Below are 101,395 nucleotides of genomic sequence, written 5' to 3'. Positions count from 1 at the left end.
CTTGATATTTTAAAAGTTTATTTCCATTTTTTACTCTAATATCACAATTTCTTCTATTCAGGCAACATTTTTTTATTAAATTTTGGACTCCCAAAGACATTTTTCAACTTTTAACTTGCTATTTTAAAAGTTTATTTCCATTTTTTACTCTAATATCACAATTTCATCTATTCTTGCAGAAGTGTTTATTGCAATTTTGACTTGCAAAGATAATTTTTTCAACTTCTTTTATTATTTTTTCTATTTATTGCCTTTTGTATCTTATATTTTTAATTCTTAACTTTGAGTTTTGTTCTTTATTTAAAAAATTTCTCTAATCACTAAGGAAGAAGTACTTTTAAGTAAAACTGTACCCACAAACTTTATTATTACTATTATTATTATTAGTATTATTATTATTATTGTTGTTGTTTTTGTTTTGATGTAGTTGTTGAATCTTGTTGTTGTTGTTAGGGTTTATTGACTTCCACTACGCTATTTTTGGTTTGCTTCGTAGGAAAGTTTGTTTATTTTAGAGTTTCCTCGGTATTTTCTTACTGTTAGGGTAGGTAAAGTTTCTTAAATATATGAGTAGGGTTCCATATATTCTTGTTCTTGCATGTTTTTCATATGATGTGATCACAACAACTCTCCAAGTGCTTTTACTGCATGTTTCCATTTTTATTGAGGCTTAGTGATTCCTAGAGCCACTTTATGCATGAGAGAAAGCTTGAAAATTTCGATCTCAGATAGCCGTCAACCTTATGTCAGAGTATTTTCGAGTATATTTTAGACTTATTATGGGGCAGTAGAATATCACGCCTTGCTTATTTTTTAAGTATGTTGCGCAGTTATTGTATTTTTGCTTTTGCTTTCTAGATAAACTGTATGAAATGTTTAATATTTGTACTTTTTTGCACTTATAAGAGGCCAAACTTTTACTGTAACTAAAATTATTATGTCTCTAAGCACTGAAACCCCTTTACCAAGAGTACTATAACTGAATGTTTATTAATATTGTTTCTTTCATCCCTTAAATATAACTACTTAACAATATAATGACAAATCACAGGACAAGACGATGTTAGCAGATGACTACGTGGCTCTTAAGTCCACCTGCCAAACTTTTCTTACCATGCTATTTACCCTTATAGTCTTTTATTCGGGGTACGTTTCAAGTACTATTGAATTTTTGAGTGTTTGATTAACACCAGGGGTTATTTGTATCTGTTATGCTGTATTATTTGAGGCTTCTTTTTTTATTCTACAATCACTATATGTCCCTGAGAACTAAATTTCCACTGACTGAAGCTTAAAGCTTACGCTCTACAGCATGTTGAATGGTTAAGCACTGGTCAATATGAATTTTACAGAGGCTAGTAGGAGGCATAGGAACACACGCCAGAGCCTTATTAGCATGCAAGAAGCATTTTCAGGGAGTACTACGAGGAAACGAAGTTGATTTTTTGAGTGATTTACCAGTTACACAGCCAATATTTGCTATTTCAAGTAACTACAGGTACCAAAACATTTTACAGCCCAACACTAACTAGACTTCAATTTATATTTTATTAGGTGCTAAATGTAGCAAGAACACTGATTGTACATACTTTTGAGAATCCAACTATTTCAGGATTTTTTCTATGTAAGCATATTTTTATTGATTACTAACTTTAACAGACCAATCAGGAAGACGCCAAAATTCACTAAACTTAGTACTATAGTGTAGGTGATTGCATGAAAAGTAGAAATTATAACAACCACAAGATTTCGCTTTTTTGCTTTTGTGACTAATTGTGACGCTGAGGATGAATGGATGGCCAAAAATCTTAAGGTCTGGATGTATTTTACCACTACAGACGCCTATGTAGAAACACTAGAGTACTGTTAGCTTTCAAAATTGAGGTTATACTGTACTGTTTTTTAAATATTTCGTATTTGGCACGCTTAACAAGTTACATTTATATCCATTTCAGGACAAATATTGCTAAAACTCTCAAATTAATGTGTACAACTTTATATTTCTGCTATCAAAGGAATTAACAACCCTATTTTACAAACAAAGGGTATTGTTTACACTTTATTTACTTCAATCTGAGACTAATATTTTACAGTAATTGAATCATTCAGCCCTAGTCAATATTTTACTGCATCAGAAAGTTTGTTATTAATCTAATAAGTATGCTATTTTGTGCTATTCTAACGCAAACGTTGTTTAATTCACTGGTTATAATGCAAACTTTTGCACAAATTCGATATATTCACTACCTTCAAACCAAACAATTGTACTTATTTAGCGCATTTCATTTATATTTCTTGTAATTAACTTATGTTTCTTATAATTAACAATCTAAACTAATTACTTTGGCATGTTAAAAACCTTATTTTTTACTATTTCCTATTCTATCAGGTTCTATATTGCTGTTTTTATCAATTTATGTAAGACCACACTCTGGTAAATGCCTATATATTCTTTTTTATACACACGCACGCACGCTACACACACACTCACACACACACATTTACACATTTATACGAACATACATCTGACGTTTTTCAATATTTTGCTATGAAGTTTGCATCCACGCTATTCAAACAAGGGCAGGCAATGTAGTATTTATGAGTATTAGTAATCCAAAAGTGGTGTTCTTGGTGTCCAAGTTCAGATGAGAGTCTGCTATGTGCCTTTTGCAGGGGATTGCATGTGAAGTGTATGCATATTGAGCATTATTGAGTGTGTATGCTTCCAAGTTTTGCTGTTATTTTCCTATAATTCTGCGAGACTGTAGAGAGTTCTCCCTTTTCAACCAGTTTTCTTTCATTGATTGGATACTTTTTGGGAACTTAGCAGTTTTTTATGTTATGAAGCAGATTGTTGTAGAATATTTTGCATGGTCTTTTGTGATATTGAGTGGCTGCCGTAACGGTAGTAAGTATCTTTCCTTCTTGTGTTGATGTTCTCGTGTAGGTTTCCTATTTTCGGTCAAGTTGCAGTAGGGAACTTAGCAGTTTTTTATGTTATGAAGCAGATTGTTGTAGAATATTTTGCATGGTCTTTTGTGATATTGAGTGGGTGCTGTAATGGTAGTAAGTATCTTTCCTTTTTGTGTTGATGTTCTTGTGTAGGTTTCCTATTTTCGGTCAAGTTGCAGTACTTAGAATATTCGCTATTGTCTTATTGATCTACGAAGCTCCTTTGAATAATCATTTGCATGTGACCCTATACTCCACGCTGTACTTTGTTCTGGGAGCTATCTTTTGAAGCCTTGGCATTCTGCTAGTACAGCATTATTATCGTAGAGGTAAATTAGTGAAAATATGTATTTTTCTGATTAACTATAGTCGCTTAGTTGTTCTAGCAGGTATAAGTAGTTACTGGTGATGTTGTTAATTTTCTATTCGCAGGGGCTATGTATGATGTAGCGTATTTGTGTTGGCTGTCCCTTTTATTCCTATGTTGTTGAGTTTCTCCATAAGCATGTCCTGTTTTACTCTATTCTATGCCTTGTTGCTGCTAGATATCTGAGGTATGTTGCTGGTTCATATCTGAGTTAGCTTGTTTGACTATCTATTATTTTTGCTATGGCTGTGGCTATTGATGTCCCTTTCTGAATTCCATGTTGGTTTCTGTTTATCCTTGTTGCTGCTTGTTATCTGAGTTAGGTTGTTTGACTTCAGGACTATCCTTTTTTAACTTTATTGTTGATTGCTTTTTTGTTTATTTCCTTATTTGTTTTTATTTGTTTACTGAATCTATTTGTTTTGTGTCTTGTAATATTATTTACTATAGTAACAAAATTATTTTTAAAAATTGATATTTATCAACATACTTGTATATTTTTTGTTCAGTATTTGTCAAAGTTTAATTTATTTTGTCCGCTATCTTTAGCAAGTAACACTTTTTTTAACTTTATTGTTGATTGCTTTTTTGTTTATTTCCTTATTTGTTTTTATTTGTTTACTGAATCTATTTGTTTTGTGTCTTGTAATATTATTTACTATAGTAACAAAATTGTACAAAAGTTCAAATAGAAGAATTGTACTCTTAAATTATTAACTTTGAAAGAATAGTATTTTTAAAACATTAACTTTGAAAGAATAGTATTTTTAAAACATTAACTTTGTAAAAATTGTACTTTTAAAACATTAACTTTGTAAAAATTGTACTTTTAAAACATTAACTTTGTAAAAATTGTACTTTTAAAACATTCACTTTGAAAAAAATGTACTTTTACACCAGAAATAATCAAATATATGGGAAAGAAGGAGAAGTTCTGTTGCTCAGAATAATAAATGTGGGATGGAAGGAAAATAATTTTGTTACTATAGTAAATAATATTACAAGACACAAAACAAATAGATTCAGTAAACAAATAAAAACAAATAAGGAAATAAACAAAAAAGCAATCAACAATAAAGTTAAAAAAAAGTGTTACTTGCTAAAGATAGCGGACAAAATAAATTAAACTTTGACAAATACTGAACAAAAAATATACAAGTATGTTGATAAATATCAATTTTTAAAAATAATTTTGTTACTATAGTAAATAATATTACAAGACACAAAACAAATAGATTCAGTAAACAAATAAAAACAAATAAGGAAATAAACAAAAAAGCAATCAACAATAAAGTTAAAAAAGGATAGTCCTGAAGTCAAACAACCTAACTCAGATAACAAGCAGCAACAAGGATAAACAGAAACCAACATGGAATTCAGAAAGGGACATCAATAGCCACAGCCATAGCAAAAATAATAGATAGTCAAACAAGCTAACTCAGATATGAACCAGCAACATACCTCAGATATCTAGCAGCAACAAGGCATAGAATAGAGTAAAACAGGACATGCTTATGGAGAAACTCAACAACATAGGAATAAAAGGGACAGCCAACACAAATACGCTACATCATACATAGCCCCTGCGAATAGAAAATTAACAACATCACCAGTAACTACTTATACCTGCTAGAACAACTAAGCGACTATAGTTAATCAGAAAAATACATATTTTCACGAACTAATTTACCTCTACGATAATAATGCTGTACTAGCAGAATGCCAAGGCTTCAAAGATAGCTCCCAGAACAAAGTACAGCGTGGAGTATAGGGTCACATGCAAATGATTATTCAAAGGAGCTTCGTAGATCAATAAGACAATAGCGAATATTCTAAGTACTGCAACTTGACCGAAAATAGGAAACCTACACAAGAACATCAACACAAAAAGGAAAGATACTTACTACCATTACAGCACCCACTCAATATCACAAAAGACCATGCAAAATATTCTACAACAATCTGCTTCATAACATAAAAAACTGCTAAGTTCCCTACTGCAACTTGACCGAAAATAGGAAACCTACACGAGAACATCAACACAAGAAGGAAAGATACTTACTACCGTTACGGCAGCCACTCAATATCACAAAAGACCATGCAAAATATTCTACAACAATCTGCTTCATAACATAAAAAACTGCTAAGTTCCCAAAAAGTATCCAATCAATGAAAGAAAACTGGTTGAAAAGGGAGAACTCTCTACAGTCTCGCAGAATTATAGGAAAATAACAGCAAAACTTGGAAGCATACACACTCAATAATGCTCAATATGCATACACTTCACATGCAATCCCCTGCAAAAGGCACATAGCAGACTCTCATCTGAACTTGGACACCAAGAACACCACTTTTGGATTACTAATACTCATAAATACTACATTGCCTGCCTTGTTTGAATAGGCGTGGATGCAAACTTCATAGCAAAATATTGAAAAACGTCAGATGTATGTTCGTATAAATGTGTAAATGTGTGTGTGTGAGTGTGTGTGTAGCGTGCGTGCGTGTGTATAAAAAAGAATATATAGGCATTTACCAGAGTGTGGTCTTACATAAATTGATAAAAACAGCAATATAGAACCTGATAGAATAGGAAATAGTAAAAATAAGGTTTTTAACATGCCAAAGTAATTAGTTTAGATTGTTAATTATAAGAAACATAAGTTAATTACAAGAAATATAAATGAAATGCGCTAATAAGTACAATTGTTTGGTTTGAAGGTAGTGAATATATCGAATTTGTGCAAAAGTTTGCATTATAACCAGTGAATTAAACAACGTTTGCGTTAGAATAGCACAAAATAGCATACTTATTAGATTAATAACAAACTTTCTGATGCAGTAAAATATTGACTAGGGCTGAATGATTCAATTACTGTAAAATATTAGTCTCAGATTGAAGTAAATAAAGTGTAAACAATACCCTTTGTTTGTAAAATAGGGTTGTTAATTCCTTTGATAGCAGAAATATAAAGTTGTACACATTAATTTGAGAGTTTTAGCAATATTTGTCCTGAAATGGATATAAATGTAACTTGTTAAGCGTGCCAAATACGAAATATTTAAAAAACAGTACAGTATAACCTCAATTTTGAAAGCTAACAGTACTCTAGTGTTTCTACATAGGCGTCTGTAGTGGTAAAATACATCCAGACCTTAAGATTTTTGGCCATCCATTCATCCTCAGCGTCACAATTAGTCACAAAAGCAAAAAAGCGAAATCTTGTGGTTGTTATAATTTCTACTTTTCATGCAATCACCTACACTATAGTACTAAGTTTAGTGAATTTTGGCGTCTTCCTGATTGGTCTGTTAAAGTTAGTAATCAATAAAAATATGCTTACATAGAAAAAATCCTGAAATAGTTGGATTCTCAAAAGTATGTACAATCAGTGTTCTTGCTACATTTAGCACCTAATAAAATATAAATTGAAGTCTAGTTAGTGTTGGGCTGTAAAATGTTTTGGTACCTGTAGTTACTTGAAATAGCAAATATTGGCTGTGTAACTGGTAAATCACTCAAAAAATCAACTTCGTTTCCTCGTAGTACTCCCTGAAAATGCTTCTTGCATGCTAATAAGGCTCTGGCGTGTGTTCCTATGCCTCCTACTAGCCTCTGTAAAATTCATATTGACCAGTGCTTAACCATTCAACATGCTGTAGAGCGTAAGCTTTAAGCTTCAGTCAGTGGAAATTTAGTTCTCAGGGACATATAGTGATTGTAGAATAAAAAAAGAAGCCTCAAATAATACAGCATAACAGATACAAATAACCCCTGGTGTTAATCAAACACTCAAAAATTCAATAGTACTTGAAACGTACCCCGAATAAAAGACTATAAGGGTAAATAGCATGGTAAGAAAAGTTTGGCAGGTGGACTTAAGAGCCACGTAGTCATCTGCTAACATCGTCTTGTCCTGTGATTTGTCATTATATTGTTAAGTAGTTATATTTAAGGGATGAAAGAAACAATATTAATAAACATTCAGTTATAGTACTCTTGGTAAAGGGGTTTCAGTGCTTAGAGACATAATAATTTTAGTTACAGTAAAAGTTTGGCCTCTTATAAGTGCAAAAAAGTACAAATATTAAACATTTCATACAGTTTATCTAGAAAGCAAAAGCAAAAATACAATAACTGCGCAACATACTAAAAAATAAGCAAGCGTGATATTCTACTGCCCCATAATAAGTCTAAAATATACTCGAAAATACTCTGACATAAGGTTGACGGCTATCTGAGATCGAAATTTTCAAGCTTTCTCTCATGCATAAAGTGGCTCTAGGAATCACTAAGCCTCAATAAAAATGGAAACATGCAGTAAAAGCACTTGGAGAGTTGTTGTGATCACATCATATGAAAAACATGCAAGAACAAGAATATATGGAACCCTACTCATATATTTAAGAAACTTTACCTACCCTAACAGTAAGAAAATACCGAGGAAACTCTAAATAAACAAACTTTCCTACGAAGCAAACCAAAAATAGCGTAGTGGAAGTCAATAAACCCTAACAACAACAACAAGATTCAACAACTACATCAAAACAAAAACAACAACAATAATAATAATAATACTAATAATATAATAGTAATAATAAAGTTTGTGGGTACAGTTTTACTTAAAAGTACTTCTTCCTTAGTGATTAGAGAAATTTTTTAAATAAAGAACAAAACTCAAAGTTAAGAATTAAAAATATAAGATACAAAAGGCAATAAATAGAAAAAATAATAAAAGAAGTTGAAAAAATTATCTTTGCAAGTCAAAATTGCAATAAACACTTCTGCAAGAATAGATGAAATTGTGATATTAGAGTAAAAAATGGAAATAAACTTTTAAAATAGCAAGTTAAAAGTTGAAAAATGTCTTTGGGAGTCCAAAATTTAATAAAAAAATGTTGCCTGAATAGAAGAAATTGTGATATTAGAGTAAAAAATGGAAATAAACTTTTAAAATATCAAGTTAAAATTTGAAAAATGTCTTTGTGAGTCCAAAATTTAATAAAAAATGTTGCCTGAATAGAAGAAATTGTGATATTAGAATAAAAAAATAAACCTAAATTTCAGCTAAAGTTGAAGAAACACAGTTTGTGTGTCTAAATTCCCATGCGAACTCTTGCTTGAATCGTTCAAATAGCGTTTTCTGAGTAAAAATACACAAAAAATGCGAAATATTGTCTCTAACAGTAAAAACACCTGGTCAATTTTACGTGAATCCTGATGTTTATAAGGCAATAATCAAATGGTCTGTGGTTCGCAACCCCGAAATAAGGGCAAATAGTGGATGCCATCCACTTTAACTTGTAGATACTGGAACTGAATGTTCCTAGTTCAGCCAAATTCCTTACGGTTTTGGTCAAATAGTCTTTGCAATGTTACGAAAGGCGGCAGAAATACCGCGTAGATTACTTCCACCAAATAAAATTGGAACCTCAAAGAAAATCAATACTCGTGTGTAAAAATTTGGCGACACTTGACTTCCATTCAACTTCGGAAGAAGACCAAGCGATGGGGGCCGTAACAATAGAGAACCTTTCTTCCCCCTCACGTGTCCATGAACGCGCGCGGTTTGGGGGTGCCGATGAATGCAACCACATAACAGGTTCTTCCGTAACAGGTTAATATTAATAACATATCTTCTGCCCGCATACTTCGTTTGCATACAGGCTACATCGTTCAATTTCTTCGCCTTTAAAGCGAACATATGTTATAATATCTTCTACCTCCGATCGAACGCGTCGGCACCGGTTGAATACAGATAAATCCGGATCCTTAATTATACCAAATATGACTCACCACCGACGCCAAAATGGCCGGACGTGACGCCTTAGAATAGGCCGAAAGTGTCTTTTGTACCTTAATGGAAAAACCATTAATTCCAAGTTCCCACGTGTGCATAAAGCACCCGTGACTCATATCCGGCAGAAACGCATTAATAAAATACAACAATAGTGTTAGAATAGTCCGAAAACGAACTCCATAATAGTGTCTTTTGTACCTTAATGGAAAAACCATTAATTCCAAACTCCAACGTCAGTATAAATCATCTGTGACTCATATCCGGCAGAAACGCATTAATAAAATACAACAATAGTGTTAGGTTAGGGTAAAAACGGAATACATAATAGTGTCTTTTGTGCACTAATGGAAAACCATTAATTTCAAACTCACACGTGTGCATGAGTCATCGATGACTCATCTCCTCCTCCACCCACGACACGTGGCGCAAGATTAATTAACAATAGCGTCACCCCTCGATAATGAATAAAAAACCCATTAATGTCAATTAAAAGGTCTATTGTCAGCTCTTATCTCATTCCAATTCTACTAGCTTACCCTTGCCGCGGAATAACCGCGCCTGAGAAGCAGTGTTTCCTTCCCCTCCCGTCAAGGGATTTAAAGGGAGCCGGTGGAATCTCACCCTGACGTCACCAGATTCCACCAGCTGGAGAAAAAGCCTCACGGACATTCCGCGGCAAACGGTTGAAAACATTTGCGCGCTGGAAGCAAAGAAATATGTGACAAAGATTGGTTCGGAAGAATATTGTGAAGAAATAAAAAAAAAAAAAACTTTTTAAAAAATTATAACTGGGTCATCTCCGATTACCTAGGTGACCCAGAGTATACGCCGCTGATTCACAGATGACTTTCCTGCGGTAACCGCATTAGAACTCATCAATACTTTGGATTCACTCAAAAATACCGCACCCGGATATGACGGCATTACATATGACGTCTTTCGCCACTTGCCGGACGAAGGTCTTCAACTCATTGTAAGAATTTACAATGAAATATACCATACAGGTATTATCCCTTCAACTTGGAACAACCATATCGTAATTCCTATCCTCAAACCATCTAAACCCCGCAACAACGCACACTCGTATCGCCCCATTGTCTTAATTCCGGTACTAACTAAACTTTTTGAAAAAACATTGCAATATCGAATAAGCTGGGCCCTAGAAAAACAACAGTTTTTCCCCCCAACGCAAATGGGATTCCGGCTCAATTATGGCAGTCAAGATGCTGTATCCACACTCACCGTTGCAATTCAAAATAGTCAGATACCTAAAGATTATTGTTTTAGCCTGTTTACAGATATAGAGAAAGCATATGATTCTGTTTATATACCAATACTCTGCAATGTTATAGAAAAATTACAGATCCACCCTTCGGTTGTTAATATCATATGGAACTTATATAATGAACGAAATCTTGTCTTTTGGTTCGAAGATCGAGTAGACGGGACCCGCAAAGTTAGAACCGGAATCCCTCAGTCCCTTACTTTTCAACATATATACTCAACACATCCACCACTTAGATCTCGCTGATTTTAAAATATTACAATACGCAGATGATTTATGCTGTTATAAACAAACATCGGATGCCACTCAAGGCATCCTGGCCCTAAAGCGAGCTATCACAGTACTTCGGGATAATCTCTGGAGTATAGGACTAACTTTTTCACCCCCCAATCAAACATAATAATTTTCAATTCTCGACAATCCCTTACCTATCCCAACAATATCTCGCGTATACAAAACATACCTCTTGTAGAATCCTATAAATATCTCGGAGTTGTTTTTGACAGAAAATTAACGTGGAGATCTCACATAGCCTACCTCAAAGCAAAGGGAAAAAAATTAATAAATAGCCACCACTAAGTGGGGGAGTCATCCATACATCATGTTACTATTTTATAAAAATTGCTTTCGTTCACTATACGATTACGCAGCCCCAGTATATGGCGGGGCGAATATAAAACTCCTGAATTCGTTAGATATATTGCAAAAACAGACCTTACGCACTTGTCTTGGACTAATGCCTTCCAGTCCTAATGTGAGTGTATATCTCGAGAGCAATGAACAATCACTCACACAAAGACGAAAAAAACTCGCAGTAAAATTTTTACTTAAAACATGGGATACTCACCCACACGCTTTCAATAGAGAATTCGCCATCCAACGACAATGGGAGATCGTAAAGAGCATCGATCACTCAAACCCCCGATATTTTTTCTTATACTGTTATTTTATAGATACCGAGGCATACCAGCTGTCATTTTACCCACGATCACCCACATATCAACTAAATATCCCCATAGAGCCAAACCTAGATCTCCATTACGCCGACCGTGGGGAACATGGAAACTATCAAGAAAGATGGCCGGAGGCTACATTAATATATACGGACGGATCAAAAGACGATACCGATGTCGGTTCTGCATTTTCTATCCCGTCCAAGAATATAATTAGACAATTTAAATTACCTTCCGACGCGTCAATTTTTTCGGCGGAATGTTACGCAATTTATAGAACATTACTTCATATCCTAACATCGGGCATTCCACAGTCTCTTATCCTGACAGACACCCTGAGCGTGCTCCAAACGTTGTCCAGAGCTGGCATCGCAGCCCACAAACTTACGATTTTTCCTTATCTTATTCAAAGTGCAGCGTTACGACTTCGAAAACGGGGACAGAAAGTGACCTTCACCTACATTAAGGCACATACCGATCAAAACAAATCCCACGATTTAGTAGATAACTACGCAAAACAAGCTCGGTCACTCGTACACGTAACTCCCTTACGATTACCTTATACAGACTTGCTCCCCGGAGTAAAAATGAAAATCCAACATGAATGGGATGACTGGTGTACCCATGAAATCCAAAACACAACAACCTACAAGTGGAACGCGAATATCGGTACAAAGCAACCTTGGTATCAATCTCTGAATCTACCTCGGGCAGTGATTGTTTTCACCTTGAGAATGCGCACGGGTCACGTGCTCGTGAATCAACATTTGGCAAGAATACACGCGGTACCTTCAACTTCCTGTCAATGTGGAGAACAGCCAAACAATAACGCATCTGATTTTCCAATGCCCCTTACGACAAGTTCATCAGGAAACGTTCTATAAAACCCTACTTCCATTAGATGTTACATTTCCGGTGTCAATCCCAACCTTGGGCCCGTTCCGAAAGTCGCACGAGTTTAACGCGTTAAACGAGTTATGGTAACTGACCGTTCTATAAGTGCTTCCGTGCGTTTCGTGAGTTTCATTATGCTGTCCCAAAAGTCGCATTCCGTGCGTTTCGTGCAAGAACGAGATTCACCAAACGCACGGGTCAGGATGCTGGTTTGTTCCGTGAAAATCGTCTGCTCCTTGCAGACAAAGCGCGTGCTGATGGATTCAAACTGCACTAGTTGAAAAGGTCTTTTTTTTTATTATTATTATTATGTATTATAATTTTAACAGATAGCGATATGAAGCAACATGCACAAGATAAGCATGCCTTGACCGTTCTTTGAATGTGATTAAAATGAGTAACAGTGGCCATAATAGACTTTATTTTTGCCATAAGGACATTCCTTCCGCTGACGCCATGCGGAAACTTTCTCTAAACAAAACGCTGCGCCTGCGCTTTCGCCTAGAGTGTCCCATAAGTCCGTAAAATAACTGGTTTCACCAGATTCACGAGCCCAGTTATTTTCGTTGAATGCGTTCGTTTCGTTAAGACTTTCGGAACGCACCCCTTAATAAGCCAGGCTCGAGCTCCCACTATGTGGGCGCTATATAGCTTCGCACGGAAACACAACATTGTCATGTAAAAAAAAAGAAAACAACAACAACAAGGATATATACAGTGTAACATACCCCACAGGATACCCCCCTTAGTGAAAATCACGAGTGAAAGTGAAAGTGAATTGTGAAAGTGCCATAAGGGATACCGAGGAAGAAGACACGATGAAGTAGGAGCACATAAAACAGTCCCGCTGGCTCGAAACCGCAAAGGATAGGCGGTGTGTTGGTGTGAGCCAAGAAAAAGCAAGCAAGCTAATCTGTGATTTCCATGATTTCATCGATGCTAGTTCACGAGTTCAAGGTCTCCATAGTTAAAGCTAACAAAACATGGATAGACTTTATCTATTGCTAGTAATTCAGTGAGAAGCAAGTAAACATTTCAAATTTCCTATCAGTCACAATTTAAGATCGTGAAACAAGCTCAAACGATAATGAAACAAAACCTAACTGACACCGTCTTTTGTTACTAAGAACGCTCTGCCTTTGAAAATTTTCCGGCCCCCGTCAAAATTCCTTTACCTATAAAAAGCAGGCTGGAAAATTATGTTTCCAGATCGTAGACATTTGTGTAATAGGACGCAGATAGTTATTTAAAGGAAGTAGTAAGCCTGATAACATCAGGTACTTCACTATGTTTATTCAGAATGTACAGATCAAGGATGGAGAATACACGAAAACGATTTACACAATGGTAAGATGATAGCCTATATGTCAATATAGACTAATTATATAGAATGTCACTATTGTACTCGTATGCTTTAGATGATATTTTATTTAGAGATATAGGTTGTTTTTGCACGTAAGAAGTGTAATGGTAAGGTAAAACTTCGATAGAGTCCCAACACCTCTCACTCGTTTATTTCGTCATTTTTAACATTCGTACTTACCTATTCTGCATTTAGAGACATTCTTCTAGGTACTATTTTGCTTTTTTTACGGAAGAAAGTTCAATTTTTGACATAAAGAGTAATTATTAAACCATTGACGTTAGCCCCAAAAACGGTAACAGTTCCGATTGTTTTATGATTTCTCCTAGCACAAAGACTAATTGTCGTAGAATTTTGGAAATCATTGTCGCACGAAATTTGTACCTTCCTTAAAGTAATAAGCGCAGTTTGGACTCGAAAAAAAGTTATTTATGTTGAAGAAAACAACTTGAAAATTACCTTACGCACTTCTCATGGACAACATAAGATATTCTCCGTCGATCAGCGACCGTAAATACCGTAGAAGCGTGGGAATGAATGTAGAAGTAAATCGAAACCTTAGTAGAATGTATTTAGGGACTTTATTTTAATGCTAAGATAACTTTATTTGGTAACAGTTTGATATAGCCAAAACACATTTTACTCGTCCATTTAGTCTTTTTTTACATTCGTACTTACCTATTATGCATTGCAAAACATTATTTAAGGTGGGATTTTGTCACTGAAATAATTGTAATTTTTCACATGAGTATTTATTCTTCGTTGCTTTTTCGCTTCTGTTACAACGGTAGTTGTCTATCATCTGTGGGTATGCAGTGTTTCAAACCATCTTAACTGAAAAATTCCTACTTTCGTATTACAGATTTTTTTTTCCGGGTTCCAAAACCCCACAAACCATTCATAAAGAGCCCCACGAACCATTCACGGCAAGGTTAGGTTACGTTCTGTTAGGTTAGGCAGACATAGTTAAAATTGTCATGTTCTGGGAAAACAATGGCGTCGTTGGAAACACTGACCGGGGGTTACGTCATCGAACGTACGGAACATTTGGTTCATGTAGTCAAAGATAATGGAGACAAGAACTTTTGTGCATCGCAGAGATATTAATGTCGAAAAATACATGTTTTACCGGCCGAATAAATTGAACGAAGGGAGAAAACACTTCCACGACCTTTCAAGTCTACAGAAACTCAGTTCTGTGAGTACGTTCTCCTGTAAAATTGAAGAAATTTGTTTTGCCTATATCAAACTGTTACCCTTTATTTTAATGCTAAGAGAACTTTATTTTAATGCTAAGAGAACCAAACTTGGCCTGCCTAACCTAACTACAAAAGCATGTATTGAACAAAATCTTCAGTAATCGCTAAACTAACAGTATGTGTTAACAGAAGGAAATCAAAATCGTACCATGTTAAAATTGCATTTGTAGCATGATGAAATTGAAATTAAACAAAAGGAACTTGGGCCCACTTTGTTTTAGCACCATGGTTGCACATAATATATAAGAGGATAAGAAAGCCCTATAAGTCAGGCCGACAGCAGAAATCACTAGGTAGATATGGAAGTTAATATACATAATTTCCTTCGGATACGGAAGTGGCTAGCACCCTCAAACCGTTGGGATGAAAACTAACAGCCTTAAAATGATGGACCATGAATGGGATCTGCCCTGTCAAGGTTTGCCATAAGTTCATGACCAGAATTCATAAAACAATCATAAATTCAAGCGATTTACTCTATAAAGTGTATTTGTATTATATTTTGTGTAGCACTGCGCTACGTAGTGCATATTCAAGCACTGAAGACTTTTAATGGTAACAGTTTCATACATCGGAGACACATTTCTTCATTTTTACAGAAAAAACTACTTACAGAAATTAGTTTCTCTAAGGTTTCCAACGTTAGTCGAGGTATTTTCTTTCATCGTGGTATCTGTTTGACCAGGAAATCATGTCAGTGTTTCCAACCCCTTTTTTTTAAACTATGCTTGCCTAACCTAACCTAACCTTAATGGAATGGTTCGTGGGGCTATATGTCAGCTACCCATGCATAATGTACAATTTGCACATGTGACGAACACGATAGTAGCTATTTTTCAGTGGATAAGGTTGGAAACACTGATATTCAAAAACAAAAGAAGCGATATTATTCACAAAGTAAGCGATATCGCACCGTTGTGTGCATTCGGTAGTACTTAGAAAAATGTGTTATTTTAGTAGAAAAAGTGTTTGTTTTCGTGTAAAAAGCATAATGGCACCTTGAACTATGTTTCGCAATACACAATTGGTAAGTATGAACCATGCGAAACACAAAATATCCGATTTTAATGTGTCTCCGATCTATGAAACTGGTACCCTTTTAATAAAGCTGTTGTAAATATTTTAGATTTAGACTTTCATGGAAGATTGTGAAGCATTTCACTTGTCTCAAAGTTGGTTATTGACTAACCTATGGTAACAGGTACCAAGGACTGAGTTTTTGTTTCAAATTTGTGTGACTGAATTTTAATTTCTGAACCAAAGTTTAGGTTCATTGTGGAGAATTTTAAAGCTTCTGTGATTCCCCTTTATGCTTTTTCTTGCATGTTTAGCAATTCAGTTGTGATTAAGCCTTGTGCTATGAAACATGTTTTTTATGTCTTATGTCTAGCATAGTACAGAATAGGCTAGGAATTGAGTATTCGTGTTTAACGTAGACATCTGATTACAAAACTTTTACATGCGTGGTTGACTGAGTATCGTGTAAAATTACATTAGTTTGCCCATATATAATGATTAAATGCCATCCTCTAAGACATCTCAAAGCTTAGAGGTTGAGTTTGATCACTCTAAGCAAAGATAGAGACTCTACAGTTTGTGTTTGTGTAGCTTAAATTCATGTAGAATGAAATTTAAGTTTAGTTGGAAAATAAATCTTCCTTGTATCCTACAAATGAGTTTTGCTGCAACATGAATTAGTTATTATTTTTTAAAGGAAAATTAGATATATTTACAACATTTTGGAATAGTAAATGATTTTTAATGTCAAATGTACAGAAGACAATGTGCAAAGTAAACTTATGACGAATGAAATGAAATCAACGTGTGTATGGTCAATGTTAAAAATTCTTACAGTTTAACATTATATGGGTATGTTCTTCCTTGTTATTTGCATGTGAAGTATTTTCATCGTAACTCCACAGTTCAATATTTCTTCTGTGGTAAATGTACTGTGTTACGGGTAGTTTGTTATTTTAGTGCAAGGAGAAGATATTCCTGATATGTATATAGTAAATGTATAAGAAATTAGAATATTTTCTAGGTATTTTCTTTGCACAATCCGAGACAAGGCACAACAATTTTAATTATTGTTTTTTTATTTATTATATTACATTCCAACAAAAAAGATTTGCTTTTCAAGTATCGAGCTTAAACATCGATATCCATGTTAATCGATAGTTATCAATGTTCAAGTACATTGTCTTCCCCATCAGATGGTTCTTCCTGTACTGGGTATGGTATAGTCTGTGGTTTATAAGGCCTAAGAAAATTGTTTCCATAAGTCAATAGAGTATATATGCTAACTGTCCCACCCTGTAATAGGTATTCCTTGTTAATACAATGTTATATATATATAGAATTTCATTTGTTAAATCAACAAGAATTTTGCAGGAGTAAAAGATGAAGAAAATGTACATACTGCTTGATTGGCAGTTTCAGTCCGTAATTGTGTTTCTTATTAAAACACTGTCTTTCAATTAAAAAAGATACATATGGACTAAACATATTAAAAATATTTGAATGGATTGGGCTCATTTCGCCACTGAACCATTCTTTTCACATGAAAAACATTGTGGATACATGTGCAACATGAGGGTCATCTCAGTAATTGAGCATGTTAAATGTTGGACTCTCAGTCCTATGACAGACCTGTGATTTTTACTACAAATCCATCCTTTGCTCTAATCAAATGCTTCATGAATTTGTAGTAAAAATCACAGGTTTGTCATAGGTTTGATTCTCATCACCAGCAAAAGAAATTTCACCTAAAGACGAGAGAAGATGTGCTCTCTCGAAATGGAGTGTTAGAATAAGTATAGTTTTATGCACTTGACAACGGATAATGTCCAATTAACATCGCATGCTAATGTAGAAGCATTGTCACTAACATTCAGGGAATTATTTAAAATGTATAATACTTCTGCGCTATTGACAATCCATTGCTTCCCATTATTGCTTTACTGATGCAATTTCATACGAGGTTTGGGCATAAGTCATGGCCACTTTTCCCCCTCCCCTCAAGTTAAATGATGGTAAGACAATATGATCATATGTCCAGGAGAACACGACACCCATAGTATATGTCAATAGATGGCAGTGTGATGTGCAGTTATCACACAGAGGGTGATGGTAATTTATTGTTAAGTTAACGGACATGAACAGCATTCATATAATAAAATAGCTGTTTTTCGGGTGTGAAATGCCACAAGGTGCCCCAACCCAGGGATTTATTTGTGAAATATTAGTTGATAGGGAAGTTAGAGTGAGTTATCATGGTGTCACAATATTACCTCACTTAAAAAATCTGAAAATATGAATGAGGAAGAGCCCTAACCAGATCACTCTCCTCCAGCCCATAAAAGCAGTAGTATGGTGAGCATACACCACTGATTTAAAGGTAATGTTGACTGTAAGGCAGTGATCTTCAACTGAAAGCCCATGGACTGCATGCTGGTTTTGAAAAATATGTTAAAAGAGTAAGAATTACCTGTTCATTGTATCTTTATTTGGTACCTCTTATGTCCGCAATCATTGATTGCATGACAGTTGCATTACCACTATGCCATTGGGTAGGCACACACACACATGAGGCAAAAACAAATGAGTCTTGGCTGCTACAATTTCCGATTGATGCCCAGGAATAGTGTTAGTAAGGCAGGCCTTTTTAAATGAGATAGTGAGGACAGGTGTAAAAGATTTGAAGATCTGCTCATATATGAAATTCCTTTTCATATACAATTATACAGTAATTTAAAATAAAATAAAACTGTAATTGAACCCCTATCAAAATATGCAGAGTTATATGAATAATAATTTATTTATTGAACAATCCTGTATTTTTAATTTCAGGTTAAGGAACAGCGGTACAATGAGGCAATACAAATGCTAACCAGTATATTGGAAACTAACCCTAATGTAAGTTGCAGTGAAAATGTTATTTGACATTAAAGTGCAATAAAATGAAACTGTAAGTTTTTTTAAAAATGTATAAAATTTGTATGCTCAAAACCTCTCTGCTATTCTTTATTTCAGAAGCTGTATTGAGAATATTATGTAATTATTTTATTATGAAGATGCTCTCGTTAAAATGTTCTTTTGAATTTCTTCAATTGGTAGTTCATTCAAAAAATTATTCGATTTGCCACATGAAGGTAAATAATGAAACATGTACTCACTAAATTTATCATTATGATTATGTTTTAGTGCCTTGATGTTCATGTAATTACATATTTTATTCACATAAATTTGCAAACTACAAAATGATGATGAATTTCACTAATGGGACTATAAGGTAAACGTCCCTAAGTTTGACAGGTTAAGGAAAATTTTTGCAGTTAATTGCTTGTAGTGGCTTTCGTATTTCATAAATGCGAGTAATCTTTTTTTGCCTGACAGTTTAAAGATTCTACTTTCACACAAAAAGTATTTTGCAGTTGTGTTACATAATTATTAAAAAATCAAAAAGTGAATCCTTCAATATGTCCCTAAGTTCGACACCCTGTCCTTAATTTCGACAGTTTGTGTACCAAAATTCGACACCCACTTATATCTCAGCATCAGACACTAAATATGCAGATGTTAATAATACCAATAACTGCACATGTCCTTCTATTGGGATTTCATTATATTCAACTGAATTGACAGATTTATCAGGGCATGAACTGAACAAAAAAAGATTTGTTGTTAACCCCCGTTCTTTTATGCTCAACAAAATTTAAAATATTAACATGAATTACTTACCATGCCAAAGGCTAGGTACATCAAAGCAAATAAAACACTGAAAATGTTGATTGCGTTTATATTACAACTTTGAAACATTGTTTTACAGGGTGATTCCCAATGGTGTATCAAAAACAAGGAAAAAATTTTGAGGACTAACTATAACATTTATTTAACCAAGCCTAGATGCTAAGGAACATTAACATTAATTAATTAACATAAACTTTAAACAAATGCAAAACAACTTTCTGTCTGAAGTTAAGTGTGAGTCCTCAAAATCAGAGACCTAACTCTCTTAGACATTTATTTTTTTTCTTGAAAACATATGACCCTTTCCCCTTCATTACGAAGTCTGACAACTCAACACGACCAATAATTTGACGGTCTGATATGAATGAAACATCACTTTCATTGGTGACAAATTCCTTCTTGGCCACATCAACACTCTTAAGTCTGATCACTTTTATTACATCTTCCAGGATCTCCCCTAAAAATTCCACAAGAATGAAATCCCCTTCTTTTACATCACTTTCATTGACAATCTCTAATGTCATTTCATCTGACTCTTGCCAGTCAGAATCACTTCCTTTCAATGACAGTGCACTTTCATCTGAAGATTCTGAGTCACTCATTTCAAACCATTTCTTTCCCTTTTTGCCTAACCTCTTTGTCTTCTTGTTCTGTGCAGCAAGTTTCTTCATCTCTCTAGGTCTTTTGCCTCCTCTACTTGACGCGTTTTCTCCTTCTTTGTTAGCAGTGGTAGCGTCATCGCCTTGTAATCAAGGGGTCCAAGGTTCGATCCCGATATAGGAACGTAGTGGTTCGGATCCCACTTTAAGCTGTAGGTCCAGTCCCGATTAGCCTTACTGTGCATAAAGTGGACTTAAAATGCCAAATCAATCCTTCTCCTTTCTAAAGTATTTGATCATTTAAGGAGATGTAATCACAGCAGACAGTCTTTCTCTGTGCTTTCTTGGAAGTTTTTGGACTTGGCCAAAAGAAACTAAAGTAAGGAACAAATTAGGCTGAGTTTAATGTAAATTAATTATCAAGCAGCTCCAGTGTACAACCTTTGTTCCTCGCTGGGCAAAAACTTTGCCTCCTTTAGGTTCAGAAAGAAGTAAGCTTGTCCTCTTCTTACTGATTATGAGGATCACGAAAAACTGATCTTAATCAGAGAATAAATTAAAATTAAGCTTACCTTTATTCTCATTTTTGCAATTTTGCAACATTTTTCTAGGGGTGTGTGGGATCCCGAAAAGTTGGGACCGGGATCGGGAAATGATTCCAGACTTTTCGGGATCCCAAGCAGTTGGGAAATACCGAATGGTCATTTTTAAGTCATTAACTCTAGACGTTTTCTGCATTGTAAATGGCTAGAACTTATCGAAAATTGTTCGTTTTTGTACCAGAAATGCAAGAACAATCACTTACAGTGGAAGTAACGTGTAGAATTAGAGATTTCCAGAGCTTCGGGAAATTTTGAACATTTCCCGTCCCGACCCAAAAAAATCTGTTCCACACACCCCTACCACACCCCTACAGTTTTCACAATCGTAGAACAAGGAAAATCGTGTACTGTATGAGGCCAAATTTTAGTTCAGTGTAATACACTCTGTAAAAAAAAAATAGCATCACTTCATTATTTTTGGTCATCAGCATTTCGCTCGTGAATTATCAGTAGTTTTATTGATTTAATTCAACTTGTCGATTTGTTTTCCTAACAATTATATAAAACACTATATCTGTACAATATATTTTTATTATTTAAGTCATAGTTACGTACATAATGCACCTGACAGAACTAATAACAAAATTATTGCAAATATAGCTTGTGGAACGTTTTCGCACAAAGACAATTTTTACAAGTAAAAAGATGGAACAAAGGTTTTAAATGCATCATGATATGTCAATTTGTAATGATAGTAAGTAAATACATTATCTAGTACTTAGTGTGGCCACCCCTGGCCTTCCTAAGTGCTTCCAACCTTCGAGGCATGCTATGAATGAGATTTTGACAATATTCGACCTCGATTTGATTCCAAACATGTACAATTGCTGCCATAAGTTCCTCTTTTGACATGTACGTCTGATTACCAAGTTTTTTGCACATCATAGCCCACAGGTTTCCTATAAGATTCATGTCTGGAGAGTTGGGTGGCCACCAAAGTCTTTCAATATTCATATCATGAAACCAGTTATTCACCACCTGAGCACGGTGAGAGGTTGCATTATCATATAGTAGTCCAAATTCTGTCCAGAAAAATGATCTCCTTCAGTTTTTAGAACTTTCCGATTCAGGATTTCCAGATATTGATCAGCCTTAACGGCCCCTGTGCAAATATGCATCTTGCCAATCCCTTTTGCAGAGAAACATGCCCAAATCATAACACTGCCACAAAACTTTTGAGTTTCTAAAATACAAGATTTTGCAAGTTCTTCTCCCTTCCGCATCCACAGTTTAACTGAGCTGTCATTCCCCAGCAATTTAAATCGTTTTTCATCAGAAAATATCACATGTTACCAATCTGTATCATTCCATGTGCCATAACGTGTGACAAACTGATATCTAGCTTTTGCATGTGCGTCAGTTAGTCTAGTTTTTTTATGTGGGACATGTTTAGAAACACCCTGTTTCTTTAGTTGGGATACTACAGTAGCATGAGTAAGATTGATTCCTACCTCATTTCGAAGTTTATGTGCAATTTGGCGTGAACTCATTCCTCTGTTCTTCAGTGCTATGCCCTCTATCACACGATCCAGTCGAGGTGATGTCTTTTTCTTTCTGCCACAGTGACTTCTCAGTGATGGTTTTCCATGTTCTTGTTGCTTTTGCAGGCAGCGGCGAACTGTGGATTGATGCATTTGAAGTTGTCGACGAATTTCTCTCTGAGAATGACCATCCATATGCAAAGCAAGAACCATTCCTTGCTTACGTGGTGAAATGTCACATTTTCTGCCCATTTTTTTTTGAGAAAACATGCTCAAATACACTACACACCACCAGAACACTTCACAGATATGATAATGTATCCAAACTGTCAATAGTGAACATGTAGTTTGCAACATAAAACACTTCAAAAGTTGCACTACTAACAATCGTTTTACAGATTCCTGACAATTGATTACAAAGCCTTGCAGCAGTAACTGATTGCAACACCCTCTAGCGGACACTCCAAACACTAAATCAACAAAAGAATAACACCACACTACGCAGTGATAGCAGACCAACGCTTCAATCAATTGATTTCAAGTTGTGCAGGAAAGATGCATGCATGCGAAACTCAAAATTTTCAACATCCGTAACAAGAATACAGTGATGCTATTTTTTTTTTACAGAGTGTATTTATCATTAATCAGGCCAATTTTGCAACATTTTCACAGAATTGTTAAGAACATTAAAAAATCGTACACAAGACAAAATTTTCATCATTCGGTAATTTAATTTACATGGAATTTTAGTTTAGTTTATCACATTAAGCTAATATAAGCACGTAATGATAACGTGACATTTTTTGGTATTATTATTGCAATTTTGTATGGTTCAGGTCCCTCACATTTAGTGACGCTGGAAGAAAGAGCAATTTCATGGAAATAGCAATGACAGAAGAGAAATAGTATGCAAAAGGCCCAGAAATGACGTTTCAGGGAATATCCTAAAATTCGACATGCAAGGCACCAAACTTCGACACCCCCCCTGTCGGATTAATGTTGCAATTGCCGTAGGGCAATGAAACTGGTATTTTTATGAATGGTAAACAACATGCCTTTCAATGCACATCAAAACCCAACATTGTGTATTTTCGAATAAGGTTCGACACTTGTCGAAATTTGGTGCACCACCCATGTTTTGTGCTCACATGTTCGACAGCCCCCTTATTTTGTTACGTGAACAACCTTTGTCTGCCGCAACAGACTAGGAAGCTCAGAAAACTGTTCTAAAACAATAATAAAGTATTGTAATTTGTTTTGAAACAACACAAAACTAGTAAAAACCTTACGTAGAAAACTTACCTTCTTACGAAATCCACTAAAAAGCAGTTGATTTTTCGCAGTTAGCAAAGAGTGCCGTCACAATTTCTCCCACGCTGCTGCTATGTCTCATCTGGTGCAACTGCCCTTTTCACGACATGGGGTATACCTGTACACTGTCGCATGATACATACATGATTTTCTGCATCTCATCGTTTCCTTATCTTTTACGATTTTTCAAATACCCTGTTGAACTTAGGTGCATTGTCGAAATTAGGGACGTTTACCTTAATATTAATTTTTGTTTTTCATATTTCAATTAGGGCCTTCCCGATGGTGCAGTGGTAGCGTCGTCTCCTTGTAATCAAGGGGTCCTGGGTTTGATACCTGGTGGAGGCACATAGTGGTTCAGATACTATTTGAAACTCTAGGTCCAGTCCCAATTAGCCTTACTGTTCATAACGTGGACTTAAAGCACCAAATCAATCAATCATATTTCAATTGATCAGTACATTTGAAATTATTTTGATATAAAATTACATATTTTGGAATTGTTCCAAGTAAACATGGGATGGTACTGTATCAGTATCTGTAAAATTACCTGATAATTTCTTGGACCAAGTATTTCTAAAAATATCCTGTAATTGGGTAATGGCACAGTTTTAGCATCTTTTTAAAAAGTTTTATGAATATAAATATGTAGTTCATGTTCTCCAATTTTGTAAATGCAAGGGTCGTTCAAGGAAAAAGTTTTTTTTTTTTTGGAGAAAGTACGAGCCCGATAAATGAAATGAAACTAGCAATGTGTTCTTTCGTCTTTCCTCTACATTTACACACAATGCAATGTTCGTGTGTGCTACCGCGCATGCGCGGCACGTGATTAACGTGAGTCATGCAGTGAAACACGTGCCCTGGCCATAAGGACAACGTGTTTTGGCAGTGTGGAGTATTGCTCACAGACATTTAGAAGAAAGGGGAAACAGTCAATGCTGCACGTTATTGCCAAACACTGGAGATAGTGAAAAAACAAATCTCCACAAATGTCCTGGACTCCTTTCTGCTGGTGTCATTCTTTTGGATGACAATGCTCGTCCCCATTCGGCAGCAGTAACACAGGATAAACTTCGAGAAATGAAATGGAAAAGGTTACCACACACCCCTAGAGCCCTGACTTGGCCCCGAGTGACTTTCACTTGTTTTCTGCAGCAGGTCAACGTTTTCACACTGATTTGGAGGTTCAGACAGCCGTGAAAAGTGTTCTTCGTTCCCTGGACCCCAGATTTTTTGCAGATGACTTTCAAAAACTTGTGCAACGATGGGACAATTGCTTCTGCACCTTGGAAATTATGTTAAAAAGTGAGAAAGGACCATGCTACTTGGTGCAACTTGATTTTTGTCTGTAACTTAAGAAATAAAACATAGGGAAACTTTTTCCTTGAACGACCCTCGTATGTAAATACAGAGTGTACATAAACTCTGGACCCACTTTGAAAATTTTATTTGCAACAACTTACGAAATTTAACACCATCAGGAATACAAAATATTGTAGAGAATACATGAAAGTTTTTTTTACATGGCAATTTGGTTACAAATGCTCTATGTGGGAACCGTGGGTGACCCGACAAATGTTCTTTCGGTAATCAAACTCCTGCCAAACATGTCCTCTGTAACTGTGGCTGTTGCTTGCTCAATTCTCCCCCTAAGTTCCACAACATCACGTGGAAGAGGAGGGACATAAACTAGGTTCTTGACATATCCCCATAAAAAAAATCGCAGGGGGTGATATCGGGGGATCTAGGGGCTCACTTCATCACACACTGGTCACTGTTTCCTGCATGACCAATCCAGCAGTTGGGAAGCTGTGCATTAAGAAATGCCCGAACAGCACGGTGAAAATGCGGAGGAGCTCCGTCTGACTGCAGCACATAGTTTTCTGAATCATTGTTCAAAAGCGGTATTAACCAATTCATAACATTTCAAGAAACGACTGCAAAGTTACAGTTGGTTCTGGAAAAAAGAAAGGGCCATGCAATGAGAATCTGGCACACTCTAGCGGCAGAAAATTTTAACTACTAGAAACACCTGCAATACAAAAAAAATATCAACTTTACTCTTTAAAATAATCTACTTTGTTACTCGATAGTACTAACATCTTGTCTACAATAAATTTTTGAAAGTGGATTCATAGTTTATGTACACACTGTAGATACCTTCTACACATTTCTTTGTAACTGGTCACAACTGATTTTTCATTTCCCTTGCCTCTGTGTTTACAGAAGATGGGTGATTCTCTGTAGCCATACCAAACATGTAAAATAAATATTAAAAAAATATGTGTGTCCTATTAGTGAAATTTGTCTTTATTTTAAATGTGTGTTCAAATAAAATATGTCGTTACATAGAAGTTCAAATTTAATTACCAGCACTTTACTGGTATTTGTGAACTTCACTTCCAACTTTGCAAATAATTTAATGTACCTAGTATTAATTCCAGTCTTTTATCTTTCAGTCTCGAGCTGGACTGTCACTTCTGGCATATTGCTACTTCTACACCCAAGACTTTGTACATGCTGCCAATTGTTACGAACAACTCTACATCCTGCTTCCAGATGAAGATGAATACAGGCTTTACTATGCTCAATCCCTGTATCAGGCTTGCTTGTATGAAGAAGCTATGAAAGTTACATCTCAGATTGATAACCCTGATTTTCAAGGAAAGGTAAGTTGAAAAAATGAAATTACGTTGTATGCATTTGTAGATCCAGAAAAACATGGACATTTGTGACATCAATGAGAATGTAAAATGTAAAAAAAAAATCATTCCACAGAATGAAAATTTATGTAAATTGTAAATGATTCTTTTTTTTTTAGTGATGAAGAAACCTGGTGATTCTTTCATATACTACAAAGAAGTTTTTGTCCCCTTTGTTTATTAATGTCAGTACCTACTGCCTCCCACTTGATTGAATCCAAGATGTCCTTTCTGGCATGTCCCAATTTTGTTAATGTTCTAATTCCCATACCCTATTTTTGCAAAATTCTGTGATAAGCACTCAAAATGCTTTCAGAATCACTTATTGATTTGGAAAGAACCTAAGTTCCCTTGTTTAAATTTATTTTGATGCACTAGGTAACAGATATAATGGCGAATATGAGAATTTTGAATGTGAAATTGTGAAAAATCCTGACGTGATGGGAAGAAATGGATGTCATTTCCATGATCAGAATTCAAAATACTTTCAGAATCACCTATTGATTTGAAAGCATGCATTTTTTTTAAAAAAAATGCGGGTCTTGTTATCAGTAAATGTTGGATTTATAAACACTGACAACTTGTAAAGCAAGGAGGCAAGAAAGCACTCAACCGTGCACTGTAAGATCCTACAATTCTTCTGGGGTAGTCAGTGATAGGGTTTATGCAGGCACCAAAATGTGTGTCCCAAATAACTGTGTGTATACATGCACCATGCTGTTGCTTCTGTGATGCCCCCAGTTATTGAATAACACATGGAAGCAAACTGGTTACAACTATACGTACTCCTTTCAACCAAATGAGCACGTGTAGAGAAGTACTGAGTTTTCGAATTTTACATACAGCTGTACCATACGATTTTTTTATCAATAAGACTTAGGAAGTTTTGTCTTCATTGCATGCTTTAATTTCATGATATTTATTTATTTACTTCACTTATAGTCATTCAAATGTGCCAGTCTCAACCTGGACACCCAGTATTATATTCCTTTCCGGATTCTCTGGAGTTAGAAAACGCGAACGCTTTCTGTGCGCATGTTGAAGGGTGTGCACCTCGCCCAATGAACACGTGGAAGGGAGGGGCATCCACGGGAGGGGGCTCATTCGCGGTCCAGTAGTTCCGTAGTAAACATGTCAGCTCGCAAGTCTAGGGGAACTCTGCATTCAGGAGAGCACCTCATAGTGTTGAATGTGTTCGAGAACAACTTGTTTGAAAAGTTTAAAACACATGGCTTTGGTTTTTTTTTACCAATGTTTAAAACAAAGTTTTTCAGACTTGTTTAAAACACATTTTGATACATGATGTTTCATAGTTTGTGGTTATTTGCATGTTTTTTGAAAATGTATGTTTAAATTTGTTTTAATTTTTTTCTGTTCTTTGTAGCATCAAAAGACAAATAAACGTGCAATATTATTTGTTATTTGTGTAAAACAATACACTGGCCATTGTTAAGAATAAAAGAAGAAATTGGCAGCAGAAAGTGTTTTGCTTTATGTCCGTTACAGCGTGCAGCACTTCGTTGCTTTCATCCCGCACCCTTCCCCACCTAGTCTGGCCCCACCCACAAGCTTTCCCCTCTGCACGTCGCTACTCCAGAGAATCCGGAAAAGCAGTATACCTACTCTGTATGGGCTCAGCCCATGAGGGCAAATCATGTTCAATCATGCACGTGCACTCCAGTACAGCAAAGCCAGCAGTGATGGTCCACAGGATTACAGTTGCAAAATTGTGAAATTGTGAAAAATCTTTAACTTTTAATTTTTCATTACTTCTTTCCTATTACCTTCAAGGTTCATTCTTTTCCGATGCGGGAACATCTCAAGGTCTGTCAAATCATAGTCCTCTTCCTGCCTTCAAGCGAGGTGGGGGAAACTGACCACTCGCACCCTCTTGTGATGTGTTGACAAAACATGTGACCCATTACCCTGGCAAGGGAATGAAAGCAGTGTTTTGGAAACAGGTGACCTTGAACCATTATCTGCTGTGCCTGAAATAACAGTCTGTGCCATCAGTGAGGTCTACTGATGTACTCAAATGTTGCAAAGTGCATGATCAAGGTTCCACATATACTGTATATTGCCAGCATTGTAACTGATCAACCAAGCATGTTTAAAATATGGTACAAAGTTTCAAAGCACAATAGAAATGTAAAAATATGATTGCTGACAAACATATGATATTGTACATGAAGATAAACGTTTCAGAGCGTTGGGTCCATTACAAGACATCTAACACGTCCATAGATGCAGCTGCCAAAAATAGTTGGTAACACTCACTGGCCAGGTCACATTTTCACAAATGCTTTGCGAGGTGAAAAGTTACTGTTTTTCGGGCATGTGAACTTCTGTTTATTTTTGTGCACATATTTATATCTCTCCCTCTCTCTCTCTCTCTCTCTGAGTGTGTGCATTTTTTTTAAAAAAGAGCTTCAAAAGAAACCACTTGCACGTTTGAAAAGAAAACCATTATTTTTAAAGGAGGACCAACTCCATATATTCCTGAATTATGGCAACAATAAAGGTTTCAAATAATACCAACCTTCAAACTATGGGATTGTGTTGGACACCGAAAGCTTCAAAAACTTTTCTGTTAGCATTGTTTACTATTTTCTACGGAAAGAACTAAGTTGTGCCAAAGTGAATTCGTTAATATTGCAATTTGCAGAACTCATGAAAATTGTTTCAATCATCTGCGTTCATCTGTTGCATTAAATACGTTTGGCAACAGACAAAATGAAGTTCAAGAAAATGGAAAACTAGCCCTTCCCCCTCCCCACACCAGGACATCTTTCTCCTTCCAATAATCAAGATTGAAGACAGTGTTGAGATTTAAGAACAAATTAGAGACGTTAAGGAAACAGGTAAATTGTTCTTAATTTCAGTATACCATAACATGCAGAAACAATAATGAATCAGGGTGGCGACAGACCTGGAAAACCTGGAAAACCGGGAAAAGTCAGGGAATTTGAGGTGTCAAAAAAAGTCAGGGAAATGTCAGGGAATTTCCTCTTCATTGACTTTTTTTTTATTATTTATTTTGACACCTCAAATTCGAACACTCTTTGGAGGAAAATTGTTATAACTCGGGTACTATGGGAGCAATCTACTTCGGATAACTTTTGTTTTGCAGCTAAAACATTAGCGCATGTAACCATGTACAATTCAGAACGACGGACCAAGGAAGGGGGCTTGGGCACGACCCCCGAATTTCAATGGAAGAAAACATAAAAATCTGGAGTTTGCCCCCTCTTCTCCCGCTATTTTGGGGAGAAGGCGCAAACTTTAGTATTCCTTTCAAAGAATGTACATTTCTCAAGAGAATGAAACATGTTTCATGTTCTTGGGTGCCATACAAGTTGAATAATAAGCCAAAATGTGATATCTTATTTTTTTTACGAAGAAAAATATGTAATTTGCATTTTTTGAGGAAAATTGTTATAACTCTGGCACTATGGGAGCAATCTACTTCGGATAAGTTTTGTTTTGCAGCTAAAACATCGTAGCATTCAACCGTGTACAATTCAGAACGCCGAACCGAGGAAGGGGGTTTTGGGGCGTGACCCCCGAATTTCAATGAAAAAACCATAAAAATCTGGAGTTTGCCCCCTCTTCTCCCACTATTTGGGAAGAACTCACCAATTTTAGTATTCTTTTCAAAGAATGGACATTTCTCAAGAGAACGTAACATTTTTCATGTTCTTGGGTGCCATACAAGTTGAATAATAAGGCAGAATGTGTTTTTTTTTTTTAAGGAATAGTATAGGTAATTTGCATTTTTGGAGGTAAATTGTTATTACTGTGGCACTATGGGAGCAATCTACTTCAGATAAGTTTTGTTTTGCAGCTAAAACATCATACCATGCAACCGTGTACAATTCAGAATGCCGAACCGAGGAAGGGGGTTTTGGGGGCGTGACCACCGAATTTCAATGAAAAAAAAACAAAAAAAATGGAGTTTGCCCCTCTTCTCCCACTATTTTGGGGAGAAGGCGCAATTCTTAGTATTCTCTTCAAAGAATGGACGTTTCCAAAGAGATTGAAACATGTTTCATGTTCCTGGGTGCCATACAAGTTTAATAATGCGCCAAAATGTGAAACTCTGTTCGGAAATGTGGCATGGATATGTTGCAGAGAGGGGGAGAGGGAGGGAGGTTGGTCATCAATATGAATTTCCCAGGCTTGCTCCAGACCTGTGTCAGAGTTTCCACCCAAACATAAGAGTACGAAGGTCCAAAAGGACATTCATTTCGTAATCAGCACGATGATACCATATGGTATGATCGGGGGAGTAAAGGTTTAGTTTAGTCTCTAAATATTACGTGGAAAATGCATTGAATTATCATTTTTTCTTGTCCGTATGGGAGTAGTAAGGGGACTTGTCAACAGATGCAGGGGACAAGAGCGGGTGGTGCCATCCGATAGTTGTCGGATGTCGTAGAAAGGCATTTTGTTGGGCAAACTGAAGGAACATGGAAACAAATAGGTTCCATTGATACATACAATTTTTGTCGAATATCTCCACCCGACAAAGTATCTCACTACAAAATGCGATAGAAATTGCATGGACTGCAACATCCAACAAAAATTGAATGCATAAACAAGAAGAGCTTTCGACTGCAAATATGCTGCCGAAATTTTATTACTCTACTGGCTCACTTCACCTTATTTAATGTAGCAGTGTTTACGAAGGTTTTCTTTCATCATCCTGACGTATTACTGGTTTCGCACAAGTTAACATACGTTTTCAATGACATTGCACTATTCTTAGATATCAAGAAGAATCCAACCAAATGGGATATATATTGAGTACTATCATGAAAAAGTGAAACATAAATCTGCACTGGTGAACGTTATAAAAATTTGGCAAGTGCATGCTCCCAACCTCAAATTTACAGCAACACTAGTATTGCAATGAAATTGACACCACTCTCTATCCTGTCTGTGTTAAACTCATGAGAGATGGTCATTAATCTCTCACTGAGTAATGCTAATGTCCAATATTATGAAATAAAATACTAATAATAAATACGTCAATATTTTAATATCATATTTACTCGAATCATTCAATCATAAAAGCAAATCACTTTCTTCAAGAATTGACTTTTCTCTGCCAGCTCTGCTAAATTTTCACTTTCCATCTACTGATTTATACGAGGGTTGGCCAGAAAGTAATTTCCAATTAGTAGGGACATTGATTTTTCGCAAATGCCAAAACCGTGAAAAATGGTAATTGCTGCGAAGTTATGTTTAGGAATGTGCAGTGATGTCTGGGCACATTTTTCGCCCATTCGAAATATCGAAATAATGCGAATTCGGCATAAAATGCGAATTGTTGGAGTTTTTAGTGATTTTTTTTTAAAAAAATGTCCTAAAACAAGGAAATATTCCATGAAATCCAACATTCTTGTCTTTTCTAGGCCATGTTTGTGTACATAGAACATGCAAGTTTTCCAACATTTTACTCAAGAGTAAACACTATAGAGTTATACGTACATGGAATAATTCCGACAGCCACATTAAATCATGTATTTCCCACGATTTTTTCAACTTCTATCAAAACCATTTGCATCACAGAGCAAAGTGGCAGGGTTCTAACAGGAGATCGAGTGCGTATCTACCGTCACACGGGAGTCACATCTTCGTATTTGTCGCATGAGAAATGTTTGGAATTACCAAGCTAATTGCGCACATTTGGTATTTGTCAAGCGAGTAATAATGGAGCTCAGTCGATAGGGCATCTGACTACTATGCGAGAGACCCAGGGTCGATCCCCTGCAGGGGAGAACCGGGATGTTTTGCACCTACTCAAACTCCTCCGGAGCCCACCCAGCATCATATGAACCTGGTACCTTGAGGAAACTTTGAGGTATAAAGGTAGCCAGGAGCATGGTGCTGATCACATCACCCCTACCTTTAGCCGTGATCAAGAAAGTGTTGGGCCCTAACTCCACACCCCTACTATACACCTTCATGGAAAAGTGCAGGGGAACACTTTACTTCCTCAAAAATCTGTTCCAACATATCAAACTGTCACGAAAATACGTAGACCATGTGACCTACAATTTAAAATAATAGTTTAAAAGCACAATGGAGTATTAAGTTTCAGTATATTTGGCAGATAAATATTCTAAAACAAAAACGCGAATTTTGGGAAATGTAACACTAACAAGTCAAAAAGATAATCCCAATTTTTGGTGCCATAATATATCTGTCACGTGAGATTGATTGATTTTAATTTTTTGGGTGCATCGCCACTTATGGTCATTATGCACCCTTCTGTATATATGGGGAAAATTCCATTATCTAAAATCCTTACCTTAAAATTAAAAAAGGGGTATGGAAATAACTTTCCCAAAATAACTTTCAAGATATCAAACTCTCATGAAGAGGCGTAAGACATGCAACTTACAATTTGAAACAGTAGTTTAAAAACACCATGAAGGTATAATTTCAGATATTTGCCAGAAAATGCGCTAAAATGAAAATGTGAATTTTGGGAAAAATAACACCGTATAGTAAAAAAATAAAAATAAGAAAATACACCAATTTAAAAAAAATAACAAAATATCAAGGTCCCTACCGATTAGGCATAAATAAAACAAGAATATCAGTTGTAATTTATTGCATTAGTAACAATGAGTCCTATCCTAATTTTCAGCATAATCACCACCATTGTTCTGGCATTTGTCATAGCATTTCACTAAATGTTGTATGCCCATGGTACATGTGTCTGACAGCAAAGAATGGAACTATCTCTACCGCAGTGTAGCTGTCAAATCCTTGCCCTGCCAGAAACCTCTTCAGTTAACAAACAGATGAAAGTCTGTAGATTCAAGTCCAGGGCTGTACAGGGATTGGTCCAAGATCTCCTCACCTGAAGTGATGCAAAGGGTTTGCGTGTACTCACCTATATGGGGTTGTGCACATTCGATTGGCCTTCCGTGAATTGTGTGCACCATCGTCTGACCATACTATCACTCACGACGTCTGGTCTGCACACCTCACACGATTGCTGGTGGCTCTGTGCCAAATTTTGAGCGTGCAATGTAGACTACATCACAGTCTGTGGTAGACTGTATGAGAGCTGCAATCTTTAACCTAGAACTGTCCTAAAATGGCTGCATTGCAACTGTACCAGATTACAGCTACATGCCACTTCTTCCTGCCTGCATGTGTGTGTTTTGTTCTTCGACCACTAGTGCTGCATATAGGCACCATTGGAGCTTTTTTCAGGATGCCCCTCGTATATGAACTTTCAGAAGGTTTTATTATTAGAGTGTTCCTGTTTTAATGTGTGGTTAGCTAAATCAGGTACCTATACAATGCAATTCTATAAATTCCTGCATATAACTGCACGTTGTCAGTTTCATGGTACTTCACTTGGATATACTGTACTAAGCAGAAATCCCATTGATAATGTAAGGAAATATGACACTTTATTTTCTTTGATTCAATTGTTTCACTTATATGCAAGAGTTAAGTTGTTTGCTTTACAGAGAAAAGAGAACTAGCTTTATGCATCGAAAAATGAGTCCGCACTCATGGTTCTTGCAAGCAAAGGGTTCCAAACCTCAGTGGAAATATCAACATATAATACCGGGCACCATTGGAGCTTTTTTCAGGATGCCCCTCGTATATGAACTTTCAGAAACTTTTATTATTAGAGTGTTCCTGTTTTAATGTGTGGTTAGCTAAATCAGGTACCTATACAATGCAATTCTATAAATGCCTTGCGTTAAATTTCTAATACCTACATATCCTTTTCGTCAGCAATAATGGTATAACTGCATGTTGTCAGTTTCACAGTACTTCACTTCGATATACTGTACTTAAGCAGAAATCCCATTGATAGTGTAAGGAAATATGACACTTTCTTTTGTACAATTCAATTGTTTCACTTACATGCAAGAGTTAAGTTGTTTGCTTTACAGAGAAGAGAGAAGTAGCTTTATGCATTGAAAAATGAGTCCGCACTCATGGTTCTTGCAAGCAGAGGGTTCCAAACCTCAGTGGAAATATCAACATATAATACCGAGAATGTATAAGGAGACTTATAAATTACAATTTGTATTTCTTAATCATTCACTCTTCACTCTTATCTCATTTAGTCGTAACTTTAAAAATAATCAAGTATTTTATTTTATACTTACTGCGTATGACAAAATTCCGTAATCCTTTCCTAGCTTGTGAATTGTAATAATTTTCCAAATTCACTATTTTGCAGTTTGAATTCTAATCATGGAGAATAGAGAAATTAAGTCAATTTCATAGAAGATAATATTGGTACTTAACAAAACCATACGTGGATCTGTGTGAGTTTATTATTTCTATTTGCAAAGACATCAATTTAGTTTAGTTTGTAATTGTCAGGGAAAATTTTAAATTTTGTCCTGGAGAACCTGGAAAAGTCAGGGAATTTTATTTCTGCTTGTTTGTAGCCACCCTGTCTTGGGTTCCATACAAGTTGAATAATAAGCCAAAATGTGATTTTTTTAAACGAAAAATAGGTAATTTGCATTTTTGGAGGAAAATTGTTATAACTCGGACACTATGGGAGCAATCTACTTATGATAAGTTTTGTTTTGCAGCTAAAACATCATAGCATGCAACCGTGTACAATTCAGAACGCCGTACCGAGGAAGGAGGTTTAGGGGGCGCGACCCCCGAATTTCAATGAAAAAACCATAAAAATCTGGAGGTTGCCCCTCTTCTCCCGCTATTTGGGAAGAAGGCGCGAACTTTAGTATTATTTTTAAAGAATGGAGATTTCTGAAGAGAATGAAACATGTTTCATGTTCTTGGGTGTCATACAAGTTGAATAATAAGGCAAAATGTGATTTCTTTTTTTTTCTTTTTTTTTTTTTACGAAAAATAGGTAATTAGCATTTTTGGAGGAAAATTGTTATAACTCGGGCACTATGGGAGCAATCTACTTCGGATAAGTTTTGTTTTGCAGCTAAAACATCATAGCATGCAACCGTGTACAATTAAAATCGCCGAACCGAGGAAGGGGGGTTTGGGGGCGTGACCATCGAATTTCAATTTTAAAAAAAAAAACTTTAGTTTGCCCCCTCTTTTCTCGCTATTTTCGGAAGAAGGCGCAAACCTTAGTATTCTCTTCAAAGAATGGACCATTGCAAAGAGATTGAAACTTGTTTCATGTTCCTGGGTGCCATACAAGTTGAATAATGAGCCAAAAAGTGAGACTATTCGGAAATGTGTCATGGATATGTTGCGGAGCGGGGGAGGGAGGTTGGTCATCAATATGAATTTACCAAGGCTTGCTCCAGACCTGTGTCAGAGTTTCAACTCAAACAGAAGAGTTTGAGGGTCCAAAAATTACATTCATTTCGTAATCTGCACCATGATACCATATGGTTTCATCGGGCCAGAACGACCTTACTCTGATGATACCATATAATATCATCGGGGGAGTAAAGGTTAAGCCTCTAAATATTACGTGGAAAATGCATTGAATTATCATTTTTTTCTTGTCCGTATGGGAGTAGTAAGGAGACAGAACTGTCAACAGATGGAGGGGATGGGAGCGGGTGGCGCCGTCCGATAGTTGTCGGATGTCGTAGTAAGCATTTTGTTGGGCAAACTGAAGGAACATGGAAAGAAATACGTTCCATTGATACATACGATTTTTGTGGAATATCGCCACCCGACAAAGTATCTCACTACAACATGTGACAGAAATTGCATGCATGGGACTCTTATGATTTTTGTTCAATGTCTTCAGACTGCACATCCAACAAAAATCGTATGCATAAACAAGAAGAGCTTTAGACTGCAAATATGCTGCTGGAATTGTATTACTTTTCTGGCTTACTTCACCTTATTTAATGTAGCAGTGCTTACAAAGGTTTTCTTACATCATCCTGATGTATTACTGGTTTCGCACAAGTTAACATACGTTTGCAATGACATTGCACTATTCTTAGATATCAAGAGGAATCCAACAAAACTGGATATATATTGAATACTATCACGAAAAAGTGAAACATAAACCTGCATTGGTGAACGTTATAAAAATTGGCAAGTGCATGCTCCCAACTTCAAATTTACTGCAACACTAGTATTGCAATGAAATTAACACCATTCTCTGTCCTGTCTGTTAAAACTCGTGAGAGATGGTCATTAATCTCTCACTGAGTAAGGTTAATGTCCAATATTATGAAATAAAATACTAGTAATAAATATGTAAATATTTTAATATGATATTTACTCGAATCATTCAATCATGAAAGCAAATCACTTTCTTCAAGAAATGACTTTTTTCTGCCAGCCCTGCTAAATTTTCACTTTCCATCTACTGATTTATACGAGGGGTGGCCAGAAAGTAATTTCCGATTGATTTTTCGCAAACGCCAAAACCATGAAAAATGGTAATTGCTGCGAAGTTATGTTTAGGAATTTTCGCCCTTTCTAAATATCAAAATAATGCGAATTTGGCATAAAACGTGAATTGTTGGCGTTTTTATTGATTTTTTTTAAAGAAATGACCTAAAACAACAAAAAAATCCATGAAATCCAACATTCTTGTCTTTTCTAGGCCATGTTTGTGTACATAGAACATGCAAGTTTTCCAACATTTTACTCAAGAGTAAACTATTGAGTTATACTTACATGGAATAATTCCGACAGCCACATTAAATCATGTATTTCCCACGATTTTTTCAACTTCTATCAAAACCATTTGCATCACAGAGAAAAGTGGCAGGGTTCTAACAGGAGATCAAGTGTGTATCTACTGTCACATAGTTGTCGCACGAGATATGTTTTCAATGTCAATGTCGATCTCCTGCGGGGGAGAACCAGGATGTTTTCCACCTATTCAAACTGCTTCGGCACCCACCCAGCATCATATGAAGCTGGTACCTTGAGGAAACTTTGAGGGATAAAGGTAGCCAGGAGCATGGTGCTGATCACATCACCCCCACCTTTAGCCATGATCAAGAAAGTGTGGGGCCCTAACTCCACACCCTTATACACCTTCATGGAAAAGTGCAGGGAGCACTTTACTTTTACTTCCTCAAAAATCTGTTCCAACATATCAAACTGTCACGAAAATACATAGACCATGTGATCTACAATTTTAAATAATCGTTTAAAAGCACAATGGAGTATTAAGTTTCGGTATATTTGGCAGATAAATGTTCTAAAACAAAAACGCAAATTTTAGGAAATGTAATACTGACAAGTCAAAGAAATGATAATGCCAATTTTTGGTGCCATAATATATCGGTATCTGTCACGTGAGATTGATCGATTTTAATTTTTTGGGTACATCGCCACTTATGGTCATTATCCACCCTTCAGTATATACGGGGGAAATTCCATTATCTAAAATCCTTACCTTAAAATTTAAAAAAAGGTGTATCGAAAATAACTTTCCTAAAAGAACTTTCAAGATATTAAACTCTCACAAAGAGGCATAGGCCATGTGTTACAATTTGAAACAGTAGTTTAAAAAGACCATGAAGGAATAATTTCAGATGTTTGCCAGAAAATGCGCTAAAATGAAAATGTGAATTTTGAGAAAAATAACACCGTATAGTAAAAAATAAAAAATAAGAAAATACACCAATTTGAAAAAAAAATAACAAAATATCAAGGTCCCTACTTATTAGGTATAAATAAAACATGAATATCAGTTGTAATTTATTGCATTAGTAACAGTGAATCTTTACCTAATTTTCAGCATAATCACCACCGTTATTCTGGGATTTGTAGTAGCGTGCCACTAAATTTTGTATGCCCATGGTATATGTGTCGGACAGCAAAGACTGGAACTATCTCTACCTCAGTGTAGCTGTCAAATCCTTACCCGGCCAGAAACCTCTTTAGTTAAACAAAGAGATGAAAGTCGGTACATTCAAGGCCAGGGCTGTACAGGGAATGGTCCAAGATCTCTCACCTGAAGTGATGTACTCAGCTGTATGGGGTTGTGCACATTCGATTGGCCTTCCGTGAATTGTCTGCACCATCGCCTGACCATACACGACATCCTGTCTGCACACCTCACACAATTGCTGGTGGCTCTGTGCCAAATTCTGAGTGTGCATTGTAGGCTAGGCTCGGTGGGAGACTGTATGACAGGTGCAATCTTTAACCTAGAACTTTCCTAAAATGGCTGCATTGCAACTGTACCAGATTACAGCTACATGCCACTTCTTCCTGCCTGCATGTGTGTGTGTCGCTCTCCGAACCACTAGTGCTGCGTATAGGGGCCATTGGAGCTTTTTTCAGGATGCCCCTCGTATATGAACTTTCAGAAGCTTTTATTATTAGTGTGTTCCTGTTTTAATGTGTGGTTAGCTAAGTCAGGTACCTATACAATGAAATTCTATAAATTGCTTGCGTTAAATTTCTAATACCTACATACCCTTTTCGTCAGCATTAATGGTATAACTGCATGTTGTCAGTTTCACAGTACTTCACTTGGATATACTGTACTGAAGCAGAAATCCCATTGATAATGTAAGGAAATATGACACTTTATTTTATTCGATTCAATTGTTTCACTGCAAGAGTTAAGTTGTTTGCTTTACAGAGAAGAGAGCTTTATGCATTGAAAAATGAGTCCGCACTCATGGTTCTTGCAAGCAGAGGGTTCCAAACCTCAGTGGAAATATCAACATATAGTACCGAGAATGTATAAGGAGACTGATAAATTACAAATTGTATTTCTTAAATCAATCACTCTAATTTCATTTAGTCGTAACTTTAAAAATAATCAAGTATTTTATTTTAAACTTACTGCGTATGACAAAATTCCGTAATCCTTCCCTAGCTTGTGAATTGTAATAATTTTCCAAATTCACTATTTTGCAGTTTGAATTCAAATCATAGAGAATAGAGAAATTGAGTCAATTTTATAGAAGATAATATTGGTACTTAACAAATACATACCTGGATCTATATGAGTTTATTATTTCCATTTGCAAAAACATCGATTTAGTTTAGTTTGTAATTGTCAGGGAAAAATGCAAATTTTTGTCCTGGAAAACCTGGAAAAGTCAGGGAATTTCATTTCTGCTTGTTTGTAGCCACCCTGTGAATTCATGGTCATAATTTTTCTGGAAGTGCTTCTGCAAAGAAAAATTTCGCCGCATGCCACTGTGTTCAATATTCTATCCTATGCAGGATAAACTTTACATCCATGTTATTCGTGAAAAGCATGTATCCTGAAGTAATTTTTGGCTTGTCTTCCAGATCACTAAATTAAAGGCAGCCATAAAGTACGGAGAAGAGGACCTTGCAGGGGCAAAGAGCTTGGTTGACAGCAGCCCAGAAGATGACCCTGACACAGAAATAAACCATGGATGTCTTCTGTACAAGGTAAGGAAATGGGCATTTTTTACATATCTCTATATAGAAATGGATGTGGGTGTGTATGTTTGTTTGTTCCGGCATAACTCTCGAACCCCTAGAGTAATTTCAACCAAACTTGGTACACGTATCACTTCCAATCTGGAAAGAATACTTTGGGGGTAAGACACCCCTGGCACCCATAGGGGTGGGGTGGAAAGGGGTGACATGTAAAAATAATCTAAAATGACCGATATTAAATTCCGCACAAATAGACATCCGTGACTCTATGCAATCCCGCACAGCGATAGTGTTTCTCTGGTTGCCGTAACATTCAGGCTGATATGATTTTGTGTGTGAAATCCATAGTTTTTGTGGAACGACTTAAGATGACCGGACCCCTCTTCGATTTTCTTCATATTTGGCATACTCACTAATTGAGGCCTCCTAAAAGTTAAAAGTTGTCGGAAACGTCTAGAAATTGCAAAATAAGCTAAAATAAGGCGTTAGTTTTCGGAGTGCAAACCATCGATTTTCGCGAAATTTTTTGTTTCACAAGGAAATATATATATTCCTGATACTGCCACGACACCAAATTTTAACTATGTTTGCCTAACCTAACCGAAACTAGCCTAACCACATGTCAATGGTTCGTGGCTAGCGCCAATGTTTCGTGAGGCTAGCTTCAATGGTTCTCAATTATTTTGCAATTTCTAGATATTTACGACAAATTTTAACTTCAGATTCGTCATTAGCAGGACTCAATTATTAAGTATGTGAAATATGAAGAGAATCGGAGAGGGGTCCAATCATCTTAAGTCATACCGTTTTGTGACACTCCCAATGCAGTTCAACTTTGGCAGAGAGAAAAAAGAAAAAGAGGAGAAAACTGACCCCCTTCCCAACAGAGAGAGAGAAGAGGGGAGGGGGGTTGTGTGTGGGAGGCTGTCAGGAGAGAGAGTTGGAAGAGACACCCCTTGCCCCCCCCTGTCTGTCTCTCTTTCTCTGTCTGTTATCTCTCCCCCCTTTTAAGTTTTTCCTCTCTTTTCGTTATTGATGGGCACCCCTTGGGAAGAAGGTTGAGCCAAATCTGAACTGTGGGAGGCCAGAGTTCGGGACGAGGGAAAGAAAGATCCAGGGGAGGGGGGTGGCAACCTAGGTCCAGCCCCCAGGGGGGTGCCCCTTCCAGGGAGGGGCAAGAAAGGTCACGCTCTTCCCACCCTGCGAGAAGTAGAGAGAGAGAGACTCTCTTCTCTCTCTCTTTGGTCCTTGCCTCCAGTCACCATCAGCCCCACTTCCTCTCCTTCCTTTCCTGTGCTCGGAAAGGGAGAAAAGACCCATCCTTTCTCACGGGATGTGTAGAAAATGATTTTCAAGTGGGTGGAGGACATTCCCCTCCACCCGGTCACCCCCTTCCCACCATCAAGTTCATCACCTATCGGAATGGGGGGGGGAGAGGAGGTGAAAATAAAATGCCACAAATGACCTAGATTAGTGTTGAATCCATAGTTTTTGGAGTCGCTAAGCTAATTGGTGACATTCACGATCACATTTAAAGTTTGTTACATTTTACACTATAGTTTGAATTCATTATTTTCCTGTCTAATACATGATTGGGATAAATAAATACCCATGCAATGCCAGGTAATCAGCTAGTTACAAATAAAGAAAGAATGAAATATTCATGATCTACCTTTACCATTAACAACTCATGATCTAATTTTATCACACTACAATAACTACCTGATCAAGTTCAACCCAGTTTGAATTTAAAATTTTCTCCATTATATACTTAATCCTCTTTGTGATGTTTGCATAAAGCATGGGTAAAAATTAGGGATGGGTCGATATGAAATTTTGACCGATACCGATAAAGTACCGATATAAAATTTACCGATACCGATAACCGATATTCTACCGATCCGATATAAAATTAGAAATGGTCCTTGAGGAACCTGAAATGTTCATTGATCTCCTTAATAAATGTGTGTTTCCAGATGACTGCAGTGTAAAAGAAGTTACATATTTAGACATTTACCTTTTTGAAAGTAGGGCATGGAGAATATCCATAAAAAATACAACAAACTGGCAGAATTTTGCACTAAATTATCAGATATTTATCGATATATCGGATCGGTAAAATAATCGGTAATTTTACCGATAAACCGATACACCGATATGTCTATATCGGCCGATACTGATAGAGTACCGATTAATCGGTCCCATCCTTAGTAAAAATTAAGGCTGATCCAATATCTATCAGTGTCAAGTGATACCAGCAGTATTTTTGTCGGAAGTGTCTGTTGGAATTAATCACTGATATTAGCCGATACTTTTCTGGAGTGGGGGTTACTTATAGAGTCTGCAAAATGTTTCTTCATTGCAAATTTGTGGGATGAAGTGATTAAATGATCATCTCATTTGAAGTTATTTTTTCAAAGCAGATTCTGATATATTGCTATGGAATAAATATTGTGAACAATTTTGAATTGTTACAATTTCCAACTATCATTATCAGTGGCAATGTTAAAGATTACTTTAGGATGGATCAGTAACAATTCATATAGGTCATTTGTAACATGAGAAATAATGAAACTAATGAAACCAATTTTACAAAATACAGTATAAATGTAGCTATCCATAGGAAGTTTTAACCAGTTTTATATACTAAACTCTGGATTGTTCAAGACGTAAGTGCCTCCTATTTCATAATCTATCCCTGAATAAGCCAAGTGAACTTGTCAAAATACATATAGATAATTTTACGATGAGCCAAGGTACCTATTACAATATTATGATGTTGGCATGTGCTAAGTGTTAATGAAGACATTATTGATCAGCAGAGTGGGCCAAAAGTGGGCCTGTTTGTAACGTGCCACTCATGTTATTTCAGCATTTCCTTTTCAGTGCTGATATATAGGCAGTGGCGTAAATAACCCCGGTGCGGTGTTCCGCACGAGCTTCGGGGGTGCAGTAAGAAAGACCGATAGTTCACAAAAGTTTTCCTTTCGGCATTAAAATATATTTTCAACCAAATATATTCTTTTTTTATACCCCTACAACTGCAAACAAAAAAATGTTAATCGCCAGAAAAGTAAAAAGTGAATTATCATATTAGTAGAATATTTTCATTAGCTGAATAGTTCGTCATTGATTGCATCACCAATGTGTAGACAACAGGCAAGAAAATGTGCTGACAAGGCTGAACTTCACCCCTTCCCTACTTACTGCCTGCTTTTCAGCAAGGTTTGGTGAAACTGTGTTGCTCCTGTATGTTTTCAAGTTTCTTTTGTAGTTGTTATTGTTAATGAAGAGAGAAATGTTTAAAAACAAACATCCAAGTGGTGCTTAATTCCGAAAAAAGGAAATTGGAAGAGGAATAAAAGGGATAGAAATATCCTAAGATACATTCCTTTTTAAAATCTGGCAGCAGTAGTGATGCAACTGAAAATACGTATCAACAGTGGTTGTACTGGTGGTGGTGATATACGCATGTGGAAGGCAAAAGTTAAAAAATCAGCACACAAGCTGTTGTTGGCTGTTTTTTGGGACTGCAAAGGCCCACTGCTTTCCAAGTTCCATCCCAAAAAATACAGTGTTGAATGGTGCATCGTATGTAGATGCTTTGACCGAACTGCGTCAAGCAATTCACCAGAAAAGGATGACTAACGATAGGTACAGGGTGAATGTGTTGCACGACAATCCACCACTGCACGTCTCGCACTGCCAGGGCTGCTGCAGATGAACAGAAGTTCAGAATAATCAGCCACATCCTTTTTTATCTGTTTCGACTTTTGAAGTTCAAATTAAAGGGGCAGCGATTTGATGGCCACAAGAAGATCGTGTGTGCTGCAAATTCCTTTTTTGAGATCTGCATGAATCCATGTACAACACTGAAATTGTGAACTTGCCATTCAAATGGGAAGAGTGTATTGATAGATGAGGTGAATACATTGAAAAATAAACCAAATATTTTTAGACCACGTGCTACTTTGTGTTTGTTTTTTTCTAAATTCTGCTTCGATACCCCTCGTATTTTCATGTTTGTATATAATGTAAATGTAGATGTGAATCAATATTTTAGGATAGGAATCTTCTTTTTTAAACGAGTAGGGGTGCACATCTAAAAGTTGAGAGGGGTGCAGAACATGTTAGTTACTCTACTGTATAGAGGATGTTTGCATTGTGAGCTGTTCAGCGTAGACTCCTTCAAATTATTTATTGTAGTGTACTATGTGTGCTGTTTGCTTTTATTATGACAACCACAGTCACATTGTATTTACCTTCAAAACTTGTTTTCTTTTAGGAAGGCCGGTATGAAGATGCCTTGCAAAAATTTACAACTGCTCTGCAAGTGGTGGGTTATTGTCCTCATCTGTCTTACAACGTTGCCCTGTGTTACTACAGACTAAAGGAGTATGCACCAGCTCTAAAACACATTGGTATGAATTCTGAACATTATTATTATTATTTGCAAGATTTGCAATAATTGTGTTTTTTTTTTTAATCAAATATTGTTTTTTCCCCATCTTTTTCACATAACCAGGTCATTGTTTTTCTTTTCAATAAAATACTGTGAAAATTCTAGTATCCAGTACATTAACTAACAGGGAATTCCTTAAATTCAGTGTTGGGGTGACCCTCTCTCAAGACACCCAAACATTTTGCAGACTAATAAGTATTTTTTAAAAATAAAAATCGTTTACTTATGTAATGTGAGTATACTCCGTTTATAAAAGTGACATTGCAGACTAATGAGGCTCTGGTGTCTGGACTCATGGCCAGTATAATCCTCTATGGTGACCTGTGTTGTGTGCCATCCTTGTGGGTTTGTGATTGTCCTTTCATCTTACCACCTCCATCCTGCATCCTCATCTTTGCAATTAGCCAAAAGTGCCAGAGAAGCGAAGTAAAATAAATAATTAAATCAATCAAACAGTGCACTGGAAATTCTGCATGAACTATTGAATTTTTCATGAACGTGACAAAAATAATTATTCCAAAACTTCATTTTAAATAATTGCAGTGCAACATTCACAAACATTATATCATTAAGTTTACAACTCTGTTTTATCTGTGTGGAATTGTCTCTGTCAGTGATATGATGATGATGCTGATGATGCCTAGAATCTTCCAGCAAGGAGTTGTTACTTCATAATTTCATCTGTGCAGATGTAATACATAGACATTTTAGCTTGTCTTTGGATTGAATTGAGTTTCTTGTATCTCCTCTGAAGAGCTCTGTTTGGAGTCAGATCGACGTATCTCCACCTCCAATCCTTAGCAGCAAAGTAGGCACATGTCTCCAATTTACTGACAAATATATTCCTAAGAATACATTATTTCCTCTCTCCTGTAAATTTGATGTGTCCATGTGGTTCTCACACTATGATTTGAAAGTGAATGTTACCACATTGTGCCCCTCTTCTACACTGTCTTGGTTAAAAAAAACAATCTTCATTTTCCATGGGTAGTGGCCAGCCTCCGTGGCAGAGTAGTTAGCGCAGTGTGTTATGATGTCAGGGATCCTAGGTTCGAATACTCTACTGGGCAAGGGTGTTCTTTGTGAGTGTCCCTTTATTAATTTCATCATATCATCACTGATCCTCATCATCGCAATTAGCCAAAATTGGCAGAAAAGTGATGTAAAATAACCTAATTCAGTCAATCAATCAAAAACGCTGGGAAGTAGACTAAACCTTTCACCCCCTCCCTCCATTTAATGGCACAAAAAGAAGTTGCCCCCTCCTGAACTTGTCCTCAAAGGAAAAGAAAATTGGCAACTCCTAAGCAGTTCTATGTTGGTGGGGAGGGAAGGTTCTACATAATATTGTTACAAAACCATTTCCTATTCTGTATGTGCTTTTATTCCAGCTGACATAATTGAGCGAGGAATCCGTGAACATCCTGAGCTCAGTGTAGGAATGACAACTGAAGGCATTGAAGTCCGAAGTGTTGGCAACACCCTCACTCTACATGAAACTGCGCTCATTGAAGCTTTCAACCTGAAGGCAGCAATTGAATACCAACTGAAGAATTGTAAGTATTACATGAAGAGTAGATAGAAATTATAAAAATTATAAAAGAAAGGTAAAGCTTTTCTCCTACACATATGAAATATGCTATAAAGGCATATAAAGGGAGGATGTGGAGGTAGGGCCAAACATATTCAGTCTCTGTCATTTTGTGAAGATGATGTGATTATCACCATGCTCTATCCCTTCCAGGCTGGATTCGCCAATTCCTTCCTCCTGCACCAAAGTGCTTATTGGACTTTATTTCACAAATTTGGTTATGAAGTTAAGGGTGAAGTAAAAACAGAAAAAGGACTTTTATGTGCACTAGACTCCTTGCCAGTCATGCCATGTGCGCATCATTGTTATACTTGTTACTGATGGCATGATTAGTGTGCACCATTTTTGGTCATTATGACCAACGTGACAGAGAACGTGTTAATAGGCTCTCCATTGTGGCAGAATAATGCATGTTAAAAAAACCAGTGCTGCCAACATAGAAAAACAAATACAAGATCTTCTTATTGGTTCAACCTTGCATGTTAGAATTTCTACAGGGTGGCTCAAAAAGTCACTTAACACCCACGGTACAACGCCACTGCAGCGTGCAACGTGGAAATGGTTATGACCAATCGTTATCAAGCCAAGGGGGAACCACCTAACGTTCGGTGGCCATCTTGATGTCCGCCATCTTGAATTCAACTTCAGGAGGAAGGAGGTGATATGATATATCAAATCAGGCTAAAATTTCACGAGAAATGCAATGGTGAAGGTTTTTTGATGTATCTTTAACCAGTAAAAAGTTATGACTGAATTCTTGTACAAATTTGCTCCTTTTCGAGCAAATTTGTTTAGCGCATCGTTAATGCATCGAGATCAAAGTGATGTCTAGGGAGCAGCAGCGTGCATTCAGGATACGCAAGGTACGCACTGCGTACCCACAACACAGTAAGAAAAAATAAACATTTTTTTGTCTTCCCCCAACATGAAAATTCAACAATTATCGCTCCAAAAGCAGTTCCACTGCAAGAAATTCCGATTTCCTCAAGAACACGCTGCTGCCTTCCTGAAGGCAGTCCCGAATGATCCCGATTGTGACTTTGCCACCCACCCGATCCGCGTTCCTGCCGATTTCCGCAGAAAGACGCTGTTTCTTCTGCTTGGTACCCTAGAAATTTGGAAGGTAACCCCATTGGCTCATATCAGCCCCGACCACGTGTTTGGGTCTGCCCGCGCTTACCCTCTCTCCCACTTCTTTCCCGGTTCTAAGCATCGAGGGTACCCAAGATTTTGACAGCGTATGCAGTGTTGACAGTAGTCAACATATTTTTTTCTGGAATGCTTAGCTTACTAGCATTTAGCAGCCACGCGTAGATAGATCACTGTTGGGTTGCAATAAAATACATTATAAAAAGTGATACAGGAATCAGAGAGGAGGGCAAGAATATGTAGTGGTGGAAGATCATATTTAATATACGCGTAAACTATCACATATAAAATATTTATGTGAGGTTAAAGTTACACTAGCAAGTTTTTTTTTTTTCGTATAGGGAGGTGAGGACCAGAATGGAATGTCACTGTGTCGAGGGGAAAATATGTGAACAATTTGCAAGTTTCGCACAATTCTCACAGTATGAGAGGATCTGATTATCTCCTTTCGGGATCAACATTTCCTTTGAGTTCCATAGCATGGGTGTTGATTGTTGACCCGACGATATGAATGAATGATAAAAGAAAAACATAATAAAACACAATTCGTACAATGGGATTCGAATGAGCCCCCCTCCATCCCGCCAGACATTGCAAAGTGATGTACAGTAGTTTAGCTTTTGAAGTGTTCTGGGATGTATGCTGACGTATTTTCTACTTGTCTTTAATTATCTCCCTTCTACAAAATACTTTGTCGACTGGCAACTCCGATTCATTCGTCCACAAGAATGCGTGGTTTTCGGGCATAGCGGACCGGACACAATGTACCGTGGGAGGTTGACTTTTGCTTTCTTCTGTCGTGTGAAATTTGCAGCGAGTGTTTCGTTCATATTATTTACATTACAGGAGCTCTATTGTTTGTCGGTGCTGTGAAGTGATAAAATAGGGGGACCGGGAGTTATTGATGACATACTGGAGAAGGGATTTTCGGAATTTACGAAAAAAGTGTAAACAATCCGAAATGGAAGGTCTGTTCCTGAGTTGGAAGAATTGTTTCAGGCAGGAGTTGTGAAGGATGGTAAGTAGTATATTAGGCATTTTGATTTTTGAGAAGAAGAAAAAATATCTCTACAGAGTGATTGACTGAGTAGAAAAACAGTGAAACTTTATTGTTGGCCTTATTCGTTGGTTTCCTCTGCGAAAGGTGTGAAATAGTAGAGGATATTGAGATTTATCAAATTTATTACATGAAATTTGAAAGGACGGAAAATGATTGTGCCATTTCCTTCCCGTTCAATGTTCATCGCACTGCATGAAGGAAATAATCAAAGTTGAATTGTTGGACTCTACGTAGCTACTATAAGAATATATTTGCGAATATAAAATATCATACATATATTTTACCTCGTTACATTTGGATATTGATACACGGATGAGAAATTTCCCATTATAAAATTGTAGAAAGGGAGGGGGGGGGGGTGTTCTGTCCCCCATAATTCATTTCGGTTGGCCCATGTTGCGTGCCCTAGTTTAAATGTCACCGCACGCCACTGCTAGGGAGAGAGGTTCGCATGCCATTGCACACGATTTTAATCGGATACATCCATGAAGAGCTGTGCATTATGAATGGTTGTTGCGAACAATTTACAGTGTGATGCTTCCATTAAATGAAAAGTCCTTCACAGTGACAAGGCTAATGTTTATGTTCATAAGGAAGTTCATAAACAGAATATGAGACCCTTGTCATCTGATAACTAACTTTGGACAGAAACTGCTTCACAACTTTCCCATAGTGTTCTGGTGTTCCTCCCTATTGAAAAAACCCTGTAGAAAGTACCTTCTTCCATAAGCAAGGATGAAAAAACCTGTTTATTTAACAAATCCAAGTAGTAAGGTTCCGTTGATGGAAAATTGACTAAACAATTGTGTTCCACACAGCACGCCACACCATTAACTTACCAGCACTAACCATTCAGCTTTGATCTGTCGAAAATGGGTTATCAGATAAAAAGCATCGAATATTCTGTTTATGAACTTCCTTATGAACATACACATTAGCCTTGTCACTGTGAAGGACTTTTCATTTAATGGAAGCCTCACACTGTAATTGTTCGCGACAACCATTCATAATGTACAGCTCTTCATGGATGTATCCGATTAAAATCTTGTGCAATGGCATGCAAACTCCTCTCCCTAGACGTCACTTTGATCCCATGCGTTACCAATGCGCTAAACAAATTTTAAGGAATTTTTGTAACACTTCGAAAAGGAGCAAATTGGTACAAGAATTCAGTCATAACATTTTAGTGGTTAAAGATACATCAAAAAACCCTTAACCATTGCATTTCTCGTGAAATTCTAGCCTGATTTGATATATCATATCACCCCCTTCCCATTTAAAATTCTGAAGTTGAATTCAAGATGGCGGACATCAAAATGGCCGCCGACCATGCTGGTGGCGTCAATGTGGTTCCCCCCTTGGCCTGGCAACGATTGGTCATCACCATTTCCATGTTGCGCGCTGCAGTGGCCTTGTACCGAGGGTGTTAAGTGGCTTTTTGAGCCACCCTGTATAATAAGGGAACTAGTAGTATTCTCATATCATAACTACCGACTCTACGAATAATGCAAAAGTTTCACTTTTTCTTTTTCTCGTGTCAAAGAAAGAATAGGAACTGTCAAAAATTTGAGGGCTCAAAACTTAGATATGAATCTAAACTCTTTAAGAAGATTTTAATACTAATGCACGTGTTCTGTCTTTTCAGATGAGGCAGCCAGGGAAGCATTGACAGACATGCCTCCAAGATCAGAAGAAGAACTGGATGCTGTCACCCTGCACAACCAGGCTTTGATGAACATGGATTCCAAGCCAACCGAGGGCTTCGAGAAGCTCCAGTTCCTCCTCCAGCAGAACCCATTCCCTCCTGAGACCTTTGGGAACCTCTTGTTGCTCTATTGTAAATATGAATATTATGATCTGGCTGCTGATGTTCTGGCTGAAAATGCCCACCTGACTTACAAGTATCTCACCCCAGTAAGTTTTGTTTTATGTTGCTCAAATTTCATTATTTTGCTTTCCTTATTTATGGTACAAATTAAGTAGTCTGACCTGGAAATCTTGGAAAAGTCAGGTGAAATCAACTTAGATAAAAGGTCATTGATTGGTCAGTGAATTTTGTGAAAAGGTTAAAAAACCTAAAAAAGTCAGGGTAATTAAATGTTTCCTTTGCTTGCCTGGATTGGATACTAAGTGCATATTCCACTTTTCTTCCCAATAGGTTTCTTTGGGGGTGGATATTTTGTATAAAAATGTTCTTTTATTTCATTTTTCCGCACATGCAAATACATGTTAAGTCATGGTGGTGTGGAAAGTATTCCAGATCACTTGTAAAACCTGGAAAAGTCAGGGAATTGGTTTTGCAAAATGTGTCCTCAGAAAAGGTGCAGGTGTCCTAGAGTGAGTGAAGAAAATGTTAACCGAGGCATTCATAAGGAGCTTGAAAAAATCAGTTCATTGAGCATGCCATGAATTCCAAAGTGTGAAAAATAGTGTGTACAAGATTTTGTATGAAACTGTATACATTACAGCTATTGCACCAGTTATAACCAAGTAACAAAAAAAAGCATTCCCAATTTTCTGTCCAAGTGCAACAATGGATGTGAAAAGATGAAGACTTTGTGAATAAAAAAAGGAAAATAAAAATGTTTAATTCTCATATTTTGGTTTTGTAAATTCATGTATATGCAGTTTCTTGTTGTATGGAGAAAAAACATTGCTATCATCTTGTTACGTACATTAATTAAAGAGGGAAGTAATTCATTCAAGATATTCATGGAATGTTTTCCATGTTATATCAGATTGGAATATCAGTATTTTTTTTTTTTCTTGAACCAGCCTCTTGATGGAGATATTATATATTTAAATGTTTTACACTTAATTTTTGTGTCTTTGTTTTTGAACAGAGTTGAATAAACCTTATTCTCTTGAACAGCAAGTGTAGTTTAACACTTAAACATTGGTTATCATCATGTTAAAGCACCACCAAAAATGGTCTAAAAACTGATTTTAAAATTACCTGGAAAAGACAGGGGCTGGAAACCCTTATTTGTATCACCCCTAATAAATACAGTGAAACATCGATTTTATGTTGCGGGAATTTACATTTTCCCACATTATATACCCAATCTTGATGGTCTCAACATGGAAAAATGTTAAATGAAATTTCCTCGATTTTACTTTTTCCTGCATTTTAAGTTTTTTCAGCTTGGTTTTTTAGGGGCTTGTAAATAAAAAACGTAAAATGCAGGAAACGTAAAAAGCGGGAAAGCATAGGGAAGGGGTGAAACTCAAGTGTCAGTAAGAAACTATTTCACAATCGACTTTTCGGGGATATATTGTGTCAAAAATAATTCAACAAAGGTAAAGAAGTATGATTATGAATTTCTAAGGAAAAAAAGCAAGACTTAATCGGTAACTGATTAACGTGACCCACTTTTGAGGGTAGGAACGGTGTATGACTGCTTCTATCTGCCGCCTATTTGATTCAATTTATGCTTCTGATTGTGTGGGATCTTCATTTACTCTGTAAACAGGTAATTAGTTGCTAGTTTTATAAGTATTGGGCAATTTGAGCGGGTGGAGGGAATGATCATTTATAGTTGGACGTCAATCATCTTTATATACGGTAATCAAAGTGTCCTGGATTCAGTTCACAGTGGAGACATGTAGAATGATTCAGATCCCACTTTAGTAGCTGCATGGGTGTTCAGTCCCGATCAGCCCAACTGCAGAAAGTGAACTGAAAACGAGCTTTGTCAAAGTTACGCATATTTTGCCGTTACAATATGGGAAATTGTTATCAGTGACGTGCACATGATTTTGGAAAGGGTGTGGCGAAGGCGGTTACATATATATTTTTTAATAGTCAGCCCTCATTTTGCATCTTTTCCTGCTTTTGATGACCCCCATCAGCCCCTCCTCTGAGCATGCCACTGATTGTTATTTACGTCCAGATTAATTGATGATTTATTGTTGGATTTAGCAGTGTTGCGGAGAGCAAACGCCCCTTCCATAATAGTTTTCGTGTAAATAACGTGTTTCCGTTTGTTTTTTTCTCCCCATCCACCTTTAATATTTCGCGATTTATTTTCAACACGTGAATGGATCTCAAGAAAAGTATCGAGTATATTACTATTTGCATCATGTGCATTTCCTTCCTGCACTGTTCTGTGTGTTCAAGATGTTTATCAGAAGGCAAAACAAGAAAAAAATTAGCTTCTCTTTTAACTCATTGCTTTGTGTCTGGTGCTGGTGTTTCGTAATCGTCAAAAGCAGAACAACCTTCTGAGGCGAGATTCAAATCAATGCAGTTTTTCTTCCCCTTACAATGAATGAGTCATTGCTCTGGAGCCAGGAGGCAAAAGATAAAAAAACTGGCGCCGATTGCCAGCTGCTCACTGCCCGCAGACACCACTCCGAGGGGCGATAACGGGAAGGAAGGGAAGAGGAAAAGGTGGTGGAGCGGCGGCCAATAGAAGGAAAGAAAGGGGATGGGGGTGGATCACTGCTTTAAGCTGTCCCATGTTGAATCTCAATGCTACTGACATGTGAGCAACATTTTCGACGCAGATAGAGACATTAAAAAAAAGGGAGAAACTGGCTGAATCGAATCATGCATATCAGTGGAGCTCGTGGGGGGGAGATGGGTGACTTTTCTCCTTACTTGTAGTATGGTATGTTCGTAGAATGTACCTATCCAGGAATGAATGCTTAATTGTAAACCGCAGATGAATAGAGACGGGACAATAGTGTTTCACCTTTATGCTAATTGATTGTCTGTTCCACATGAGCAAGAAAGTCGAGGCAGAAAGGGCAAATGCCCCCTGCCCCAAGGAAACAAGAAAATGTGAAGGTAAAGTTCCCCGTGCACTTTACACCATGCCGGGACGCATGTATAGGAGTGTGTGGGAGATGTGATCAGCACCATGCTCTGGCCACCTTTACCCCCCCCCCCATTCTTCAATCTCTGCCAATTTGGAGGTGATGTGATCAGCACCAATGCTTGGGCAGCCTTTACTCCCCAGGGTTGCCCCAAGGTACCCATTTAATTGAGGCAGGTGAGCTCCAGAGCCACTTTATGAGGCAGCTTAGATCACCCACCCCGGGAATCAAACTCAGGTTTCCAGTGCTGCAGTCAGATGCCCTACTAACTACGTGACCACGGCTCCCCAGCGAATGAGATAAAGTAAATAAATATATGCTCTTTTGACCCAAATAAGCATTTTAATGGTATTTAGATGTGCACTAAATTTGACTGCTCCCAGAGAATATTGCCACACTCCTCGTTGACCCACTCATTTCTTCTGACTCCGTCACTGTACAACACGGGAGTCACATAATGTGTATAAAAGAAACCGTTCTCTGCCCCACTCAGAATAATACATGTGTCCGAACTTCACCTCCCCCCCTCTCCCAAACAATTGATTTGACAATAATATTTTTCAGTGCATAAAATATCGCTCATATGCCCTTAGAAAAAAATAATCACTTTAGCTTATGCATTTTGAGCTTCATTCTGATGACCAAATGACATAGCATTCCCGGAAAAGACTTCAGATAAAAATAATTTACAGTGAAATATAGACTAAATCCAATCGTATTTCCTTAGGAATCTAAACGACTTCCCATTATAGAAGAAGTGCAGTTCTTATTCAGTATTGGATGGCGGAGGTTGGCAAACCCTTGTTATTAATGCTGCAGACAAAAAGAAAGAAAAAGTTTTAACAAACAAGCCCCCTCCTCACTTTTCTTTTTCATTCCCATCAACCAGAAAGGATTCCATAAATCTGTGTGAGAAAAGAAGCGAAAGGTAATCGAATCCTGTTGTCAATTTTCCAATCGGGGGGGGGGGGGGGGGGAACTTCTGTTTTGTCCAAATTCTAAGGAAGGCACCATTTAGTGAGAATCAGTTTGGCAACAGTGTGCTTCTTGTCTGAGCCTGATGCAGAAGAATCGGCCCATTCTGTTTTTACTGGGAATGCAAAAAGTGCCGTTTTCCCTTCCTGTCCATCAAGGAAGATGTGACAAGTGCAAGTTGTACCCTGCCTCCCCCTCCCTCTGCCTTCCACTGACCATGTCTCTTTGCTCCCTCCTCTTGCATGAAAGCCTATCATCTGAAAGTTGAATGTGGTGGTGAATGAAATGGCTGCAAAAGCAAGAAAAGGGAGGGGGAAGTCGCGTAGTCAACAGAACAGGTTTCTGCTCTTTCTGCCAAATTATGAGACATCGTCACGGCTCGGAAAATGTATAAAGTGAGAAACGGTAGAGCGAACTTAAGATCGAGGTGAACGACCTGTCATTTAACACGGCCTTTTGCTGGGGCTTGACTGGATGAACGTATAATGCGGGAACGTAAAATCAGGGTTTCACTGTATATTAAAGTGTTTTGTATGAAAGCAATTGTTTATTTACATTTTAGTGAAAGGAATGAAATTGTATTTTCATGTATTTCTGTTATCTTCCAGTACCTGTATGACTTCCTTGATGCCCTCATTACTCAACAAACTTCTCCTGAAGAAGCATACCGTAAGTTTGATGAGATAGCATCAAAACACACAGAAACTTTACGGAAGTTGACAAAGCAAGTGCAGGAGGCAAGGCAGAATCACGATGATGAATCTGTCAAGAGAGCTGTGAATGATTATGAAGATGCTTTGGAAAGGTAAAAATTCTATGCCTTATTTCTTAGTGATTAACAGCTGTACAGCTTGCCACACACAACACACAATGACCAATGGCCACACAGGCAGAGAGAGAAACACTGTTGCAGATATGCCAATGATGTTGCCAGAATTCCTGATGGCCATACCTTTGCTAGAAGGAATTGCAATACAAGAGAGACAGATTGGCTGTTGCAGTCATGTTACTCCTGCAGAGTCACTGCATATTGGGCATACGAATTCATCAACTATTTTATGTTGAGCTGTACAATGGCCATTTTGCATTTAAAGTTTCCAAAATTTGATACCTAGCAAGGACAAAATTTCATATTTTGGATCCCAAATAAAAATGTAGGCCCAGTCCCCACTTATATTTAAATCAAACCTTGTCAAACTATTTTCTTGTCACGATGATCATTAGATCAGCAACTGTTGACCATCATAAAAACTATCAACTATTGAAAAATATTAACTTCCTAAAAAAGTTAGTGAAAATTTGAAGCTCAATTAGGAATGAAATTGTGTTCTTTGGCATTCCATACCATTAATTCCTAATAACTGGTGCAGTTATAATTAGGGCTGATATCGGTATCGGTAAGTATCGGTTCAATTTTTTTCGCCGATACCAAAGATCGATTGATTTATTTTAATTATTTTACTTCACTTTTTGTGCCACTTTTGGCTAATTTGCGAAGATGGGAATGAATGATAATATGATTAAATTGATGAATGGTCACTCACAATCTTCCATGCCTAGGCTAGGATTCAAACCCAGGACCTCTGGCATCGTAGCGCAATGTGCTAACTACTCCCCTAAGGAGTACAGCGATGTTACCAAAGATTTTGAGTGGCTAGAGTGGCCAAGAGAAAACTTATTTGTCAAGATTTGTCCTTCGTTCACCCTTGTGACAGGTTGGGGTCCTGCACAAGAATTCTATGTACATTTCCGAAAATGATGCACCCTCCTGGGAAGCAGATGACAAGGTCAAAGGCAGGCCTAAAGTGAAAGTGCTGCACCCAAATGTGACCCAAGGCATGGAACTGCCTGGTGGTCAACGCTAAGAGGAAATAATAGAAACCATCCATCGCCAATTCTTGCTTGCAAAATCGTGGGTTAAGAACGTGATGTTCCAGCATTATTATAATGCTAGGCTCATTCCGGAGTTCTTGGGAAAGGGATGAATGTCACTGTGGGAGGATTCAGCCCAGTCCCTTTCTTTTTTAACCTTTGTGTCTTCATCCCTCCCTCATATACATGCTGCTGGGTGATGCAGTGACCAGACTCAGAGAAAGGCTGGCTGCTTACAGAAAAGAAAGGAAAAAAGATGTGGCAAAGCTTACATCTGCTCCAGGACCCTCAAAATCATTTATATATCTTCTGGTGCATAATGTATAGAAATACATATTTGTTGGTTTCTGAAGATAAGTGTGAAGATAAAACTATAACTCAATAAGAAGTATTTTGTAGTACTATATAATTGTGAGATAGTAATACGTATTTAGATTACATAAAATCACTGATTTTATGTAATCTATGTAGTATAAGGGGGGATCAACTGAAACCAGTTCAGTGGTCATAATTCGTGAAATAAATTTTATTTCGAGCTGAAACTGGTACACTGTCTAGAGGCGTCTATGGTTAGCGCTCAGTAAAAATATTGTTCAGAAGAAGTCACCATGAGCGTTGAGACACTTGTCCCACTGTGTCACTAACTTACAAATGCCGTCCATGTAAAATTGCGAAGGCTGAATCTCAAACCAATCACGCACAGCGTCCTGAACTTCAGCGTCAGACTGAAATCTCTGACCTTTCAAAGCCTTCTTTAGAGGCCCAAAGATGTGAAAGTCACAAGGTGAAAGGTCAGGGCTGTAGGGTGGGTGTCGCAACATTTCCCACTTGAATCGTTGAAACAAATCCTGCACTTGGTTTGCAACGTGTGGACGCGCGTTGTCATGCAACACAATGACTCCAGCGGTCAATAAACCAGGCCTTTTGTTTTTGATGGCTCTCCGTAACTGTGTCAAGGTCTCACAGTAGCGTGCGGCGTTGATGGACTGTCCTCCTGGTTCCTTGAAGTTGAGCAATAATGGTCCATGGCAATCAAAGAACACAGACGCCATAACTTTCCCCGCAGACGGTTGCGTCTTGAACTTTTTTGGGACGTGGAGATGAGGGGTGTTTCCACTGCATAGTGGAAGACTTTGAACTCGGTTCAAAATGAAAGTTTCATCCTCAGCAACAATGTGCAGCAAGAAGTCGTTACCTTCCAAATGGTAACGTGACAAATGTTCAATGGAGCATCCCATACGCTCCAACTTTTGGTCCTCCGTCAATACCCTGGGTATCCACTGCGCGCACACTTTATGATAACCCAGAGCTTTCACAATTTTGTGAGCAGTACCATAACCCATGTTTAACTCGTTCGCTATGGATCGAATACTCATGCGTCTATCTGCAGATATTGCCGCATTCACCTTTTCACACATGTCTTCTGTGGCAACAACATGGGCTTGACCAGGACGGGGATAATCAGTGGTTTGTTCACGCCCCTTCCGAAACATTCTTGCCCAGTCCACCACTGTTGTTTTGGACACGCATGCATCACCATACACGTCTTTCATACGCCGGTACACTTCAGCTGGTTGACAACCTTCGGCACTCAGAAACTGGATGACAGCACGCTGCTCCTGTTTGGATGGATTGGGGATGTTGAAAGCCATCTTTCACTCGTTATACCTGCAAAACGGAAACACGTATAAACAACATTCCTACACCCAACACACAGAGACATTAGCCATTACACACTATTGGACAAACAATATCCTCCTACACCCTATACCAATAATACATGGAACGAACGGGTTTCAGTTGATCACCCCTTGTACTATATGTCCTCCTCCGTAGTCGAGCGGGTTAAGGCGTTCACTCGTCTTGAGATCGTTCGCTGCGGGACGGCGTAGGTTCGAATCCGACTCTGGTCGGAATTTATTCGGCCTACGTATAGGGCCGGTGGCAACCCACCATCGTGAGGAAATTGGGAAGCTCCGAGTGAGTGAGCGTAACCGGGTCAAGAAGACCTACAATAACGGCTGGGGGTTCGTCGGGCTGATCACCCGTCACTCCAATACTGGTCTAAGACCTCCGCGCTATAAACAGGTGACGGAGGAACAGTGTGGGAGGGAGACCAGCAGTCGGTAGGTAAGCCAAGGCCCTACAAAGGGCTGTAGCGCTGTGGGTTTAGTTTAGTTTTTATGTAGTACTATATTTATTTTTTGTGATATTTTCCCCTTAGATCTTTGCACTTTTCAAAGAATCAAATATAGTTTAATGTTTGCATAAAAAGAAATGAGGATTCTAAAGAAATGAAGAATAACTCCTGACAATATCAGAGCAGATTAATTACATCTTAGGTTTCAAAACTTAATACATATCAACCCTGGTAATTTGGTTTATTCAGTTTTTAACTCTATTACTTGTCATTTAAGGTATATTCCTGTTCTGATGGCTCAAGCAAAAATATATTGGGACCTTGAGAATTATGCCCAGGTGGAGAAGATATTTCGCAAGTCTGTAGAATTCTGCAACGAAAATGACACTTGGAAACTGAATGTGGCTCATGTCTTGTTCATGCAGGAAAACAAATTCAAGGAAGCAACAGGATTTTATGAGCCAATTGTCAAAAAACACTACGATAATGTAAGTATATGAAATATATACAGTTTTCAGATAAGGACAATGGACTGAATTGAATACTGAAAATCTTTGTTCATATAGCATGTCCACAAAAACATTCCGTGATTATAAACAACCACAAAATTTTAATTATGTATATTACAAAATTTGTACCGATACCATTCGAAAGAACAGCTCAAAGAATTTTAGCGGATGTGTAATTGTTGGCATTAACTACAACAATAGATGGCATGGTATAACAATAAAGGAATGAAAAAAAAGGAAAAATCTTTCGATTATTAATGTGTTATTGTAAATGGCATTGTTGTTAGATGCAAATTGTGTAGAGCTAGCCTGCAGTTAAACATCCCTAAATCCACCGTGTCCAAAACCCATCTCGATGTTCGGAATTTTCTAAATGAGAAACTTGAAGGAAGTTGGATTGGGCGCTCCGGAAACAAAGATGCTGTGTTCTGCAAGTGGCCACTGAGTTCCCCTGACTTGACTGTCTATGACTTCTTCTTATGGGGTCACATAGAAGATCTTGTATACGTACCTCCACTGCCTCAAGATCTGGAAGATCTGAAACGTTGTATCATTGCCGCCATCAGGACCGTCACTGTAGATACGTTGGAACGCGTGTGGCATGTGTGGGAATATCACCTTGATATTTGCAGCATGACACGAGGAGCACACATTGAGTGCCACTGAGGTAGGAAAAACTCAATATGCTGACCAAGGCAGAAATTTATTTTATTATAAAACATAAACTAAAAGTAACATTTCAACCTTCTAGCAAGGTCTTCTTTAGACTCTGCACCAAGTACAAATGTAATAAGGTACAAAACAGGACGATATATATACACAAACATTACTCCCCTCCAGACTATTAGAAAGTTGTTCTGGAACATTCTAGCAGGTTCAGGTCTAGCAGAGAAGAGGAAGAGGAAGGGATTATCTACAAAGTGAAATGTAAAGAATGTCAGAGTGTGTACATAGGAGAAACGAAAAAGAGGCTGAAAGACAGGTTGAAACAACATAGGGATGATGTATGACTTAAGAGAGAGAAATGCTATATTTAAACACACGAGAGAAACAGGACATGACATAGAATGTGATGAGGCTAAGCAGATAGGAAGGGAGAAGAGAATACTAGTGAGAAAATGGAAGGAGGGCAAGGAAATAGAGAAGAAAGGTGAAGAAGACACAATGAACTGGAATGGGGGACTGATGATACGAGGGTCACTATTTATATTTTGAGCCTAACAATGAAAAAAACAGGAATTTGGCATTGAAAACTGCTTTATTGTTTTTCGAAGTATTCTCCTTTATGGTCAATACACATTTCCATTCGTTTGAACCATTTGTCAAAGCAGTTTTTCCATCTTCTTGAGACACTTCCATAATATGGTTTTTGAATGCATCAACGGCATCTTCCGCCGACGAAAATCGTTGTCCACGCAATTTATTCTTGACATTCGGGAACAAGAAGAAGTCATTGGGTGCCAAATCAGGACTGTACGGTGGATGACCTATCAATTCGATTTTTTGACTGTTCATAAAGTCGGTTGTTAGACGAGATGTGTGACAGCTGGCATTGTCTTGATGAAGAATGATCCGACGGCGTTTGTTTGTTTTCCGTATTTGACCGAAGACCTCTGGCAAACAAATTGTTGTGTACCATTCAGAGTTGACCGTTCTATGTTCCTCTAAAGGCACAGTTGCCACATGACCAGTTTTCCCGAAAAAAACAGGCTACCATTTGTTTCGATGTGCTTCGAGCGCGAACAACTTTTGTTGGATTGGGTTCATCTTGAAACACACATACAGTCGACTGCTGTTTACGTTCTGGCTCATATGCATATATCCATGATTCGTCACCTGTTACAATCTTATATACGTCTTTTGAAGCACCACGATTGTATTTATTGAGCATTTGTTTGCACCAATTGACGCAAGCGTCTTTTTGAGTTTTTGTCAAATTGTGTGGGATCCAACGAGAACATACCTTTCTCACAGCTAAATGATCATGTAATATTTTATATATGCTGGTGGAACTAATGCCTATGGTTGCCTGAATCTCACAGTATGTCACATGACGATCTTGCAGTATTAGGTTTTGCACAGCATCAATGTTTTCTTGAACAACAACTGATTTTGGACGACCTTCGCGAATCTCGTCGGTGAGCAAATGGTGGCCACGATTAAATTCGTTATACCAGCGTTTCACAGTGGCAAAGGATGGGGCTTCATCGCCAAATGTGGAAGTAAGTTGATCGATGCACTCTTGTCTTGATAATCCACGTCGAAAATCGTAAAAAATCATCGCATGAAAATCTTCACGAGTTAATTCCATTTTATTGTTGTCGCACAATCTCCAAGGCAACATAAACAACACAAATGAAGCTATTGACAAAACATTTGAAGTACGTTATGGTCAATAATGCCAGACGATTCTGTGCAAACGTCAAATCGCGCCTAACTTCAATCAGTGTTGCCAAGGCTCAAAATATAAATAGTGACCCTCGTAAAGAAGAATGAAAAAAGGTTTTAGAAAGAGTGGAAAGGACAAGAGAGAAAGAGGAGAGAAGAAGGAAGAAGAATGAAGGAAAAAGAGCGTGAGATAAAGAGTCCAACCACATTCTAGATGGAAGAAAATATGTTTAGCCTTTTAGGTGAAAGTACAGTTGACAAGGGAAAGCCACCTGCTAGAATGTTCCAGAACAACTTTCTAATAGTCTGGAGGGGAGTAATGTTTGTGTATATATATCGTCCTGTTTTGTACCTTGTTACGATTGTACTTGTTGCAGAGTCTGAAGAAGACCTTGCTAGAAGGTTGAAACGTTACGTGTAGTTTATGTTTTATAATAAAATAAATTTCTGCCTTGGTCAGCATATTGAGTTTTTCATATCATGGAAACAAGGCTTAATGGTGTTATAACACTGAGGTAGGTAGTTAGGTATTAAAATTTTTGAGTTTCTGCTTCTAATGGCACCAATTTTATATAAATATGAGTACCGAGAGCAATGCTATATGTGTTTATAATCACCGAATGTTTTTGTGGACACACTGTATTATGTATACAATGAAATTGTGTTGACACAAGGTGGAAATTATGCAAAATAAAACATTCTCCTTTAATTTATACCAGTATTGTGTAAAAAATATATTTTTATTAAATGACAGCTATTGTAATATTCGGATTTAATCTTGAATATTTTAAAGTGAAACTCTGCTAAATTGATGTATATAATTACTCTGGAATACTTACATGTTAATATTAGCTAGTGTTTTGAACAATTTTTGATTGTACCAATTTCAGTATCTGTGGGAATTAGTAACACTCTGAACATTGGTATCAATTCAAACTGATGCTAATGCTGATAAACAAGCCAATAAGTTTTTGAACCATTCTAGATGCTGATATTTAACCAACTCTCATATATTGTACTAAACTAAATTCCAGTCCTTGAAGGGTCAATCTGCCACGCATCTCTACATTTTGCAACATGGGGTCAGTGCCTCTTTAAGGCATTCTGGACAAGTGTCCTTTGCTATTTCTCTACCAGTTGTGCTCACTATGCTGTATGAACATGGAAATTTTGGAGCACCTACTACTAATTGAACCAAGGACCACTTGCATCATTTGGCTATGTTGTAGCTGATGATTCTGATATAGTACAGGCAGGGTTTGGCAAAGAAAAGGTAATCGAAGCCGTGTCCTTGAGAACTGTGTATTTATTGCACAATGACATGTTCAACATGCTTGCCGTCATCGTAAATAATAAGTACCGTGTGTTTGATGAGTTTAGACACCATCTGGGAGCACTGTTCAGGGGATACATCTTTCAGCACTGAGTCAATGTTCTCACATAGTTGTTTCAGAGTTCCTGGTATTGGTGAGAAACATTGTTCCTTCAACATTCCCCACAGAAATGCATCACACATTGTCAGGTCCGGACTTCTCAGAGGAAAAGGGAAGGTAGTCCCTCCGGACGCAAGGCGATCTGGAAATATTTCCTCTAACCGTGCCCTCTGTTCCCCAGGGCTATGTGTGGGGTGGCTCCATCTTGCTGAGAGAAATCCAGATCATAAATTGGCTGTAAGTCTGCATGAAACCTGACGATGAAGAACATACTAACATAAGCAAATAACATAAATCACCAACTACTTCTCATTTCCATGTTTTGAGTACATTTTTGTTTTTGCCCCATCCTGTTTATTACTTTTTTAAATAAGTAGGGATGGGCCAATATGAAATTTTGGCCAATAGTCATAAAATACCGATATAAAATTTACTAATACCGATAAACAATATTCTACTGTTCCGATATAAAATTCCAAGTACTGTTTGAAGAACCTGAATAGTTCATCGACCTCCTTAATAAATGTTTGTTTCCAGGTGACTGCAGTGCAAAACAAGTTTCATATTTAGACATTTACTTTTTTAAGAGTAGGGCATGGATATTGTCCATAAAAATTATGACAAAGTGGCTGAATTTTGCACTAAATTATAACATATTTATAGATATATCAGATCCACCAATAAACTGATACACCGATATGCCTATATTGGCCAATACCAATAGAGTACCGATTAATCTGTCCCATCTTTAATAGAATGTAACATTTCCAACACTGACTAATAATGCTATATAAAATTGTGTGTGTGTATTATTTCCTCAGAGATTTTATAATGGTATTGATATAATCTCTATGACACAGAAGTAAAATGTGAGTGGTTTCAGTACAACATTATACGGTAATAAATATGATTGGTGTGTCCTTTTTAGCTTTCAAAAATGATAAATTAATTATCGGAATCAGTTTAAATACAGGATTTTTTTTTTACTGATTCCGATACTAGATCAGACATGAAAATTTCTGGACAATATTTACACATCAGAAATTAGCTGCATCACTTAAATAATAAATACAAATTCACCTAATCAAAGTGTTTTTCTTTTTGTTATACGATCTAGATCTTGAACGTGAGTGCAATTGTTCTGGCAAATCTCTGTGTGTCCTACATAATGACATCTCAAAACGAAGAAGCTGAAGAACTGATGAGGAAAATTGAGAAGGAGGAGGAACAGCTTGCATATGAAGACCCTGACAAAAAGATTTTCCATTTGTGCATTGTCAATCTAGTCATAGGGTGAGTTGCATTCTGCTGCTATATTTTTTGAAAACTTTGACAATCAATTTGTCATTTGTTCTCATTGAAATATTTGTAATAGTTTTGTGATGCTGTAAGCATCAATGAATGCATTCCACACAAGGAGGAATCAAACATGTCTGAAGTTTCTTTTAAAATTTTGTTATGTGAATGTGTTCTTTGAAACCTTTGTTTAAAAAAAAAAAGTCATTTGCAAGACCCAGGGTCCAGTATTAAGGGCTTTTCTCCATTGTTAGTAATATTCAGGAATGTTGCCTTAAAATATACAAGGGTCATTCAAAGTTTACTAGGTCTTTTATTTCTAGGGAAAAAATGGAAAGTCCTACAAACACCAAACTCGGTCAGTTTTTCAAAGTATTCCCTGTTTGCGTCGAGGCACCACTGCCATCATTGTGGAAGTTCCCTGATTCTTTCGGCATAGAAAGAAATGAGCTACAGTTGTAGCTACTGCGGGACATCTTTTGTCAGTGTTTTGTCAGTGCTTCATCTATCTATCTTTAATTTCTTCCCTCTCAGATACTCTTTAAATGGCTCAAAAAAGTCTGATAATCACTGAGAGCTAAGTTCGTCATGGGAATTTGGGGGTGGGGAGGTGACTTGTCATTGATTTTTAGTTATAGTTATAATGTACAGTTTTCTACCTGTCTGTGAGTGATCGTGGTGATGGGGTTGAAATGAAACACCACCTCTTATGCCTTTAAAATAGGTTTGGAAAGGGGGGAGGCATGCTGTTAAAATATTAATACCAAGTTAGTCAAGCAGACAAGCTAATGGCAGTGTGTCTTTAGTCTTTTAATTTCAACTGCACAAAAAAAAGGGGGGGGTTCGAATGTCATACACCTTTCGATTGTTGGCATCTTGGCCAGTGGTAAACAAAGTCTGGTGTTGTGGTACTTCCGAGTCGGCTCGAAACTTCCGACATGTGGACTTCAGTTTTAGTGTTGGATGAATTCAGGCTTGATTTGTTTCGCTTGTATGTGTTCCTGTGCTATGACTGACTGGATAATTGTAAATTACTGCCAGTTTTCGTTGTCTAACACTGGGAGCTTAAACATGTACATAAAACTACTTCCCATAAAGTACAAAATTATGGAAGTTAAGTTTGGAAGTGGACCTTAGCAAAATTACACCAATGATGAAAGTGCTTCAGGTTCAGGTGAAGAGAATTAGCCTAATGAGATGAGCCACGAGAAACATGAAAGGTAATTATTTTAAAAATTTTATGCTGTCCTCCTCCCTGTTCATGATTTGATTGTAAAGTGTTTCTGAAGCTATGCAATGGAAAACATTATTCATCCTGAGTTATTTAACGTCACTTTTCTATCTTGTGGTTAATCACTACGGGGAAGATGGAATTGAGAAAGATGGAAGAAATAGATGTTATTCAATTTGACGTCATCTGGCCATTGATAACAGTGTTTGTACATACGGAGTATGATCGTAAAATAAGGAAGACAAAACTTTCTTACTAAATTCTACCCGAAAAATTGTTAAACCTCTCTCCCCGAAATTCGGATTGCCTCCGAGATTTTAAATTTTCTGGAATCCAGATATTTTTGCCATCCCTGGTGTGAAAGTAAGATATGTTAGGAAAAATGCTATGTCAGTAAGTATGTCTGTCACCTCGAGAACAAAAATCTTGATCAGTCTTGTCATTGGTAAGCATAGTAAACACAAAACAACATGAAGTACTTCGTGTTTTGTAAAGCAAGAACATTTTTTTTTTACCAAAATCTATATTTGAACTGCAGGATCCAAAATAATTAAAAGGAGAAATCCTATGAAGGAAATACAAAGGATCCAAAACTACTTTTTTTCCAGTTCTTTTTAGCACTAACTGTGATGAAATTTATGTTTTTGCTTACTTATATTTTTTTCTATGCACCATTACTTTCATGTATTCTGTGTAAGTTGTGTTGTGATGATCTTCAATATGTGTTTTTCTCTTTGAAACAAGAATGTTGCATCCTTTACAGTGCTGGACATTTAATCTTGATGACATCACAGAAATCCTGCCATGTTTGTAAACAAGGAGGCTGAAAAAAGGTCTTATGACCAAACCTTCAAGAGTGGGGGGAAAAGCAGTCAAAGGACCTTGAATTCGCAGGCCTGCTGCGATGACTTGACCCACCTGACACCATTGCACTCAACAGGAAACATAGCGGGGGGTAGAACTGGGCTCTCCTTTGGATGTGCTAAACTTAGCGAATCTCTTGCATATTTCTAGCTGTTTCATGGTGTCACCTGACTAATTTCGTTCAGATATGCGAGTATTCTGACTTTTTTTTTTACGTCGTCTCTAAAATAATTAGAAAGCATTTTTTTTTATTATTTTGCTTTGTCATTACCGCATCTCCCAATGACCTCTGATAAAAACATTAATAGCTAACATTTATTCATTAAATTCCCTCTTGTGCCACAGAGTTGTTGCCAAATTATTGAAAATTGTGCATGTTTGCAAAGTTTCTCTGATATTTGTCCTGTGTGAAAGTACCAGTTGGTTATAATTAAAGTGACGGTGTTCAGAGTGGTACAGCACGGGCTGTAATGAGAGTAGCAGTCTGAAACTTTGTAGATATGCTAATGAAGCAATGCGCTCGCAAATGATGAAAAAAAAAATAGTTCCAATTCTCGCCACCAGGTGAAAAATGGCACTGTAAGCAGTCAAAACGTGGAATTTGCTGTAACTCTGACATCAAAGTCGGTGACATTGCCTAACCATTGTGTGAGCTCCCTGGTTTTGTTGGTGAAGCTTGTTGCTTTTTCCTTTAGTAATATTCATGTAATTCGAATAGTGAAATTACAGCGATATTTTATTACAAAGAGTATTATTTTCTGTGATTTATAGTGCCTTTTTCCTGTAACTATACCAACTTTTAACTGCTTACAGTGCCATTTTTTACCCTGGTGGCGAGAATTTGAACTATTTTTTTTTATAATTCGCGAGCGAATTGCTTCGTTAGCATATCTACGAAGTTTCAGATTGCTACTCTCATTACAGCCCATACTGTACCACTCTGAACACCGTCACTTTAATTATAACCACCTGGTATAATGCATAATTTTGCATATCCTGCAAGATACTCAATTTGAGAAAAGTGTTGACAGCCACTGGTGATTAGATTCAAATTGTCACTTTACAGTACAAATTACGATATGTTGGTATCAGTATCTGATTAAAACTAAGTTTATTGCTTATGGTATTAATGGGATGTCTGCACTTATCACTGAATCAAAATATGATGATATTAGTAATTTTTAATACAGAGACTCACCATTCAAAATAATTGATGAAATAGTATATTTTTTCTTTCATAGCACCTTGTATTGTGCAAAAGGAAACTATGAATTTGGAATATCTCGTGTGATTAAAAGCTTGGAGCCTTATAACAAAAAACTTGGAACTGACACATGGTGAGTATTATGTGCATTTATATTGTGAAATTATGTGCATATTGAGTAATAAACTGTGGAAAAGCAAAAATACAGTAAAATATGGAGAGATACATATAATTAATTGGGTGTACCCAATATTCCTATATTATTACATTAAGTATTCAAAATATTTAAAGCATGGTACATTTATTTATTGATTATATCAGTTCTTACAAATATACCGAATTTACTCATGTATAATGCACATTTTTTTCCCAAAATTTTTGCCCCCAAAAACTGGTGCTTATTATGCACGGAATAATTTGAACAGCCAACATGAAACCATACCTGTTTTCATTATGTCACTGGATATAACATGCATAAATCAACAGGCATAAATACAAATTACCAGGTTGGATTTCTTCATAGTAATAATAATAATAATAATAATAAAAACACTGTAAAAGTGAAATGGCACCATTCTGGCAGAATTCAAGCATGCACTTTCGATCACACAGGATGTGTATCAGCACTATTTGTTGGGAATAGAAAATAACTTTCTGAATGCTGCAAATCCATAACATAATTTTGATCTTACCTTCTTCTACTACAGAATAAGCAAGGTGGTTACAGAAGTAATAGCTTTGGAATGCTAAACGCAGTGGGGAGGTGGCATGGGTTGGTGACTCATTTTATACACAAGAGGATATTCTCCTCTTCATCCACATAGCAATAGGTGCCCATTGAATAGGTATCATGTCATTCAATCTTGATCAGCATAGCAACAGCATTAAGACCTACAACTAAGAAAGCTATTTCTTGAACTTGAATTGTACTGCATGTTATATTCAAGATATAATTGTTAGTCGCTTTTCCCCATCAAAAGCCAGGGTACGCATTGTAGACGCACGTGCATTATACATGCGTAAATACAGTACTTGTTAATGGTAGTGCAAGCATGCAAGCTTACAGCTTGGTCCTGCACTACTGTTGTGAGCAGGCTCCTGCAATAAATCATGCTACACCATCGTGCACTCTGATGAACAAATCATCAATTGCTACGAAGAGATTCTGGGCCCATCGTGGCATCTGGTGAAGAAGACAACAAATATTACGGAGCAGTTGTGACATTAGCCGAAACTCATCATATCCAAGGACTGTTAGCTGTTAAACAGTGCAAGAATAATATTACATCATGCCCACTGCAACAGACTGGAGGGAAAATACGAGGGATGATCGAAAAAAAAAAAAAAAAAAAAAAAAAGGTTACAAATCCTATTATGGTGTATGTGTTAGACATAGCTGGAAGATCAACACACCTGATGATGGAGGGCACTCAACACTAGTCCTCGATGTAATCACCTTTTTTGTTCAAGCACTTGTCACAACGGTAGATGAGGTTTTCCATACCGGTTGCACAGAAATCCGCGTCAAGTTCTCGTAGCCACCGTGAGGCAGCTCTTTTGACATCATCACATGTCAGATAATGGTGGCCAGCCAACCAAATGGTAGTCCCAGCTCAGCTGATATTGAGCGTAATGTTCTTCTTCTGTCCTCACGAAGACACTCATCCACAAGAGCACAGTTCACGTGAGTGGTTGAGGTACTGGGCCTACCGCTGTGTCCAGGGTTGTCATTAACAATACTGGTCCGTCCTTCTTTGAAGGCACGACACCACTTCGCTACATGTTGCCTTGAAATTGTCCCCTCCCCATACACCTCCACAATCTGCCTATGAATGTCAGCAGGTGTAGTGTTTTTGGCCCACAGGAACCGCACCACTGCCATCACTTCTACTCTTGACCAATTTTTTAGACGAGTCACCATTTTAAATGTCCGCTTCTCGGGTATACATGGTCAGAATCCGAAGTCCTCAAACTCGCAACATGACAAACATGTTATTAATTTGCACATAAATTTTTGTTACGTTACAGTGAATAAAACAAAAGTTATATGCTTTGTAACCTTTTTTTCCGATCATCCCTCCTACCATTCTCAGTTGAAGGATTAAAATAGCTGTCTTCTGATATTGAAATCTGTGTTTGCTACCAGTGTTAACATAGTAATGTTAACATGAAAATTACACCATTTTAACTGATGTGAAACATGAGTTAGTTATTAAGTGTGTGCGTTGCAGTGTAATCAATGTGTGCTGAAGTTACTGTGTTATTGATCACAGATTGATAAAATCATGCAAATTATTATATGTTTATAGTATCAGAAAGGGCTGAGCTGATTCTTGAAAATTGTAAAGATTCAAAGAAGTTCGGAATATTTATAAGTTCTCCATTTGAAGTTCATAGTAAACTACCAGAGTTTTGCTTTAAAATATTCATAATTGCATATGAGATAATAATAATAATTTAACACTAAAATCCATTTTTTCCCACTGCCTTGGTGTGGAAAGAATGAAATGCATAATTTTCAGCTTATTTAGACTGTGAAATTGTTGTGTTGTATTCTGCAGACTTCACAAGACTCTGGAAAAGTATTGGCCAGTATTAATTATTAAATTCTAGCCAGTACTTTCCAATACTGCCTCAGCCCCAATTTACAGACAGTTAGATTTAATACACATTTCGGATTACCAAAAGTATGGAAGTAACCTCTTACAGCTGTACAGTTCTGGATGTTTTTCAGTTTGTTGTGAGACATTTTAAGCAATTTATCTCATGATATGATCTGTATGGCCCAGTTGTTCCAGTTTTTGCACTCCCCTGTCCTTATCACATTCTTCGATCAGTAAGTTTTACCAGTAACAGTGTAATATCAAGCATTATTTAGAAAGATATTAAATAACGCCAGGGTTCATTCACAATTAAGAATTCATTTTGAGATCTAACAGACTTTATCTTTTTTACCTTTTACCCCCAAGGAAGACTCTTATTGTCAGAATGAAATAAATGAAGATGAGGTACTTATTTGTAATCCCATTGTAGTAATTGTATATGTATACAGTAATATATGTCATTTTGTAATGCTGGATTTGTTTGTATATTTTCCATGATTTGGTGAGTTTGAAATAACAGCCAGTATGTCTATCATCACATGTTTGGAAGGAGGAAAACTATGAATGCTCAGGTAAAAGTTTGGGAATACATTGCTGTGGATGTCAGTTGCCTTGAGTGTGGCTTTTCTCTTTTGAAAGTGTGGTACATCAGAAATTCCCTGGTACAGCAATTTACAACACTGTTGCAATAAGCCCTGTAGTGTACTCCTAACTTGGGTTGAACTATAGGCATAGATCTTTCAAGATAAAAAGTACAAGTGGCTTTCAAAAAACACTCTGTATTGTAATGCCTCTGATAATTCATGTCTTTTTCATGACTACGTTTGTTTTGGGGATGATATTGGAATTAAAGTAAGCCTTAGAACAGCAAACTGATAGGTCCAATCAATTTTTTTGATCATATGCATGAACAGAATCAAATTATTATTAAAAATTTATAACAGTTAGTTAATCATTGGAAAAATCTCCATTTGAAATGATTTTTCACAAGGAAACTAAAAATTCAAAACCTTTTTTTCATTGTATGGCATACAGTTTCCTAAAGAAGTCATGAATGTCAGTTATGGTAATTTGTAAAATCTTACACTAAAAAGCACAACTTTTCTTCCAGGTTTTATGCAAAGAGATGCTTTCTGTCTCTCATAGAAAACTTGGCAAAACACATGATTAGCGCGAGAGACACTGTAATACAAGAGTGTGTTCAGTTCTTGGAGCATTGTGAAGGTTGGTCTCTTATGATTTTATTTGTGTACTCATACTGTGTGTCCACATCTGTATGTTGAAATTCTTTACATTTGTCTGCGTAACCATATGAATCTTGAAACAATCCAAGTTAAATGTACAATTCTACTGTTGTAAGCCTTAAGTTTCTGTGCACCCTTGCCATTCATACTCAATCAATAAGTTCGATCCCTGACATAAATATGGTATCAGTTGAAGAGCTAACTGCCTTGGTGGCTTTGCATGCTTAACTATGTTACTTAGATCACTCTATAAATCATCGCACTTACTTTCGACTGATGTTAAATTGCGCCTTATGCAAGCTCTAGTTCTTCCAATTTTCGATTACTGTGACGTTGTTTACGGTGTTAATTTAACAAAAAAGAATGCTAAAATTGCACAAAAAGTACAGAATTCTTGTATACGTTTTGCATTTAGCTTGAAACGAAGGGATCACATACTGCCTTACTTAAATGACGTTAATTGGCTGAATATGACACGACGCAGAAAACTACATCTGGCCTGCACAATATTCAAAATTCTGCAAACAAAAACACCCACATACTTATACGACAGACTCCAATTTAGACACGACATACACAACTACACGACTCGACACTCTAAGAAACTTAATCTGGACAGATTCTCAAAATCCATATTCCTGTCATCCTTCAAAGCTGCTTCTGCATATTGTTGGAATACGCTGCCACCAGATGTTACCTCGTGTGCGACATATAACAGCTTTAAAAGGGCAGTAACAAAAGTACTTCTACATGAGCAAGGACAAATCATCAGTACACATGACTAGATTCAGCATGCTTACGTTGAAATCAAATCAAAACAAAAAATGAGCAGATTCGAACCCAAGATGAACATTTTGATGTGTGTGAATGAGAAAAATTGTTTTTTATCTTTTTAGTGTGTTAATTACTGAAATATTTAGAAGTGAAAATGTAATGGAATTCGTATGTTATAGTAGTAATTGTATTTTGTCTGTTTTATTGTAGTAGATTTTGCGGGTTAAGTGGTAGAGCAGCCACAGGCTGAACTTCGCCCATGAATAAAGAAATTCTAATTCTAATTCTAATTACTAGGGTTTGAGTTGGAAGTATGCAAAGATAGTATTTTTTCTGCTTATGCACATCACATAAACTGACTCTGACATGCTATTTTGGGAGGAAGTTGATTCTCTGCTAGTGCTGTGTTGTGCATGAAGTTCACACTCAACATTTCTGGTATTTTTCATTTTGTAACTTTTCTACAAATATTGTAACTTTGTAATTTTGCTATAAAAAAAAACTTATTCACTTTTCATAAGTGCTGTGCTCAACTCTGCTGATTAAAACATATATTTTTTTTAAATATTGAAACTGAAAACATATTTGTGACTTACTCTGTATATATATTGTACTTAAGCCACACATATAATTCAGAATAGCAATAGGTACTAATTACTGATTTTTTTCAGTGTATGGAAGAAATGTGAAGACAGTGATAGAACAGCCACTGGAAGAATCTCATCTACACCAAGGAAAGAACACTGTGACGTTTGAGGCTCGCCTTCTGAAAGCTCTTCTCTTGCAGCTGCAAATGTATTGAAGCTAGATTTGTTTGCACGTGCACAATCAACTTTTATTCACCAGTACCTGATTTAATATTTTATGAACACGTTGTTATTTTGATATACACATTTTTTTGTTAATGTTTGAAGTAGATCTACTTTCTTAATGTAAATTATATATATTTCTATCACACCAACGCTATACTACTCAACAAGCAACAAACGTGCACAAACTAAAGATTGAAGGAATTTTTAGAAATATGTTATGACTGTATTAAGTGTATAAAAATAAACACACCAGAGGAAATAAACATTATTTAAACAGATTGTAATATACAAAATAATTTCACTCATAATTGATCCTAAACTTACCAGCATTATATACAGTCCCTATTCACTATACTAACAATTGTCTTATGAAACCGAATATAGGTTAAATCTGCCTCGGTATATACTACTATCACCATTGTGCAGGGAATTTAAAGGTCAAAAAGAGAATTTTGGGGTAATCGTAAGGGAATGTTTGGTTTGGGGCAACACTAGAAAGAGGATGGCCAGAAGTGAAAGTGGAAGGGTTGTGGGTGGACTGTGGTTCCAAATTGGGACCTGTTTTGCTTAAGTTTCAGGAATTCCAAGCTTTAGAAAATTATGACTGTTGTCAAGGAAAGGTTCTGTTAGTATTGTCTCAGTTTTCTATTTTAGTAAAGCTTTGAATAAGTATTTGGTAATGAAATGTTGATTTTGGTTTCTTCTAAACGTGAATTAATCAAACATGCCAGGAGTTTTGGTGTTTGAACCCTACTTTTTTGTAGTGAAATTTAATTTATTAAAGAAGCTTTAGTTGTCCACAAATATTGTAAGGATTATTATTATTATTATTATTATTATTATTATTATTGAATCAGTCCAATACTTTTGCAAGCATAACAATATTTTCATATATCGATGAGTATTTTTCTATTTAGTATGACATTGCAAAGGAGATATGTCATCAAACCTCTGGCCATGTCATCATATACATTTGGTAACACACTTAAGCCTAGTTTTCATATTAAATAAACTAAATTTGCTGACTAAACTTAGTTTAGTTCTTTATCTGAGGAAGACCCTGATATAGGGTAGAAACGTTATGTGTAAAGTGTTTTTAATTTTTTAATATACTGCCTTGGCCAGCAAATTTAGTTTATTTCATATACATTTGTATGTACACAATTTTCAAAAATCTTAGATTTAGGCAAGTAACTGACACCTGTTCATAACGTGCCGACACACACACACACACAGTCACAATGGATAATGAGAAAAGGAAATTAATGTATGTGCAGCAATGTAACACTTCAAATCCACAAGTATCCAAAGGAGGAGGGGTTGCCAGAGAAGTGCCATACCCATATTTCATACATGTAATTCCATTTCAATGGTAGCACTTTGAATGAATCATATAACTGATAATTCCAAGTTGGAGTAACATAAGTTCCTCAGAAATGCTAAAATCTTAATTTTAATAACTTTTTCTGGGGTAACACTGTTTTGAAAAAAAAGTGCTATGCTGATAACCAAACAAGTAACATTGATACTGACAGTTGGAGGAGCATCCTGTGTGTGGTATCAGCACTTGATTCTCTTCCACATTGGAATAATGCTCTTCACCTTCCGAGACCTTAGTAAACCATGCACAGTAACAACAACAGTTGGAAATGGACTGACCTCGAATGCCTGCACCATCTACTGGTCAGTCGTCACAAAACATTGGTGGTTACAGTTTCACAATGATGTGTTTTCCAATTCAGATAGGAACTTGGGATTGGGCAGAAGAACAATGTTTCCATGATTGTAGTTGCGTGTGCCTCCAAACCTTAGTGTAAAAAAAAATAGTTAAAAATAAGATGCCAAGTTCATAACTAAGTGATAGAAGAGCATCATCAGTCATGTTCTGCAGTACGTGCTTTGCTGTGCCCTTTAGTATGTGTTCTGTTTAAATCTTCAACTTGTATTCATACAAAATAAGAGTACATGCAAAATTCCTTGAGCACGTACCGTTTACAATATCAGAATAAATGTTCATGAACACCTGCTCATTTTTTTAATACATGTGACCCATTAACCAAGCAGGTGACATTGCCTTGATATTGCTCAGCCGTTCCTCTTCAGACAAAGAGTTTGGCAACATCTGTTGGATAGATGAGAAATGTTTGTTTCAGGATCGTGAAATCCATGACACTTCTCCTGTTTTCTGTGGAACAAATACACAAACTCAATCATTGAAATATCACTGCAGAATGAATAGACCCATGGGAGACCAACTGTTTGTACATTCATAGTAAGATTTCCTCTGCCATTTTCTGTCAAGATAGTGTGATTGGTTCTCATGATAGTTAACATAGCTGAATACCTTCTGGATCATCCCATTGCATTATCAGAGGTTTCTAGATCAATTTATGTTTTGGGAAACTTTTTTCTTGGGTTGGAGGAAGGGGGTGTCATTGTACCACATTCACAATAAAAGACCACTACAAAAATTTCAGGCTGCATTCATATAGAGCCAAAGAAACGTGCATACATTTCATTCAGGTTCCCAGCGGTGTTGATTAACAATGAAATAAAACTTCTTGGATCATGTTATTGTTCCAGACAGTATGGAGACTGAAAGGCAGTATTTTTCCTACAATAACCGTTTTAGATTTTAGAAATTGAACAAACGGGAGTAAATCACTTGAAATAATCTCTGATGCTTTTGGTGATGTTGGTTCATTCCAAACAAGAGTGTTTTGTTGGTTTGCAGAGTTTAAAATTAGAAAATGAAATGAGAAGAAACAGACCATTAACTGACTTTATGAAAGAAGATCTAGTCATTGCTGAGAAAACAATGAAAGTAAAACTTCAAAATACAAGTGGAAACTTGGAAGCAGCCCTACAGGTTTGATTGTCATGTGTGTTGATTCAATTAAATGCACTCTTAAGAGTAAGGAAAATTTCCTTGAGATAGGTGATTCACAGCTTAATGAATATGCAAAAGTAAGAACACTTAAAATTGGTTTTTAGATTTGATAATTGTGTATCATCCTATACAGCATGTTCCACTTACAGGAATCAAGAAATAAATGCTCACCGTTTAAAAACAGAGTAAGATATTGTTATTATTTTCACTTTACAAGATGCAGAAATTCTTGAGTTTATACTCCAATAGTGAATACACAACACATTACAAATGCAGCTGTACTAGTTCCTCCACAGATGCTACAGAACACTTGGTGGGAGCTTGAACACTGTTTCGATGTCTGCAGGGCAACTCAAGGTGCACACATCGAGTTTCATTGACCATTTTCCTAAACTCTCAGAGTTTCTACATCGAGGTATGTAAAAAGGTGTGATAATAAACCATTTTTTACACTTCAAATTATATCAGTTAATAAGTGGAACACGCTGTATTTCATGAAAGAACAAACCTGGATTTATCAATTTGATCTAGAACTGAATGCCATTGTCACTGTGGATCTTTCTGTATGACTTTCCGCTCATGAAAGTGAACCAAACCTAAAGTGTCAGGAAAAAGATGATTGCAGCTTTCTTCCAAAACATTCATGTGGCAACTATTACATTGAAGGATAACAATGACTATTCTATTATACACAACATTCTAAGTTCCTCAAATTTTTATAAAGTTCCTTATAAAAAAATTGAAAACTGGAGGCTCTCTGGCAACCATCCTGCATCCTAGGTGTCACACCCTGAGACTTTCCTTTAGAGAATAATATAAATTGAGAGGTTGCCAATTACAAAAAATGAGCATGATATGGCTTATGGTTTTTGGCTGTTATTGACGAACATGGCTCTTGATAGAGCTGCTATGTGATGTGATGTACCAAAGTTTCTTACAAGTTCACTTTATTGTTAGACAGGTCAATCGAGCTTAGACCTACAGTTTAAACCGAAATCCGAGATGTGTGATGTGCCTCCACCAGGAATCTAACCTGGGACCCTTTAGCACAATGCCATTGGGAAGATCCAAGCTAGAGAATCTAGTGTATGTTCATGGGGCCAAAAATAACCAATTAATTTTCCATTCGACACAACCACATGTACACTCGCATTCCATCACTTTGCACCACTGTATTTCTCTTCTTGATGCAGCACTTTTATCCAAGGTGCAACTGACATTGGACAAAATTTTGTATAAAAACTGTGACACTGCCAACATGCAAATATACATCCTACGCCAAAGAAAATAGTAGGCATCGCTATTTTCATTGTTTTTCACTCTTTATGTGATTTTAAGAAATTGGATTTCACTGTCTTTGCAGTAATGACCAGAGATGTTCAGCCTCCGGAGGCCAGTCCTCATGAGGCCCACCTCAGCCTCGGCCTCCAGGAGCCTTGCGAGGCTGAGGCCGATTTGGAGTTTGGAGGTTGAGACTGTGTGAGGCCGATCTTCAGCTTTGAGGCCGAGGCCGAGTTGGAAATCTGAGGTTGAGGCTGTGTGAGGCTGACCTTGACCTTGGAGGCTGAGTTGGAGGTCGTAGGTTGAGGCTGTGTGAGGCCAGAGGCTGACCTTGAGCTTGGAGGCTGAGGCCGTGTGAGGCAGGAGGCCAAGTTGGAAGTTGGAGGTTGAGGCCGGAGGCTGATCTTGAGCTTGGAGGGTGAGGCCGAGGCCGAGTTGGAGGTCGGGGGGTGAGGCCGGAGGCCAGCCTTGATCTTGGAGGCTGAGTTGGAGGTCATAGGTTGAGGCTGTGTGAGGCTGGAGGCCGACCTTGAGCTTGGAGGCTGAGGCCCTGTGAGGCTGGAGGCCGACCTTGAGCTTGCAGGCTAAGGCCGAGATGAAGTTCGGAGGCTGAAGCCGTGTGAGGCCAGAGGTTGGGCCTCGCAAGCAAGTTAAATGAACAGCTCTCCCTACACGATATCAGAATCTGATCTGCATGTCACTTCCAATGGATTGTACTACAGGAATTTTTGAAGTTCGGACTTTGTGAAACTGTCTTCGTCCTTCAGAAAGGAAGCCCACCTTCTACCAGTTGTTGATATCATATCAGCCATGCCAGAGGTGATTTTTGGCCTGGAGGGTATATTGCATTCCTTTATTTGACATCTTGCTTCACTCTCTGTGGCGTAGGGTGCAGTCTGTTCCTTTTTGTCTGTTTTTCTTTTGTCAGATGTTATTTTGAGTGTATTCTGGAAAGAAAGTCCGTAACTTCTGGACTATCTAGAAACCACATCCAGAAATTGTACAGTCGTCGCGTGCCTCCTGGAAAGGAAAGTATGCTCCTGTTCACCACCTCTGTTAGGAAACGCAAGGACAGCAGACTATACCTGAGGTGCTTATGTTCTGAAAAAAGTGAAAATATAGACATGTTTCATACCTCGTAAAATTCTATGTTATCTAACATGAATATTAATATTGTGTAATCATTAGCCCCTTCTCTTTAAGACACACAGGATTTCCCATGAACTGTAGAAGGAATTGGCCAACTTCTTGTCAGTTCAGAGTCCAGAGATGTCCAGCCTCCAGAGGGCCGGCCTCAGCCTCGGCCTCCAGAAGCCTTGCGAGGCTGAGGCCCTGTGAGGCCGAGATGGAGCTCAGAGGCCGAACTTGAACTTGGAGGCTGAGGCTGAGTTGGAGTTCGGAGGCTGAGGCCCTTTGAGGGCAGAGGCTGAGTTGGCAGTCGGAGGCTGAGGCTGTCTGAGGCCAGAGGTCGAGATGAAGTTTGGAGGCTGAGGTCGTGTGAGGCCAGAGGCCGACCTTGAGCTTGGAGGCTGAGGGCCTGTGAGGTCGAAGGCCAAGTTGGAGGTCTGAGGCTAAGGCCGTGTGAAGCTGGAAGCCGACCTTCAACTCGGAAGCTGGGCCTCGCAAGGCCGAAGTCAAATGGCCATCTTTGGTAATGATTGCCCTCTGTTTTGTTAGCGTTTTTTTTAGGTATTCTTGAATCTCGCATTACATAAACAGTGATTCAATCATATAGTTAGGCATAGATGCCGATTGCGTTTGATATTGAAGGGGGCAAACCTAAGGAAAGCATACACTGACTTCTTTCCGTTTGAATGAGGGTGGGAGAGGGCAAGGTTTTTCCAATACAAAGAACCCAAGAATACACACACTTTGAGTTAAACTTTGAATAATTGCAATTACAATTAACTAGCTGAAAACACCCACATGCACATATATATCAGGTTACATCAACCTATATTTTGAATGATTCATTTTGTTAGTTTAGGTCGCTTTTCTGCAACTTTTTGCTAATCGCGATGAGGATGAGTGATGATATGATGAAATTGGTGAAGGGACACTCACAAAGAACACTCATGAATATGGGACCCCTGCAGTGGCGGATTAAAGACGTTCTCTTGGAGGGGGTGGATACCCATTATGGTGCCTGCTTCCCCTGAACTTCCGGCACTCAGCACACTTCCCTCACAAACTACGGTCCTACCATATGTGTCAGAAAATCACTGTTGTAACTAAAACGTTAGAGGCTTAGCCGTGTGTCATGTTTTTGGTCCCCCCTCCCCTCCTTCAGGCATAGAATTTCAAGATACAAGATATAAATAACGATATTAAATTCAGCGTAAAATAATTATTTGAAAAGCTAAAATATTCTCGTGTGTGCGTGCAATGAGCAAAGTGTTTCACTGCATGTTCAACTTTTAGCCATTCCATTTGCCTGCGCTCATTGTTCAAAATGGACATGTTTATTTATCTTTGTGAGGAGCACTATTTCGCAGATACTCTTTTATTGGCTGAAGTTTCAAAAGTGCACGTTCTACAGAGGCCACAGTCAGTGGCGTGCCCAGGATTTCTGAAAGGGAGGGGTTTTGTATACTTTTTCTTGGTAGTCAGCCCTCATTTTGGCATATTTTCCTATCTTTGACGTTCTTTTTTAGGAATACTGGGAGAAAGAGGGGGTTATAACCCCCATCAACCCCCCTTTGGGCATGCCACTGGCCACAGTTACAAACTGAGGAAAATCAAATAAGCAGTGAATAAACTTGGAAAAGTAGTGTAATAGTCGTGTTCCAGGATGAAAGTTGTGATGTCTTGAATGGTCTCCAGTCTTGTGTTCGGAGGCATGCCAGGGGGGTGGGGGGTGATGGGAGTCATAACCCCCCTTTGTTCTGGTATTTCTAAAAAGAACGTACACCCCCTTTCAAAAATCCTGGGCATGCCACTGTTTGGGATATCTTCCATTGTGTAGTGTATGAATGTATTCGGTGTACGAGATAAGAAATAATATCGCTGGTACACTTTTGAAGTTCGTTTTTTTATAAATCGAGGAACACCGCAGGACAAAGAATCGATTTTGTTGTTCAAAGCCCGCAAAGTCTATTCTATCTTGCGGCGTCCTGCTGCATGTTACCTTTAGTACAAACCTGTGTTACTTAAGTGATATATTATTGTTGATATATTATTGTTTTCTCCAATTTCATCTTTATTTAACTGTATAACAAATAAGAAAGGAATACTGATTTTAAATTTTAAAAGAAGCTGGATGGGGGTACGTGGTCCCAAAGCTTGAAGCACAGCTTGCACCTCAGACTTTCATAGAACTGCATAAAATACAACAGTGTTTGCTGAGCACACCAATGATCTTCCCCTTCAAGCCTTCAATTCGTCCTTGCAGCAAGCTACAAGATTGATAGTTGTAGTTCGCCTAATTTTTTTCATCATCACCCTAGAGGCATTGGGGTACATGTCAACTGCTCTCTCTCCCTGCCCTGGGTACCAGGCCCGTACCCAGGATTTTTTTGAGTAAGGGGACTGATCCATGTTTATATATATGTATATACAGTGATGGTTATTTGGGGGACCTTGAGGCAGTTGCCCCCAACTTTTTTTTTGCCACTTTTGCACCCAGTACTATGCCTTTTAATGTTTGTCTAGCAGGTATCCTCATAGATTCAAAACTAAATTTCGATAATCACATATCAACCATCACAAAAAAGGCAATGCGTATGCTAGGCCTACTTTACAGATTCACCGAAATCAATAACCCGAAAGCACTTTCCATTTTCTTCAAAACATTTGTGTCCCCCATTCTAGAATATTGTTCACCAATCTGGAACATGGCTGCCCATTCTCATACCTCCAAGATCGACAGTGTTCTCAGTTTTTCCTCTCCATCGTTTGATATAGAGTGCCTGCCCTGAGACACCTGCTTGTAAATCTGCACTCCAGAAACTCGTAGATACGTTGCAGATATGAAGTTACTATACAAGATCATAAATGGAAACTTAAGATGCAGTATTCCACTCCACGAACTCTCACTCAGAGTGCCTAGACATAAAACACAGAGCAAGGAAACTTTCCACACTACAACTCCCAGGCTCTCACTCATACAATAATCACTATTCCATAGGCTACCGAATCAGTTCAATATCATCTCAAACCAAATAGATTTTTCACTTCATATTAATTTTTTATGATACATAAGTAAGTACGGTACATAAGTACATAAGTAATGCTTTTGTGAATCTGATCTGTTTACCTTGGTACTGTTTTGGCTTGATTATTTTATGTTATCCTTTTTTTGTGTTTTTAATCTTAGTCTATTGTTTTACTGTTGTTTCCTTCTGGTTTAAAATGGCTTTTGCTGTACTGAAAATTTCAATAAATAAATAAGAGAAAAGAACTCTCCTTGTCTCCCTCCCCTTCCCCAGTTTTGACACCCAATTGCGGATACTGGTCAGAAGTATTCGCATAGTTCTTAATTTCGAAAATTAAGAATGTTTACAAATTTCCTTGATTTTCTTATACTAGAACCATTGAACAGCCACGATAATTCTGTGTTTAGAAAATAATATATTTATAAATTTAATTATACACATTACCAATTATTATTACAATAAAGGATTCCAATTGTGAGTTAACCCATGCTATGGTTAACCCAAAAAAAAGATAGAGAGATTTTCACCTGGTAGCCAGTAGCAAAGATTGGGTGCCAAAACTAGGGGGGGGGGGGGGGGCAAGGACAATTTACTTTCTCTTAGTAGACAAGTTTGAGTGTTTGTGTTATGTTCACTTTTATGCACAGATAGGATAGACTAATTGGGACTGGACCTCAGTTTAAAATGGGATTCGAACCTCTATAAGTGCCTCTACCGGGTCTGGGTAGACAAGTGCAGGAGCAAAAGTGGAAATAATAAGGGGGGGGGGGCACCCTCCAATCGAAGCCACTGCTGGTAGCCTTGCATCAATGGTTATAAAACTAAAAGTACCCAATATCGCAGACTGCAAACTTTTGGAGAATGCCTCTCTACACAACAAAGACATTCATTCATGCAAGGACAAAATTGAAATTTTTACAAGTTTGAAAAATTGTCGATATTTTCGTAGCTTTTTATAGTTTCACATTTAAAAATTTCATGGCTCAAGGGGGGGCATAGCCCCTCCCCTGGTTACGGGCTTGCTGGGTGACTGCCATTCTGCAGTGACTGCGCACAAAAAAGGTAGTGTCTGCTGCCACGTTCTTTTTCTGCTGGAACCTCAAAAAAGATGCGCGTGGCCATGGACGTCCGCAGGATTTTTTCCAAGGAGGGGCAAGGAAGGTATTTTTTCCAGGGGGGGCAAACGAAGGAAAATTTTCCCCAAAAATAGTGTTTTTCCCTAAAAAAAAACATTGCTTAAATTTGAATTTATGGTGTTCATGCAATAATTAACACACATTATTGTGGCTAAAATGAAATTATATTTGTGAATTACATATTTTTTGGTTGACTTTCATTTTCCAGGGGGGGCACGGCCCCACCTTGCCCCCCTTCCGGACGCCCATGCGCGTGGCAGCAGACTCGGTCTTTGTCTTATCGTGATTTCATCATGCTATGTATGCAATTACGTATGTAACACATACTGTGAAGTTGTAGCGATTGCTTTCACAAAAATGTTTTCAGATTATGTCCCTTAGCATTCTTCTAATAATAAAGGCCGAGTCTGCTGCCACGCACGTGTCAGCAGTGAGAATAAGCGTCAAATTTGCTCCTGCCACGTAATTCGTCTGCTAAGAGGATGTTACAAATCTTAAGAACAGATTAAGACGAGAGAAATGCAAGTTTATGATTAGTGGGAATTAATGTACAGGTAATTTAGAACCCTTTTCTTTACAAAGCATTTAGCGATATTATCTTAATGCTAACGGTACCTAACCTAACTACGAGAGCAGTTAGGTTTATTATTTGAAGAATGCTAAGGGACCTAATCTTAAAACATTTTTGTGAAAGTAATCGCTACAACTTCACAGTATGTGTTACAGACGTAATTGCATATATAGCATGATGAAATCACGATAAAACAAAGACCGAGTCTACTGCCACGCGCATCTTTTTTGAGGTTCCAGCAGAAAAAGAACGTGGCAGCAGACACTGCCAATAATAAACCTAAATGCTCTCGTAGTTAGGTTAGGTTATGTTAGCATTAAAATAATATCGCTAAATGCTTTCTAAAGAAAAAGGTTGTAAATTACCTGTACATTCATTCCCACTAATCATAAACTTGCATTTCTCTCGTCTCAATCTGTTCTTAAGTTTTGTAACATCCTCTTAGCAGACGAATTACGTGGCAGGAGCAAATTTGAAGCTTATTCTTACTGCTGACACGTGCGTGGCAGCAGACTCGGCCACGAAAAAAATGAGTGAGGAGGCAGAGGTGACGGGAAAATTTTCTAAATCCTCTGTGAAGGGGCGGTCACCTCACGACTCCTTTGATCCACCCTAGTAATATTATGTTAGTCCTTAACCTAAAGTTTATTTCGTGCTTATCTTTCGCCCCCTCCCCTTGTTTCGTCATTCTTACCTTTGCTCGTCCCTGTCTTTCGTCGCCCCCTATCATTCGTCGCCCCCTATCATTCGTCGCCTCCTATCTTTCTCGCCCCCCCCCCAATCCATCATCATTCTTATCTTTTTCACTCCCCGTCTCTCGTTGCCCCTTTATCATTCGTGGCGTCCTGTCTTTCGTCACCCCTATCTTTCGTCTTATCTTTGTTCGTCCCCTATCTCCAGTCGCCCTCATCCGTCGTCATTCTTATGTATGTTCGCCCTCTGTCTCTCGTTGGCCCTATCTTTAGTTATTCTTATTTTCGTTCGCACCCTGTCTCTCGTGCCCCTCCTTATCATTCGTCGCCTCCTATCTTCTGTCGTTATTATCTCTGTTCGCCCCTTATCATTCGTTGCCTTCTATCTTTCGTCATTCTTATCTTTGTTCGCCCCGTGTCTTTCGTCGTCGCCTTATCATTCGTCGCCCCTATTTTTCATATTCTTACATATCATTGTTCGGCGCCCTGTCTCTCGTCGCCCCCATCCTTCACCATTCTTATCTTTGTTCGCACCCTGTTTCTAATCGCCCCTCGAGTAGTGGGGCGCCCTCTGCGTCCCCATTTATTTTGCTCTAGTATGTTACTTAATTGACTCTATGTGTGTTACATTTAATTCCAACTGTATAAATTATTTATCAATATATGAAAAAAGAAAATAGGTCGTCGCTGGAAGTTGCCCACAACGCCCCCTCAAGGGCCTCGGAATGGCGATCGCCTTCTCCGCCCCCCTTTAATCCGCCCTGGACCCCTGGCGTTGTAGTGTGCTTACTTAACCTCTCCGCCACGGAGGTTGGCCGTATTTTAATTACATATTTACACAACATAATGCGCCATGTGTAACTTTATATTGAGGATCTGAATATCACATACTGTTTATAATACTTATTCCATTCTATGCTTATTCCCACAATCCTTTATTAAGTTTAATATCTTCATGCATGCTCTCTCTCTCTCTCCCTCCAAAGTCTGGAGAGGGGAGGGATTTTTTTTCTGATTCCGGTAACGACTTTTCAGGATCCCACACACAACTGGCGTACGCAGAAGGGTGCTGAAGGGGCTACATTCTATTCCGAAATTTTGAGAAAATCAAAATTTTCAAATAAAAGCAGTGAAAAACTCGAGAAAGAACCAAAGTGGCAAATGCAAAGCCTCCTTAAAATACCCTACGTTGCCATTTTAAGAGAGGAAAATTCTAAAAATACGAAATATCGTATTGTGTATACATGCAACCCAACCGTTACAATCCCAGTCCTGTCCCTCCCGAAAGAAAATCCTTCATACGCCAGTGGCGCACACCACTAATGGATTCGGAAAGAAACGAAAGAGGATAGTTTACATTTACTTAGTCATTAAGTATGTATCTATGATATAAAATTAATATTTTCGCAAAAAAGAATGGATTTATTTAGTTTTTCTTGTTTTCTGAGGAGTTAAAATGTTCGTCCCTTTGGTGTTTGACTTGACTTGTGTTGTAGAATCCCCAGTTCGATTTTATGGTTTCCCTATGATGAAATAATACAAAATGTAGCTGGCAAAACTGCAATGTACTATTAAATCATATGAAGCCTTGAATGGAATTACGATATTTTACAATATGGCACCATATTCTAGATTTCATACGATTTTTTAACCTTTAGAATTCATGTGAAATTATCGGAAGGAAACCCATAAAGGAAAAATGAATAGAAACATAATTATCATATGTTGACTTTTCCTTTCCACGTTGACTTTCGTTGTAGAGGAGGACAAAGATGGTGTCGGTGGTTGTCGCGTTTCTCGCATAATGAATTCGTCCTTTTGTTGCGAACTGTGCGGTGCCTTTGAAAATCTACTCCGTTGTTCTAGGTGTAGAAGTGCATATTACTGCTCCAAGGAACACCAGAAACAGCACTGGAAAGAGCACAAGGTGTTTTGTGGAAAGGAGCAACGTGACAACTCGCTAAAAACTTCTGATCAGTCTGTGAATGCAAAACTTGGAGCTAGTTGTGCGATTCAAGAAACAAGGTCAAATGAGATTTCTGCAAATGATAAATCAAATGTGAAATTTTCAGAAAAAACTTCAAAAATTGCCAGTTGGAACACTAGTCCTATTACGTCAGAAGGAAGCTCTGAAACCGAAATTCTTAGCGCTAGAACAGAAATTTTAAGTCCGACCCTGGATTTTCGGGACGGTAGTGGAAGTGGTAGTGCTTCTCCCAATACAGAACAGTTGGATTCGTATTCTTTGGAAACCACAAGAAATATGCCAACTCAAGACACGTCACTTCGTGGTTTAATAATGCCTCCAAATAGTACAAATGGAACGAAAGATGTAGGTGACAACACAAGTACCTTTTTTAATGACAATTCCCTGCCGCCATTTCTTCACAGGAAAAAGTGCGATCAACAGTGGATAATTGAAGAAATGTGTAGAAATGTCATCAAAGATATGAACGATTATGGTGTGTGTGTTGTAGACAATTTTTTAGGTCCAGAACAAGGAATAGCTGTTCTAGAAGAAGTCATAGCCATGTATCATTCAGGTGTTTTCAAAGATGGACAGTTGGTTAGTAATAAAGTTAAAAATGACTTAAAGACAATACGAGGCGATCAAATTACGTGGATAGATGGCAAAGAAAGTTCCTGTAAAAATATTGGCATGCTTATTAGCAGAGTGGATGCCATTATAATGACAGCTAACAAAATGCAAAATAATGGGAAGATGGGGGACTATACAATCAATGGAAGGACAAAGGTAAGAATATTTTGTAGTGTATTTGTATGCATTTGAAAACATTGCTAGTCTAGTTAAACAATATTTTTTACAGACTTACCAATGTGGATAACTACATATAGTTTGCATTTGAAGTGCTCTTAAAATATAGAATGTTCTGGAATGACAGTTGCTTACGTGAATATGTATTGTTTATTTTATTACGGCTTTATTTAATGTTTGATAATTTTCTAGACCAGGGTATGGAAATCAACTATTTCAAAGAGAGAGCCTTTTCAGTAACTTCCGATTGTTTTACGATTATTTTTTTTCAAATTCTCCTAGCAGAAAGACTAATTATCGTAGAATTTTGGAATTCATTGTCACACAAAATTTGAATCTTCCTTGAAGTAACGAGCACTGCTTGGATTCCAAAAAAAAAAAAAAAAAAAAGGGTAAATATGCGATAACGCCCGGACACCTTTCACTCATTTATTTCCTTAATTTACCACTGGTACTTACCTATTTTGCCTTGCGGAACATTCTTTAAGGTGAAGTTATGCCTTTTTCCATAAAATACTGTCAACTTTTCATATTACGATTGAATATTTGTCTTACTTGTTCCGCTTCTGTAATAGACAATATGGCATGCACTCGTAATGGATCATCGTGCGTCATGACGCGCCAGCTTGTGTTTTGTCGATTTTCAGTGTGCAAGCAGTGTTTCAAACCTTCATGACGGAAAATTACGTACTATTTCGATTTTTTTTTCATGTTTACCTCCACAAACCATGCACGTTAGCCCCACAAACCATTGACGTTAGCCCCAAAAACCATCCACGGATAGCCCCACAAACCATTCACACAAGGTTAGGTTAGGCCTGTTAGGTTAGGTTCCATTAGCACTCATTTCACCCCTAAATTCATCGAAAAAAGAAAGCGTGGCAAACATAGATAAAAATAGAAATTTTCGTAAAAAGAAGGCACGTTTGGAAACACTGCAGAGATCACGTGACTTTTAATGCTCTTGCCAGCTGCACGCACACAATGGAAACAACGGCATAATGTGGCAGGCAATGCCAATTTCTTACGTAAAAAGTGATTAATTCTTGTTCGGCAGCATTAAACTACGAAGTTTTTACTTTCCGTGAAAGAAAATACCTCCAAGAACGTCCAGAATGCTAAAGAAACTCATTTCAGTAAGTTCTTTCTCCTGTAAATGTGAAGAAATCCGTCCGGGCGATATTGCATATTTACCAAAAAAAGAAGTTATTTATGTTGAAAAAAAACTTAAAAATTACCTTACGCAAGCATGCGTGCTTCTCATTGACAAGATATTCTCCGTTGACAAGCGGCATTAAATATCGTAGACTAGTGGGAATGAATGTAGAAGTAAATCGGAACCTTAGTAGAATGCATGGTAACAGTCTGTTATAGGGAAAACACTTTTCTTCAATTTTACAGGATAAAGTTCTTACAGAACTGAGTTTATGTAGACTTTTGAAAAGTCGTGGAAGTGTTTTCTCCCTCCGTTCAATTTATTCGGCCGGTAAATCATGTATTTTTCAACATTAATGTGTCTCCGATGCACAAAAGCTCTTGCCTCCATTACCTTCGACTATGTGAACCAAATGTACCGTGCGTTCGATGACGTAATCCCCAGTCAGTGTTTCCGACGCCATTTTTTCCCCCAGAACTTGACAATTTTAACTATGTTTGCCTAACCTAACGGAACCTAACCTTGCTGTGCATGGTTCGTGGGGCTATTTATGAATGGTTTCTGGGGCTATCCGTGCATGGTTCGTGGGGCTATTTATAAATGTTGTGTGGGGCTATGCGTGCATGGTTCGTGGGGTTTTGGAATCTGGAAAAAATACAAAATCTGTAACACGAAAGTAAGATTTTTTTCGGTTAACAAGGTTGGAAACACTGCATACCCACAGATGATAGACAACACTAGTCAAGATTTGCCCGCCATATTGCGTGTAACGGAAGCGAAAAGGCAACGAACAATAAATACTCGTAATGTGAAAAATTACAATTATTTCAGTGAAAAAAGCAAAATCCCACCTTAAATAATGTTTTGCAATGCATAATAGGTAAGTACGAATGTAAAAAATGACTAAATGGACGAGTGAAATGTGTTTTCCCTATAACAGACTGGTATCGAATGCATTTAGGGGCTTTATTTTAATACTAAGAGAACCAAACCTCACCTGCCTAACCTAACCACAAAAACATATATTGAACAAAATCTTAAGTAATAGTTAAAACTCAACAGTATGTGTTAACAGACTAAAATCGAACTACGTAAAAATTGCATTCGTAGCATGATAAAATTGCAATAAAACAAAAGGAACTTGGGCCACTTTTTGTGTGTGTGTGTTTACAATTACTGCACTTGTTCATATTCTGTTGATGCTTTTTAATACTGTCACCCACAAAGTTACATGTAGCCTATTTGCCAAATGTTTTTTCCATCCACATTTTAAGTGACTGATTTGTATTGTTGAAGGTCATCTGCTCTGTTGGCATTCTTGTTGTTAGTTTAAATTTTTACACATACACCCTCGGGTTTCTGGAAGTTTTTTACATCACATAGATTAGTTGTTCTGAAGTTGATATCAGAAGGTTGTATAGTGCGCTAACGTATAATTGTGGAGTTGTTAAGGGGTTAGAATGTATCCTGAAACTGTTTTCATATAACAGGACTGTAAATATGAACATTTTTGTATCATTTCATCAATTGCCACTTCATCTTAACAGAAATCACTACTATTGAACTGCATGTGAAGCAAATCACACTGACATTACATAGTGTACGAATGAGTGGAAAGATAGTTTGTCATATGGAAGAAAATTGCTGTTCATGGCAAATTGTTTCAGATGTGCTTGCGTAAGGAAATGTATAAAAAGTAAAAAATAATATCACCAGAAATTCTGTCTTGCAAGAAAGGCAGAATTTATAAAAAGAAAATATTCCCACATTGTTAAGTGTTTTTCTAGAGGATGAAATGTTCTTGTTGAAAAAAATAGTTGCCAATACAGAGGACTAATGATTGACAATGCAATGAACGCAAACTAATTGGTACTGAGAGTATGCCATTGTTTGTATAATTTTCAATGCATATCATGAAGTTGTTATTCATCGCCTTTGTTGTGCTTTAAGTAGTGAAGTTGAAATACATGATGACCCAAAAATGTACTTTATTAAATTAATAACAATTGAGATGAAATTAGCACAAACCATCTGATGTTTCATAATATCTTGACTTCTGAGAAATGATTGTTCCTGCCTGAAGGGTGGGGCATGTGCCCAATGGGTGAGCAGTTCATCCTCTTCTTGGGCCAACAAGAGAAAAACGTATAAATAAAGGCTCTTTTATCCTAAATATTTTCATTTTTGTGTGGATTTTAGAAGCATATTAAATGGTGCTTGTACCCCCTACTCCCCACTCATAGTTTTCTGGTTGATTTGATTGATTGATTTGGTATATTTTCATACACATTTTTGTGCCACTTTTGGCTAATCGTGAAGACGGGGAAGGGGGATAGTATGATGAAACTGATTACGAGATACTCACAAAAGACACTCGTGTCCAAGTCAGGATTTTAACCTGGGACCTTTGACATCGTAGCATGTTGTACAAACCACTCCACAATGGAGGTGGGCATTTCTTTGTGGTGGTGCCATCACTATTACTCATACAAATGTCATCTCAACACTCAGTACTTCTAGTTTCTATAACAAATGGTGCCATTGTTGGCCAAATTAAATCTGTGGTGATCAGTTAACAGCTTGAGTTATGTTTCTGAGAATATTTTATGAAATGTTTAGCTTCTTGAAAAAGCCAAAATCAAGGCTTCGGATAGTTATGTACTAAAAAACTTTAAATATGCTCTTAAAATGCTCGAAATATGCTCTTTAAATGATCAAAATATGCATTTGAAATTTTAAAAATTTACATCGAACTCCGAAAATTTAGCCATAGCTTGTAACTACTTATTAATTCCACTGTTTACATAAGTAAAAATATATGGTTTGGCTTACCTTATTGACAATTGAACATATTTTACATATGGTTTTTGTATAGGGCTATGTATTTTTGTCATAAGTCCACTAACTGTTTCTGACTTCACTGAACGTCACGATTAGCAGAAGGTGGAATTTTACCAGCTCTCTCTCATTCTACTCAGCATGAAAGGTTACTATTGCACTTAATAACTACGCATTGTTTCAGATGCTCAAAAGTAAACTTATGCTTGTTATCCATGAGAATACTTTTATACTCTGAAAACACTCTCTCCACATCACAAGAAACAATAGGCGCATGTTGTAATTTCAACAAATTGGAAATGTACAGTTCACTTGGAATACCGTCCACATTTTGTTTCACTTCATGAATAGAACAAATGTCCTTTAGGAGTTTGTAGCCAGAATTCTTCGCAAACACATACCGAATCATTTTTCTGAATTGCTCCAAAGGAAAATAAACTACAAATTTTCAGACAGAATATGCATTTGTAAGAAAAAATCGGTAAAATATACAATATATCCTGAAGACACTGAAAATATGCATTTGCATATGCATCTCATATGAGAACCCATAGAAGGAGCTTCAAATTGAGACCTTTAGCAAATCTCAAGCTGAATTTACTTGGGCTTTAAATGTTGTTTGCTCATTTTTTGTAAACTCTGGCTCCTTCAATTGTCTGCAACATATTAACGTAACATTTGGGGATATTTTATTGTACAATTCACCAAATTTAACCAATTATTCAAAATGGTGAAGAAGAATTTGTGTAAAAATTGCCTTGATTGGGTGCAGAATGATCCATATTTAAAGTCCCTACAGTCACATGAAGTTTATATTTCATAAGTTGATACAAGGGAAATTTGAGTCAAGCATGTCAAATCATGGCAAGTGCATCAGGTCAATGTATTTTATTGGCTTATTCAGTGACTAAAGGAAGTTGTTATATGAACATTGTGTTGTTTCATTTTACAATTTCAAAATAGGGATGGTCAAGAATTCCAAATGAAACAGAAAAAGAAAAACCCTCATATCAATTTTACAGTTGGTATTTGGTCTTAGACTGTAGTTTCTCCAAATCTTTCACAGTGTAATGACTTTTGGCCCACCCTGTATATTAAAAAGTCATTTACGCCATCGTTTCTCCAAATTTTTCACAGTATGTTCACTTTTAGTCCACCCTGTATATTAAATAAGTCACGAGCAACTAAATTCATAAAGATCACTCCCCCACAAATCGTTACCAACTTTGATAATGGACGTATTGTAATGTACGGTGGCTACTCACCGGGAATTCTGCGTGAATTGTTGGCTCCGGGAATTCTACTTGAATTTTTATCCGTAGATGTGAAAAATTACAGCTTTTATTAATCCAAATCCTATTCAATTTATACATACTATTTATAAATGCCCCGAGGCGAGTTTTTCACAGTTTATTTTTTCGAGGAGAAAATAATGTGTGAAAAATAAAACTGAATTCTCTCGATCCGTTTACTTTGTTAGTGTCCTTTGTAGAGCAATGTGGCAGATGGAAGAGGGCCTCCCCGATGGCGCAGTGGTAGCGTCTTCTCCTTGTAATCAAGGGGTCCCGGTGGAGGCACAAGTGGTTCGGATTCCACTTTAAACTGTAGGTCCAGTCCCGATTAGCCTTACTGTGGATAAAGTGGACTTAAAACAACAAATCAATCAATGAAGTGACAGATGGAAGATTATTGCAAGATATCTTGAAGATGATTAGGTATATTTGAGTTTGAAATTCTTACACAATTAACAATTTTTCGCAGATTAGAATATATCCCGTAGCATTTGTGACTTGTATTTGTAGATGTATTTCGAGTCTTGAGTATGTGAAATGGCATTTGAAACCTAGAAAACACCTGCTTGTATCCTTGAATTTTTGGAAAATTCGCCTTGAAAACCGGGAATTAAATTTGAATTTTATCATGGTCATAGAGTAGCCAGCCTGTAATGCGAAAGAATGTTAAGAGTGGGGGCGTTTAAAGCTAATCATGTTTGTGTGATAAATTAAAAATTCGCCAAGTCACCGTTTTGGCACATCCGTTATGCCGCATAATAAGACGCACTAGGAGAGAGTTTATTTTGCGTAAGTAGCCTCTGGAATACAACGACCTCTGCTCCTGCTTGTTGTGCCGAAGGTATCTTCAACTGTGCAAAGACGAAGCGATAGAAACGTCTTGACGAACCCAGTGACCTTTATTTCCAACATAAACAACATCGTGCATCCTGCAGGCTGGTTGACTCTCTCTAGTCGCCATTTTGTTTGATTTGTGCAAATGTTCCGTGCTCTATTTTCGTTCTAGGCGGTCGTATATTGATCCTAGTGCAGCAAGTAGCTGCATATTCCGGTTCTACGTGTCTTATCCGTTATCTCATGTTTACTGCCGTTGCCAACAGATTGTCGCATTGTTTTAGTTACTTTTTCACGTGCCTGTGCACCGCCTGGCACTGTTCTTTCTTCCGCTAAATCCCTTCACAGGAACAATAAGAGGATATGTCGATTAAAATTTTGCTTACTGTTAGGAATATTTTTTTCGTCAAAAGTTCATTTGTGGAATTCTTGTCAGATTTCCTCCAAACGTTATTTGAATGACATTATTTTGTATCGTGTATACATTGTATTTTCACTCTGTCAGGTGCATCTGAAGAGACGGAGAACAAGACAAACATTTACAACTTTATACGAGACCGAGACTCTGCCAAGTTTTGTCTCTATACCATCCCAAATGTATACTTTTGAGAATCAAGGCGAGGCTGTGACGGGAAGGAGAAAGTCTTCCTTATTCACGAGACGCGATTATTCTTTCTGTTTGGGCTATTTTATCTTGTATTTGTACCTCTAGTGTTTATCGCGACGACGAGGATGGAAGTTGGACTGGTGAAATAAAATATGAACAAATTCAGTGATCCAATCATGGTTCGAACCTGGAATCCTTGGCTTCACAGCCGTCACCCTTACCGCTCCTCCATCACGGAGGCTGCCAGGTCTCTTCTCGGTGGCATCTCCAATCTTCCGCAATATTTTAGATTAAATTGATTTTAGAACATTTTGTTCCGATTGTGTCGAGGAACAAGATCGAGTTTCTGATAGAGCCTCTTCCCAATGATTAAGACACTAAACGTTTATACCTACAACGCAGTTTGAGCAAGTATTAAAGCCTACGATAATGCCTTTTAAATTAGCCTTTGTTGGGTGGGGGGATACGTGTTAGGATTACTGAGAGCACGTTCCCCCTCCACTTTCACGTTTCCACCATCCTTTTCAACCGTAGCCCATGTCGTTTCGAGGCAATTGGAGTGTTGACACCTAAAGGAATGACTGCGTAATACTTCCTCGAATTCGTACCTAAGGTAATTGAGTCTAGATTAGAAGTCATCCGTAATATCTCTCCCACGAACTACAAATCTTTTCCTCTTGTTACATAGTGCTTACTGGTAGTTGAAAACAATGTGGTACGGAAATGAGACTACACCCTTCGAGACTTGTCGAGGCAAGACTGAGAACGAGACTGCTGTCTACTTCCTTCTAACTTAAATACAAATCGGATGGCAGTTTCTATTATATCAAAATTGCTTCTCTCCGTGACTTTTTTCTTTTTACTGAATAGTGTCGCTTGTTGGTTATTTATAGATAGACTATCTATTGTTTAATGTGCTAAGACTCGTGTTTTAGTTTTGTTTTGATAAGTTTAACTTTTTTTTTACTGATTATTTCGAGACCGGTATTTTCAAGTCAAGCCAATATCGAGATATACTTCCTCATTCATTCCGTTCAGATTTCGTGCCCTTCCCTCCCTCCACGCCAGATGGAATGTGCTAACATCATGGACGTCTGGAACGGAAACAGGGGGCATGAATGTCAACCCAACATTACGTATTTCAGTCAATAGGTAGGCCGCGGGTTGTTGTTATTATTATTATTAACAAATACTAGTTATATAAGGACGCTCAGTACAAATAATAAAAAAAAGAACCTGGCGGGGCCTCCCCGATGGCGTAATGGTAACGCTGACGCCTTGTGATCAAGGGATCCCATGTTCGATACCCGGTGGAAGTACATAGTGGTTCGGATCCGATTTTAGCCTGCAACAATCCAACTTGCAGGGTGCACTACGCGGAAGAGATTGACACTTGACAGGAATATCAGGTGGGAGTTCCCCAACCGTTTATTTTAGAAAATAATAGTATTTTGGAACGATTGTAATGATAAAAGGTGCAAGAAGCCATGACAGGTAAAACTACAGATTTCATTATGAACTAGATCCTCCCGGCCGATCGTTGGGGGCAATTTAACCTTTTGTTTACTGTCTTCATTGAAAGTTTGTTAGTTTAAGACGTCTCCAAGGGTGGTCGCTTGATTCGAGACGCCAGGAGCGGGCGCTGACGATTATTTTTTAACTTCTCTGATATGTATAGGTGAATGCTTTTGTTTCAGGTATTAAGGGACGGGTAATCCTTATTGTGCCGATTGTCGGTTTATTGGTAATTTTAGAAATTTAATACTGGAACTGTATATTACCTTATTATAATTTAGCATCCACAGATGTGCTACATAGAAATTTTTGTTTCAAAATTAACAAAAAAAAAAAAAAAAAACTGCTCGAAGATAATCTGCAGTCATAGATTACAGTCCGTTATCGCCTCAATTCGTCTGCAGGTAAACCTCAACAGGAGTACTCCAAAGATATACTTTTCAGACTTAAATCTATTTTGTCCCTGTTTTAAAGCATTGTAGGCACTCATTGAAATGGGTAATTTTAGGCACAAAAGAATTTCCATATCACGATTGTAGTACCCTGAAACGACATTTCTCTACTGAAAGTCCACGAATCTCTTCACGAGAACAAAATGGGCTCTACGTTACGTGTATATGTTGTTTAATGTGTTTAATTTGTTTCAATAAGTATTTATTTTTAAATGATTGTATTTAGCCTATTTCGAGACGAAATACAAGACAGACTTCCTCAACAGTGTCATCTCGGCCTCTGCCGAAAGTACTGGACTCCAGACACTTCTGAGCGTGGCTGCACGTGACCCATATGACACAGGTAGATTTTTTTTTTCCCAGTGGCAGAACTTGCCTGGTAGCGTCGACTTGCTTGACCAGTGTTTTTCGTATGCGGTTATGCAAATAGAGCCAGAAGAAAGCACCGTCCGGTGTACTTCACTGTATTTGTCGTTGAGGAAGGACGTGGCAAAAACCTGTCATACTGGAAGGTTCTAACGTGTAGGAGACAGTAAGTTTGTCTTGGAGTGAGCTTTCTTCCCGGTTGCAGGCACTCTAAAGCACCGTACTGTACTGGTGTATTAGTAGGAAGTAAGACTATTACAAATTACTGATTCAAGATGTTCGAGTCAAGCGTATTTCGCACATGCACGTGTGGCCGGCTGGGAAATCAGGCGGCCAATAGATCTTGCGGTGTTGCCACATCGTAGCAGCAGCTCCAACCGGAGTTGTTCGCGGGTTTGTGACCATGCATGTTCTCGTTCTGCAGTCGGTCTACTTTATTTTCAGATAAGGCTAGTCGGGACTGGACATGCAGTTTAAAGTTAGATTGGAACTAATGTGCAACGTACCTCCACCGCGTATCGAACCCGGGACACTTTGATCATAAGTTGACACACAACGTTACCAATGGGACTCAATTGTCACGGGTGGGACACGCGGACTACATTTTTATATTATAGTAACGATTCTACTGATAGTTGAGCAACATTTTCCTCACAGTTTCTGTGCAATGAAATAAGTCACTCAAAACTGTTTATTAATCATATCTACCCTTAAAATACTTTCCCAGATGTGTAGCTAGAAGTGAACAATTTTGTGTCACGGTTGGAACAGACAAAAGACTGCCTCTACACTTAATATCAAATTTATTTTAATTTCAATGAATTATATATAAAAATAAGACAAAGAGAGAAGGTAATTGACCTTTGAATATTCTAGTGCAGTTGAGGGGAAAATGTAACAGTTAGAGGAGAAATTAATTGTTTTGTGGTGTCACGGGTGGGGCTTAATACAAAACACAGGTAAATCAAAAACTTAAGTAAAAAAAAAAAATATGCAAAATACCTTCAACTTTCTAACTTAATCATGTATAATACTTGAATTTTTATCCAAAAGATAATTTTAGATTGTTTACTCACAAGATAGGATACAGTTAGAGCGTTGCATTTAATTTTAAAAATTGAGGTTCAGGGGCAATTTCTCAGGGAATGCTCCCACTATATCATCGATCGGAAAGGCTCTTCTAGAGATGACAACTTTCTGTGTGTTGTAAGTAACGAGTTATTTAGAATCCGAACCACATTGTGACTCCACCGGGTATCAAAGCCGGAACCCCTTGATTACAACTCAACCACTACGCCAACGGGAGGCACTACTTCTGTCCACTTGTCTGATTTTATGTGCGCTGGTATGGACCGATTGTACTTACATGTAGCGTTTTTTCCACATCTTCCAACATTCCATACTATTCCCTTCCCCATCCCCCAAATTCTGCAACAGTGACCTAAAAATGTCCTATCACACTTTAAAACAAATTTGTGTATCTTTCGCCATTCATGTCATCAAGTACAGCATACGAAAACTCAAATGTCATCAGTATATCTCACTAAACCAGTGATTTAGGCACACACCCTCAACACCGCCCCAATACCCTCAATAAAATTTTTCACAAGACTTAATTTTAGTCATTTTGCCTGTAAATTTACTCTTATGCCCGCCCCTAAATACGTACTCATACTTCCCAGATGAGAAATTCTGGATAAACCCTTACAGTAAACAAGTAAGAGCTTCACTAGGGTTCAATCTGACCTGGAAATTCCGCAAAATTCGATGTACCACTAAAATTTTTGGAAATGTCTTTTCAAAAATATTTAAAAAAACAAGAACATAATACCAATTTTCTGCAACAGGTGTTCGTTTGTAAATCTAAATACTTTATCAAATTGGAAAATTTGCAACTGAAGCCAGGGATATAATATTTGAGCTCTACAAATATTCTGTAAAACAGGTTAAAGTATGAAAAGCACAAAAACTGGGAAAAGTCGGGAAATTTGTTTTGTCAAAATTAGTAGGAATCCTGTTATCCTTTTTCTTCGCTATAAAAATCCCTTCATAAAAATCCCTTCAATATTGGCACTAGCATCTGTGGTATAAAGCATGCAGATTAATTACAGTCTACGCAAATTCAAAGGAATAAAATGTAGTTATAGTTGGATGATGGCAAGCACTTATGCCCTCTTTCTTATTTCACGATTGTCAAAACTTTGTACCATGCAGAACCAGTAATTAACTATTGGAGCGATTGTTCGCGGACCTTATTACTTTACATTTACTCTAAAATTGATGCCCCAACATTTAGTTAAAGGTTTTACAAGTTCAGGGTGGCGACAGACCTGGAAAACCGGGAAAAGTCAGGGAATTTGAGGTGTCAAAAAAAGTCAGGGAATTTCGTCTTCATTGACTTCGAACACTCTTTTGACGAAAACTGTTATAACTCTGGCACTATGGGAGCAATCTACTTCGGATAACTTTTGTTTTGCAGCTAAGACATCAGCGCATGCAACGGTGTACAATTTACAACACCGGACCGAGGAAGGGGGCTTGGGGGCACGTCCCCCGAATTTCAATGGAAAAAAACAAAAATCTGGAGTTTGCCCCCTCTTCTCCCGCTAATTTGGGGAGAAGGCGCAAACTTTAGTATTATTTTCAAAGAATGGACATTTCTCAAGAGAATGAAACATGTTTTATGTTCTTGGGTGCCATACAAGTTGAATAATAAGCCAAAATGTGAAACATTTTTTTACGAAAAATAAGTAATTTGCATTTTTGGAGGACAATTGTTATAACTCGGGTACTATGGGAGCAATCTACTTCGGATAAGTTTTGGTTTGCAGATAAAACATCATAGCATGCAACCGTGTACAATTCAGAACGCCGAACCGAGGAAGTAGGGTTTGGGGTGGTGCGACCCCCGAATTTCAATGGAAAAAAACAAAACTGTGGAGTTTGCCACATTCTTTTCAAAGAATGGACATTTCTCAAGAGAATGAAACATGTTTCATGTTCTTGGGTGCCATACAAGTTGAATAATAAGCCAAAATGTGAAACATTTTTTTACGAAAAATAGGTAATTTGCATTTTTGGAGGAAAATTGTTATAACTTGGGCACTATGGGAGCAATCTACTTCGGATAAGTTTTATTTTGCAGCTAAAACATCAGAGCATGAAACGGTGTACAATTCAGAACGCCGAACCGGGGAAAGGGGGTTTGGGGGGAGCGACTACCTAATTTCAATGGAAAAAAAAAACATAAAAATCTGGAGTTTACCCTCTCTTCTCCCGCTATTTGGGAAGAAGGTGCGAACTTTAGTATTCTTTTCAAAGAATGGACATTTCTCAAGAGAATGAAACTTGTTTCATGTTCTTTGGTGCCAGACAAGTTGAATAATGAGCCAAAATGTGAAATAAAACTCGGTTCGGAAATGTGGCATGGATATGTTGCGGAGGGGGGGGGGGGAGGTTGGTCATCAATATGGATTTCCCAGGCTTGCTCCAGACCTGTGTCAGAGTTTCCACCCAAACATAAGAGTATGAAGGTCCAAAAAGCACATTCATTTCGTAATCAGCGCCATGATACCATATGGTATCATCGGGCCAGTACGACCTTACTCTGATGATACCATATGGTTGGTATCATCGGAGGAGTAAAGGTTAAGCCTCTAAATATTATGTGGAAAATGCATTGAATTATCATTTTTTCTTGTCCGTATGGGAGTAGTAAGGGGACCTGTAGACAGATGGCGGGGATAAGAGCGGGTGGTGCCGTCCGATAGTTGTCGGACGTCGTAGTAAGTAATTTTGTTGGGCAAACTGAAGGAACATGGAAACAAATATGTTCCATTGATACATACGATTTTTGTCGAAAATTACCACCCGACAAAGTATCTCACTACAACATGCGACAGAAATTGCATGGACTGAAACATCCAACAAAAATCGCATGCATAAACAAGAAGAGATTTAGACTTCAAATATGCTGCTGGAATTTTGTTACTCTTCTGGCTCACTTCACCTTATTGAATGTAGCAGTGCTTACGAAAGCTTTCTTTTATCATCCTGACGTATTACTGGTTTCGCACAAGTTAACATACGTTTACAATGACATTGCAATATTCTTAGATATCAAGAAGAATCCAACCAAACTGGATATATATTGAATACTATCACGAAAAAGCGAAACATAAATCTACATTGGTGAACGTTTTAAAAATTGGCAAGTGCATGCTCTCAACTTCCAATTTACTGCAACACTAGTATTGCAATGAAATTAACGCCACTCTCTGTCCTGTCTGTTTAATCTCGTGAGAGATGGTCTTAAATCTCTCACTGAGTGAAGTTAATGTCCAATATTATGAAATAAAATACTAATAATAAATACGTAAATATTTTAATACCATATTTACTCGAATCATTCAATCATAAAAGCAAATCACTTCCTTCAAGAATTGACTTTTCTCTGCCAGCCCTGCAAAATTTTCACTTTCCATCTACTGATTTATACGAGAGGTGGCCAGAAAGTAATTTCCAATTAGTAGGTACATTGATTTTTTGCAAACGCCAATACCGTGAAAAATGGTAATTGCTGTGAAACTATGTTTATGAATGTGCAGTGATGTCTGGACACATTTTTCACCCATTCGAAATATCGAAATAATGCGAATTTGGCAAAAAATGCGAATTGTAGGCATTTTTAGGGATTTTTTTTAAGAAATGTCCTAAAACAATGAAAAATTCCATGAAATCCAACATCCTTGTCTTTTCTAGGCCATGTTTGTGTACATAGAACATGCAAGTTTTCCAACATTTTACTCAAACGTATACTATAGAGTTATACGTACGTGGAATAATTCCGACAGCCACATTAAATCATTTATTTCCCACGATTTTTTCAACTTCTATCAAAACCATTTGCATCACAGAGCAAAGTGGCAGGGTTCTAACATGAGATCGAGTGCGTATCTACCGTCACACGGGAGCCACATCTTCGTATTTGTCGCACGAGATATGTTTTGAATTACCAAGCTAAGTGTGCACTATCGGCATTTGTAATAATGGAGCTCAATCGTTAGGGCATCTGACTACTTTGCGAGAGACCCGGGGTCGATCCCCTGCGGGGGAGAACCGGGATGTTTTCCACCTATTTAAACTGCTCCAGTGCCCACCCAGCATCATATGAAGCTGGTACCTTGAGGAAACTTTGAGGGATAAAGGTAGCCAGGAGTGGGGTGCTGATCACATCACCCCCACCTTCAGCCGTGATCAAGAAAGTGTGGGGCCCTAACTCCACACCAAAATTCCATTATCTAAAATCCTTACCTTAAAATTAATAAAGGGGTATGGAAAATAACTTTCAAGATATCAAACTCTCGCGAAGAGGCATAAGCCATGTGACTTACAATTTGAAACAGTAGTTTAAAAACACCATGAAGGTATAATTTCATATATTTGCCAGAAAATGCGCTAAAATGAAAATGTGAATTTTCGGAAAATTTTTCGGCATAATCACCACCGTTGTTCTGGCATGTGTCGCAGCATAGCACTAAATTTTGTATGCACATGGCATATGTGTCTGACAGCAAAGACTGGAACTATCTCTACCGCAATGTAGCTGTCAAATCCTTGCCTTGCCAGAAACCTCTTCAGTTAAACAAAGAGATGAAAGTAGGTACATTCAAGGCCAGGGCTGTACAGGGAGTGGTCTAAGATCTCTCACCTGAAGTGATGCAAAGGGCCCGTGTGTACTCAGCTCTATGGGGTTGTGCACATTCGATTGGCCTTCCGTGAATTGTCTGCACCATCGTCTGACCATACTATCACTCACGACGTCTGGTCTGCACAACTCACAGGATTGCTGGTGGCTCTGTGCCAAATTCTGAGCGTGCAATGTAGGCTACATCGCAGTCAGTGGGAGACTTTATGAGAGCTGCAATCTTTAACCTAGAACTGTCCTAAACCGGCTACATTGCAACTGTACCAGATTACAGCTACATGCCACTTCTTCCTGCCTGTATGTGTGTGTGTCGCTCTCCGACCACTAGTGCTGCGTATAGGCAACATTGGAGCTTTTTCAGGATGCCCCTCGTATATGAACCTTCAGAAGCTTTTATTATTAGAGTATTCCTGTTTTTAATGTGTTGGTTAGCTAAATCAGGTACCTATACAATGCAATTCTATAAATTCCTTGCGTTAAATTTCTAATACTTACATACCCTTTTCGTCAGCATTAATGGTATAACTGCATGTTGTCAGTTTCACAGCACTTCACTTGGATACACTGTACTGAAGCAAAAATCCCATCGATAATGTAAGGAAATATGACACTTTCTTTCGTTCGATTCAGTTGTTTCACTTATATGCAAGAGTTAAGTTGTTTGCTTTACAGAGAAGAGAGTAGTAGTTTTATGCATTGAAAAATTAGTCCGCACTCATAGTTTTTGCAAGCAGAGGGTTCCAAACCTCAGTGGAAATATCAACATATAATACCGAGAATGTATAAGGAGACTGATAAATTACAAATTGTATTTCTTAATCAATCACTCTTCACTCTTATCTCATTTAGTCGTAACTTTAAAAATAATCAAGTATTTTATTTTAAACTTACTGCGTATGACAAAATTCCATACTCCTTCCTTAGCTTGTGAATTGTAATAATTTTCCAAATTCTCTATTTTGCCGTTTGAATTCAAATCATAGAGAATAGAGAAATTAAGTCAGTTTAATAGAAGATAATATTGGTACTTAGCAAAACCATACG

At 37.5% G+C, this 101,395-nt stretch overlaps 2 protein-coding genes across 2 annotated transcripts; both read left to right on the top strand.

Annotated features, from left to right (window-relative positions):
- The first annotated feature begins 13,030 nt into the window (after positions 1-13,030).
- Positions 13,031-72,362, top strand: Ttc30 (tetratricopeptide repeat domain 30). Its single transcript, XM_083118782.1, has 13 exons — positions 13,031-13,599; positions 18,724-18,789; positions 26,076-26,285; positions 39,540-39,665; positions 43,942-44,077; positions 45,510-45,674; positions 49,564-49,832; positions 54,323-54,519; positions 58,004-58,214; positions 63,174-63,349; positions 66,689-66,784; positions 70,366-70,478; positions 71,944-72,362. Exons 1-13 carry the CDS (start codon positions 13,540-13,542, stop codon positions 72,072-72,074), a joined length of 1,956 nt encoding a protein of 651 aa, XP_082974908.1. The 5' UTR covers positions 13,031-13,539; the 3' UTR covers positions 72,075-72,362.
- A 12,250-nt stretch (positions 72,363-84,612) lies between these two features.
- LOC145985573 (egl nine homolog 1-like) lies at positions 84,613-89,636 on the top strand. Its single transcript, XM_083119643.1, has 2 exons — positions 84,613-85,563; positions 89,616-89,636. Exons 1-2 carry the CDS (start codon positions 84,613-84,615, stop codon positions 89,634-89,636), a joined length of 972 nt encoding a protein of 323 aa, XP_082975769.1.
- Positions 89,637-101,395: the final 11,759 nt, after the last annotated feature.

This window comes from Lepisma saccharinum, chromosome 3 (genome assembly GCF_977018435.1).
Source record: "Lepisma saccharinum chromosome 3, izLepSacc3.1, whole genome shotgun sequence".
In the NCBI taxonomy this organism is placed as follows: domain Eukaryota; kingdom Metazoa; phylum Arthropoda; class Insecta; order Zygentoma; family Lepismatidae; genus Lepisma; species Lepisma saccharinum.
The sequence above is the reverse complement of the archived record's forward strand: the minus strand, read 5'-3'. Positions and strand labels throughout refer to the sequence as shown.

What these genes read in the sequence shown, in the direction of transcription:
- LOC145985573 (XM_083119643.1), top strand. Translation starts at nt 84,613, where the DNA reads ATGAATTCGTCCTTTTGTTGCGAACTGTGCGGTGCCTTTGAAAATCTA. An exon ending in CAATCAATGGAAGGACAAAG is followed by an intron (nt 85,564 to 89,615) that starts GTAAGAATATTT and finishes GTTTTTGTATAG; the next exon opens with GGCTATGTATTTTTGTCATA.
- Ttc30 (XM_083118782.1), top strand. Translation starts at nt 13,540, where the DNA reads ATGTTTATTCAGAATGTACAGATCAAGGATGGAGAATACACGAAAACG. An exon ending in ATGGATGTCTTCTGTACAAG is followed by an intron (nt 39,666 to 43,941) that starts GTAAGGAAATGG and finishes GTTTTCTTTTAG; the next exon opens with GAAGGCCGGTATGAAGATGC. An exon ending in ATTGTCAATCTAGTCATAGG is followed by an intron (nt 63,350 to 66,688) that starts GTGAGTTGCATT and finishes TTTCTTTCATAG; the next exon opens with CACCTTGTATTGTGCAAAAG.